The 144,179-nt window shown below is 42.7% G+C and overlaps 1 protein-coding gene across 1 annotated transcript; it reads right to left on the reverse strand.

The window, feature by feature from the left end:
* Positions 1-14,545: 14,545 nt before the first annotated feature.
* LOC128975399 (bifunctional heparan sulfate N-deacetylase/N-sulfotransferase 4) lies at positions 14,546-94,200 on the reverse strand. Its single transcript, XM_054392263.1, has 13 exons — positions 93,220-94,200; positions 65,545-65,632; positions 59,351-59,505; positions 49,011-49,196; positions 46,856-46,984; positions 27,055-27,237; positions 25,297-25,393; positions 24,868-24,991; positions 23,169-23,343; positions 21,965-22,135; positions 18,572-18,681; positions 14,920-15,022; positions 14,546-14,665 (listed from the first exon to the last, which is right to left on the reverse strand). Exons 1-13 carry the CDS (start codon positions 94,198-94,200, stop codon positions 14,546-14,548), a joined length of 2,622 nt encoding a protein of 873 aa, XP_054248238.1.
* Between the last annotated feature and the right edge of the window lie 49,979 nt (positions 94,201-144,179).

A 144,179-nucleotide genomic window follows, 5' to 3' on the forward strand; every position in this document is an offset into this window, starting at 1 on the left:
CTCTGCTTCCCAGGCCCTTGAATCATCTTTGCAGAAGTACAACCCTTGTTTGCATTGTCTCTGCCTAGGGCTTCAGCCAAGGCAGGGGAGATGAAGGAGGGTGGGACCACTGGCTTGGGGGGCTCTGGGCTCTTTCATGTGGTTTTGGAAATGCCCAGTGGAAAAGCAAACCTACACGTGTGTGATAACGATGCCCACAGCATCACATCCATGGGAATACTGCATTGTAAGTGACAACACAGCTAGTAAAAATGAGAGCTTTAAATAAAGCTTTAATCCTCTACAGTGATGCTTTTTCCCTCGTGGGAGAATCCTCCTTCTGCATGTGAACTCTTGTTTACTTTGTGCTCTGTGTGAGGGACAGCTTTGGGGGGGGACATGAAAAACAACCCAGCTTAATCCTTAACCTCCCCTTCACAAGGATAAGAAACGTCTATGATGATGATTTGATCCCAGAAGGACTCCAGTCTATAAAGCAACCCACTTGAAACCAAATCATCTCCCATCGCAGAGCCCCCTCGAAACTTTATCATCACCATTCCCAGTGTTGCTCTTTCACAACCCCTTGGTGTTCTCCACTCTGACCACTTCAGCTACTGAAAATAAGTGGTCTGTGTGATCAGGAAGTAAAAGCAGCTGAAATACCCTGGGAGCTGCTTCTACACAGAAAACCACAGACTTAGAAACTACTTCCCCCCCCCCCCCCCCCCTTTTCCCTCCCCAGGATTTCAGGTCTGATTTCATCTCAGTAGGATCCCAACGGCCTCAAAGCAGTGAGCTCCTGGAGCTTGTGTTTCATTGAGTCCACCAGGCCAGTCAGTAGGGGTGAATGGTGACTAGAGATGGATGCACCTAGGCAGAGTCATGCTACTTTCCTCCTGATATCCAGTTCTGATACATGGAGTTTATTATTAACACACAATTAGGAACATAGATTTCAAAATTACATCATCAGTGCTGCTAGGGTGAGGGGGCTTGGGGGGTGGGGGGGAGGTTTGTTTTCTTTTAGAAACAGGCTTTTGCTGTAATGTTGTTTTATGGATTTAGGGTGGGGTGTTTCTTTGCTCATTTTGCCTTTTCTCTGAATGATTTATGAATGTCTTTGTCATCATTTCATTCCTTCTGGAAAAGCTTTGGTTTTTTTGCAGGAACTGCAGCATGTCAGCTTAAAGTGCAAATACTCACTTCAAGGCTCTAACAAGTTCTGTGCCACTAAGAGCCTTTGATTTCAGCATTTAATTATGTCTCATTGGATTATAATAATAATTCTATTCCTCCTTGTTTCTCTGACTCAGTCTTCCATACTTGTCTTTGCACTTAATTAAAAGTGCCTCCTTCGCTGCTAGGCTGCTGGTGAAATTAAGGCTGACACACAGGGAGGGGAACTTTGCATCTGGAGGGATCTTATTTTTAACCTCTGCAACTCAGTACCTACAGGGCTCCTGGTGGGTGAACTTTTGTTCTAAAGTTGTGAAATGTGACAAGAAGATATTCCCACCTGCACTGCCAAAAGGACTTTGCAGATTGCAGATGTGCACCAGGGCTCGGAAAATAAGGGGGAATTGGTGCCACGGAGTGAGACCCAGTGGCTGGCAGGGCACTGGGATAGAATCATAGAGTGCATTGGGTTGGAAGGGACAAAGGTTAGCTAGTCCAACCCTCCTGCTGTCAGCAGGGACATCCCCAGGTAGATCAGGTTGCTCAGAGCCAAGCTTGACCTTCAATATCTCCAGGGATGGGACCTCCACCACCTCCCTGGCCAACCTGTTGCAGTGTTCCACCACCCTCGCAGTAAAGAACTTCTTCCTAAGGTCCAATGTAAAAGTACCCTACTCTGGTTTAAAACCATTGTCTCTTGTCCTGTTGTTCCAAGCCTTTGTAAATGGTCCTTCCCCAGCTTTCTTGCAGGCCCCCTTCAGGTACTGGAAGGATAGCAGAGCCTGGACCACCCAGTTACCCCTGGAAGCTGGTGGTGATATGACAGTCTTTGGCGGTCATGGTCCCCGTAGGGGGATTGGTGGTTGACCCCTGGCTAGACCATGGAGCACAGACAGCTCCACAGGGCTCTGTGATGGATGAAGACTCAAGATTTCTTCTGGTAGATCCTTTAAACACAGATTATATTGCTATTGTACTAATCTTCATTAAGCCTTGGTCAGAAAACTTGTAGACATGGCACTTTGGGACAGTTTGATGGTCATGGCGGTGTTGGGTTGATGTTTGGACTCTATAATCTTAGAGGTCTTTTCCAACCCAAACAATTCTATGATTCTGTGATTCCTCATTTGCTGTCTAATAATGTAAGTCCCATCTACTTCCTATTGCTTGGTAGAATGATGCCAGCCAGTAATGGTGCACAATGACATGGATGCCATCAAAACAGCCTGAAAGTTGTCTGCTCACAACATGTCAGAAGGCATAGATGATCTTCAATTTCCTTCTTTATTTTAGTGCCAGTCCTTGTTCTCCTGCAGACATGCCTCTCCCAGATGACAATGGTTGAAATTCTCAGATTTGACTCCTAGGTTTTTAGGTTCCTCAAGGGAAACCAGCATTTCAAAAGCTTGGTGTGCCTGCAGCTGCTCACACACATGCACACACACAAAGGGCCATCTTGGGTTTTAGCTCCCCATTTTTGTTTTCTGGGAGCTAAAATTGCTATATTTATCCTGGTTTCTGTTCTCCCCTTGTGAAAACAAAACAATCCAACCAACCAAACAAACAAAATCCACAAAACAAAACAACAAAACAAAACCAAACCCCACAACCAAAACAACCCAAACCAAAACAAAACCCAAACCCCAAAAATCCAAACTCATAATTATGAGTCTAAAAACCTGAAAGGTTATTCTGGAAATCTGCTGTTAAACATTTACAAGATATTTAGAGGTGCAAAGAAAGGAGAAGCTGAATACTGTGCTAATTTCTAGCTAAATTTGGCTAAACTCTAGCTAAAGTCTTGGCAAAGCTTTCCCCACCTCCTTTTTTTCTTTTAATAGTAGCAGTTTATGATTGATGATGAGTTTGGTTTTGACCTTTTTTTGTCACTGGGAAAGGAGCTTGTTTAGCAGAGCTGAGAAAAGCAGCAGCTTGACCCTTTTCTGAAGGCTGGGTGCCAGTGAGAAGAGAGCAGAGCTGCTGGGCTTTGCATAAAGCATTAAAAGTGGATAGGGAGAAGGTAAAAAAAGAAATCTTTGGACAAGTGAAAGAGCTTCTGTGTCCAAAGCAGTGTTGCATTATCGAGAGGTCTCTGTGTTGGGGTGAGACAGTGCTGGGTATTTCTGCTGAATGCTTCAGTGGACAAGAAAATGACAGATGGAGGAACAGAAATTGGTGTTATTACAGTCAGACAGAGTTACAGGAAGGAGAAATTTTGCCAGGTGTCTAAATCCAGTGATTTATGGAAAATATTACAACCCATGCTACAAAATACAAACCTATGAAACCCATGGCTTTAAATGCAGATGAAGTTGGTGAAGTTTTCTGTGTGTCTTGTAAATGCATCAGATACAGGAAAACATGGGAACGAGCTGATGGATTTAAGAGAGAGATTTTTAGTTATTTCACAAATGTTTAGAGTGTGGTCATCAGAAAAAAAAAGATCCCTAATGAAGCACAAGAAATAGTTCAGGTGACTTCCAAACCCTTTTTTTGGCAGAGCTCTATGATGGTGTTCTAGATTGTTAAGGAAATTATATGATTAAAATGTGGTTCTTGCATTACTCACCAGCACAGAATGCTGTGGGGAGACAAAGCAAAATAAGAAAAGTACTTTTGACATTGTACATATCACATTAACATTTGAGTTGGGAGTTGTTTTGAGGTGCAACATCTGACTTGGAGGTCTGTGTTATTTCTAAGTTACCTGCTAACTTCTAGCTGAGGCAGCTGAGGAAACTCGTGAAGATTTTTCAAGTACCTGCAGATATTTTCAGTTCAAATCACTTTATTTCAGTTTTACTCTATTCAGCAGAGTGGATTTTCCTACATGGTCTTTAACTTAAGACCCTTGAGTCATCCTGGCTTCATGGGATCAGCTAAAGGGTTTTAGGGCGTTACACTTCTTATTCCTGAAGTGGTGATTTGGGATTTTTGAGATTAATGCAGCTTTTACCTTTGATCCCAATTTTCTCCTTCCCATGGTGCTAGAAGGGCAGATCTGGACATGGTCTTTCTCAGCCCCAGCTGCACTCAGAGCCACAGGGCTGGGTTTTCAGGAGGCTCCTGCAAAGCATCTCCAGCCCAGTCTGACGGCTGCGCTGCGGGGATCTCATCATCACACTGGAGGATAAGGGAAAGTGTTTAAACTCTGCCACCATGATAGGATTACAGCGTTATACCTCGAATAATTCCAGCTTCAGAGAAGCATTTTTAAAATCAGATTTGTATTCCCAGGAGGTTTGATTATTTTGGGATGCTGGCAAGTGATGGTGCCATTCATCCAGCTAATCACAGCCAGGCATACGTGGTGTAAGTTTCATAGGGGAAGGAGTGGAGCTTGCTGGGGAAAAAACAGCTTTGGTTTTCACAGGGAGACTACAACAAAAAAAAAAAAAAAAATCATCTTGCAAGCTGTCAGATGGACCAGGACCTCCAAGCCAGTCCCTTTTCTGTGGGTGATGCACATGATAGACCCCAAGAGCTCCCACAGCAGTGGACATCCCCAGTGAAACTCTGCCCAGCTGGCTTTGCTTCCAGCAAGGTATCTTATGCCTGAACCCAGCTCCCTCCTGCCACACTCTTAAAGCATTTAATGATATGGAACATTTATAATGTGGCACTTGCTCCTCTGAGCCTGCAGACATACCTCTTAAGGTAGGACAGCTAATTTGTCAGCCACTAAATACCCTTGGTTGAGGACAGCAATTAGTGTGTGAGTAGTGTGTAATTAGCATGTGGCGGTTAGTGTGTGCTCTGTGTTTCTGGACATTCTCCCTCTGCACAACTCACCTCGTTGTCTGATTAGTGGATGGCTCTGTTATGTGAATGTGCCAGGATTTAAATGACAGGACTTGAGCTTTATGAACATACAGAGCTATTCTAAAAAAAAAAAAAAAAAAAAAAAAAAAAAGAAAAAGAAAAAAGTACAGCACGACAGAAATGGTGATTTAGGACCTGCACTAAAATCTTCAGCTGCCAGGCAGGCTCCAGTGGTTGTCAAAATTTTCCTCTCTACAGCTGTTTCCCACACCAGAGCAAAACCACTGCTGCAAGATGTCACCAATATAAAACACGTCTGCCAAAATCTTCTATCTCAGCTTGTCCCACTTTGGGGGGGGGAAGGTCAAAATAAATATTTGTTTCTTATGAAACAGGCTTTAGAATGGTCACAAGAACATGGTCTGTGTTATAGCACTTACACTACAGTGATCCAGGCAAGCCCTGAAATATTTCCTCTTCAGTCACATCTTGTAGCACGGAGGGAAAGGAAAAGAGATGGCTTCATGGCTACGCATCTGGCCTGTGGAAAAATGGATATTGGAATTGTGCTGCTTGTCCATTCCAGTTGTCTGGCTGATTTGGATTGCACCCCCACCCCCCCTAATATCTGCTTAGGCTGGCAATGTTTTTATCTTGAGGTATCAGATCATATCTTTTAAGAAGATTGAAGGGAATTAGGTCTCCACACTCAACTCTCTCCTCTCCAGCTGACAACTCTTACTATGTTCTGGGTGGCAGTTACTGGAAATAGCTGAAGTCTGCAGAGGGTGAACTGGGATCCCTAAAACTGTTCTTCCTACTTAAGATGAGAAAGTATAATTTAAGTGCAGCCCCCAACATAATGATGTCAGCTTTACACATGGTGCCATCCAGCTCTGTCTTGTTTTATCACTGAGTAGCTTCCCCCTGTTGGTCCTGGGTATCTGACCGTGGGAAAAGTGTGGAAATAAGGCAGGAAAGGGAGCAACACCAACAAAAAAGCTCAGTGTGCTGATCTGTCTTCATTAACTAGGGTATTTAAAAGTAATTAAAAGGAGTATGGTTTAGGAAGTGAAAGATGATGCTTACTTGGGAGACTTGCATTTTTTTCCCTCCATGAAAGCTAGAAGCAGAAGAAATTAGGCCAGAAAGAAATTCAGTTGGTATTGAAATACAGAGATAAAGGATCTTGGTGCTGAGAAGTAGCCCTAAAGAAGGTGGGTAGGTAGGTAGGAAGGGATGGAGGGTGGACAGGATGCAGTATAGCAAGGAAGAGGCCTTTTAGGAGGAGAGAAAAATATCTAAGACAGAAAACTATCTCCTTAAATGAAATATTCATGGGCCCTGTGTATCCATGCAATAAACACACAGAAGAGAAGCCTGCTTCAGTCCACGTTTTCTGTTTTCTTTGCTTCAGTTCACATTTTTTTTACTGCCAGGTGCAGTATAGAAATCTCAGGCAGTGGTAGATGTTTGATAGCTCTCAGAGACGTGGGAGGCTTTTTGTCTGCTTCCCAGCCCCATGGAGCAGATCAGAGGTCCCCTCACTGAAGCAGATCCACCTCCAGTCCCTGGATTTAGACATGAGAGTAGAGCAACTGCTCTGGTAACTTTTATGTTTGGGCACTGTATGGGGGGTAAGCACTGGAGAGCCAAGACATAGATTGCCAAATGCAGCCAGGACACCACATGTCAGATTCCTTAAACCTTGAGTTTGTGGTGTGCCAGTTTAGATGTGCCTCAGGCTGCTGGAAGCGATGAGTTCCCTGAGCAATGAACCTGAGCAACAGCAAATTTGGCTTTGGATTTCCATCTGAACATCTCTCCAGCTACATAGTGCAGGGGGAATTTCCTATCAATACATTCAGTGTGTTACTTAAATCTCTAGTCATGGTGTGGTACCCAAAAGGTGATTTTTGCCTTCTTTTTTTTCCCTTAATCCACAGATTGCTTATGAAATTTTAAAAGCTTCACGTTGCAGAACAATTTTCTTTGCTTACTTGGTGTGATTACAAAAAGAGCTGCAGGAAGATGTGCTGTAACTACAAGGCCATTAAATAACATTTCCCATTGGTGGATTTATTCTCTACTTCATGAGAATATTTAATTGTCATTGATGCTAATAGAAATTGGGGGTCTTTGGAGGGCATGTGGATTAATACTGAGATGGTTCCCTGGCCAAGGAAAGCAGCAAAAAAAAAAAAAAAAAAAAGAATATGGAAGAAAAATTCTGTAAATAAGTGTCTGCCTCACAGTAAGGTCTGTAAAAATTTTCCCCCTCATTATGCAGTTTTTCCTTGTAGTTCAGATCATACTATGAAGTGAAGTTAAATTATACAGCAGGGAATGTGTCTTACAGATAAGTTCTGCAACCAGCAGAGCACCCACCAGAGTTAGGAAAGTAGCAAGCACAAAGTCAATTGAATGGCACACTATTATCTCCCAAATTATAAAACATGCATTTTGACCCCCACAGCATTTTATGGAATTGGAAGTTAGATTAAGGAATCCCACTACACCTACTGCTGCCCTTCCTCTGGCTGAAAATAACCTCTGGAAAAACCCATGGGGATTCTAACTACCAGCTCACAAAGCTAGATGAGCCTCTGTGATGAGAACAGATTTGTGTATTAACATGTCACATTCCTATTCCCAAAGAAATAGGAGCACTATAAAACCAACCAGTGTCTGGTTAGAGTTAGCTCTCCCAGGACAAATGGCTTTGTTAGCCCCAAGTGGCAGGAATGGGTTTAGTTAGATGTTTCAGATGCTTTTCTCCCCACCCAACAGCTGCAGCTGACCAAAATGCAAATATCAGTCTAGTTTCCCTAGGAAGTCTTTCATTCTTCATGAGTGGAAATATGAGTAGAAATGTAATGTTGGCTTCATTTCTGTAATTCTATAAATGAATTTCTAACTGGAATGTGGCTATTTACATGCACGAAGTAGACTTCTCTCAAAATCCCCATGGAGAAAAAAGCCCTTTGCACAAACAGATCACCAAATCCCAGAATCATAGATTGGTTTGGGTGGAAAGGGACCTCCAAAGGTCATCGAGTCCAAACCCTGCAGTCAGCAGGGATATCCTCCACTACATCAGGTTGCTCAGTGCCTTGCCAAGTCTGACCTTGAAGATCTCCAGGAACGGGGCCTCGACTACTTCCCTGGGCAACCTCTTCCAGTGCTCCACCACCCTCATGCTAAAGAACTTGTTCCTAACATCCAACCTAAATGAACTCTTCTCTCATTTCAAACCATTGCCCCTTGTCCTAGCACTTCAGGCCTTTGAAAACCATTCCTCTGCAGCCTTTTTGTAGCCCCCTTCATTTACTGGAAGGCTGCTATTAGGTCTCCCTAGAGCCTTCTCTTCTCCAGGCTGAACAATTCCCTCAGCCGATCAGTTTCTAAGGGCCTACAAGTTATTTTACTTTAAAAAGCCCCAAACTCAAACTCCTAACATATTTTGAAATTTTTACCCCCCATCTCTCCCTTGTCTGAAAGCATCAAGCAGATCTGAGAGAAGCCCAAACTGGTATTAAGATGTCTATAATGACATTTCTAATTTGCTGCATGCTAAAAGCTCTAGCAAGGAGTCATTTGCTATTCTGTAAGGTTTGTACTAAGAATCCTTGACTCTGATATGATTTAACCTCATTCTGACAGAGAGCTGTAAAACAAATGAATATTTTATAATGAAAAAGAGAAGCATTATGGTATTTGGGAGTGGGGGTGTGTGTGGTTCTGAGTTCATGGTTTGAGCCACCTTCAAGGCACTTTGCAGCAGCTGAAATCAGGATTTTAAAGATTCCTCAAACAGAGAAAAAGCCTGGTGTGATAATTAGAGAAAGAGCTTATGCAGGGCTGTCTGAATATCCACACCTCTCAATGAGGGCAGGCAAGGTTTAGGAAAGGCGGGCCCACAAATCTGGGGCCCAGAAATGCATGGTAATGCATAATGGTATATGTATATAATAATACATATGTTATATAATGGTAAAACTTGCCTGAATTAATGTCACCTGCTGAGAAGGAGGAGGAGGAGAAGCAGGGAGGCAGAGGATGAGGTTGATGGCACTCCCAGCTCTGGTGCAGCCAGCACTGTAAATCCCACAGTGTCACAGCCACGGCATTAAGGGCAAGGAAAAGCCTCGAGGAGAAGCAAAGTCAGTGCACGACTTGAAATAGCTGACAGAGGTTATTGAAGAGCAGATTTCAGCTTGGAAGACGGGAAAGAGGTTTTCAGGAAAGAAGAAAAGCTCTCTCTCTAATACACCATCAGAAGTGTTTATTCTGCAGCAGTGAGAAGAACTGAGAGCAAGGTGTGTGCACATCAATCTTTCAAAACACTTCCAGCAAACACAGACTCTGACCTCCCTCACCACCCCCACCCCCCCGCCCACAAAAATGCTTTGAGTGAACAAAACCTTATTTGACTTCCTTTTCTTCCACACCAAGTATTTGTTCAACTGGATTTGCTGTCACCATGTAGGAGGGGAGAAGAAAAGAAAGAAAACAAAAAGAAAAGAGCTTGGGCAAGAGAGGGAAGTTTTTCCTCAGCTCTATCAAGAGGAGGTCTTTTGTTCTGAAATTCTACAGAAATGATAATAAGTCTTTAAAAAGTTTTCCAGTCACTGGAGCACTGAACACTTCAGAATCTGTGTTGCTTGCAAATCCTTATTTGGTTTTGGTGGCTTGTCTAGATAGGATGGTGATGGAGGAATCAAATCCATTGACATCCATTGAATCCACCCTCTGAAGTCACATTAAAAGGATGAACTGGAAGGAAAAAAGAGAAAATAGTGACAATGTAAGAAATGTTGTCCAACAGGGAAATTCCTCTCCCGAAAACATACACTTAAATAAAAAAGAATCTCCAAAGCAACAGTTCCTGGCAGAGATGTATGAACTAGTACAGTGATGGACAGGCTGTTAAAGCTGAATTGCATGATCTGATATGAACAAGGATAAATATAGTGAGGTGCTCATATGGGATTTCAGCTCCTGGAGAATGGGAGTATCTACTGGTAGGAGAGAGATGACACTGCAAGCTACGAGCTAGAATGGCAAAGCGAAATTGCATGCACAAAGAGAGCTTCTCCTGACGCCAGCAGAGAACTTAATCTTGCTTATCTAAGATAAAATTAGACACTTTGTCTCTGCTGATTTATATACCTGTGTTGCACCAGCCTTACACAGCTGCCACATGCTCCCACACCTATTGAAAACGTTCATTTTAAACCTGGTATAAGGATGATTTGCTACTGATGGAAACCAAATGACCAGTTTGGACTTGATGGCTAACTCGAAGGTGGCCCAGCTTAGGGGAAATGAGCACCTTGCACCCAATTTAATCACTCTGGAAATGACTAATGTTCCCCCATCTCATGGGCTCTGCCTGTCACATGCTTCTCAGATGCACTACGCTGGGTCAATACTTAACACGAATGGGAAGGAAAAGGAGGAGGGGGAAGGAAAAGGAGGAGGGAGAAAGAAGAGGAAAAATACTCAGCATCTGCTTTTGTATTCAGGGCACGTCCCTGCTGCTTTATTATCACATCAGAGAGTCTGGACCCATCAGTGCTTTCATTATGCAACATTTTCCTCCCCCAAGAATTTCTAATTCCGCCATCTTAATTTGTTTTGGGGACACTCAGCAGTCTGATTCCCTATCAGAGAGAAAATTTGTTTTATTAGAAAACATCTCTGAGCAGTTAATCCAGCAACTTTATTTTAGACCTTGAGAGGTCAATGCATAATTTAGAAGATTTTGGATTCTGTTCTGATTGCTTCTCACTCAAAGACAACCTTGATTATATAGCTTGAGCTGCTGAGGGCCAGAGTCCTGCTTTAATCATCAAATGTGCTGCCACAGGCCCCAGCTCCTCTGTAAGGCCTGCAAGGTTTTCTGTTTCTTTCGGACAGTGAGCAGACAGGGACCTGCCTGGTAGGGCAAGACCAGAAGCAGCATATTGGCAGCCTTGGTAGGGGGTGCTGGAGGTGGAAGATGTCAGAGCATCAGAAAATAAAGGTGTGGGGACGAAATCAGCACTTGGTAATAGACATCAAACTAGTGATGGATTTCCAGCTGTGATAGGGCTTTGTGATGCTGGAACCACAGAGATTGTGCCCTGTGAAACCAGCTTTTGGGGGCCACATGGGGCCTGCTGGAATTAATAGGAAACGAAGCTGGTGGAAGGGTCTAGAGAGCAAGTTTTATGAGGAGCATCTGAGGGCTGTTTAGGCTGGAGAAAAGGAGGCTGAGGGGAGACCTCATTTCTCTCTACAACTACCTGAAAGGAGGTTGGACTGAGGTGGGAGTCTATCTCTTCTCCAAAGTAACTTGTGATAGAACAAGAGGGAATGGCCTCAAGCTACACCAGGGGAGGTTTAGGCTGGACATTAGGAAAAGTTTTTTCACTGAAAGGGTTGTCAGGCATTGGAGCAGGCTGTTCAGGGAGGTGGTAGAGTCACCATCCCTGGAAGTGTTAATGAAATGTGTAGACATGGCACTTTGGGACATGGTTTGTTAGCCATGGGGGTGTTATGTTGATGGTTGGTCTCAATCTTAGAGGTCTTTTCCGACCAAAACAATCCTATGATTCTATAATAGGAGACTCGCAGTGGTCTCCACAGGCAGTAGGTCAGGTCCTCATCATGGCCAGGCACCCTCACACCTCTGCAGCAATCCATATTTCCAGGGGAACTGGAACAAACCACAGCTGCAGCCCTCCGGTGTGTAAAACTCCTATTGATTTACAGCCTGCAGCACACGGAGGGCTTGTGGAGATGAATCCTGTCAAGTATGAATAGGGAAGAAGGGCTGACATTATCTCAACCAGCTACAGCCCCCTTGCCGTGAATAACTGTTTCATTTTTACTGCATTTGTTTTGCTGGGCTTTACGAATCCCCACAATTAGGCAGTCAGCAATACCAAAGGCATGAAAGGAATGGAGATCATTTACAGGTAGGTGACAAAGGCTCCTCTGTAATACAGTGGTGCAGAGAAACTCTGTGTTGATGGGTCCTATTACAAGTGGAAGGAGTGAAACTTTGAAATACTGTTATTTCATCTCTGTATGACAGAGAATGAAGTCAATTCAAATGTCAGCTTTCAATGGGAGGTGAGATCTGTCGGGAATGGGATGTCCATTCAAACTCAAAAATAACCAGGAGCTACAGAAATACCCAGTGGGCTTTAAGGACAGGAGGCTGTAACTGAGGTGAAAAAAATGCCTTTTTTTTTTTTTCCCCATAATTTAAAAGCTAAGAACAGGAAATAATTTCCCAGATTTTACAGCATTTGTCTCGTTTCCTTGAAAACTTCCTGAAACCAGTTTCATCTTTGTTTAGCTTTTAATCAAGGAGTTACAAAGTCATCTTTTAATTAATGATGAGTCAAATCTCATTCATTTCCACAGCTAAAATTTTATCAAATGATTGGTTTAGACATCCTTTTCTGACTCTCTTCAGACTAGTCATCTTGGGCATTATCAGTGCTAAAAGCCAGTGTAACTGGTTTTTCCCTAAAAAAGGCATTGGAATAGGTTTCCCAGGGAGGTGGTGGAGTCACCATCCCTGGAGGTGTTCAAGAGATCTGTGGACATGGCACTTAGGGACGTGGTTTAATGGCTGTGGTGGTCTTAGGTTGATGGTTGCACTCAATGCTCCTAGAGGCCCTTTTCAACTGAAAAAAAATGGATTCTAAAAAAGAAAAAAGAGGAAGAAAAAAGCCCTCTAAAATCCTACATAAAATTCCTTTCCTTTGACACTTAGTTTGCCCTGGCTCATTTTGAAGGGTTCTCCAGGTCGAAATAGAATTACTTTAGGAAAACAAGCCAAACCCAAAGCCTTCCCTCAGACCCTCCTAGCTCCCTCTCATCTTCTACAACTATAGCTGTGAGATAAAACACCACCTCCTCTTCAGCTCACCTAATTATAGACCTATACAGCTGAGCTCTTCCTCTGAACAAGTTGTCTATTGTCCTTTTACAATTGATAGAGAGGAAGAGGCAAGATTAATCTTGCTCATTGAAGGAGCCTGCTTTGTGCTGAGATGAATGGTGGCCTAGAAGCACTATTTCCCTTCATCACCTATAAAATAAAATAAAATAGATGTCTCACTTAGGTGAGATGAATCCCATTTCAATATTTAAAAGCAAACATGAAGTTGGGCAGCACTTGCCTTTCAGGCTTCCCTGCGTGCTCCTGTACCTCCCTGTGTGAGTGCAGCACTGGTGGAGCTGGGTATGTCCTGCTCTGGCCACTGGTTTCTTGCTTGGTTGGTTGGTTGTTTTCTCTGTAATAGCTTGCAGACTGAGACCCTGAATGACTAACCCAGTCTCTTACTTGGAAGGCTTCAGAGCAAAACCATTGCTTTCCCCAAAATGGTGATATTAGGCTATTGCCAGTGCGCTGCTTGCATGGTGTGCTTGGATTTTGACAGGATTTGATAGTGTTTTAAGGACTCCTAGGGGCATTGTGACCAAATATTTGATATGATTTCCCATCTCAGTGTCACAGCTGCTGTAGGAACCCAACAGATGCGATGAAAAACCTGATCAGGGTGGTAAAGTAGCCATGTCCAAAAGGCAGGCAATGGATTTCACTGAGATCTGGGAAGAGGGCCACCTCCCTGCCTTGCACCTCACAATGCACATGGCTCCAGTAAACCAGGATGTATTTTGTTGTGAAGAAAAAAGCCCCAAAACTCAGCAGAAGAAAGGTCACAGACTCACAACAGTTATTACTGCAGGGGAGTTGGACTAGATGACCTTTAAAGGTCCCTTCCAGCCCAATGCATTCTATGATTACAGGAATCTGTGATTTCAACCCAATCCAACCTTCCAGCCCAATGCATTCTATGATTGCCCTTCCCTTCCCTGGAGGTGTTCAAGGCCAGGTTCGATGAGGCCTTGAGCAATTTGGTCTAGTGGAACATGTCCCTGTCAATGCCAGGGGGTTTGGAACTAGATGATCTTTAAAGTCAACCCAAACCATTCTACGAATCTCTAAATCCCAGGGAAGCAGGTGAGATAAGGATTTAGCCCAGCTCTTTCTGTGGAGAAAGCAATGGTGGTGCATCAATACACCATGTATCATACCCAGCAGGGATCCTACTGCAAAGTGCTGACTATCTCCTTATAAACTACTCAGAAAACTTGCAGGGTAGGAAGAGAAAAGCAACAGGAAATGAACAAGGGATGACCAACCTCACAGTCCAGCGAGAGATGATCCCATCCTTTGCTTGTGTCCTGACAGACCACAGTTTGCCATGTAGCCATGAAGTCAATCCATCCTACACACAGTTTCTGGTACTTCCTGGTGAACAGAGGAACTAGGCTATCCATGAATCCTGGGCTGGAGAAAGAGTAATGCCACGTAGCTCTGTATTATCTCCTGGAAGCTGACAAAAGGGGTCGATGCTAATAGCTGTCAGCGCGTGCAGAAAAACAGTTGCTGGGTTTGGGTTTTTTCATTCTTTTGTGGGGTTTGTTATTTTTTTTTTTTTCAATAGAAAAAGCATTGGTCATGAGGTCCTCTACTGACGATCACAAGTGACTCGGAGAAGCAAGGGGCTTGGTGGTGAAGGAAATGGTCCTTGTTTGGCTCCCCTGCCTTTGTGTGCTACCTGACCTTCTGCAGCTCCTGTCTCAGCCAGGAGGGCAGGGGCTGCCCCAGCCTGTGCAGCAGCTTGGACAGCTCCACATTGTGGTCTCTGTAGTAGCTTGACAGAAATGCTCGAGACTGAGAAGGGTCAGAAAAAAACAACAGTTAGATGATGGCAACAGACCTGCTGGCAGGTCTGGGGAGCTATGCACTGCTCCCAGGAGGGGAGGTTATTCTCTTGTCATTCAAAGCTCATTAAAAGTTTCTGCTTTTTTTACAAATATCTAGCCAGCAAAAATAATTAAAAAGAAGAAATCAATGTGTTGATTTTAGGAGTCAAACAGAGGGCCAGTATTAAACAAAGTTAACTTCAATCTCCAGCAAGCCCTTACCTCTTGGTCCATTGGTGGATATTTTCGACCTTTGCTTTTCCCCAGGCACTTTGTTTTCCCTCCTTCCAATAACTGGCACCAAAAGCCTTTCTGAGGGTCAAACCTAGAGAAAATTATATTTTTAGAAACATTTCCCTGCAGAAGAATCTCCCAGCTACTAAGACATCACTGTTAGCCAACAATTCCTGCTGCACACATCTCTCTAGATGACTGAAATACTGAAGACAGAGTGGCAAGTGGATCTGTTTGCTGACTTGGACAGGCAGGGAGTCAGTTTCTGGGTCTGTACAGAGAAGTGTGTGATTGTTGCATAACTATGAAATGCTGAGGAATATAACACTGAGATGTTTGATGTTGATTTTGAGGTGAAATAAGCAGCATTCAGGTCTATTGAAAGAACTGCTGGTTTGTTGATAATTTAACTGCACTTTAGAGGGTGTTGGTTCCATATCATTAGATCTAAATATAATTTCCATTCCAAAGATGACATTAGAGCATAAACACTGTCCTAGCAGTCTTCTCTGAAATATGCAATTTGATTTCTGAGATTCAAGGAGACAGACATTTTAGATTAAGGCTTTAAACTACATCCTCACTGAGGAATGAACGAGCAAGACCTCGCATTAAGTTTGGGATTTATTGCTGTGGGACTTGCAGCATACATTAAACATTGGGAAGGCTCAGGTTTGTGCTGCTCAGCAGATGTTTGGGAAGCATAACTGGCTGGTACAGGGTGTTAATTAATCACAGCCTACATTTTTGCCCTGGGTCTGTCCCTGTGACTCGGGTGTGCCTGTATTTGGCTGCTGTACGTAAGTGATTCTGCTCTGGTGAGACCTCCCCTGGAATACTGTGTCCAGCTCTGCAGCCCTTAACACAGGAAGGACAGAGACCTGATAGAGCAGGTCCAGAGGAGGTCGTGAAAATGATCAGGGGGCCAGAGCACCTCTGCTATGAGAACAGGCTGAGGGAGCTGGGGTTCTTCAGCCTGGAGAAGAGAAGGCTTCAGGGAGACTTAATAGCAGGCTTCCAGTACCTGAAGGGGGCTACAGAAAGGCTGCAGAGGTTGTTTCCAGAGGCCTGCAGTGAAAGGACAAGGGGCAGTGGTTTGAAATGAAAGAGAAGATTTAGTTTGGATCTTAGGAATAGGTTCTTTAGCATGAGGGTGGGGCAAACACTGGAAGAGGTTGCCCAGGGAGGCAGTTGAGGCCCCATCCCTAGAGATCTTCAAGGTGAGACTTGACAAGGCTCCAAGTGACCTGAACTAGTGGAGGATGTCCCTGCAGACTGCAGAGGGGTTGGACTAGATGACCTTGGAGGTCCCTTCCAACCCAAACCATTCTATGATTCTGTGACTTATTTTTGGAGAAGGATGAACCTTCTTCCTGCGTTTTTTCCTTGCCCAGCCTATTATTGCAGATTATTGTAACTAGAGCAGGTTGCTCAGGGCCCTAAACGACCTAACTTGGAATGCTTCCAGGGATGCAGCATTCACCACCTCTCGGAGCAACCTCGGCCAGGGTCTCACCACCTTCAATGTGAAAAATTTCTTCGTCATATCTGAATTGGGCAGCCTGTGTAAGAAGTGACAACCTAGTTGCCCATCTCAGCTGTGGCTCTTATTAACTTGGTGTGACCTGCACTTCCATCCAGATGCCTGAGCCCTGCCTCTGCCTCTTCTCTGCTGTCTTTCCATGGCTCTGATCAGTACTTTCCCTCTGCCTGGGTTGAATTTACTCTCCTGGAAGATATTCATTAGTCAGGGTGATGAACTTGTTGCTCCCTGGTGTTTGCAGGCCTGGGTCCTTAGGCTGCTTTGTGACAACTTTAAAAATGTGTGGTGCACAGTTATTAGGCAGTAATGACTAGGCACCATCCTATGCAATCTTTTTTACTTTGACAGCCCTGCCATAAAGCAACTCCATTCCTTAATGCATTTTTCTCTTCCATCCTAAATCCATACTGAAGTGTGCGTTTCCACAGCACATTTGCATTCTTGATGCCTCTAAAACAGTGATTGCATAATTTTATAGATCTGTTTACAATCCATTTTTCCTGTCCAAGCAAATATGAGAGGCCAAATTCTTTTCCCCTGCTGTGTGACTCCAATGGCTTTAATTTAGTTGCAGAAAGGAAGATCTATGTCTGTGGGTGTGTATTTTTCAAAAGCTAGCAGAAGGCACTGCAGATGTGCAGCAGCAGTTGTTCAAACATCGCTAGTTCAGCTGTGTATTCAAACCCCTCCTCCTGTCCATTTGCTCCAGAAAGCAATGACTGACAAAGTCACAGTCTGAAATCCAAAATTTTTCCTCTCTTAAAAAAGAAAGAATTTGCCAGAGCAATATATTTAAGACCCAAAGCACAACAAACACTCAACTCTCACTTTATAAGTGACTAGAATTCTCCCAGCAGAGGAAACAGCAAACAATAAGCAGAAGCAGAGGGCAGGTGAAAATACGTCGGTCTCATTTTCCCTCCATTTTTCCTGATACCAGCCTGCAGAGAAGGTGAGCTACAAGCTTTTCTACTCCCCACCCTACTTGCAGGCTCTCTGCCTGGACAGATATGGTGATGCCAGGGTTCTCATGCGTGTCCCAGGGCTCTCCAAGCCCAGCCCTGATAGGAGATGATGCTCCTCATATGCAGAAGCTCAGTGCAAAAGCCGCTTACAGTTTTCTGCTGGACTAGAAGAGAAGTTCAGCCCACTCCCACCCCAGCAGGGACTCTGCTTTCCTTCAGGGGACTGAGGAGTGTCAGAGAGTGCCACCCAGGCCATTAATCACCTTTCACAGGGAAAGCCTCACCCTCTGGGCAGCAAGTATGAGAAATGGGATCTGAGCTCGTCACAGCGGCTAGATTCAAAGCAAAGGCGGTGGGAGGGCGATCCAAGGGTTTCCCCTGTGTTCAGACTACCTTGATTTGGGCTCCTGCAGAGCACCTGCAGTTTTGGCACCCAGGCTATGAACAGGCTGCTCAGTCTGAGGGGTTTGTGCTTCACAGGCAAACACAAGCTTCTCCCCAGGCTCCAGGAGCCCGGCACTTCCAGGCTAGGGATTATTAACTTCTCATTTTGTCAAACTCAAGTGTACAGATTAAATTCTTCTGTGCCATGTGCCTGGCTGCTGCCAGGTAAAAGGCTGGCAGAAATTGCTAAATCATCTGTGAAACTGGGATTAGGGGATGATAGATTTGGTCCATGTTAAAAGCAAACAATCAAAGAAACCATGCAACCAGATGAATCTTCTGCTGGGTGCCTCTAACCCAGTCCCTGTCCTCAGACTGCTGTAGGAACGGAATAAAAATGTTTAAGGCAAACTTTTCACACCTGACACGTTTTACATGAATCTGGGCTTTTGTTTTGTGTCTAATCCAAAGACTCAGGAGTCATTTGTTCTGTGTGTTCTGCAGATGTGAAAATGTAGGCTCATGCAACTAAATTCTGCAATGTATTATGGAAGTTAAAGGGAAGCTGGATAAGTGTTCAGCATGACTTTAAGAAAAGCCCAGGCCTTACAAAGCCCAGGCCTTACAGAACTATCAGTGTTGGAATGTGGGGTTTGATTGTTTGTTTGTAATTAATGATGAAGTGATCTTGGTGGGAGGGGATGGACACCCTGATCCCATAGGGCAGGTGATAAAGGAACAGACTCACGTTAGAGCTTCAGAGTAGTTATAATGAGGAGACACTCCAAGAAACTTCTGCACTTCATCCATCACAGTAGCTGGGTCACTTCTTAGCTGCTGTCCATCAATAATAAGCAACTGTAGGGATAAATTAAATTTATTATTTATAAATAAGACTAAGATTTACTGGAACAGGCTGCCCAGGGAAGTGGTTGAATTGCCATCCCTGGATGTATTTAAAAGCCATCTAGGATATGGTGCTCAAGGGTATGGTGTAGTACTGGCCCTGGTAGAGTTAGAGAATGGTTGGACTTGATCTTGAAGGTCTTTTCCAACCACAGTGATTCTGTGGAAGAATGACACAGAATTATTTGCCTTCTGTGAGAACATGGATTGAAATTAGCACCTGACTTTGTAAAGTGCTAGTAACAATCACATGGGTGAACCTCTTGTCAGGTTTAATTTCACTTCACTCTGTTGAATTTGTAAAGGAGGGCACCTTCTAATTCTGTGGGTTGCACATTGCTCAAATGGAAAAGTTAAATTCCATAAGCCCAAGACAAGTCTTGGAGGATTCTGAGGAAGAGATAAGGAAGGACTGCAAAAATTATTCTGAGTTGTGCATGGAATAAGAAAAGTACCAAAAAGCTCAAATATATCTTAGAGTGAAATGCACAGAAACTTTAGGGCAACAAAGCTGGTGAAGGGTCTAGAGAACAAGTCTTGTGAGGAGTGGCTGAGGGAACTGGGGTTGTTTAGTGTGGTGAAGGCTGAGGGGAGACCTCATTGCTCTTTACAACTGCCTGAAAGGAGGTTGGAGCTTGGTGGAGCTCGGTCTCTTCTCCCAGGTATCAGGTGACAGAATGAGAGGAAATGGCCTGAAATTGTGCCAGGGGAGATTTAGGTTGGATATTAAGAAAGATCACTTTCCTGCAAGAGCAGTGAGGAATTGGAACAGGCTGCCCAGGGAGGTGTTGAAGTCACCATCCCTGGAGGTGTTCAAGAAAGGTGTGGCCATGGCACTTTAGGATGTGGTTTAATGGTCATGGTTGTCTTAGGCTGACAGTTAGACTCAACGATCTTAGAGGTCTTTTCCATGAAACAATTCTATGATTCTACAGAGTTACATCTTCAAAAGTAATACTGTGGCAATGTGTTTGAAACTTGCCAGCAGCCTATCCACCATACAGGCTGGCAAAATTGTTAGCAAGGGAGTGGGTTTGGTTTTGTTTTTAATTCAGGATTGATGTGCTGTAAAGGTACATCAACTTCCAGCAGCAGATGTATCAGAAGTCTAGTGGAGTACCAGGCAGTATTACTAATAACTATTCTGGGCAGACCTGTTTTATATTTATTGTGAGGGCTTATTATGAATTATTAAGTTTTTGAGTGCCCAGGCTGAGTGAATGCACATTACTGAGTGCCCATTAGTAAGCACCCTGAGTGCACTCTGTGTGCACCTTATTAAGAATGAGTGCATTTTGTTGTGTATCTTGTAAAATTAATCACCCTAACGAGGGAAGAGGAGTGGGTGCTGCTTTTACAAGAAATATGTCAATGTGCCCCTGAATGTTTAATAAGAGGCTGCACTTGCTCTGTGCTGTGGAAGAGAAATCTTCATGAAGTAGGGCAGCAGTTGGTTGAGGGCAGGAAGGAGCACGGGTGAGAGGGCATAGTATGTTCAGCACCCTTTGCTTGCTCCAAATTTGCAGCCCCTTCTCCTTTGGAAGAGTAAGTCAGGACATGGTGGCTGATGAGGTGTGCCCTCTTTGGTCCTAGAGCACTGCTGCCCAGGGATGGCCTCTGCTGTAAGCTCAGCTGCTTTTTACAGTGCTCCTTCCCCATTTAGGAAAGAGTAGAAAGGCCAGAGATGAAAGAAGGAAGTAAATAACTCACTGAGACTTCCTCCTGGAAATAGGATTGACCTGCTTCTCCTCTCTGTTGCGCAACAGAGACTGTATAAAAAAGAAAAGTGAGGACTGCAAAAAGACAGAGCTTCTGCTTCTTGTTGTTGGTTTGGTTTTTTTTTACAGGTCCCTGACTAAATAGACAACACTCAGTTCTACCTCCTCTCAGCAAAATTCTGTCCCACATAGAGCAGTCTCTGGAGACATTTGTTCATTTAGCTTGTGCATTAAACACCCTTTGACAACTTTCTCACACAGTAAGTAGGCACGAACTGAGCCATGGACAATGCCCATGGGCAAAGAGGGCCCATGCATGTATTTTGTAGTACTAAAATGCTGCTTTAGGTTTGTATCTGCCAGCCAGTTGTTTTTTAGTGGTGGGAATGTTCTTTAGGTCTCTGTGTGTTTCTCGTGGGAAAGAGATTACAAAGACAATTCAATAAAATGTCTACAGGGAGATGGGGTAAAAAAGAAGAATTTTCTACTCTAACACTAAGAAAGGCTAAATCTGTATCAGGATCAAACAAATGTGAAATTTTCTATGAAAAGGAGTGAGTGGGAAGTGGAACCAAATTTCTTTATAGAAAAAGCCCTGGCATTTTCTAAATGAACTTGTCAAACCTTCCCACAGTATCTCATGCTGCAGCTGCTTATTTCCTGGGACCTAGGAGCCTTTATGACCTTGCCTGATCTTGGAAGGAAACCCCAAAATTCTTCATCAAGCCCATGTGGCACAGTTCATAGCATCTTCCTGTGGTAGCTTTTCCATCAGAAGACAGGAGAAGTCCACACATTTCTGACAAATACCCTGATCTTGTCAAATCCACATTTCCTAACAGCTGAAATTCCCACTGGGAATCACAGAACCACAGAATGTTAGGGCTTGGAGGGGACCTCCAGAGACCATTGAGTCCAACCATCCTTCCAGAGCAGGACCACCTAGGGCAGGTCACATAGGAATGCATCCAGGCAGCTGAAGACTCCACAACCTCTCTAGGCAGCCTGCTCCAGGGCTCCATCACTCTCACAGTGTAGAATGTATTCTTGTGTTGAAGTGGAGCCTTTTGTGTTCTGGCTTGTACCCAATTGTTCCTTGTGCTGTCACTGGGCACTACTGGAAAGAGCCTGGCACGTTCATCTTGACACCCACCCCTCAGATATTTATAGACATATATATATATATACATATATATATATACACATATATATATATATGTAGCCTCTGTTGGACTCTATCCAGCAGATTCCTGTCTCTCTTGAACTGGGAAGCCCCAAACCAGACACAGCATTGCAGATGTGGTCTCAGCAGGGCAGAGAGGGAGGAGAACCTCCCTAGACCTGCTGGACAGACTTTTCTTGTGCGCCCCAGGGTGTCGTTGGCCCTCTTGGCCACAAGGGCACATTGCTGTCCCATGGAGAACCTGCTGTCTGCTACTCTCTAATGATGAGACCAGACTCATGTGGGGACAGCCTAAGAGCTGCTGAGCTTGGTGAAAGAGCAGGTTGGAAATTACCTGTGAAGCAGGATAGTGTGCCAGCCATCGCTCGATGTGGACAGCGTACCAGCCGGGTGTCAGGCATCTCTTCTGCAGAGCCCTTATCTCAGAGGGTGCCCAATGCTTGGACGTAATGACTTCATAAAAATTGAACTTCAGGGCAGTGGGGTCCTCATGGGATCGCTGGTGCTACCAGGAGGTAATGAGACACGGGTCAGAAGGATGCTGAAAACGGAGCTGTGAGTGTCTCAAGAGCTGTTGAGAGGTCTGTGCTGGCATTGCCTCCCCATTGGTGCCAGTCCTGCTGGGTAGGGGTAGGGAGGTGGATGGGGAAGCAGGATGGGGCCACCACTCAGTCAAGGGACAGGCAGGAGGAGCCAAATTCTACCAAACTAGAACACAGTGGTTTTTTACTGCTTTACATCTTGCATCAGCAGTTGTAAAGGTGCAATTCAAACATCCAAAAGGGTGGAAATGGCAGCCTCAGGACATGTTTTATTCCTTGCAGCTCATAATGACAGGGAGAGAAACAGTGTGGTTTATGCTTATTGAAACAGTATTAATTTGGGTCTGTTTTAACACTACTTTTAGCATTTCCTTTATCTGTATGACTGTGTGCTCCAGTGTCTCTTTAAAAATAGTTTTTAAACAGAGCAGATTTTGTTCTGGAAAAGTGTGGGCTCACTAGAAGGCAAGAAAGAGCATCCCAGAGTTTCCCTGGAAAAAATAGTAGGATTTCTTTTGTTTCCAAGGGGAGCTAAAAAACCCACAACTCTCCAGACAGCTCTTTTTAACTGCTTGGAAACTTTAGAAGCCCCTGAATACATTTGTACATCACTGCTCAGCTTGCTCAGGAAGGAAGGGCTGAGGCACCAGCTTCTCAGCATTAATAGCTCTGATTTTCTGGCTAGGCCATGCTCATTTTCCCTCCCTGGGTGAAGAACACTGCTTTTCCTCTCCACAGTGTCAGCTGTAATTGAGATTAAACTGTTTGTTTACAGCTCGTGGCAGCCCTGTGCCGAGAAGTTTCATCATTTATGACACTGGTGTCACAGGTGCCAACTGCAAACGCTGGCACTCAGCATCCTTCCACATCTACACAGCACAAATGTTCTGCAATCAATCCCATTCTTGCTGAAGGACAGCAGTTCCCACTGATGCTGGCCATCATCACCCCCTGCCATGGCTTTCAGTGGCCGTTTCTCAAAGGCAAGGTCCATACCTGGTACCAGGAATATGCCCGATCAGATGGGTCAATGAGGATGGTGATGATCTTGGCCTTGGGTATGAGAGAAGCAGCTCTCTTAGGAGCTTCCTCAGAGTGGAAATAGTTGGCACTTTTCTCAAAGAGGAGGTCAGTGGTGATGTTGGAAGGAGTGGGGAAGAAATCCATGTACCTGAGGGGTGAAGGAACTTGTTAGAATTAGCAGTATGACCCAAGGGTTGTATCTCTGTGTTTCCCATTTCATGGAGGGTGAGAAGGTGAATTTTCAGACATAATTGTTAAGAAACAAAATTGAATTTCTGAGCTCGCTCCAGAACTGGAACAGAGAGAACACATCTTGGCTCTTATGTGGTGCTGGTAATAGGTAAAGCCTCCATGAAGTCAGGTAATTAGATTTTTCCCTTTGCTGGATGGGATTTTTGCTAATAAGTTCAATGTCAAAGGGATATCTTTCACCAGTTTGGAGTGAGTTCAGTTTCAGAAAAAAAAAAAAAAAAACGGGAAAAGCTTCAAAATGTCAACCATTTAATTTTAACATTGTTGAAGTATTTAATTTTGGACCTGACATATCTTTTCTTTTAGACATTTGCAGACTGCAAGATTTGAATTTTGGCTTTGAATGGCCTTTTCCATTTAAAATCATAAACCAGAAGGTTCAGCTGAAAGGGGGAAGAATACAAATGAAGAAAAAGATGAAATTGGTTTGAAGGCATTTTGGGATTCCTTTAGTTTTGCTGAGCACTCCAGGAACTTCCAGTTTGGGTGGGACTGTTATTGATGCCCTTTCTATGGGAACAAAGTATGTGGGGCCTCACCCTGCACATGGGACCCTGCTGATGTTTGGACTTGCAGGTTAGTTGCGGTGAAGAGTTGCTGAAAAGAGATCAGCATTGTCCTCTACATGGTCGTGTAAGGGGCTGCAGAGGCAAGATCCCCTCTGTCACTGCTGCTGCTTCTCTGAGTTTATTCCACCATGCACTCTATGAAAGCTATAGGTGATCTTTTCCTTATGCAGCATTGGGAAACAACCTCCAAACATTTCTTTTCCCTTTTTTTTCCCTGAACTGAGAAGCTGTCTGATAGTTGCAGGGACAGCCTGCTTTCATGGGCCAGCCTCATTGGGTCCTCCCACTCTCCACACACTGTGCGGGCAAGGAAAAGCACTGGAGATGAATCTGTTTTGTTGTGGTGTGATGTTTGTGTTGTATTTTGAGTTTTCACAGAAGGATGAGAACTGCTGTGCCCTGTGGAAATGAAAGCCTGACAAAGAAATGCTTTTCTGAAGCAAAAATAGTAAAAGCAGTATTTAAAATGGTGAGAGGAATAGCAGCTGGAGTCCTTTACAGTGTGTGTGTGTGGGGGGGTTTTCTCAGGAAGAGATAAATCAAACCTTACTTCATGAGAAGCCACTTTTGAAGGAAAAGAGGATAATTCAGTGTAGAATTACTCAGTTATGAAAGACAACAATGCTATTCAGCAAGAAGGGAGCTGGCTATTGCATTCCTTTGTGAAAGACTAAGAAAATGCTTACTGTAATATCTAAACAAAATTCAGGGCTTGATGAAATGTCTCCTCATTCCAAATTGGTTTCTTTTTCTGTCTGATAATGCCAAGCACAACAAATTCAGCCAGTAGTGATGCTGGTGTTATACATGCTTCTGGAACTGTTCCATTACTTTGTGGTTATTATTCTTACCAGTCAATTCCCTTGTGGTAGTTGTTTCCATTGAAGAACTGAACTTCTTCAAAAGTTTTTGGACTAGGGAGGTTACTGATAATGGAAGGATGCATCAGGAGAAATAAATAAAGTGCTGTTGTTCCTATGACAATGGAAAGAGATGCCATTAGGAGAGAGAAAAAGTCCCCTTTGAGTTTATTCAATTTAAAGCAACATGCTTTAAATCAATGCACACTGAGAGAGACAGGAAAAAGAGATCACAGAATCACAGATTGTTATGGGCTGGAAGGGACCACCAAAGATCATTCAGCCCAACCCTCCTGCCAGAGCAGGATCACATAGAGTGCCCCAGTTCTACAGCAAGTAGCTGGTTTCAGTTTACAGGACACAGATACACAGGTACAAAACTGAGGGGCTGGCTTTGGTTACAAAGTCATTACCTCTTACCTGTTTTCTGGGGTCCTATCACAAGAAATTTGGGTAGGTGGTCACAAGTTTTGTCTCTGGACCAGATGTCCCTGTGTCGTTTATCATCACATGGATTCTGAGGAAGAAAAGGTGGTTGTAAGCATCACTCTGTGGGGATCCTGGAGGTTTGCATGCACACAGGTCTTTGCAGGATGTAAATGTTACACACAACACCAGAGCCCTACGCTAAGTAATGAAATCCCACATTTCCTCCTAATAACTTACTCTGGACAGATATTGAGCACTCCAGTACAGATTTGTGGAAGCATTCAGGTGCAGAGGGACCTAACTCCTGAGTATCCTTCAGGACCAGTCTCTCCAGTGGTCCCAGTGAAGTCAGTAATGCTACAGAGTCATGCAAATCCTGGTTTCAAAAGCTGTACTCTATGAGACTACTGCATTTCCTCCTCTCTGTTAATCAGGCTCATTTCATAAAGTCAGAGTCCCCAGGCACCTATGTGGTCCCTTTGCCTAAAATTCAATGTGTCTATAATGGTTTTGCATGACTGAGGATTAAGTTCAGTCATTAGACAAAAAAAAAAAAAAAAAAAAAAAAAGGAAAAGGAACAGAAGAAAAAAAAGATTAAAACATTGATTTAATCAAGTTTTCATTTGAGGTTAAAATGGAAACCTCTGTTAAAATAGCTTCAAGGCATTAGTTTCTTAGGTGACAAAAATGGTTTCAGATGCAGGGGACTTAGTGCCAATTTGAATTTACATAAGAACCCAAAAGGAAGGACAAAACAGGAATGGGGGATATTACTCATCTCCTTATCTTTCTGCTACCTATGAATGCAAAATAAAGACCCATGTGAACAAAAGGCTTGACAGAAGAGGTTAGGGCTGACTGCTCTTTAAAGCACTTAATGTATAGATTATGCTTTGGCATAGTAGTGGCTGCTAATAGCAGATACACTTTGCTAGCGAATAAAATTAACAAAATATAATGGAGGAAATCATTAACTGATGTGAATCATTGCAGGTCCACTCAACTCAGTAGAGATTTTATAGATTTCTACTTCTTTTGCATTCAGGCCAGAAATAATAGGGAAATTTTCAGCTCCTTTTTGCCAGCATAAGCCCAAAATAACTTCACAGATCTTTGTGGTGCCACTCTGGATTTCTGCCTGCATAGCTGAAAGCCCAGTGTGGCACTTCACACTCTGAATAAGAGCAGAGCCAGATATGTGTAACAATTATTAGGAAATTACAGTGTTGAGATTACAAGCAGCACTATTGTGTGTTTGAAACAGAGATAGAAAAATGGTCTGTGCGGGAATCCTTTTCCACCCTTAAAAGAGCTGCCCATTCTGACCCCTCCTGCCCTCCTTTTTCCTCACTGTTCCATTGCAGGAGGGTTCAGATGGTGAGAAATCCTCCTTGTCCTGTAGTGATCCCACATCAGTGATGCCTCATTAAGGGGTGCAGTGAATCTGCATCGTTTGCTTTGTGGCAGCCCTGGCTGCCAGCTGGTTCTGAGCATCACCATTAGTTTACACAACAAAGTGCTTCAGCAAAACTGCAGACAGGAAGGAGGGGAAGGGAAGCTTTCTCCCATTGAACTGGCAGTTAGGTGTTTTTCCCATGCTGGATTTTGTGTGAGTGGAAGCTGGTCCATTCCTAGTCAAAAGCAGTGGCCCCTCAGAAATAATTAAATAACCTCAGGAGGTGTGCAGGTGTTTGTTTTTACATTTTGATCTCAACAAGCAACTTGTGAGGAAGAGGGTGTGACATTACCTGCCAAAGAGGGTCTGTCTGCTCCGGGAAGAGCTCAAAGTACTTCTGAGCCAGTTGAACTGGGGGCAGGGTCTGCAGGTTGAGGTTTGTTGAGCTCTTAACAAAGCTGGCTAGGTTAGCAAAGGTGTATAACCCCAGGCGGTCGTTCCCGTAATTAGACAAATGGGTCATGAAGATGCTGATCTGGGAGGCAAGAGAAGACTTTCAGTCATGGGACATCTGGAGGTGGCAGGATCTGGCTGGAAGGGTAGGTCTGGGGGCTCCCAGGAGGTTTGCCAAACCCTCTTCCCCCCACCCAAACCCAAAAGAAGACAATGAAAGCATTGAATTTGTGAAGAACATGGAGAGCAATCCGTTCACTTTTAGGCTAGACTGAGTTCAGAAGATGGGCATGGGTTCTATGTCCTCATATTTTTGTGCCTGATTTTGGTTAGGAAACCGCCCTTGGGAAGAAAGAAGACTGAAAATTGGCTGAAACAAGAGGCAGCTGTGTTGCGTTACCCAGCAAGGACACAGATCTATAGGCAGGGGTAGGGCCATAACTGATGTGGTCTGAAGCACCTGACCCTGAGGAGATTAATCAGCAGCAGTGAGGACACCTGATTCACAGGTCAGCCTCTTGTTTTGCACGGAGCTGTTTCCAGGTGAGTCTCGTCGTGAGTGATTAGAAAGGGGATCTGTCAGCACAGGGTGGGGCTGAGGGCTCACAAGAGGGGCTGCTGAAGGGAAGGTGGTGTGTGGACCTTCTCTCCTGAGAGTTGCAGGACACTTGGTCTTTTGGTACCCCATCTTTTGTGCTAAGGTCAGTGAGCTCTTTTTTTCTTTGGTGTTTTGAGGGGAGCTGGATGTAGTTTGAGTGATTCCTTGCACAACTCAGGCAGAGGAGGCAATGTTTAGAATCATAGAATACCGAGCTGGAAGGGACCTTAGGGATCACCTGGCCCAGCCTTTCAAAGATTGAGGCTGCAATCCTTTGAAGCCTGACATGCATGTTAGATAAGGTGGAGATGGGAAGGTGTAAGCTGTTCTTGCTGGGGGTATGGCTGGGAAACCAGGTGGGCTCTCCTGGCAGCCCAGTCCCTGAGTTAGAGCCCTGGAAACATGTATCTCAACTGGGTGGCAACCAGGCTCCTCAGCAGCTAAGCTGCTGGAAAGTGCTGAGTCTGAAGACTTGACTTTCACACCTAAATGACTGCAAAATGCCCAGTGGTGTCTCAGGGGGTTGTTATCACTGATCCATGTGCCTTGGTCTTGCTGACTCAGAAGAGCTTTCCAAAACAAACCACGGCTCTCACCTGAAGATGAAAATCGTTGCTTTGTGGTCCCAGGCTTGAGCTTTAGTAGAAGGAAATAATGTGTTTGTGGCACACCAGGCTGTCCTGGCTTCCAAAACAACCACTGGCTAAAAAGCCACAAGCTTTCCACTTCCACCATCTTGCTCTGCCAACAGGGTGCTCCTTTAAGCATCAGCCCACAATGTTTAAAAACACCTCCATTAGCTTGGTAAATCATTGATAAGGCTTTTAGTACCTCTGTACGGTGAGGATGGATGGAGCTCAGAAGAAAATGTCCCTCATGGCCCATCTGCAGTGTGTTTGTGCTGTGCCTACTTCATTCCACAAAAGGTAATTTATTCTTTACTTTCATTCTGCTCTGAACTTCAGCTGAACAGAGATTGGCAACTGTACAAGATCTTTTTTTTTTTTTTTTTTAATTATTGGCTTGACTTTGTGGGTTCCAATGCCTTTGTGTTCTATAACTGATAGTGTTTGCCATAACTGGAGAGAATTCTAGAATTGTCCTGAACCTTGTGCATGTCTGTCTGTAGTACCCCAGGAATTTATAAGTAAGGTAATGAATCTTTGCATTGCCAGTTTACTGATCTCCTCACTGAAGAAAAATCCCAACCAACAACCCAACACAAATGTATCCTTCCTAGTTAAGAGTTCAGCTCATCAACACCTGATGAGTGCTTCCTGCAAACTATGTTAAAGTGATGAGAGGAAAAACACTGATGGGAGATGCTGCTAGAGAATATCATCTTGTCTCTGAAGTGGTTTTTTGATAAGTGCTAAAGGGTCTGTCAATGCCTTTTAATACTGTTGCAGCAGCTGATTATTACTGCAGCAAATAAAGTGTGCAAGTAAGTTTCCTTGCTCTGTTTTACCCCTCTCCCTTTTTTTTTTTTATACATTTGAATGGGAACAATATTTTAATGTAAAAATGGACTTATAGGAGATACATATTAGCTTATTTTAAGAGTTTCATAAGGCTGCAGTCCAAAGCAAAGGATCCAACTGACCACTCTTTATGGAGTCAAAAGATCTTGGGTATCTCTCTTGAGTTCTTTTTACTCCACTGATCTTTTTAAGTTAAGAAACTTCCAAGTGTGATGCATTGTAGATGGGATAAAATCATATCTAATTCTTTTCTATCTTCCCATCAGCTAGGACAAAAGGAGATGGATTTTAATTGTTCATGTTTACAGCATGGATAGACACAGAAGTTTGTTTCCATGCTGCTGCACCAATCCATAGGAAGTGCAATAGTCTAGAAATGTGTTGAGTTGGCAAAATATTGCTGCGTGCCTCGAGGCTGGCACTGGGGTAGGCAATGCTGAGCTTCATAACCAGCCTAGGGGAAAAAAAAAAAAATCCAAGGACTATGCCCTCCCATGGTGCTCTCAACAAAATTGGTAAATAGAAGCCAAGAGTTGTTTTTGTGCTTTCTAAGACCAAAAGTAAGCTGGAGCACACGGGCTGATACTTGCCAGCAAGAAGCTCTTCATCAAGGTGGGGCTATCATTTCTGGGAGGGAGGCAGGATGCTGCTCTTTGCAACCCTGTGCTACAAAGCCAATAAACTGTTTGGAATTCTTGAGGCTGGGAAAAGGGCTCTGGCTGCATCCTATTACTCTTAAGGCTCAACTGGCTTAAGCAATGTGCTGCACCGGTGTGCAGAGAGGCACTGAGTAAAGCTGCTTGCTGTTGCTGTACAGTCTCTACTCCACATGCCATGGGAGTGAGGCTGGGTGTGGGTTACTTTGGTGCTGTTTTTGTTCTCTCATCCAGTTATCATTTGCTGCCTCTCTCTCATACCACCTAATATGGCTTTCCCAGCATCGCTTTCTCTTTTCTGCAGCCAGGGTCCTTTTGTTACAGAAGCACTGTTTGAGGTTATTTTTGTAGCCCTTCCTTTTATTGTAAGAACCATATACAGGTCTTAACTATGGCTTTCAAAGCCTTGACTCCCTCCACTCCCAAAAAAGAGATTTACATTTTGCCAGTGACAAAACTGAGGCAGAGAACAGCACTTCCAGGAGCATTGTATTTACATAGAATGCATTGGGTTGGGAGGGACCCTCAAAGGTCATTTTGTCCAATGCCCCTGCACTGAGCAGGGACATCTCTAACTAGATCAAGTTGCTCAGGGCCCAATAAGAATTTACATTAAATGAAGATCTGTAGCCCACACATGGTGGCAATTCTGATTTTGCTGTTGTAATGGGCTTTTTGTAATGGAAAGCCTACAGATAGATGTGTATGAATCCTGCTCCTCTAAGAGGAACCTGTGGTTCACTGTCTACAACTTTTTTTTTTCCCCATGCTTCTGCACCTCTTAAATAAAATTTGCAAGAAGGAAAGAATTAATGTCTGCAAAATCAACAAAAATATAAGAAGACAAAGACATTGGGAAGTAGATGGCACAGAGATCCTATTCTTGTAGAAATGTGGTGTTTGCTGCTCTGCTCCTCTCTGCTCCTCTCTTTGCATGAATGTTACCCAGGAAAATGAGTTTTGCTGTTCTATCTTTTTCCATTGTGTTCAGCAAATGCTGTAGGGTTGCTCCAAGAGCCAACTCTCATAATTGGATCTAGATGGCAGCGTGTTGTATTTCTGGATGTGTAAATGGGATGTCATGGCTGAGAAATGCAAAACTGTCAAGTGTCCATTTCCTAACACCAAGTAGCTCCATGCTAGGCTGACCGCAGAAATGCCTCTTTCAGTTTCAAGTGTTTAATATATTTCACATCCTGACAGCCTCCCATTATGGATTACAGACTTTTCTGGTACCTTATGAGCCAGAGCCCCATTCACTGGTAATGAATCCCAGAACACTGGGGCCCTTAATGCAGCTGTTTGTGCAGCAGCACGAAAAGGAAGCTGGGAGTGAGATTTTTAGTGTTGACAAAGCACTAATTTTAATAATGACAAATTGTTTCTCTCAAATTCAGCACTATTCATATTCATGACCCTTCTGCCACTGAAGCAAAATCATTTATGTGCCTGGAAATCACTTTTTTCCATTTTCTTCTATTTCCACTCTGCACATCCTTTTGTATTTTAGCATTTTTGACAGGATAATAAAATATTTTCCAAACACTGTATCTCTAAAAGAAAGCAACAAAGGCAAATGTTGCTTTCCAAACACTTTGTCCTTGATTGTAGAGGAAGGAAAAAATGTGGGGTGGTGTTTTATTTCCCATGGCCATATTCATTAGTGTCAGTGCTGGGAGGGGACACTGCTGTTGGGCAGTGGTAGTATGTGGCCTTGGGACAGCTCTATGCATGGTGCAGTGTATCTGTCTTGTTCTAACAGTCCCTATTCAAAGAGCAAAATTGTTTCTCTTTTACCTAGGAATGATTTCTGCTTTTCCATTATTTAGTTGGTATGATTAAATTCTTTATTATTGACAGAAAAATCTTGTGTGCTGCTCCTCTCCCTACTGAGAGTCAAGTTGCTACGTTTCTGTTTTAATTTTTGTACTCTGATATCTACCTGTGTCTCACTTCTCAAATAAGGCTAAATCATGATGGCATTCCAAAACAGCAACTCTTCCCTTTGTTAATGCATCTTTGACATGTGGGGTCCTAGATGGTGAAAGCTTGTTAGAGGTTTGATAGATTCATAGAATGATTTGAGCAGGAAGAGACCTTGAAGCTCATCTACTTCCAACCCCCTTGCCTTGGGCAGGGACACGTTCAACTAGCCCAGGTTCCTCAAGGCCTCATCCAACCTGGTCTTGAATGCCTCCAGGAAGGCATCATCCACAACCTCCCTGGGCAACCTGTTCCAGTGTCTCACCACCCTCACTGTGAAGAATTTCTTCCTAGTCTCTGGTCTAATATTCTTCACCTCAAGCTTCAAGCCATTCCCTCTCATCCTATCACTACAAGCTCTTGTAAAAAGTCCCTTCCTGCTTTTCAGTACTGGAAGGCCACTGTAAGACCTTTTCTTCTCCTGGCTGAACAGCCTCAACTTTTCATTAGTTATATTTTCAAATTTTTTAAAGCTTACAATTTAAAAAATGGCTTTTTAATTTTTATTATTTTTTTTTGTTTGTTATTAGGGCCTGCTTTCAGAGCCTGTGGAAAAATTACTAGTTGATGACTTTATGCAATCAGTGCAGAGCTGCATTAGGGTGGAAAAACCTAAATGGATTTTTTTATGTCTGTTCATTTGTCACAATTGCATAAGTGATCAGCAGCACATCTAATTGTGGCCAGAGTTTAATGAATTCTGCACAAATGTGGTGCTATCAGTTACATCTGTGGGCCCCATGACCTCTTTGCAGAACTCTAGAGCAATTCAATCCTCCTCTTATAAGCAAATATTTGCCTTTTGAAGTGAAATTCATGATACAGGAATTTTTGTTGCCATCTGTGTTTTCTCATTGAAAAGACTTTCTGAGACTAAACTTCCTCTAAGAATAAAAATAATCTTTCAGCTCAAACTCGAGAATAACCCCAGCTTCAACTTGCACGAACAAACTGGATGAAAATGGATTTGGGTGCTACTGTCTTAAGTCAGATTTGTACACCAAACTTTTCAGACAGAATAATAAAAGTACCATCAAAGAGGTGGTTCTGGGAAGTCTCAGATGGGTTTGGTCTTCAGCTTTCAAAGATGATCAAAGGAGTTTGTCTAAGGAGATAGTTATCAATAACCCATTTCCCTGACAGTATTTATGTTGTGTGCTTCCCCTTAACTTCTATCAGACAACTACCAAATACTGGATGAGGCTGTCAACCTCTTTGGTCACAATCCTCTGCAGATAAAAATCAGCTCAGCCCCAATTATTGTGTGCCAGTGAATAAAGTGAGCATTCCTTGGCTTCAGTTAGGACACCAAATTGCATCCCCCCTCTGGCTGTATCTACAGAAAATTGTGAAGCTTTCTCTATTCCTGCACTGAAATAATGACAGCTCTCCCTTAATGTCACAAACATTGTCCTGACAGCACCACCATCACAGCAGGAGGGCTGGTCTGAGCTTGTGGCTTGATGATCACCATGGGCCAACATCAGTCTAAGGGCCTCTGCAGTGCCTTTGAGTGGTGCACTGTAGGCAGCACCGTCTTCCAAGCCTCATATTTATCACAGCATGGAGAAAGGCAAAAATAAGTCTAAATAATGCTCTGTCTCTCCTATACAGGGGGAAAGTAAACATTTTAGCTTTTGGGCTTGCAGGAGTGAAATAATGACAGCAGTGATCATTTGGGTCCATCGCTCCCTTACTACAAGAACAACACTGAGGTGTTAAAATGTGTCCCAAGCTGATGAAATGTCTAGAGCACAAGTTCTGTGAGATGCAGCTGAGGGAACTGGGATTGTTCAGTCTGGAGAAGAGGAGGCTGAGGGGAGACCTCATTGCTCTCTACAGCTCCCTGAAAGGAGGCTGCAGTGAGGTGGGAGTCAGTCTCTTCTCCCTAGTAGCAAGTGTAACACAGGAGAAAATGTCCTCGGTTTGCAGCAAGGGAGGTTTAGTTTGGATGTTAGGAAAAGATTCTTCACTGAAAGGGTTGTCAAGCCTTGGAACAAACTGTTGAGGGAAGTGGTAGGGTTGCCATCCCTGGGGGAATTTAAAAACCATGTGGTTGAGGAGCTAAGGGACATGGTTTAGTGGTGGTTTTGGTAGTGATAGGTTAATGCTTAGGCTTGATGATCTTAGAAGTCTTTTTTCCAACCTAAATGATTCTGTGGAAATATGTCACTGGGTGTCAGTGCTAATTGGTGCTGCCCAGCAGCTATGGAAAGGGTGGGTGAGAGCCATGGATCAAGCCTGTTCTTCCTGCAGGAGAGTGGGCTGGGGATAGTGCTTTGGGACATGGTTTAAGGGGCATGGTGGTGTTAGGTTGACAGATGGACTTGATCTTAGAGGTCTTTTCCAACTTTAAGGATTCTATGATTCTCTCTGCTTACCCTTGCAATTAAAACATAAACCTCTGAGCTGGCTGAACTTCTGGAGGAACGTGCTCATGTATCTGCTAATGGCAAATAATGGTGAAAATCCTTCTTTGTTTGGATGAGCATCCATAAATGACTGTTTCTTTGCTATTTCTCTTTATAGATGTGCTTAAATAAAAATCTCATTTTGTGTTTTGAATGATGGAATGAATTATGTCTACTATTAGTAACGTGGCACTTCATCTCCAGGAGGAGGAAAGTAAAGTCTCTCCAAGCCATACTGATATTCCCTATGGAAAGGGCTGCCCAGGACCCTGTGCAGTACACAGCTGTACAACAACTATCAATTACCCTCTTTAAACTGAGTCCTTTTAATAAACACTGAGTAAGACTTCCTTACTTTCAAACTACAAAGGAAGAAATGCCAGGCACGTTGATATAGATTAGAGATGCAGGAAATTTATCATTTGTTTTTATAACTGTTTTACTGTCATGGTGCTATTCTAGCAGTTTTAGGAAGAGCTGACTGCTTTACACCATGGAGTATTCATAAATGATGATTAATTAATCTGTTTTGGTGGCCTACTCCGAGCAAACAAACCTCAGAGTTAATTTAATTCTCTGCTCTTGGTTTCAGAAGAAAAAAAATAAAAATAAAAAAATGCAACATTTTTAGTTCACTAGAGGATATAATATTCTCAAATCAGCCACTTTCCAATTAATTTTGAATGGTGAATACAGCAAGGAAATTTTGTTCCTGTCCATTTACTCCTATTAAGGACTCATTTTCAATAATCAGAGTATTCTGACTCAGCTCATTTTTACCTTAAAGGCTTGCTCCTGACACTTTAATAAATTATTGTATGGTGTGTGCTTGAAGGTAACAGATTCTTTTTCTCTTTACCCAATAACCCTCTTGTTGACACACAGTCATTTTTTACTGTTTCTGCCATCACCTGGACCTGCTGGGAAGTAATTCTGATGAAGTACTGAAAGGTGTGGTGTGGAGTATCAGCTTCCATAAAGATGGAAAATGTCATGTAGGAAAGAAAGAAGGTGTGTTCTTAAAATATTTTCATCCTGCTCTGCATTTCAAGCTAATTAGTTTCTAAATATGCTGCTGAAGTCTTGAGTTTCTATGGGATAATGTTCTCCTATAGCAGCTCTTTGCAGCTGGGGTAGCCATGAGGGATGAAGGGGAAAAAGAAGCATAGAATCATTAAGGCTGGAAAAGACCTTTAAGGTCATTGAGTCCATCCACAACCTAACTACCATGACTGCTAAACCAGATCCTGAAGTACTACATCTACATGTTCCTTGAACCACCTCCAGGGATGGTGACTCCACCACCTCCCTGGGCAGCCTGTTCCAACACCTCAGCAATCTTTCACAAAAGAAATTTTTCCTAATATCCACTCTAAACCTCCCCTGGCTCAACTTAAGCCCATGAATTATACAAAGGGGAAAGTCAGAATGATTTACAAAGGGGAAAAAAGGAGGATTCAAAAGGCCAGGCAAGGCTGGAATGGATTTAATCATACACATGGAGCTGGGGGATAAAGATGGCTTCACCTTTTGTTTGATAACACGATAGAAGTATTATACAGTGCTTGCAGGACTTGCGGTGCACCTTCTGCAGGGTGCTGTCTTTCCAAACAAATGTGTGTAGGTTGCATTGAACCTGGGCACGTGCTGTGGCAGGAAGACAGCTGAAGGGTTTATGATGCTGAATGTGCATGGGATGTCGAATCAAGAATTGTTTGGGTTGAAAAAGACCTCTAAGATCATCAAGTCCAACGATCAACCTAACGCTTTAAACTGTGTAAGAGCTTTTCTGAATAAACAAGAGATGCTATCCTCTTCCTCAGGCAAAAGTAAATGAAAGAGTGGTCAGGCATTGGAACAGGTTGGCCAGGGAGGTGGTGGAGGCACTGTCTCTGGAGGTGTTCAAGAAACATGTAGACACAACACTTTGGGATGTGGTTTCATGGCCATGATGGTGTTAGGCTGATGGTTGGATTTGATAACCTTAAAGGTCTTTTCCAACAGAAACAATTCTATGATCCATGACTATGTCCTGCAGTTATATTGCTAGGTCAGGCAGCCCTGGCTGGGATGGCAATGGAATGACAACCTCATGGTCCTCATTCCAACAATGAGTGTCTGGCCCCTCTCTTGTGCTTCACTGTAGCATTCACTTCATGCAGTAAAATGGTGCTTTACAGAGAGGTGGGAAATGCTCCATCCTTGGAAGCATTCAAAGTCACATTGTTTGGGTCTCTGAGTAACCTGATCCAGTTGAAGATGTCCCTGGCTGCAGGGAGGTTACGCTAGATCACCTTTAAAGGTTCCTCCCAACCCAAAACATTCTATGCCTCTCTGATTCTCTGGGCAGGTTAATGGTCCCCTGTTCAAAGAAGCATAAAGCCCAACTCTTTCATTTGGTCTGTTTGTGACCGTTAAGACTATTTCTGACATACTGAGTTAATCACAAAACTTCCTTTTAATTTGGTAACACAGACATCCTTCTTGTCATGTTGGAAGAGGGACATGACTGTCCCTGTAGGCAGTAGCCTGCTAATTATGGCTCAGCAAGTATTGCTGTTTTGTGGTAGGGAGGGTGCTTGCATTCTTCTTCCTGTCCCCTGGAAGGTGCTGAGATGCCCTATTCACAGGACTCTTAGCAGGAGTGCATTGTGAATCACTCTTGGATTGCAGCATGTTTCCTACAATGCCAAGACTATTTCGTATCCTTCCTACAGCTATGCTCAGAGAAATGAAGCAAAGAAAAAGGAAAATATTATTAGCACTCCAGATGTTTCACAATAACATTCCCAGTTCTCTTGTGGAAGGTATAAATTAACCTCTCTCAGCATTTGCTTGCAATATTCCAAAGCAATAATGTTTGATTCTCATCTGGTTTTGTGAGGGATGAGAGCAGGAAACAAGAACAAAATGTTCTGAGTATGGCAGGTGTGGGACATGCAGGATCTACATCTATCAGACTGGAAATCAACAGTAACCCTTTAGGTACAGGGAGAGCTTAAACCTAAACACATTGAAGTGGCTTTCAAAAGGAAGTGTCCCACTGCACTTGGAAGGAGTTTGCCTCTCTCTGCAGTGTGTGATTACACCTTGTTCAAAGAAAGCATAATAAAGGCCCTTATTATGGGCTGTCTGCAGCTTCTCCTGAGTTCATAGTTACCTTTCAATCACAAGTCCGATTTCACCCTTGACAACCAAATTCCTGCAGAAGAAGCTAATCTTCTGGAGATTCATATGCCATATTTTCATCTCAGGTTAAAGCTTCTCAGGGATGTTTGATTGAAGCAGGAAGGGTAGTTTTAAAGAAGTGTTGAACTTTTCCCTTTTTCTGCTACTTTTCCTTTTTTCTTTTTCACTTTAAAAATGGCTCAATCTGTTGGTTGCAAATAGGCTTCATTTTGTTGGCTTTGTGGACAAAAAGAGTTTTGTGCAGGGCATGCATGCATCTCTAGATACTATGTGGTGATACAGATATAAATCCAGAGTGAAAAGGTTTATGCGTACATATAAATAAAATGCAGGAATGACTTGTGAGAGCAGCTCATGAATTAAGACACTGGGTATAAATCATGATCTAGTCATGATATAGCATGATCTGATCCTTGATAGAGATCTTTGACTTAATCCCCTCTAGGGATATCTGACCTTCATTCACTGTGTTCAGCTAGGAGAAGATGGGAATGTCTCGACATTGTGAAGTCTCATAGTAGGTTTTATTTTCTGCAAGCTTTTTCACTGTTTAAGTGTGGCCAAGGATTGGGTCATACTTGGCAGGAAACTTTGCCCTTGCATACACAGCAAGGTCTACAGCTACTTTGATTTCAATGTTAGCTTTATGCTGCCTTTCAGAAAGGCCTGCAGACCTGAAGGAGAGCAGCAAACAGGAAAGGTACTGCAGGGAAATTCATGGCAGGATTAAGTTTTATCCATTAGCCATTGAAAGTGAACAGGTAATGAGAAAAACATATGGGCAAGTAAATCAAATTAACTGACTACAAGCTGAGGCTCGCTGGTTCTTCTCAAAGCTTGATGCACTTAGCTTTACTCTTGGTGTTTGATCGAGGTGCCTTTTGTGCTGTCACTTGCTGGCTTAATAAAAAGCTTTCTGGTTTAAAGATATTTATTTCTTTATTTATTGAGGAGGAATGTCTCTTGCTCTTGTTTGTAGGGGCATTAATATTTAGAGCTGTATTTATTAGCTTATCTTGGCTGTTAAAGGTTTATGACTGTTCTTTATTGTTGGTGAAGCAGAGGTGTAAGGGAGATGAACTAGAAAACAGATACTGGAAGACCGTGTGGGTGCTGAAGATGTGATGTATGGGAGAATTTGTGAAGGCATGCTTTAAATATGTCAGGGCATTCCTCAGGAGGCTGAATGAAGGGCAATGGTCAGAGAACATGGACTGAACCCACTTAGCTTGGAGCCTGACATTTGGATGTGAAAGTCCTTTAAATTTTGCACTCCAACAGAGTTCCCTTACTGCTCTTATGAGAAATTTGTTTGCTTTTTCGTTTGGGGTTTTTTGGGTGTTTTTTTTTTTTTTTTGGCAGTTAAAATATTTCTGTTTGGGAACAGTATGTCATGACTGTTTAATTATAAATTTTCATGGATTACATTTTGAAGCAAAGCAAGGGATTTGCTCTGCTCATCCTATTTCCTCACTCCACCTCATGCTCCATGTTCATGGTGCAGATGATGTGAGCATGAGTGAGTGTGACTCAGGAAACATGTTACTGTGACTGGCACATCCCAAAGCTCTCTTTCAAAAGAGTGAAGAGACCTTAATGCAGGTTGATTTTAACACCAGTTAACTTGTCTTTCTCTACTGAGCACGTTGAAGATGGAAGTGCATGTAAAGCTGGTTAACATTTGATGGGAAAGTATTGAAAGAAAAAAACAAAGGGTGAAGAAGAGGAATAAGTAAATTAGCTGGAAAAGAGGAATCTCTTCACTGGAGAACAAAGAGGAAGAGGGATTTTACAAACATATTCTGGAAGTGGCAATTAAACTAAGTAAATAATAAGTAAGATAAAAATAAAATGCTGAAGGTCACTGAAATGTTGGACTCCTCCAAATGCCATATTTTTTGGTAGTTATGTAACCCAGTGAAAAAAACAGTAAAAAGAAAAAAAAAGTTGAAGTCATCTTAAAGCAGTGCAAAAAGGTTGTAAAAATCATCAATGTTTAAGAAGAGAGAAAAGGAAATGATGTTATTTGAAATGATTTACAAAGTAAATAAATGTAAAAGTCTTAAGCTGACTTATTTTTCCTGGAGCAGTGGAATGTTGCACACCTGCAGAAAACCTAAATATTTTTTTTCACAAGGAATGAGGTTGCTACAACACTGCTCAGAGCAGTTTCTGTCATGGTTACATAGCTGGGTAGTGCTGTATTCAGATTAAGGACATGGTTAGTTGTCTTCCCTGGTGCTCTTTAATTCCTGTTTTTGAAGACCTAGCTTGAGCAGCAATGTGCGTTCTTGAGTAATAAGCATCGAATCGCAGAATGGCTTAGGTTGGAACAGACCTCAGAGATCACCTACTCCAACCCCCCTGCCATGGGTAGGGACATCTCTCAGCTAGACTTGGTTGCCCAAGGCCTCATCCAATCTAGCCTTAAACACCTCCAGGGAGGGGGCATCCACAACCGCTCTGGGCAGCCTATTCCAGAGTCTCACCACCTTCATATCGAAGAACCTCTTCCTAAGATCCAGTCTGGATTAAAACCATTCCCCCATATCCTGTCTCTAGACACCCTCATGAAAAGTCCCCCCCCCCAGCCTTCCTGTAGGCTCTCTTCAGGTATTGGAAGGCAGCTCTAAGGTCTCCTCTCCTCTCCAGGCTGAACACCCCCAGCTCCCTCAGCCTATCCTCACAGCAGAGGTGCTCCAGCCCTTGGATCATCTTTGTGGCCCTCATCTGAACTCACTCCAACAGCCCAGGACCTGATTTGCCTTCTGGGCTGCCTGAACGCACTGCTGGCTCGTGGAGAGCTTCTCACTGTGACCTTTCTTGTTTTGAGATCTAACTGCCATTAACACAGACATACCTGATCTGCTAACACAGCGGGATGAATCTTAGTCTTAGTCTTGAAAAAGGCTTTATTTTGCTATCAAAATCAAATTAGGCAAAAAATCAGTTTTGTAACACTTTTTTTTTTTTTTTTAATAGTGTAGATGTCTTTATTTCTTCCTTCCCTTATTTCTACTCATTGTGGTGGTTTTGCTGCTTTCTTTTCACCACTGTCACACAAGTGCTGATGTTATGACTTTTAGGAGTTCTGTCCTAAGTAAGCTTTAGAGAACCACTTCTTTGTTGATGTTTGTCAGGCCACAATGTAAATAACACTGATGATAACAACAGAACACTGGCTGAACATCTAGCTTTGATCTGCCAAGGGCAAAAAGAATATTTCACTTGAATGTTTCAATGCTTTCCTTGTATTGAATAGCAAAGGAAAAAAAACAAGAGCACAGTGATCTCTAAGTTTGTTCTAAACTGTACTTTTTACTTGTAAATACATCTGAAGTTCCTTGATATGAACGAAATGAACAAAACCCTTCAAAGAGAAGCAGAGTGATACTTTTTGAAAGACCTGGACTGTTAGTTCAAACCCAGTCTGTTCACTGAGGCTTTTCCCACTAACTTGATTGAGCTTTGCTTTGAAGTGTTTATGCAAAAAATAAGCACCCCAAACTCTAGACTTGAGCAGCCTCCTGCATGAGCTGGAGCTTGGAGAAGTCTGGCTGGATTCTTGTAACCCTCATTAAAGCTCAAAGGAAAGCTGGTTTGATTTCTGTCTGTCTTGGTGGAATTTATCCCTCCTCTGCATGCTACTAAATTGTCCCTGCCAGACATGACTCATCTTTAGGATTCATAAATGAGAAAGTGGAAATATCTTTCTGAGCCACAGAGTATTCAGTAGAAGCCATTTAAAAATCAAATTCACTGGAAGATCCCCTTGGCAATCTCTGCAGACTCTTAAGCCCAGCACAGGGTCACTTGGGCACTTTAATTTAACCGCCTATGTGGTGTACCCTTGTGGAATTGCAAACGTTTTTGGTAGACAAGCTTAATATTTATTTCTAATGTGTTTTCCAAAATTGCTAACTCCAGCCTGAGGAATGGAGAGGTTTTGGGTAAATCACTTGCTTGTCAAGGCTCAGGAGAAAGGTGGGGGGGAAGATAATTTACCAATAGTCTTCTTTGGTGGCATGGTTTAGAGTTAAGAAGGACTAGCAGATATTCAGCTCTCTTGTCTTTATCAAGGTTTGGTTGCAGATTCCTTACCCCATGTGAAAACTTCATTGTTTCCCACCTGCTTCCTTCTGAGGCCACTTTGTGATAGTCTAATACATGAAGGATAAGGAGCAGGCTGCCCAGGGAGGTTGTGGAGTCTTCTCCGCTGGAGACATTCAAAACCTGCCTGTGTGACCTGCTCTAAGTGGTCCTGCCCTAGAAGGGGGATTGGACTGGATGATTTTTTGAGGTCCTTTCCAACTCCTAGTATTTTGTGATTCTCTGAATCACAAAAGACAAAGATCAATAGCTCTGCTTGCTATTAACATTGAGTTGCATCTGACCCTAAGTTAGCTGTAGAGAAATTCTTCCCATCTGATACATTATTCTTATTCAGTACATTTGCTTCCCACATTTAATTGTTCTTGAAATGTGCTTCAGTAATCAAACTAATTGGGGAAAAAGAAACCCCAATGTTTAATCAAAAATTGATTATTTAAGTTCCTACTTGAACTTGTTTGGGGGGTGGGATAGAAGATTATAAATGGATGTCAGAACAGCCTGAGGATTAGGGTGAACTTCTCTGTGCTGTAGATGAAGGGGCTCCATGAAATGAAATATTCCTTTTTTAATTTGGTTTATTATGATTTTTATTATTGTTTGTTGCCTCTGTGAGTTTCAAGTGACACCTCACCTCTCAGGACAAATAATTACCTGCATAAGGAGATTCCTGACCCAATGCTGGACTCTGGAACATGGTATTTGATGGCAATAACACACAGAATCTGCACGTAACTTCAGTTGTCATGGTAGCCTGGCAGCACTAAGAGAATGCCATGCTATGTCCTCCTTCCTCAAGTAGAAATAGGTCTGTCCCATCTTCACCCTCCAGCAGAGCACACTGGAGGGGTTGCCCTTTCCCTCTTGTAACTCACACTGATGCCACACTTGGGACCAGAGCCTGGTGAGCAGGAGACTTGTGCAGTCATGTGGCAATAGAATTAATAGGAGCTGCTCTATTTCTGAGAATCTCCTCCCAACCAGAAATAAGTCTGGCTGGTTTTTTTAGGGAGTACATGGAAAATATTTTTAAACTATGCCAATAATGCGCAAAAAAAAAAAAAAAAAAGGTTCAGGCTGATGTAAAGCAGGATAACTGTGAGAGTGTGTAAAGCAGCCCATATAGAACGCATTGGGTTGGAAGGGACCCTTGAAGGTCATCTTGTTCAACCCCTCTGCAGTGAGCAGGGACATCTCTGGCTAGATCAGGTTGCTCAGGACCCATCAAGTTTGACCTTGAACATCTCCAGGGATGGGCTCTGAACAACCTGATCTAGTGAAGGATGTCTTTGCTGACCACAGTGGGATTGGACTAGGTGACCTTTGGAGGTCCCTTCCAACCCAAACCAGTCCATGATTCTATGATCTCTGGGCAACCTGTTCCAATATTTCACCATCTTCGTTATAAAGAACTTCTTCCTTATGTCCAATCTAACTCTACCCTGCTCTAGTTTAAAAACCTTTGTCTCATATGCTAGAGGGGAAAGTGTGTTCTGGTTAGGAGTCTGTTTTCTGGATGTGGTTTCTATCCATGCACTGCATTAAGTACCTCATTCAATGTAACTCAACAACATGGTTTTGAAAAGGTCTTCATATTCCAGACTGTTCTTTTCTATAACTCAAAATACTAAGGAAGCTTATTAATGATTAAAGTATGTGAAAAGCTTCTGGGATATAAGATTGGAAGTCTCTTGTTGCTATTCAGTAAGAACTGCTGCCAGGTTGCAGAACACTTCACATTCAAAGCATACTTTTTTATTCAAGTGAATTTGTGACTGGCCAGTGGAATGGGCACTTGGATCCTTTCTGAAGATACCATGAATTTTAGATACCACTCTGTAAACCTTTTCAAAATAACCACCAAAACACTCCACCTTCTGTTACACTGCTTAAAAGAAAGGTCTTCTCATGTGTTCCTTTGTGCTGTCAAATTTGGTATGTAGTTCAATAAGGACAAGTTGAGGAGTTCTGCATCTGGGGAGGAATAACAGCAGGCACCAGAACAAACTAGAGGTCATCCTGCTGGAAAGCAGCTCCATGGAGAAAGACCTTGGAGTCCTAGTGGACAGGAAGTATTCCATGGGACAGCACCCAAAAGGGCCACCCTGGGGTGCATTAAGAAAATAGTGTCCAGAGGTCTAGGGAGATTCTCTTCCCCCTCTCCTGTGCCCTGCTGAGACCACACCTGGAATACTGTGTCCAGGTTTGGGCTACCCAGTTTGAGAGAGACAGGGATCGGATGGAGAGAGTCCATCTGAGAGCTATGAGCATGACTGGGGGGCTTGAACATCTCTGCGAGGGAGAAAGACTGAGAGACCTGAGGCTGCTTAGCCTGGAGAAGAGAGCTGATCAGCATCTATAAATATCTGAGAGGTGGGTGTCAAGATGAAGGTGCCAGGCTTTTTTTTCAGTGTTACCTAGTGATAGGACAAGGGGAAAAAGGGGTACAAGCTAAAATACAGGAGGTTCCACATCAGCACAATGAGACACTTCTTTATGGTAAGGACAACAGAGCACTGGAACAGGCTGCCCAGAGAGGCTGTGGAGTCTCTTTCTCTGGAGACTTTCAAAGCCCCTCTTCCAACCCCTAACATTCTATGATTCTGTGAATATAGCTGATTTTATTTCCTACTCACACTGGTTTCCTTCTGAGACAAGGCTTGGTTTTTGCTTTTACTGTTGTCAGTCAGTGCATATTTCACAGTGTGTACCAACCTGCCTTGAATGATGGTGGGAGCTTGTAGTATATCTTACTTCAGCTCACACATGATTAAATTATATTTTTTTCCTGTCTGCATAAGCACTTACATTGGAACAGATTTTTACTGAACTGAGAGCTGGGCAAGTGCATGTCAGTATTTCACTTCTGTTGCTTAGCTCAGTAAAATAGCAATTTTGATGAGGTAAAGATAGAAATTCATAAAAGATGGAGGAGGAAATCAAACATTAATAGTATAGAAAATCTGTTCTTTTCAAATACCATCCAAAACCATGTATTGAACTCTCAGGATATTGGAATATAGCTTGGCCAAAACAATGGCTTTGTGTACTGAAGAACACCAAAGAAAAATCTTCCTCCCTCTTTTTTTTTTTTTTTTTTTTTTTTACTTTGAAAAATGATCTTCTAACTCTCTTACGAACATCCCAAGTGCATGATTCAGTCTGGGACATTTTGCCTGCTGTTGCATATTGCTTTCCTTGGACAAGTCCTGTCTCTGTTGCATTGCTCCTGAAGCCTAAAAGGCAGGCAGTAGAATTGTCTCTGAAGTCTTTTGTGCCACACTCAGCAGGGCATCAAGAGCACGTTTCTGTGCTGCAGGACCTGTGTTGTTCCCCCTTCCCCCCACGATTCTCCAGGGACATAATTGACAAAGACGTTCCAGCACCCAGGAGACTGGTCCTGCATGGGAGCTTCCTGGAGAGCCCAGGTTAATGGATTATGGAGAGTGTAAGAAATGGTGGCATAGGCCTGTCTGATTTCATTCAGAGTTCAAGAAGAAGTAATTGCAGAGCTATCTTTCCCCATAGCCTCAGCCTGTCCTTGGAAAGAACACTTGGATATCCTAAAGTTTTTTTTCTAGCATTAATGATCTATGGTGCAATCATTTTAAAGATCCAAAGGCTGAAATTTCTAAGTAGCAGCTGTGAGCTTGTGCCTTCTTGTTTATTTGTCGTCATTAAGAAAGCAAAACCTGGAAGTCAGGGTGGCCTGAGCATGTTCCCAGGCTTGGACATGGTGATGGACTGAGGAATTGGGGCTGTTATTAGCATCTCTCATGGGGTAAGAACATACTCTGCTACAGACTGCTGCACTGCCTAAGCCTAAGGGAATCTTCAGATTGCAGTGGAAGATGCACAAGTAATGACCAAAGCATTCTGAAGGTAAAGATGAATTCTAGCAGCATCCCAAGAAAGTGATGAGCCAAGTTACACCTAAGGAAACTATGGGAAGAAAAGCCACCCTGATAGAACTGTGGGTCATGGAGAGACAGGATAAAGGACAGGGATATTTTTTTATTCTCAAATTAGGTGTCACATGTATGGTCCAGAAAAATTCTTAATAGCAAGGTCCCATTTCTCTAAGTCCTCTGCATCTTTGACTCAGTTCCTCAGCCAAATTTTTTCACTTAATTATATCATACCAAAATCTATATTTGGGACTCTAAGTAAAAGTGACCTGGATTTGAGAGTTAGTGCCACCTGAAGTCTTCTTAACTGTGCAGAGAAGTCAGTGAGCACTGCAATTTAAAACCACTAAAAATGAGGCCAGCTGGCAAGACACAAGACATTTATCTTGTGAGTAGTGTGGCTTCTTTGGGTGGAACAAAAAGAAGGGAAAGCAATAGAGAAAAAGTAATTGATGTGAATTTTTTTTGGTTGTTTTTTTTCTTGTCCCTTCTTCCTCCACCTCTAGGTTGCTGTCCTATATGGTACCAGACTCTTATTCATAGTTAAAACTTCAAAATACAGCATTTGCAGCCAGGTTGCTTTCCTTCTTGATCTTTGGGAAGCTTCATCACACTTATACCAGCCAACTATATCATGTTGTATGTGTGCATGCATTAACACAGCAGAGTTCAGCTTGCTTTATTAGATGAGAGACAAAACTGTGTGATAGTTGTGCAAACTACCCTTGAAATCTGTGGCACTTTTGCTGCAACCCTGTGTAGTTGCACATGCAGTTGTTGATATGTGCTCACACACTTAGATGCAGTTTGTGATTCATGTAGAGAGGAAAAGACGTGCAGCACTGATCAAAGCCAATGTGTTATTGAAGAGGTTCTGTACTGCTGGGGGTACCTTTTTAGCTCCAAAAAAAACCTCTTTTTAAGAGCCAGTGGTGGGGGAATGATATCAAAGTCTGAGCCCTGGGGTTTCCATCAAGCTTTCTCAGGAGTGCCTGAGGAGCCAAGCTTATGGAAAAAAGGAGAAGTGGAATAAGATCACAGTTTTCCCTACCCTCACTGGTTTCTTTTTGTCTCAGACAAGTCAGTGCACTCTTCTCTCATGGGGACCTGGCTTCAAGTTGGGAAACATTACAGCTGAACTTAATGCATTTCCTAGTAACTCGTTGCATCCAGTTGTAGTTAAAAATGAACAAGAGACATTGTGTTCCTTTCCTTTTCAGCTGCTTGTTACTTCTCAGCAAGTGGTCTAGATTATTTTTTTTTCCCCAAATGTGATCCCAAATGTGAACAGCAGAGCTCCTGCTCTTCCCTCCCTTCTTCCTCCCTGTTAGTGCATCCCCAAAACAGGAAAAGAAGGTACCTACGGGATTCAGGAGAATGGTGAGAAAGAGTTCACCTCCTCGGATGCTTTTGTCCAGCTCCTGAGGACCCCCAGGATATTCCTTGTAAAAAATGGTGTGAGTGAAAAGGCCACAGGTCTGTCGAGGGAGCACCTGAGAACAAAACAACAGCACTGTTGTGATATTAACTTCTTTCTGCAAACTTACCCTGATGCAACTACCTGCATCCCTCCAGCACCTCCAAGAAACCAAAGTGCAACCTCTCTGTTTCTCTGACCTAGTGTGTTTATTTGTGGGCTTCTTTGTGTTTTCTGGACTCTTTTGGTAAGCAGGCCTGGTCCTGCAGATGTGGAGTCTGCCAGATGCCAGCTCTGAAAAGCTGTGACACGTGCTGAGCTTTCATGTAGCCATTGATTTATTCAGCTCTTACACTCAGAATAAATAAATGTTTGCTTCCTGGTATTTGGAAGAAAATAAAAAGCTAAACCTTTCTTCCTTTAGCAAAGTTAGTTTATTAGCAGATAAATAGTGCTTCTTGGCCATCTCTGCTATCTCAGGCAATTAATCTTACTGAGCTGAATTTGCGTTCAAGGCTGCAGACCACAACGGATCTGTTGCTTTGTATTTCCCTCAGTCCTGCAAACCTTCCTGAGCCCCTCACTCCTGTTGCTGAATTATGTACAGGACTGGTGGGATGCTCCCATGACACCAGCCTGAAGTAAGCTCTTCTGTCCTGTCATCAATCAAGAGGCTGCCTGGCAGAATGGAGGGAAGGGAAACCAAACTCCTCCTGGAGAATGAGATGGTTTGGTCTCCTTACTAGCTAGTCACTATCTAAAGGCTCTGGTAAAGTAAAGCCAACAGCTCTTAGGGTTTATGGGTGTTGCCTGATCCATGCAGATACATAATTCACCTAGGGAATGCTTTTTTTTTTTTCCCCTTTCCCCTCAGGCAGTTCTTTCACTTCTCTACTCAGTTAAAACAGCAACTAAATGCTATATTCAGCAGAGCATTTTAATACATGTATAAATGCATTGCTGAATTTGAGTCTGCTCCAACAGTAATTGGACTCCAGGCAGGAACTTCTTGGGCTTGATGAAGACATTCCTTTGTATTGTTTAGGGGATCACAATTGTGACTTTATATGCCTAGGCAATAGGCAAGTCAGCTGGGACTTTAAAGCATGCCCTGAAATATTTCTAACTCCATTTAATGCATATTCAGTTTGTTTCACCCATCTGTGGGCTTATAGCTGGCTGCTGAGGCAGGCTAAATAATTACAGACATTTTCCTTCTGCAGCTGAAGTGTGTCTGTGAGGAACCTTCTCTCTCTTCATACAAATGCATGGCCTAAAGAAGAGGCTGAGAGGAGACTTCATTGCTCTCTAATTACCTGAAAGAAGGTTGTAGTGAGGTGGGAGTTGGTCTTTCCCCCCCAAATAACTAGTGATAGAGTGAGAGGAAATGGACTCAAATTGTACCAGGAGAGGTTTAGGTTGGAGATTAGGGAAAATTTCTTTGCTGCAGGAGTGGGCAGGTATCAGAACAGGCTGCCCAGGGAGGTGGTGGATTCACCATCCCTGGAGATGTTAAAAAATGAGTAGACATGGCACTCTGGGACATGGCTTAGTGGCCATGGTGGTGTTGGGTTGACTGTTGGACTCGGTAATCTTAGAGGTCTTTTCCAACTGAAACAGTCCTATGATTCTATGTCCTGTCCTTAGCTCTGGGAGTTTCAAAAGCAAAGCTGGGAAGGAAACCTCAGCCTCAGAAGTGTTACACTTGCTGGAGGAAGTTCCTCATACCTGGTCACCTTCCCAGGTGGTGGATTTCCAATCCTTTCATGAATAAAGACAAACCAAGGCTTGTAACGTAGGTCTTAGGCAGTTTGAATTTCAAAGCATGCATTTATAACTCAGCTGAGAGTTGGTGGAACTACATTTAGTTTCTGAGGACCACATTTGTGAAATCATTTGTGTGACTTATATTTTTAAAAATCTTTTTCCTTTTCTTTAAAGCTAGCTGCATAACAAATGCCCTGTTTTGGCATCCTCACAAACCCTCGATCACAGAGAATTTTAACGACTGCTATGTGAAAGCTGAAGAGTTTTGGTAAAAATAGCAGACTCAGAGAGTGCCTCAGGGTACTATTGCTATGAAGCATGGAAATGCAGTGTACCATGATGCCATTGTGGATGAAGCCCCGTCTGTACCGTGCAGGCTTCAGGTGTGGGTATTCTTCTGTGCTGGTCACTCGGATGTGCCAGACCTTCTTCCAGGCCTCGTAGAGCTGGATGTGAACTGGGTAGACCCCGGAGTGGTGCGGGGCCACCGCGTAGCCCATGCCGGTCGGTATCCCGTGCTCCTGCAACACAGCAGGAATATGTTTAGGAGCAGAAGAACATCTAATCACTCAAAGCTTATTTGTGCTGCAGACAGCAGCGTTGGAGGAGCTGTTGTCCTTGGACAGGCTTGTGTCTATTTGTATGTAGCACAAGCCAAAAATGGAGGCAGGCGGGAGATGAGGGGAACTGGAATTAGAGTTTGATAACTGCAGAGTGATAAATAATCCTCTTGGATTATGCTGAGTTGCTGTTACATGGGATAGATTTGCCTGCCTGTTCATTGCATATTGTGGGTACTCTAATATGCATCCTACCTGTCTGCTGCTTCTCAAAGGCAAGCCACTAAGCTGATGCTGCTTATTTACTAAGCTATCGGACAGCATTGGAGCAGTAAACAGATTGGAAAACAAATTGTTGCAGTGACATATGTGGGATTTCTTATTTCTGGAACAAGAACAAGATTCCTTCCTTATTTAAAAACAAACAAACCAACCCAAAAAAACATAAATAAGTATCCCCCACAGCTTCTGAATCTGCTTATATTTTCCATGGTATTAAGGTAGTAGAAAAAAATGTAAAAAGCTGGACTTGGAAGGATATATTTTTCATTTCCTAAATATTTATTCCGGTCCATTTCTGTGAGGAAATGTGTGCATTTTCCTGACCATAATCTACAGGTTATCTTGAAAATACCTTCTGATTGCACAATGAGGTAGTTAATGTGCTGGCAGAAAGACTTAAGGAAGAAGCAATAACTGTGAGCATGCTGAGCATGTTCCCTTCACTCCTGCCACTCTCCTGCCTTTGTTCTGCTCTTCATCCCTCCTGCTTCTGTCTTGGCATGGGCTGTCTGAAAAGCCCATCTGATGAGGAGGCCTGCTAACCACATCTATATCCTGGGGTATCTTTAAAAGAGAGCAGATGATTTGAAGTGTAAACTCTACATATGAAAATGAGGTAATTAGCTTCATTGGTCTGAGTGACTGTTCAGAAACAAATCCAGCATTCATCATCAGCTACTCTTCTGCTGAAGCTCATTTCCAGCAGGTCCAATAAAAGCTCTGTTTAACTTTGCCAGGGCATCTCCAGGTTGCAGGGTGACTCTTCACTGGATCCCTTCCCCTGCTCCAGGTGCTTACTGAATGCATTTTACTACAGGCAGGATGAGCTGTTCTCTGATCATATGAAATTGATGTTCAGAGGGAAAAGGCTAAAATTGAGATGATGATTCCTTTAGGGGTTTTTGGTCCATCCTCTTGCCCACACCATCCAAGAACTGTTGATTACTTTAATTCCAGGGCCAGAAGATTCCACAGGGCTTCAAGTACTTAGAAAATAACTGAGTTTGGTTTATTGACAAAAAGCAAGTTAAATCTGTGGAGAATACTTGTTCATACATCGTGTAATGGAGCCACTTAAAGTCATCCATTCCTTATTAGTCAAGGTCTTGGATCACTGGCTGATCTTGCATAAAAGAAACCCAAAGTCACTATTTCTTATTTTACTGAGAGCAAAATGTAATTGCTGCTTATTAGTGGTGTTGTCTACCTAAAGGCACGAGACAGTTCAGGAGTGGAACCAAGGAATAAATCTATAAAGAGTGGTATTAAATCTCTTTTCTCTATTTTTTGCCATGAGGATATATAACGGAAAAAAGCTGTATCTATTTTTTTCTGATAAATCTGACCATTTATTGCTGTGATGCTCACTGTCAAATACAGTGTTAACTTCAATATACATAATTATACCTAAATATACTTCATTTATTGATCAAGTGTTAACTTCAATATACTTAACTGATTGGAGGGCTGGAGCACCTCTCCTATGAGGACAGGCTGAGGGAGCTGGGGTTGTTCATCCTGGAGAACAGAAGGCTCTGGGGAGACCTAAGAGCAGTCTTCCAATACCTGAAAGGGGGCTACAAGAAGGCTGCAGAGGGACTGTTGCCAAAGGTCTGTAGGAATAGGATGAAGGCAATAGTTTGAAACTGAAGAGGAGATTGGATGCTAGGAACAAGCTCTTTAGTATGAGCATGGAGGAACACTGCAACAGGTTGCCCAGAGTGGTATTTAAGGCCATATCCTTGGAGGTACTCAAGATGAGGCTTGACAAGGCTCTGAGCAATCTGCTCTAGTGGAGGGTGTCCCTGATGACTTCAGGGGGTTGGAGTAGATCACTTTTGGAGGCTCCTTTTAACCCAAACCATTCTATGATGTTATGCCCTATTAAATGAAATACTCTATTAAATCTAGAAACATATATTAAGGGTATAGAGACATACAAACATAAGACAAATGTGTCCTGAGATAGTGACCCCTGCTCTGAATGATCTGTCCAAGAGAGGTATCTGGATGAATACATGTAAAATCCTGTTTTTCTACTTACTATTTGCTGCTGCTATTGCCATAGCAACAGAATGGTGAACTGGTAATCTGCCACTCACAAATGAAACAAAGCAGCTCTTACTAAATTCTCAATATAAAAAGCTAATTAGCCACTGAATCAAACCTGCAGACTCTGAGGCTCATCACAGAAATCATCCCAGTCACTCTGATACCCAATGTGACTTAAAGAAGAAACAACTAATGAATATCAGATTTTCTTTGGTCAGTTCCATCTTCAGTTTACTTGGGTAAATTAAACATTGTCTGTCCTCTTTTAGTGATTTCTTTTGCTCTGTTTTATTTTCTCCTCTCATGTTATCAAATTTGGTTTGGGATATAATCTGTTGAAGGAGGAGTATAAATTTGAATCAAAGTTGCTGGAGTATACACTTGAGTCTAAGATGTATCCTTTGGGAGATGCCTGTAGTGAGTGTATTTTCATATGAATTCTAAGGAACAGATTCCCACATGATTTTATTGGGTTATTTTTCATTTTTACATTCAAGACTTTCAATGAGTTGTTTTGTTTTTTATCAAAATTAGTGCAAAAATTTTGTGTTAGTCTAGTTTGGAAAACTCCTGACCCTTTTTGGCACTGAAAATGGCACTGTTATTTTTTTTTTTTTGTTCTGTGGACTTAAGATGGCAGCCCAGAGCCATTAGTTTTGTAACCAAATTTGTATTACTTTTTTTTTACTTTTGCATGGAGACAATTTCAATTCTAATTTCAAGGACAGTGTAAGCTAAAGCTGCAGCAGTGGAGGAGTTCAATACTAAAGGAGATAAACAGTGAAATAGGAGGTTGGTGATTAAAACAGATGCATTTTGGGCAGAAAATTCCTGCAGCTCTTGCTGCTTCCCATGTTTTGGTTTGCACCAAGGAGCCATCTGAGAGCACACAACTTGTTTTAAGGGTTAGACCGGAGTAGAGGCTGATGTCTAGGAGCACACCTCCTATCCTCCAGGCACCAGTGAGTTCATGGTATGTGGATGTGGGATGTGTTTGGTTTGGCTGAGCTGGAGTTAATTCTCCCCAGAGCACCTTTCTAGTGCTGTGTTTTGCAGTGCTGTAGGTTCAGCAGTAGCCAAAGTACTGGTGTGTTATCAACACCCAGCTACAGCACTGCTAAACACAGCACTACAAAGATGCTCTGGGGAGAATTAACTCCAGCTCAGCCAGCCCAAATACAGTAGTGGATCAGACTGTTATCAGCTCAAAATAACCCTCCCCCTGATGGCCAGCAGACCTGGCCAGGGGCAGCCCTTCCAATCACAGTTACCAGAGAACTGCTGTCTCATGCTCATGCACCCAAACCAGAGTAATGGGAACTAGAAACAAAAAGTCCTGCCAAAGCACTCTGGCTCATCTTTGCATCCTCAAGTTACCTTGCCCAGAGCCTGTGTGTAGGACAGGTACTTGCAGGGGTGATCTGAAAGACTACAGCCATTGCCCAAGGCTGCTTATCTCTCACAATTATCATCTTCATTCAAGTAAGTGAAGATTTGGTTGCAACTCCTCACCTCCTTTGACCTACCTTCCCATTTGTACAGAAGCAAGCTGTGTTTGCTGGGAGTCAGCATGTGCTGTGTGCACTTACTCTGCATTAGCAAAAAACCCTCTGCTAAAGAAAGGGCAGGTAGTGCAGGATGAGCCCTGCTCCCCAGAAGGAGCTACACCCTCAGCAAGCAAGTTTGCAGTTTTGCTGGGAGCAGGTGTTGGAAATACGAATGAAAAACATTGTGTGGAAGATTGATTATTCATATTAGCAGGAGCTTGTCCAACTGAACCTTTCAGGCTTTGATTGCACCAAATATTGCTTGTCCTTGTTAAAATACAGTTAGAAATAAAATGAGACAAACCCTAAAACTATTGAAACCTGAAACTGTTGAAACAAAGCCAGCATTCTGGTTTTTAAAGATCACTGGTGATGTGTATTGGCCATTGTCAGAGAAAGAATGATAAGGCAATCCTCTTCTTTCTTTTATTGAATCTTAGATGTAGAACCTTTTACACCATCAGCTGAACTGCAGGATTCCCTTTGGTGTCAAGACTCTTATGAGATGAAAAAGTAAACGATACAACCTCAGACAGCTTTGCCAAACCTTTTAACTTTGTCCAGCAGTAGGTGATAGAGTGAACGTAGCACTTCTAAAAATGTTACCTTCCAAAGCTAAGAGATTTTTATAAGCTTTGGACATTTTTAGTCCTGGGATATATTTCTAATCTTGCTGCTCATGGATGAGATTTTCTATAAGAGATTATATATTGCTATGTCAATTTAAAATGCTTAACAGTTTTACTTATTTGGTGAATCACAGAATGGCTCAGGTTGGAAGAGATCTCAGATTGTCTACTCCAAACCCCCTGCTATGGGTGAGGACTCCTCTCAATTAGACTTGGTTGTCCAAGGCCTTATCCAATCTGGCCTTAAACATGATCAGAAAAGAGGAATCCACAACCTCCCTGGGCAGCCTATTCCAGAGTCTCACTACCCTTGTACTGAAGAACTTCTTCCTTAGATCTAGTCTAACCCTGCTGTCCCTCAGCTTCAAACCACTCCCCCTTGTCCTGTCCCTAGACACCCTTAGGAGGAGTCCCTCTGCAGCACCCCTTCAGGTGCTGGAAGGCAGATCTCACCTCCCTCCAAAGGCTTTTCCTCTCCAGGCTGACCAACCCCATCTCTCTCAGCCTATCCTCATAGCAGAGGTGCTCCAGCCCTTGGATCATCTTTGTGGCCTCTTCTGGACTTGCTCCAGCAGCTCTGTGTCCTTCTTAGGCTGAGGACACCAGAACTGGGTGCAGTATTTAAGGTAAGTAAATGGGCAGAATCACTTTCTTGCCCTGCTGGCCAGAGTCCTCTTGGTGCAGTCTAGGATGGGGTTTGCCTTCTGGGCTGCATGAGCACATTGCTGACTTAGGGTGATGAATTTTTGCTTCTTTCAGCACTCTCAAAAATGTTGTGTTGTGTTTTATCCTTGATTGTTCTCAAGGTTTACGTGTCTGGGTAATTTTTTTGGAAAAAAATATTTCAGCCTTCAATTACTTTGAATTCAAACCTAGATTTTCCAGGTCTATTTCAAAGCTCTCAACTAGGCAAGATGGTTAACAAATGAGGTGATTGTTACTGAGCTATAGGGCTCTCTGGGTGGGGGTACTTGCTCTCACCAACATTTTTCCATCTCCATGGTGTGCTTCTTTGCCTTGTGGCTGCCCAATGCACCAAGCAGAGAGTACAAGGGGTCTTAATGAAGCAAGTTCTCTTTTGCTGTCAATCAGATCGAGGATTGAAAAGGATTGACAGGGCCAGGGGACAAGCCAGCTTTTCAGATGTCTTACAAGGGAGTCTCCCAGCCACCACTGTGACTCCTGTTCTAGGCATGCCTCCCACTGTCAAGTAGCAGAGATGATGTTGAGATTTAAGATCTTAGATTCCTGAAGATGAGATGAAGAAAGGCAGCCCAGCACAGAGCAAGCTGTCCGTGACTAGGAAGCCTGTAGGCTCTGCATGCCTGTGGTAGCAAATAGAGCTGAGAAAGTAGAGGCAGTCAGGGATGTGCTGTCAAAGCATGCTCCTCGTAGGGATGAAAACATTAACGAAGATGGAGTGCTTCAGAAGGACCTTGAGGTTAGGCAGAATAAATCTCATCCTGTCTGCACAAGGCAGTGTTATCCTATCTATGCAGAGCATTTGCTGAACGCTTTTAGAGAGAATCTCTGGTGGTTCTCTCTCCTTTCCAACATTAATAATGGGACAAATTAGACTTTCTGCATCATGTTTGCCTTTGATATGCGGTCTCTGATCTTCATATTTTTTGGTATTTAATTGGTATATTAAAAGCTCTTGGTTTCGTTGTGGTTGAGCAGCTCAAAATTTTAGGCAGTGGGAAGTGCATCAGTAGCTGGTTTATAAAGAGGAGATTGAAGCTAAGGAGTGTTAGTGGACAGGCTCCAAATTGATTTGTTTGTTCTGTATCTCTGAATCAATGTGTTTGTTTTGTACATGCCTCTTTTTTATATCAGATTCCAGCCTCCTTTTTACAGCTGATGACAATTTTTGCCCGATCTTAACTATGCTCTGGGCACACATGCTTGTAAATGAGCACAGAAGATAATCACTGAGCAAACAAATCGAGGGACAAAATGAAGAGCTACAGGCTTTGGATTAAATATATTCTGTTTGGGTTTTGTTAGATAAGAATGCACAAAAGTGAGGAGGAAGAATATCTTGTGATTAAAGGATGGCAGTGAAAACTTAGTTATTTTATTTTTTTTGGAATATTTACTATCAGAGACTTCAGCTTGAGCAATTTGTTTCTCTCATTGTATTGATTGCATGGCGTGTGAACAAGGGGAATAATACTTCAGATATTATCAGTTTGCAAAATTTAATCCAAGGCTTAATCCATTAATGTCTTTAAAGGATTTTAGGATCCTCTGACAGAAAAAAAAAAAACAAAAAACAAACCACAATATAATTAAGTAGGCTCCAACTGATAATCAAATTAATGTCATTTGCCATTTCCTTATCCAGGCTCTGAAACATGCCATCCACTTTTACATAAATAAGATGACACTGGGGTAGCAAACTCCCAGGTAGTCTGCAAGTTACTTCAGCAGAGTTAAAATCTCTCCCTCTTGCTCCTCTAAGGTTGAAGATAATGTGAGCAATTGAGAGGTGTGGCAGTGAGGGCAGTGGGAATGAGGCTGTGGATGGGCCATTGCTCAGGCCTGTGTGGACAAGGATGTTACCAGGCAGAACTTCCTGTACTGCTTATAACATTTAAGACAGATATGAGAAAGTCTCTTCCACTCATCAGCTAGGTGTGAAACAGAAGGAATAAATATGTCAGGCACAATCTAATAATTTGGAGGCGCTTGTTAAAGGCAGTCTCCTGGTTAACAAGCAATTCCCATGCAAAGGAATCCTTTTAAGACTGTTGATTTTACAAAGCCCCAGATACACAGAGGTGTACCTGCACTGAAATCAAAGCGGTTAGATATCTAATTAGCAATTAGTTGTATGTATACAAAGCTGGTTAGATATCTAACTTCGACATGCATTTTGTGATACAGCTGTTTGAGGCAGGCTGCTGTACACCCCCATTCTAGCAAGCAGCATTCCAAGGCATGGATATATCCATGTAAAACAGGATGAGCTCTTTTTGCTAGGTGCCAGCTGTAACAACTGTATTGCTCACTGTTGTTCAGCAGACTGTGTGTGTGAGCTCCTGCAAACCAAGGTTGTGCATACAGTGCAAATACAAGAGACAATACAAACTGTGCTGATGTGCATCTAGAGCTCTGCTTCAGGTGCACTGCTTTGTGTTTAAGACTGACTTTAAGCTACAATAATCAAGGGAAGGACATTCCCTTCATAAAACTTTTTTTCCCCACAGTGAACAACATCAATCCCAAGCTTGATATTTTTTCATGGAGAAACTGTTGGCTGATGGGATTTGGTGCAGGTTTCTGCACAGTGTGATCTGTGTGTTAGCTTTTTCTGAAATGATAAATCCAGGAGAAGCCAACAAGTCTGGATGAACAGAATTTTTATTGTGGAATTTGGGATCTGAAAGCAACTTTGACTGTAATTGTCAGTCATCATGATGTGCTCTCCCATCTTGAAGACCCCATTTCCTTCCTAGCCATATTTAAAAACTGAAGAAATTTCCACCTTAGGTGACAAATGGATGCGATCGAGGTTCCAAATAATTATGGCAACTTTCCTGGCAGAAACTCACACAGAAGTCTCATCTCTACTTGCAGCTTAAAGTGGGAAATGCAGGATAAAATGGCATCAGCATCAAGCTGTGTCTAACACTAAAGATACCAGAGCACAAATAAACACATATAACATTAAGATAATTTTTTTTTTTTTTTTGGGTAGTGTTCTAGATCTCTAATTTTCAATCTGGATCCACACTGTGAAAGTCAAGGAATAATAAAGAGGGGTTGGCTTCAGTTTTGGAAGGTTTTTTAGAAGTGCTGCTGCAGAACAGGGAGTTCCTTCCCCAGATAAGATATGATGCTGAGAATGAGAAAGCAGAGGAGGGTACAGAGCTACTCTGAAGTCATGGCTGGGACCTCTCTGATGGCTATCAGGAAGGCTGTCATAGCAGGAAGATAAATTCCTCCCACAGAGGATTTCACAGGAAGCCTTTTGGAAATAGCTGTTCTCGTAAGTAAATTGTACAGCTCATACAGATTCAAGGTTAAGAGGTTGGTACAAGCCCTGTCCAAATGTTAGCAGGAAATAAAACTGTAATAACAGCAGCCTTTCACTGACATCAGCTCCTTATTTATAGGCACCCTAAGGAGTCTCTACCCTTCAGTGATGATAGGGATGTGGGCTTTATCCTTCTGTAGCTGGAGTTGCAAACAGATTCCATTACCAGCCCTGTTTCCAGGCTATGCTGTAGATTTTTACTCCTAAAGGTGGTTTGACCTAGAGGACTTCTTGTTTCCTGAAAATATTGGGGGAATTTCCCCATGGATTTAAGGAGGATCAGACCACATATTTTTGAGATACAGATTATTTAAAAAACATTACTCTTGCTTTTAAAATCCCAACTCTATTTGGCTTTCTGAGCCAGGCTACACAAAAAGCATGAGCAGGCCATGCCAGGAATGAGGGCTGACAGTAAAGCAGAGCTACAGAAAGGGAAAGAAGCCATCCAAACCGCCTCTGCACAAACACCCTGCCAAGCAGGAGGTGGGAAGGGGGAAAGTCTGGCAAGAGGAGTAAACAGCTAAGCCATTTTTAATGAATTTTCTTTTAAAGGTTGTTAGGAAAATATTTTTGTAAACAAGAGAATTAATTGCTTCCAACTGCTTGTTCAGGCATCTGCTGAGTTCTCGAATGTGCCTTGGCTCACATGAGGGATGGGAGGAAGGGGCAGCTGCTGGCTTGGCCTTTCTGAGCTATGAAAGGCTGAGACTTGTGGTCTCTGAGCAGCAGCAGAAGCCCCACTATGTCACTCTGCTCTTTGGAGTGGCTCTGCTTGCTTGGCATTTCTTGAAGACCATGCAGTGTCTTTTCCAACGTGAGCACTTATGGATTTCAGGTTTTCTTTGTCATGCTCAATAAGCAAGTAGAATTACCCTTGAAAGGACTCTAAATAGTTCCCACCTGACCTTGGAGTACAAGTACTCTGAGCACTGGGCAATGCTAACTGGATAGCTCTTGTAAGTTAACAACACAAATGAGCAAAAATGAAGCATCATTATCGATAAATATTAGCAACAGGTTAGATATGTAAAAAAAAAAAAAAAGCACAAAGGTACTGTAAAGTGGATTATATGAAAAAAAAGCAAAGCAAAATCCAGCAGTTTCTGCTCTTTACTACATTATCTTCAAGATTCTTCACAAACCATAAGCAACATCGAGAGGTCACTGCATCTTTCTCCGTCCCCTGTTAAGGATGTTTGCACCAGACTTCAGGAAGCTGCTAACCTGTGTATAGACGTCCCTAAGGCTTGAAAACCCAGCTGATACCTGCTGAGATTTCATTGCTTCTGCTCCCTATGGTCTCACAAGTTTGCTTGGGTGAAAGGCTGCTACCTCTCCATAAAGCCTAAGTCAGAGAAAAAGGCCAGGACAAAATTCAGCCCCAGAATGAGTCACAGAAAGGCTTTTTTGGGGGCTGAGTTTTCATTTTTTTTCTGCCTTATTTGCATAGCAATATAAATATAGGAATGTGTAGTATAGATAACCATAAAATCAGCTTGGAAAGCATAGCTGTCATATGGGAAAGGTATCCAAGAGAGCCTTTTGGTAACTTCTACTTACTACTGCGAATTCTTTGTTGAGGATCATCTGCTCCACCAGTGATGACTCATTGTGGAAGAGGTGAGGCTGCATGTGACTCCACATGTGGGGAAACCACCAAAACTCATCTACAGACTTCAACAGCAGGTCATCACCTTCATCTTCCTCTTCAGTTCCTGCAAAAGAAAGAAAGAAAAAAAAAAGACCAATAAAAAATGTCCATAATTGTTGTTTAATCACAGAAGAAGCTGACATAAGCCCCAATTTTCTTGGCCTGAATGCTTCACTGTGCTTCAGATAGGTACTACCATATCATCTTAAAAGAAGCAAGGTGAATTACCGGGGTGGAGCTTTCTATTCCTGGCATGCTGTTAACTGACAGTAACTCGAACAAGAATTAGTTTGTGAGGGCTGATAGTTGTGCTGTGGAATGCTCTGGGGATTGCTGTGAAGGTGGAGGTTGTGTCTGTGTGCTTTGGTCCTGCAGTTGTAGCTGGCTGGAGCTGTGTGTCAGAGCCTTGCCAAACCCCCTCCAGCTCATGGCTGCTGCTTTATTAGCTTCAGTAAGGCGAAATCTGATAATTTTGGGTAAAGTGTGAAACAGACTTGCAGTAGTTGCAAAATACAATTAGGTGGAATACATGAAATTGTGATGGCTAAAGTTTTCCAGATGGTTCAGTGTTCAATTTTTTGCCAGCTGTAATCTTGTAGTGAAAAAAAACATGGAGTCCTGTGTTGGTGATGAGTATCTGCTGCAGGCAGAAGCAAGCCCTTGTGGTTAGAACAAAGAAAACCTTCCCTGTGAGAAATGACACAACCCTGCTTCCATCATCTGCACACACGTCTGTGGTGCTTTGGTCATTTCAGCAATGTCACCTTCGAAGTGCTCAACAACATTCAGGTTATTAGCAGCTTTCCTTCTTCTTTCTTTACCATTTAGGAGTCAAAGAAATAGCTGTCAAAATCAGTTCTACTGCTGCAAACATTGGTTTGCCTTTTCTTCCTACAAGGCTTTCAATGTTTTGTAAAAGTCACTGGAAGAAAGTGCTCCATGGGTGTCACTGTTGTGGTACGAGGCAGCAGCATGCAGAGGTGGCTGCTTGGTGCACACACCTCAGCTCTCTAGTTTTCACTACTACAGTGGTGTTTGAAGAATGCTACTACCTGAAGAGAGCTTTGCTTTGAAACTTTCTCCTGGAGTCACTGGAACACTTTATTTCCCCCTCTGCAAGTTCTAAGAAAGCTGTTCCTGCTGGTGGGAGTGCTGTGGAAAAAGAAAACAACCTTGTTTTGTAGGTAGCTCCTTACTAAAAAGCTGTTCCTTCTGTGAATGCCTTGACCTTTGTGCAAGCCTTGTGTACTGCTCCTGGGTTTTCAGATGTTTGGTTCACTTCCACTCACCCTGGCACATGGAAGGGAAATGTGATTGGGGAAAGAAACTTAACGTAGTCTTTCAAAATAGGACAGAACAGAAAGGGACAGGAGATTGTGAAGCTATTGAAGGTTTCTTTGGTAGCTCAAAGGTAGAAAACTGAAGGTAGGGATGAAGAGGGTGGGGAAAAAATGGGTACTTTAAATATATAAAGAACTACAATCACTTGACATAGGATTTAGGTCAAAGTATAATGTAGTGCCTCATTAACATTTAAGGTAGAGCATGGTTCTTGAAATAACTTTGTTATTAAGACTACATTTTGAAATCCTGGCTTTTTCCTACCAATTTTCTTGTAAACTTAGGTGCAGCTACTTGTTAAATACAAGACTTCCCAGCTTAAACACAAACAACCCCACCCTGTAAGGGCAGAGCTGAACCAGAAAGGTTGGAAGTTAACATTTGGTGGTAGTGGTGTCACTTTGGAGGATAACTTGCTGTAGAAGCCTTTGAAAAGAGTATTGTTTGATTTTGTAGGTTCTTAAGTAGTGCTATTTGTAATAAGCCTCCTTCAAAGGATTAATGAAGCACTGGGTGAGTGCTTATATTTGTTTAAATATTTTTGCCTAATCCCTTATTTAGAGTGTTGGAGGCAAAACAAGGGGATTTTGAGGTCTGAATTTCTCTTACAATCAGCTTTCTTTATGTGACTTTCTATCTTCATTTTAACATGAAATCTGAAAAATGCAGTAGCCCTACAATCAAGGAGCTGAACATAGATCTGCTTTGGGATGCAGTATGCACTTTGCACAAGTAGGTAATAATTCAGAGTTTGTGCATAATAAATAATCCCATCTCTTCAAACTACAACCATAATTTAGGGGTCTCTTTTGAGCTCAAAACTGGAATTCAGATTGAAGTTTCTATCAGTAATTAAAAGCAGCATGGCCAGCAGACTGAGATGGGTGATTCTCTCACTTTGTTCTGGTAATGCCTCACTTAGAGAGTACTGGGTCCAGCTCTGGAGCCCTCAACAAAGGAAGGACTTGGACCTCATGGAGCAGGTCTAGAGGAGGGCCACAAAAATGATCAGGGGGCTGGAGCACCTCTCCTGCCAGGACAGGCTGAAGGAGCTGGGGTTGTTGAGTCTGGAGAAGAGAAGGCTCTACAGAGACCTAAAAGCAGCCTTCCAGTACCTGAAGGGGGCTGCAAGAAGGCTTCAGAGAGACTGTTTGCAAGGGCCTGCAGGGATAGGATGAGGGGCAATGGGTTGAAGGAGAGAAGAGGAGACTGAGATTGGATGTTAGGAACTTGACCATGAAGGAGGTGGAACACTACAACAGGTTGCTCAGGGAGGTAGTTGAGGCCCCATCCTCAGAGATATTCAAGGTCAGACTCAAAAAGGCTCTGAGCAACCTGATTTAGTGGACGATGCCCCTGCTCCCTGCAGGGAACTGGACTAGCTGACCTTTGGAGGTCCCTTCCAACCCAAACCATTCTGTGATCTTATCTATCTCCAATGTAAATCCTGAGAACCTCTTAATTTCTGTTGCCACAGAATGAACAAATAGAAAGTGTTTGCTGAAACTGCATGACTAACAGGATCTACTCAGTTTTTTGCTAGTAGTGCTGAGTTTACCAGCACCACAGAAGGGAGAGGAGAGGGTGAGAGAATGAGCAGCAAGGCTGATGTGTCAGCTATTGTCCTTGTGCACAGGCATACCAGCTAGAATTGGTATTTCTAGTATAGATGTCAGCAACAACTTCTGACGAAAATGTATAACTGTTTAATCTGCCAACACATGCCCATGCTCATCTCCCTCCTGTAGCTTTAAAATGATTCAAGTTTGGGAAAGGAGAGCAAAAATCACACATTAGGGAAGTCAATAAGGCACAGCAGTTGCAGCGTGCTAATAAAACATGTTGAGTATTGGATGCTGAAAGCCTCTCTGGGCAAACCAGCCACATTTACAGTAATTAAAGAATACCTTTCCATGTTTTATTTATAATGAGTCAATAAAGTATATATTGCATGGAGAATACTTTGAAACCTTTCCACTAAGCTGATGTGACAAAATGCCACCACCAACTTGTAAATGAAGTGTTCACTTCAAAACTCAGATGCATTGCTAAGTGCAGGCAGCAGCAGGTCTCTTACTGGAGCCAGTGACATGCTTCAACTCATTAAGCAGTTCTGGGCTGTTTTTGCAAACCTGGAGAGTCTTAGGAGGGCAGGCACATAGGCACATTCTCCTATTTGCTCTGAAACTGGTCAGCCTTAGAGCAACTGGGCAAGAAAATCTGTGACAGTGGTCTGGAGGCTGTTAGCATGAAAGAAAAATGCATTGGTGGGTCAGGGGGGGTTGGTCTGGGGGAAAGGCTACATCTCTGGTGCCAGCCACTTCTCTGCATGTCATAATACTTGTAATAAACTCTCTCTTTCTCCACTTCCTCCCCTCCTTGAGTTACCTCACTGCAGTGGACACTGGAATGGCTGATACCAGCTTTGCTCTGTAGGTGGTCACAACCAAGCATCCTCCGGTGAAGCAGCTCTGAGCCTCGGGCTGGTTTGCTTTGTTTTGCTGTATTACATGTGTGTCCAATTAATCTCCAGAAGGAATAACAGCACAGGCAGGCCAGGATGAAGTGAGGAGAGTACTGCAGTTCTGCCTCTGAAGCTGCCTTCTAATCACAGGTCTGCCACTGCCTTGTTATAAGCAATTCCATCTCTCTCTGTTTCTCATTTTTGTCAGGCTCTCCACCCTGTGCCTTTAGCCTGGAAGGTTTCCTGCAGCAGTTGCTTAGCATTATGTGCTTGCACAAGGGGAAAACAGCCTGGACTTTGAAAGCAATGGAGATACATATCCATAATTTTGGTTTCTTTCTCTCTACTCATCTCTCAAATGTTTCCTTATCTCCCCTTGTCCTAAGAACCTCTGCACTCTCTTAGGGAGTGGTGAAGCAACAGGCATAAGATCCAGGTAAGGTCATGTTTGGTGTTCAAAGACTGATGATGAAGAGGGGAGTGTTATACAGCTACACTGAGAGGAGAGACCTTCCTCACTCCCTGTGAGCTCCTTTCCCTCCTCATAATAGCCTGTGACAGCTGAGATTGCATAATTCCTGACTTTTAAAGGTCCTTTCTCATCCTCTTGCTGTTGTAATGCCGCCTCTGCCCCGGATAACTTTCTCAACTTCCCTACCATCACCCAATGAGCAGCTCTAAATAAGGCTGAATGAGGATTTTGGAGCTGCTCTTCAAAGGTGGGAAGAGTATGGGGTTTGGAAAGGACAAGTGCAGGAGGTCTCTCCTTTGAAAGGAGTGTCTGAATAAGTGTAGAGTTCTGCACCTAGGGAAGAATAACACCATGCACCAGTACAGATTAGGGGTTGATCTGCTGGAAAGCAGCTCCATGGAGAAGGTCCTTGGAGTCCTGATGGACAACAAGTTATCCATGGGACAGCAATGTGCCCTTGTGGCCAAGAAGGCAAATGGTCTACCGGGCCAGCAGATCAAGGGAGATTCTCCTCCCCCTCTACTCTGCTCTGGTGAGACTGCATCTGGAGAACTGTGTCCAGTTCTGGGCTACCTGGTTCAAGAGGGACAGGGAGGTACTAAAGGGAGTCCAACAGAGGGTCATGAGAAGGACTAAGTGAATAGACCAGCTGTGTTATGAGGAAAGGCTGAGACCTGGGGCTGTTTAGCCTGGAGAAGAGAAGACTGAGAGGATCTTATTAATATTTCCAACTATCTGAGGGGTGGGTAGAAGAAGGGGCCAGGCTCTTTTCAGTGGTGCCCTGTGATAGGATAAGGGGCAATGGGCATAAATTGGAACACAGGAGGTTCCACCTCAAAGTGAGGAAAAGCTGCTTTACTGTGAGGATGCTGGAGTCCTGGAGCAGGCTGCCCAGAGAGATGGTTGAGTCTCTTTCTCTGGAGACTTCAGGGCCCATCTGGATGCATTACTGGGTGATCTGGCTTTGGCTAGGGGGTTGGACAGGATGATCTTCAGAGGTCCCTTCCAATCTCCACCATTCTATGCTTCTGTGTCCTTCTTTGCCTTAGCAGTACTAGGGAACAGGGTGGCTCAGTGGCAGCAGAGGAAGCATGAGTGGAGGTGCAGCAAAGTGTTAAGAAAGCAAGGGAAGAGGAAAAAAAAATCCAAAAGACCAAAAATAAGTGAAAAAGGGGGCATTGTGCTGTGGAGAAATGGAGCAAAGAGAGAAAGGAGTTATGAGGAGGAGGAAATGTAAAAGCATCTAATCTTCCACAGAATCACGGTGCAAGCATGCAACTTGTTCCTGCACAGAGTGTGAAAGGAGGCGGCTTTCGGTGTGAATTTCTTTTCATCTTGTTTTCCTTTTATCATCCCTCCTGATTTGAGGCCTCTCAGACAGATTACCTTTACAGTCATAACACGATCTTGTGCATCCCATTCCAACACTTCTGCCTCTTCAGAGGTTGAGAGAGGATTTTCTAATCTGTTATATTGCATCATACCTATCGTACTGGAAAAAAAACCTCTTAGTGTATCTTCTGTGCTGTTCTGTCTTTTGTGGGATTATAAAGATCTGTTAGCTATATATAACCTTAAGATTTACTACCACACATCTTTTAGAAAAGCACCAAGGGCATCTACATGCTGCTGAGAAACTCATCCATAGCTTTGCCCATTTAGATACTGAATTAAGACACTGGATGATGAAACAGTGGAGCGTGTATTGCCTACTCCTCCACTGAGTCAAGGTGGTGTTTACCACCAAGGGCATGTTTAAAGCTAGGTTTCAAATCCTGTCACCTATTTAACGGGTATCTACTTGAGAGCATGAAATTCCTTCTTACCTGTGTGGTAAAATTTTCCTGAAAATCCAAGATTGAAGGTAAAATTTGCAACCTGAGTGCGCAGTAAATTCTGAGTCTCTAGCAAAGCCTGAAATAAAGAAGAAATGAACATGCATTTAGAAAAACGAGTATTAAGTTATGAAATGCTGTGTCCAGCTGAGGAGATACAAAAAGAAAGGACTGGAGAATGTGGCACATTGTATTTTGGGCTCATTCTTTTTTTTGTAAGACTATTACAGTGACCTTAACTTGTTCCATCATGGTTTGATGTGGAGGATGTCTCTGCTGACTGCATGGGGGGTTGGACTATATGACCTTTGGAGGTCCCTTCCAACCCAAACCATGCTATGATTCTATGATGGTTTAACAGTGCTCACAATACTACCTAAGTAGCTCCTGGTTCTGCAAACTGGACCAAGATACTAAACCTTGTTTGCAGTGACCCATGGCAGGACTTGAATCCAGCCATCCATAAGCAGCAATATGCTAAGTCACAAAGTCACATATGCTTTGGGTTATTAATGAAGCTTAAAACTCAAAGTAAAATCAGGAATGCTACTTGCCATCCAGTTGTGGAGGTGTTGGGATTTATTTATCTGCAGAAAGAGTTTTGCTTGTTTCTGAATACCTTGTACAGGCTTAAGTGTGAATGAGCAAAATTCCAGTTTTGACTGCTGGTAAAAGCAATGTCCACATCAGAAATGAAATTCCTGTTTGTTTTTAGTCTTTTTTTTTTTCCAAGCAAAGACAAGACCAGTCTAAATGGAATGGGGGAAAATGTTATTGCTTGCAAAAGACATAGATGTAGTCTTGACCACTTATCCATTTTTTTTTTTTTTTTGCTTGGAAGTATTTCCAACCACCAGAGAAAGAAAAAAGATGGTTTAGCTGGTTCAGGCTGTGTGAGAGATCTACATTTACTGTTAGCTGTCAGCTCTGCACTGCTGCTAAAGATAGTCCTTGCTGCACAGATATCTGCCCACCTTCAATCACCAGCCCACGGAATTTGGACGTCCTGCATGTGTGAAATGGGTAGTGCATTTATCTCCCTCTTGGTCTTGCCAATGTTGAATGGGTTATAAGATCTATTTTCATCAGTTTGCTGTGTCTCCATTATGTGGCTCTTGAGAACTTTTCCCGTTATCTATTAATAACATTTCTATTGATTGAATGTTCATGTTCTTGCACAGTTCAAAGACAAAATGGTTGCAGTGGTGTGCATGCAGTCTGAGTCCACCTAATGTTTCCTTTCATTTGGAAAAATTAATGTTTAGTGTGCCCATTAGTAACTTCACTTAATATTATAGGAAAATAGCTCTAATTGTTGTTCAAAGCCCTGGTTTAATTTAAAAACCACGACCACCAAGCTCTACTTGTGGCCATAAACCAAATGCGTCACCAGTCCAGAGTAAATGATGAAATCAGGGATTAAACAGCTGAGATGCAGATTGATGGCCTGTGCAGTCCTGCTCCAGAGCAGAGCTGAACTAAGCAGGTCAGATTTCTGCAGTCTCATGATTTATCATATTTCCTTTACGCTGCAGTGGGTTGGGAGGTGCTGTCAGCTCCTGTCAGCATTTGCTGTAGGTCATTAACTAAGAGGTGCTGAGTCCCTCCTTATCACGCAGGTTTTTGGGCACAAGCCTCCTCTGAAGTACCACGTGCTAACAGCCACCTTCTGAAGAGGCATCAGTTGTGTGCCAGGCAGCTTGGGAGTGGAGTACAAAAGACTGTCAGACAGAGTGTGTCTGCCTTCATCTTTTAAATAGAAGCAGCTATTGGGTGGTAAGGAAGATGTAAAACAAAGTGGTTATCAGTTACAGCAGTCACCAAGCAAATTCCTTTCCCTGCTAAAGGAAATAAAGTGATCTAATGACAGTAGATCTACCTGAGCATTAAATATTAAGATAGCAGCGTGGTTTCCAGCCTATCTTGCCAGACATTTAGAAAGTTGATTATTTCAATGCTGTGACAGTTTCACATGTGGGACTATGTTTACATAATGCATAACAACTGAATGTTGTTCAAATGCAGACTCTTAGAGATCAAACCATTGTTAGCTAAGACATTGAGGAAAATTCTCAGCTGGTAAAAACTGGCACTGAATTACAACCATTGAAGTCACAAGCATAGAATAGGAGTCATTATATTTTTGTAGTGTAATTTTGCAAGCTATCTAGAGCATTTTATATATGTTGAGAAAGACTGATAGGCTGAGCAAAATCAATTAAAATTTGGAGGAAAGACAATCTTAAGAAATTACCATCACATACTGTTCAGGGTAAGAAGGTACACAAAGCAAGCGTCATTTTATCACTTGGGTTTTTCTCTCTGGTTTCCCACCTCAATAACATGACAGAACTGCAGGATAGGCAGAAGCCTTCCAGCCCAGTGAGGCCTCATTAAAACCACAGAGCAAGGATTAAGATGTAAATCCTGCAACCTGCTGTGTGTCAAACGTTTTCCTCTAAAGGGCAAATCTGTCACTCAACTGCATTTGGCTTGGTACTAAAGAATTATTTTTTTTGTGTTATTTCCATATATGCTTAATAATTCATATAGTATACAGCTCAACTTCATTTTCATGCCCTCACCTCATTTTAATACTGAGAAGGTATTGTCAGTTAAGTCAGTCCAAATTTTTGTCACTCTTTGATTGTTTGTAGAGGGGGGAGGTTAACATCTTCTGAACTTTCAGTATAAAAAACAATCTCTGATTAGGTGTTTAGGATCTGTCTCCCTTACAGTAGTGTACTGACTTCACTGATCATTTTCCCAGTAAAGAATGAGAACTTTTATTTCCTTAGAAGTGCACAGAAAAGTTCTTCATGAGGAGAAGAGCAGACAGCTTTAATCTTTTAATCTAGAGCAGGGTAGACTTGGGTTGGGTATTAGGAGAAAGTTCTTCACAGTGAAGAAAGAAATACTGGAATATGTTGCCTAGAGATGTGGTGGAGGCCCCGTGCCTGGAGACGTTCAAGGACAAACTTGATGGGGCCCTGATCTAGTTGGAGATGTCCCTGCTGACTGCAGGGGGCTTGGACAAGATGATCTTTGAGGGTCCCTTCCAAACTGATGCATTCTATGATTCTTCCATCACCCTTCTTGTACTTTCTTGGGTTAGTGAAACCCTGCTTGTGTGCCTCTTTGTGAGGATGACTGCAAACCCTGCTGCTTGGGCAGTCCTCCAGCTGCGGAACGGTGCAGGATGGAGGAGCTGCACATCCCTGGCATCCAGTGCCAGAAACCTCTCTGGGACTTGTGCAGCCTTCATGTGAAGTGGAAGTAATTTATTTGATTCCAAAGAGGTTTGCAGGATGGAGAAGGGCTGTTGAATTTGCACAGCTGGAAATCCTCCTCAAGGCCAGGTGCAACCACAGCAATTCACACTCTGCCTGGTCCTGCTGTGCTGTCCCCAGCTCCCCTTGGCAGCTCTCCTTCCTTGTCCCATCCCTGTCCCCATTGCAAGCTGACTTTGGGACTTTGCTCTTTTTGCTGTGGGAGAAGCAGTAGGAGCTGCCTATAATTCAGCAGAAAAGAAATTAATAGAGAGGAATGTAGGGGGGAGGGGGGTGTGTGGAAAGGGCATGACAGATCTTATTTGGTAGAGAAGATTTTTCTCCTGGATATTTCACCTCACCACAGTACTTAAGTTCTATCTGCCAGTGTTACGTCTTTTCCTCAGAGTCAGTGGGATTAGGATGTTTTCCTCTGGGTACTGGGGCTTAAAAGAGCTGTAAGTGAAGAAAATCTGCTTGCATGTGAAAATACAATTGGCATTCCCTCTCCAACTCATAGGGAGTGTTGAAGTAAGACCTGGAGCTCACTGGTGTTTTATTGCTGGGCAGTTAAATAGATCATGCTAAATAATTATCACTCTCCATGGAAAGAACTTGCACCCAGACATAGACATGTCTCAGTACCAGGCTAAGCAAAGTGTGTTTTGTTGGTGTTTGGTTTTGTTATTTTTTTTTGTGTAAGGCAATCCAAGCTGTTCTTTCAGATAGAAACATTTAATTGCCTGGAATCTCTCAAAACTCATGGGTTTCATTTTATTAATTGATTCTTTGCTTTGTCAATGAGGCTCCTCTTTGTGACTTCCACAAGATCTCTTCTTTACATTACATTTACATTCAGCAGCCCTTTATGTTTCTCCATATAATTACCTTTCGTGGGTTTGAAGTTGCTGTGTCTTTATTCTCCATAATTGGTGCATCTATTAAGAAGAAGTGATATTTTCCTGCTCTGTCCTTGTTAATTATAACTCTATCTCTCATTTACATAATCAACTTTTTGGGGCAATTTCTGCAGTAACATTTCATGCCTAATAGAAAGCAATTTGCTTTCCTTTATTAAGCATATTAAAACTTCATGCCCCAGACATCATTGACTGTAAACATTTGATTCTGCTCAAATTTAATGCACCAAGGCATTTTGCTCTGCCATATTAGGTTTATTTATGTGCCATGTTCTGGATTGTTAGCTGCTAATGAGACTTCAGCTCTTATTGCTCTAAGGCCTGAACACTAACCTCATTTTAATGAGTTCATTATTTGCTTCCTTCTGAATGGAAGACAACAAATTTTCCCTTTAATTAAAGGTCAAAACACCTCAGGCTAAGGAAAGCATAGAGGTTATCAAATCCTTAGAGAAGGTAAAAGAGGACTTTTTCTGATCTTGATGGCAAGCATGGGCAAGCCAGGCTGAGGTAGAAGGTGTTTCTCTGGGGACCACAACTCCAAACCTAAGCTAAGTGATAACAACACTAAGATGTGGTATTAGACTTCCCAAGACACCTTTAAGAAAAAAAACAACCCAACTCCTGAAAGTCAGCCAAAGTAATTAAAGAGGCTTTACTGCTAACCCAAAGGTCTGCATGGATCAATATTACTGCTAAATCCTGAGCCCTTCCTTGCATGTGCAATGGTTTGTAGGGTGCAGAGGACAGATGCCAGATTAATTGAGCTAACAACAATTAATCTCATGTTTCTTAGCAGGAAAAGTGAGACAAAAGTGGTTGATATTGGAGGCTGTTTGTAGTCAGACTGAGGTTTCATTCAACCATGTGTTTGTGTGTGTGCAAATGCACATAAAGGGGGTTGGTGATCAGACCTTGCTGGGAAAATACTGAGCGGAAACTTTAGTCACACCAAACAGAATTAATACACAGATCCTTGGCTTTTGTCTAGCATTTTATACCTGCCCATCATCTTAAAGGCAGGTTTCCAAACCTTGGTTCCTGTGCCTGTATGAAGCTGCTCATATTGCAGCAGGAAGGGTAGTTGGGGAAGAAAGGACCAGCTGGTGAAAACTTCAAATCTGATTTTGGAGGCAAATCCTAACAGTTTGTGAAACACAGATATTGTTTAGAGTGAAAACTGAAGTTATCTAAATCTCTTTCTGTGAGCTCTAAATATTATTTCTGTACAACTGAGCTCTTGCAGGTGTTTCAGGGGCCTTCCCACAAGCTGCTGAATATCTCCAAAAGCATCAGGAGAACCTGGGAGGGACACAAGATATGCAGGACTCAATACCCCCTCAGTGTGGAGCAGGAAGCCTAATGTTTCATTCAGGCTTCAGGTCACACATGTGGCCTTCCAGAGGCAATATTGTGAATGTGAATATTTGGAACCAACAAAAACTCAAGATCTTGGAGGTCCCTGCCTCTGGGGCAGAGATCTCTGTGATTATGGCGCTCAAGGAGCTCAGCCTATTAGGGCACTCCACTAAGCAGAGCTGGCCAAGGAAATGATGCCAGGTTACTACCTAGTCTGTCCATGAGGACACACAATGTGGAGGGCAGATGAGAAGGGACATCATTCTGCACACAGTTTGGAAGGAGCTCAAAGAAAGGAGGGGAAGTTTGATATTTCTGCTTTTCAGTGTTACTGTAATTTGCTGTCATCATGAATTATTTTATTTCTGCAGACTCCTTCTAGGAAGTGCTTCTGGCACAGGATGATGTGCATCCCAGGGCTACACGGCCAAGGTTATGTTGCTCCATCACCATCTGAGGAATATGACTGAGAATCTTGTCAAAAGTGGGCAAAGTCGCCATTAGTCAAAGTCATCATTCATTTAGGAATGGATCCTACTGCTGGGCAGTGATTCCACTGCTGCAGGTACTGCTTTTACTTTCATTTGTGTGTGCATAACATGTATCTATATATCAGCTCACTTTATACACATCACTGTTTATAGGTGCTCTAGAGATAAGCTATGAGCAAATGTAGATGTTCATTGCAGTAAATCTTTCTCCAGGTGATATTTATGTACACTGCTTAGTAAACTGGATTTTTGCCTGGGACGGGTTGCCCAGAGAGGCTGGGGAATCTCCTTCCTTTGAGAGATGATCTGATCTAACTTTGAAGTGCCCTCTGCTTTAAGCAGGCTTAGACTGGATCACCTCTAGAAATCCCTTCCAGACAAAATTATTTTAAGATTTGATGATTCCCTCCCCCCCTGTATTTTTCACTTTAAGACAGGTTTCTCGGGCTTCTGTGGTACATGTTGTTAACAGCAAGAACTCTTTTAACATGTTGATTCCTAACATCTGTCCTTAATGCTTTTGCAATTATATAAGCTCTGAAGTTCATTCCTGAGTGATTCTGTGCAGCAATTTGCTGGTGGTCTGTGGGAAGCTGGAGGAATACAAAGTTGATTTCCAGCTGAAAATTTGTAAAGGGGAAAAAAAAAAAGGCAAGGAATACTTTCAGCAATGTTTCTTTCTACTGGAAGCAGCTGCTGTCAGGATGCGATTTTTTTTTTTTCTTGATTACCTCTCCCTGCTCTTGTATCCTCTCTGAAATCTATGCTAGGGAAAAAAAAAAAAATCTGACAATGTGGTTTTGGCAATCTTCAAAGCCAGTGCAACCTTCACAACACTCTCAAGAAATAGTAATAATCAGAGCAGCTATCATAAGGATGTTGTGAAATAGCTAGTCACAGTTTTTCTGATAGGAAAACTGAATTAAGAACAACAACCAAAAAAGCAATGTCTAGCCTGACACCACTGACAAGGGTACTGCAAGACCAGGACTATAGGTTCCTTAGTTTCAGCTTTTGGATGGGAGCACAAATTTTTGCTAGAAGGGGGATGATCAGATTGGCTCTATCTGAACTTCTTAGAACAATTTGGTGAGGGATTTGTAAATCTAGTGAAGCTGAGTCATTGATTTCTGCATGGTGAGGATTTCAGCCCTCTGCATGTTCAGAGAACAGAATTTTAATAGAAGATTCTTTGATATTACAGTGTAGGAATTATAAAGCATTCATGTTATTGGCTTACTGGGTAGAGAGATGAGAAAGACACTGCTAGAGTGGGTCCAGAAGAGGGCCACAAAGATGATCAGAGGGCTGGAGCACCTCTCCTATGAAGCCAGGCTGAGGAAATTGGGGCTGCTCAGCCTGGAGAAGAGAAGGCTCTGGGGAAACCTTAGAGCTACATTTCCATATCCAAATGGGAGCTACAGGAAGGCTGTGGAAGGATTGTTTAGAAGGGCTTGTGGTAATAGGATGAAGAGCAATGGTTTGAAACTGGAGCAGGGTAGATATAGGTTGGACATCAGGATGAAGTTCTGCATAGTGAAAGCACCCAGGGATGTGGTTGAGGCCCTGTCCCTGGCAACATTCATGGATAATGGGATCTTGAACTCACTGTTTACCCTATGCCCAGACCAATTGCAATAGGTGTTAAGCAGGCCCTGGATCGATGGGCAGCTGTCAGCCCTCACAGATTCCCATTCCCTCTTCAGCCACTTTTCAGCCAGAGCATTACTCAAAGGGTGTCATTCCCAGTGCTGGCTGCAGATCACCCACCACTCCCAGGGAAGTGAGCAGGGCTTTGGCTCTCACCCTGCCTTCCTGAGCTGTGGACTTCACTGCTGCTTGTATTTCTTTCTGCAGAGCCCTATGCTAATCTATGGTGCCACAGAAATAATTGCTAGAAAGGGCTCTGATGGTGCTGAACACAGCCAGCTCTGTTTGCAGATCTATTTTTTATTATAGAGCTATTACTTGAGTCTGTTCAGTGTGTCCCTGGATTTGCTGTCTTAGTGTGAGGTCTGAGAGGATGTGTGGCTTTATTTGAAGGAACTAAAAAAATCATGGTTTGCCCTCACATGTCATGTTTTCATGGAAAGCAGAAGAATATATTTTTTCCTTTATGAGTGGACTACACAGTTTATCAGACCTACTTCTGCTCTTTCCCTGTCCTAATGTCAGAAAACCACTAAGAGTCTAATTGCATTTAATTCAGCACAGAAGATTGTGTTTGTTCCAGGAAAGGTTCATCTGAGGGAGATGAATGGGGTGAGACTGCCCCGAATTCACAGGCTGCTCAGGACTAAGTGGCTAATAATGTCACTTCAGAATTCAGAAGGTGGCTTTTGGTGAAGTATTATAGAAGAGATGATGTTGTGACAGTGATACATAGCCCAGCAGTGAGAGCACCTTGACCCTGAGACCACATGTGTGGGTGTCTGTATAGAAACAGCCATGGCCATTCAGTCTCTCTTCCTGGCAGAAGGAATTCACTGCCAGCCTTCACGTACTTGTTAGGACATCCACCCAGAAAAGCTCAAATGAGGAGCAAGAGGAGAGTCGAACAGGGCAAAACGTATAAATTAAAAATAAAGAGCATTAATAAAAAGTGAGGCTTATTCTAACCAGACCCACATAGATGAGTAAATGCAATTACTTCCAGCTCTCCAGCAGCATCTGACTGGGGAAGATGAAAGGCATTAGGCAGTGTGGTGAGCAGCCACAGGACATGCTGCTGGGACTGTGGGAGGAGAGTCTAGCTGCAGTGGTTTCCTGCCAGCAGTGATTGCTGCTCTGGGTTGGTGTTACCCACTGGAGAGATTTACAGCCTGTGTGGGAAATCACTGAGGGTCTTCAACATAAATCACTACTGACTCTGGAGGAATTTTTCTTTTTTTTACTGCTAAATCCTGGAAGGGAAAAAACCAGCATGTGCCCAAGCTGAGAACATACCCTGTGGCTGGTGGAGACACACAGCCCAGTGGCACCAGCCCCATTGCTGACCAAGGTCCTTCCCCACAAGTTCTGTACAGCAGGGATAGGATCCAGTGGCACTTTCAGAGGGCAAGTGAAGGAGCTTAGAATCAATTTCTTATCAATTCTAATTTTTCAAATGCTTAAGCATTTTCAGCAAAATAAATCTCTGGAAGTTGAAGTGCTAGCACGAGAGGGGACAACATCAAGATTTGAAAGAGTAGGTTAATAAAAAATTCATGTTTGGCAGGGGGATCCTGTTGCATCCAAGTGTGTTGGTGTCATTCCTTGTGCTGCATATTGCTATCAGCAAAACAGAGAGACTGGTGTTGACAATTCCTCTCAAGTAGTGCTTGGGTTGTGCCAAAAGGAGATGAAAGTAACCCCTTCTTTGGTATAATAACACACAGAAAAGGACAAGTAACATTGACAGCTATGTTATTTTCTGATAGTTGTATGCTCTCTGCCATTTTTTTTTGTTTGTTTGTTTCTTGATTGCTCAGAATTGCTTCTTTAAGCAAAAAAGCCCAACTATGAGAAACTTCCAACCTGTGATAGGTGAGCACTCAGTTCTTATAAATTATTGAAGGGCTAGACTAATGGAGGGTACCTTATTTATCTTCTTTAATTTATGGATTTGGATGTACTAAGGTTTAATCAGAGTAGTTTTCTGCTCTTTTACTGCCTTAGGAAATCATTTACTTGAGTAACCTTGCCATAAAATAAACATTCTTTAAAATTATCATTATGGACATTTATCTCCGAATTCTCCTACTAGCAATCTCAAACTGCTGCTTTAAATTTACTGCTGAAGACCTCACTGATATATATCCTTTGTGGTGGAATTAAGCCTTTTTTTTTTTTTTTTTTTTTTTTTCTAAGCACACTTTCAATCATAAAGAAGAGATTAGAACTGAGGTAATGCATTCAAAATTCAGGTCTGTCCTTCACTTTCCAGAATGGGTGTGTTTGTGGGATGATGGATAGAACCAGTGGCTTCAAGAAGGTGCTGCCATGTGTTTAAATGAAGAGCTTCTAAAGCTTTAGGACAGGAGAGAGAACAAGAAAACCACACAGGTTTCTCTGTTCCTGCTGTCAGTGGTAAAAGAAGGGAATGTCATTGAATCCTAGAATGGCTCTAACAAGAGGATGGCTTGCTAGGAAACTTCTGTCACTCAACTCAGCTTGGCCTGGTGGTGTTGGGGAGACATCCATGCCTGTGTCAGCTATTCTGGAAAGTGCAGTTGGCAAAGTCTTGACAGATAAGGATGTGCTTTAAAAATCACTAGGATTAAGTGTTGCTTTTTAACTATTTTTGAGATGTTTGATACTTGTCTAGCAGAGCTTAACCTTTTTGACCCTTCTTACTTCTTCTTGACGCTGTCTTGCATTATCTAGGGAGCTCACTTTGGTGTTTTGATTGTCTGATAACTGAAATTGGAAGTATCTGTAAAATGAAAAGGGAATTGCAAGGCAAATGTTCTTTACACCATGCTCATCTCTTTCACCAGAGGTCAAACTGCTTCCGCCACCCCCATGTCCTTCAAGTTTAGAGTTGAGGGAGGTAAAGCCTGTTTTGTCCTTGAGGATGGGTTCATACTCCCTCTGCCCCAGAAAATCCTCCTGCTTACCACTGCTTTATGATCCTTCCTAACCTGAGGACTGGCTAGCCTGCCTAGAAGGAAACTTCTGATAACAGAAGGTTCTTCTACCTGGCACCTCAACCCAAGACAGAAGCAGGGGCAGCAGCTAAGTCTAGGCTTCTGCTGGTTATGACAGATGAAGCTGGATGCCCAGATCATTGAATGGGTTTCTGCAGCTTGTGTTATTTAGGCTGTCACATCAATTATCCTAATGTTCCCCTCTGGCCTTCCCAGCTTAACCTTATGTACATGCTCCTGGCAAGCCAGCCTGTCTAAGCCCCCCGAGGGAGGAAGATGACCATGTGGCTTGCCAGCCTCTGGAGGAGACCCTCAGGAAGGGCATTAGCTACTCCCTCCCCCTGTCAGTGGCAAGTCTGGCAGGGAATTTCAACCATCAGAGAGAAAAAGAGGGTCTGGTTGAATTTCCTCCCATCTGATGGAGCACATCCCTTTCTAGGTAGTGCTAAATCATTCTTGACAGGGATGACTTATCCCCAGGGCTTCTAAAACTGCTTCTGACAAGCAACCTCTTTTGGGATTGGAGTGCATTGAATCTTCCCCAAGCATCATGCCTCTGAAAAGTATTTCCTGCTAGAAAAGTAATACTTGTGCTCTCTTCAAGCACCTCAGCCCTGATTTTCTCAATGACACAGGCTGAAAGCTGTGCTATGCCCTAAGTACACAAAGTGAATTATTTGAAAGGGAGAGTAAACATTTCTAGCAAGCATTTTTTAATCAGAGCATGTTTATTGATGTCTCTTAGGCAATGTTTTCCTGGCTGCTTGGAAGAAAATGTGAATGTAATTTTGAGATTTCTTATTCTTCTCCCCAGCTTATAATATGCTAGCACCTAAATCTTCCCTCTTTCAGTTTAAAGCCACTACCCCTTGCTCTCTCACTACAAGCCCTTGCAGTGGCACAGCACAGAATATTGTCCAATAGAGCACCAGAGGACAGGGAGGTACCTATGGAAGTACATGGTTCAGCCAAACATTTTTCCCCCTGTCAATTAAACAATTCCAACAGACTTTCCTCTAGCCTCATTCAAATGGTGTTCAACCATCCTATTGTACCCTCATGTCAATGGATGGACTTTGTATTGCCTGAGGAGAATGGTCAGTGTGATATAGAGAGGTTTGCTGGCTGTGCCCCTCAGCATAAACCATAACAACGAGAGCAATAAACTCCTTTTTCTAAAGACATTTTTTTTTTTCCTTTATGGCATAGTCTAGTTCAGTATTAGCTATTAATGCACAAGGGGAGGGAGAGGAAGCTCCTCTTGTCTTTCAGTGGTGAGACACTGAAAGAGGTTGCCCAGGAAGGTAATGGATGTCCTCTCCCTAGATGTGTTCAAGGCCAGGTTGGATGAGGTCTTGAGCAACCTGGGTTAGTGGAAGGTGTCCTTGCCCATGACTGGGGAATTGGAACTAGATGATTTTCAAGGTCCCTTCCAACCTAAACCGTTCTATGATTCATGGAATGTGGGAAGCAAAGACAGAGGATGTTGAGAATAGGTAATTTCACATCCAAGTCTCAGCTGAGATGCTGATCTTTGGGAGTTTCTAAACCTGCTTTTGGCGTTATCCTAAACTCCTGATTTCAATGTATGTATCTTCAACTCAAAATGTTCCCTTATCTTAAGCAAACAAATGACAAGCTGTCCCTGCTCTGAGGCTTTGCCTCTCCTTGATGAGCTTTGAAATGTACCTGAAGGCTGAGAGTAAATCCCCTCTGGTCTGTGACAGAGCTGCTCTGTAACAGCCACCTTACCATAGTCACAGCAGTGATGGGTAGCTTTGATTTCCTGATAATGTACTGGCAGCATGTTCCCAGTTACCAGAGAAATAATAGTGAAAGCAGATGGGAAACCTTATTCCCTTTCCTAATAACAAATACAGTGGAATTACAATTTATAATACCACAGACATATTTTCTCATGATTCATATAAACCTTGGAATATGTTACGAGGGAGATACATGCAGAGCTTTATTTCTTTATTAAAGAATTCACATTCTGCAACTGAACCTGTTGGTTTGGGTGGGTGTTTTTTTTTTTTTTTTTTTTTTTTTTTGAAGAAGTGCATTATTATTATTGCTTTTATTATTAACCACCTTGCAGACTATGGTCTCAGCAGGTCACACTTATGCCTGGAGCTCCATTAAAGAGTTCCTAAATTAATAAGATTATTGAGTATTTAGTCTCTATTAATTATAGGTATATAAAGACTAATCCTTATTTGTCCATCTATATTCAATTAATTTCGAAACCTTTGAGCTAGTTTGTTGCAAAACCTACAGTAAATACTATTACAAAGGAGATCTTCAGGCTTTATAGCCATTAGGGATTAAATGTGGCTGGAAAATGGAGAGAGTACAGCCCTGATCCAGAGGCTGCTTTTGGTGCTTATCCCTTGAGCCTCTTTCCCATAGAAACATAGAATGGTTTGGGTTGGAAGGGACCTTAAAGATCGTCTAATTATAACAGCTATGAGCAGGGACACCTCCTGCTGGAGCAGGTTTCTCAAGGCTGCATCCAAGTTGGCCTTGAACACCTCCAGGGAGGGGTTATCCACAACCTCTCTGGGCAACCTGTTCCAGTGTCTCACCTCCCTCACTGTATAAAATTTCTTCCTAATATCCAACCTAAATTTCCCCTCCTCAAGCTTCAATCCATTTTCTCTTGTTCTATCACTACAAACAATTGTAAGAAGTCCTTTCTCAGCTTTCCTGCAGCCCCCTTCAGGCACTAGAAGGCTGCTTTTTGGTCTCCCAGGAACCTTCTTTTCTCCAGGCTGAACAGCCCCAGCTCCCTCAGCTTGTCTTCATAGGAGAGGTGCTCCAGCCCTCTGATCATCTTTGTGACCCTCCTCTGGGCCTGCTGCAATTCTTCCATGTCCTTCTTGCATTGTGGACACCAGAACTGGAACTGTGTTCTCCACCAGGCTCCTTTCTCCTGGTACAACCTGCTGCCTGTGGCATCTTACAGCCACTTTCCCATCCAGGCTTCCTGCCTTTTCTCCTCACATGCTTGCAGCAATGAACCAGACAGAGGTGGCAGGTTCTGTGTTTAGAGCTGGTGTATCTGTGGCTGTGGTTATAGGAAGGAGCACCCAGGCACCCTAGAGGTGGACAGATGTGGCCTCTACATTCTCCATAGCCCTGAGATCATGTCTGGAGCTGCTCTTGAAGAGCATATTTTTGAGGTCAAACCCTGTTGTTATTGAAATCAATATCAATACTTCTATTAACTAAACCAATTTCCATCTTGGCTTTGGATCTACATTCTGCACTCTTAATGGATCTCCACTCTAAACATGAAGACCTCTACAGGCTTCTGAGGAGTTTAAAAACAGAGGGAATGGAAAATTAGACAGAGATTTACCCTGTTAAAACATTTGGATCTCAACCAAAAAAGCACTTGTGCTTTCCAGAGTCACTGACAATTGGAGGAGCCAATATTTCATGAGCTTGGGGGAAGGTGAGCAAATCCAGTGTGCTGTCAAAAAGAAAAGGGACTTCAAGCATTCTTTGTATGGCCTGTGCCTTGAGTTGTACTGGTGTTTTGGGGCGAAAAAACAGGTCCTGTAAGCCCATGGCTTTGATTCAGTGGAGGAAGATCAAGCATCATGTCTTTTAGAAACTGCTTAAATGTTGATATTTTGGATTTAATATGTAATGTAAAAGTGACATGAATTTTGGATTTTACATCAAGTGAAGAGGCAGAAAACACCTGAAATGTCACTTTTCTGACATAGTCTCTCAGCAGACTGTGAATTATTTTATCTTTTTAAAAATGTCTCCATCATCAATACTAAAGCTACATTTAATTCTGATCTTTGGGAATTTTCTTTTAATATTCCTCAAACTGCCCACTTTTCCTTCAGCCTGCCAGAGCAGATGAGCTGGAACAATATAACAAAATGATAGAATGGTTTGGGTTGGAAGGAACTACAAAGATCATCTACTTCCAGCTGCTGTATGCAGGGACACCTCATGCTAGACCAGGTGTTCCTCAAGGCCCCATCTGACCTGGCTTTGAACACTTCAGCCTTGAGCCTGATAACTTCTCTGAGCAACCCGTTCCAGTGCTTCACCATGCTCAAAATGAAGACTTTCTTCCTATCATTTATATTCTTCCTGCTGTGATCTCCAGAGGTCCCTTCCAACCTCTACCATTCTATGATTCTATCATGTTTAAATCACATTCTAATGAAACATTCTGCATTGAATGACCCAATATTTTTTGCCACTGGAACCTGTTTCACTGGAGCACTCCAAGTTGATTGAATTGACAAGAATATTAACTTCCATGTTTTCCATTGCCTTCCCGCTTTGCCAGTTTGGATCTATTTCCCACCCATTTAGTCTAAGGATAAATGGCTAAATGAGCAGGAAAGAAGGAAAATTTAAATCCTAGTCCCCAGTTCTTTGATTTTCACAATACTTTGGTTAGGAAGTATTGGGAAGTTGTGGTGGTATGACAGTCATCCATGACAGAGGTAGGAACTAGTTTGGATATATTTAATTTTGTGGGGGTTTTTTCTGTAATAAATGCACAAGTGCCAATTAAATGACTACATCAATTAAAACCATAAAACTCATATAACTAATTCAGCCTTCTCCAATCAGAAGTGTTAAAAATAGCATGGATGCCATGTGCTAGAGAGGCTGAGTCTGCACCACACCAGAGATCCCACTCCTGTTTGGGTGCTGTCTCGACAAAAACGTGAACAGCAGACTAAGAAGGTGCTGAAGAATATGAGGAAAGACTAAAAGCATAGAAAGGAGTGAAGTTTGCTGATATTTAGAAACTGCCATGGCTTGTTAAATTGTATTTCTAATTTGGGCTTCTGAAGGGCAAAAAATAAATAATAAACTGTGGCTTTGTTTTCTCACAAACATATCTTATGAGAGAGAAATATTGAAGGGAAATTCTGTTAACAGAAGCTTTTTGGGGATGGGGAGGTGGTAGTTTCAGGTGAAATATGCAGCCCAGGTCGTCAGCCATATCCTGGGCTGTATCAAAAGCAGTGTGACCAGCAGGATGAGGGAGGGGACTCTGCCCCTCTGCTCTTGTGAGACCCCACCTGGAGTACTGTGTCCAGTTCTGGTGCCCCCAGCAAAAGAGGAATGTGGAGTTGCTGGGCTGAGTCCAGAGGAAGGCTATGAAGATGATCAGAGGGCTGAAGAACCTCTCCTACAGTAACAGGATGAGGGAGCTGGGTGCTGTTCAGCCTGGAGAAGAGAAGGCTCCAGGGAGACCTTAAAGCAGCCTTTCACTACCTGACGGGGGCCACAAGAAAGATGGGGAGGGACTTTGTACAAGGGCTTGGAGTGTTAGGATGAGAGGAAATGGATTGAAGCTTAAGGAGGAGAGATTTAGACTGGAGATTTGGAAGAAATTGTTTACAGTGAGGGCAGTGGGACACTGGAACAGGTTGCCCAGCAAGGTTGTGGATGCTGCCTCCTTGGAGGTGTTTGAGGCTACCTTGGAGGAGGCCTTGAGCAACTTGGGCTAGTGGAAGGTGTCCCTGCTCATGGCAGGGGGGCTGAAACCAGGTGATCTTTCAGGTCCCTTCCAACTCAAGTCATTCTGTGATTCTAGGTATACTTTAACCCGTGCACAGAACCACCTTTGTGAGCTGTGTGGACTTGGACCACAGCCTCAGCTAAGGGTAACTGGAGTCTCAACAGGCAAACATCACTCTGAAAAAAACTCTCATATGTGAAGGACATCATTTTGCTTAGTTGTCTTTCTGTGCCAGCCTTAACTGGAAAGAGAAGAGCTTTTTCTTGTAGGCTGTACTAATCACTGCTAAACACTATCATTTTAAATCAGGAAACTTTTTAATACATGCAATGTGTGGTGATAAATCAAATCCTAATGAACAAAAGTACTGCTCAGAAAGCTCCAGAGTGGTTTTCCTAATACTCTGGTTTGCAGGAAATTATTAATAACTTCTCCTTTCATTTTCATGTTCATCTTGAAAATGAATTTTTAGCAAGGTTGGGAGAAAAAAAAAAAGTCTATTTTTCACCCTGCCATTTCTGGAGAGAAATTCTTAACTTTTATCAAGTATTCTGTGTAATATATTGCAATTCTACTAGAGAAATTCTACTTTATCATATCTAATATTCCTATTACAAGTTTAGAAATGTTGTCTGCAGAAATATGTTTAAATCACTAAATAGCCTTCTAATTGCCCATGAGAATAAAAATTCTTTAGTACTTTTTTAAACTAAAAGATATTAATAGACCTCAGAAATCATTTTAATGGAAGGATTGTAGAGCTAGGGACGGTTTTTTACAGTGTCATATTCAATAATAAAAGCAAGAATTTGAAAGAAATATGATTTTAATAAATGAAAAGACATTTCTACTGTAAGGTCCTACTCCTATAAATCTCATAACCAGTTAGAAGCCCTGGGTTTAGGAGAACTGCATATTCTGGCACAGATATAAGACTAATTGTGAGAAGAAGTATGACTTTGTTAGGATAATATTTCCAGGATAAAAGGTTGCCATCAAAATAAAAATGTCAGGTGTAGCTTCCCCTCTGTGGGTGATGATGCTCTGTGGGCAGCATGCCTCAAATAGAGTACCTCAGGCACAACCCATAGAGTTGTTTCAGCTGGAAAAGACCTCTAAGATCATCAAGTCCAACCAGCAACCTAATACCTCCATGGCCATTAAACCCTGTCCCACAGTGCTGTATCTACACATGGTTTGAACACCTTCAGGGAACACCACCTCCCTGCCAGGCTGTTCCAATGCCTGACCACTCTTGGAGGAAGGAGATTTTTTCCCCATATCCAAAATGAACCTCCCCTGGTGCAGCGTGGCTGTGGTAATGGAGAACAAGGTGATCTCCCATGTAGTTCTGCTCCAAATAATGAAGGGCTTACCCATCACTTGCCATCTGCAGTTTTGCTTTTAAGCTAGAGAGCCTTGATTTGTGTCTCCACAAAGGGCTGGAGAGTTGCCATGCCCATGGTCATAGGTCAAAATCTGACCCTCAGGTCTAACTGGTCAGCATCTGATGGAAAACCACAATGCATCATAGAGTGTTTTATCACAGCCTATGCTTTCACAGCAAACCCTGAATGTTTTGCACAATTTTATCTTCTTTTGCTTGGCCAGTCACCAGAATATTATCTGGTGACATAAACATAAAAGGCAGGATGATTTTCTCGTCAAATCTGATTCTTTGTGTGCACTTATGATCATTGCAAAAAGCCCCAAGAAGCTCCCTGATGCACAGACATCCCCTTCAGCACTCAAATAACTCTATCAGACTGTCACAATTTCAAATGTTCAGTGAAATCGTTCATTTTTTGCTCGTTTATTAAAGTTGCTCCACACAGACCATATGAAATTTCCTGAATAAACCAGATTCTTGTGGAGTGACTTTCTCCAGCTGAATCAATGTGTTTGTATGCAGAGCCCCATTCTCTGCTGAAAGCGAGATGTGACTCATTCCAGCAATTCCAAGCTCTGTATGAGTCACAGTGAACGATGGAGTCAGAAGGTCATTTCTTCTTAAGTCTCTCTCAAAGTATTTGGCATCTGTATATGTCCAGAGGAAAAGGAAACCCTTATGGAAATTGTGCAGCTCTTTAGGGAAAGCCTAAATCTTCCCATAGGTGAATGCACAGTTCACTACAAAGCAATGATCACATCCTAAATTTGGACCAAAGGCTTTTTTTATCTTTTTTTTTTTTGTTTGTTTGTTTTGTTTCCTGAGATACAGCAGGAGGTTTAGCTTGGAGGTTATCCAATTATCTGATATCATAACCTGCTTAGGATTTGCCAGTTTTGAAGTACCACATACTGGCATGGTGCCTCCAGCACAAGAAGGGAATGGAGCTGCTAGTTTGGCTCTGGAGGAGGGCCATGAAAGTGATCAGAGAGCTGGAGAACCTCCCCTCTGGGGGCAGGCTGCAAGAGTTGGAGCAGTTCAGCCTGGAGATGGAAGCTATTCCCAGGACCTGATGGGGGGCTACAAGAAAGCTGGGGAGGGACTTTTTACAAAGGCTTGTAGTGGTAGGGCAAGAGAGAAGAGATTGAAGCTTGAGGAGGGGAGATTCAGATTGAATATTAAGAAGAAATTCTTTACAGTGAGGGTGGTGAGACACTGGAACAGGCTGCAGATGCCCCCTCTCTCAAGGTGCTGAAAGCCTGGTTGGATGAGGCCTTGAGCAAACTGGGCTAGTGGAAGGTGTCCGTGCCCATGGCAGTGGGTGGAAGTAGATGAATTTGGTTAGAGGTGAACAGAAAATGCCTAGTTAACTATTGCTAAATAGCTGAATTTTTAAAGTTCTCCTTGTCCTTTTGAGATTTTTCTCTGTTGTGTCTCCTGTTTGTCCATCCTTCTGTCCAGTCAGCCTTTTTCTGGGCATTGCCATTTTCAGATCATTTGAATAATGCTAATGACAGCAAACAGAGCTTTTGCTTTGAGTTTCTTTTTCCTCTGCTCACATTTGGATGACAAAGACATATTTAAACATCCTAAAGTAACTGCATTATATATGGCACTCATGGTAATGTGTTTATTGCTGCATCAAGTGCTTTTAAGGCAATAATTATGACAGCTCCTGAAGCCTGCACTGGCTGGCCTTTCTAGAAAGGTATTTGATTATTTCATGGAGTGTTATTTTGTTGTGCAGGAAGCAATTGCTTTTGCTCCTTTTAAACTCTTAGGCACTGTTTTAAAACAGGTTAATGTAGATCTCTTGAGAGGTTGCTATAAAGCACTCATGGTTTTTGGCTCCTACAGGTTCCTTAAATGTTAGGAAAATGATTTAAATTAAATTAAATGAAGCTAAATTGAGTACCACATATATCCTGAAATACATTCCAGTCTGATGTAACCTGTGGCTCCAGAATGATTTTGGAGAAGGGATTTGATAAATAAGTACAAATCCAGGAAATGAGAAGAAGCACAGACAAAGGAATGTGTCACAAGACAGCAATGCTGTGAGCATCAGATATTTCTGAATCACAGAGTGTTAGGGACTGGAAGGGCACCTCCAGAAATCATCCAGTCCAACCCCCAAAGCCAGAGAGGGATCACCTAGGGAAGGCACACAGGAACTGATCCAGGCAGGTTTTGGAAGTCTCCAGAGAAGGAGACTCCACAACCTCTCTGGGCAGCCTACTCCAGGGCTCTGGGTAAAGAAGTGTCTCCTCATGTTGAGGTGGAATATCCCGTGTTCCAGCTTGTACCTGTTGTTCCTTGTCTTATCACTGGGCACCACCAAAAAGAGCCTGGCACCTTCGTCTTGATTCCCACACTTCAGGTATTTATAAACATTGATAATGTTTCCCCTCAGCCTTCTCTTCTCCAGACTAATCAGTCCCTGGTGTCTCAGTCTTTCTTCATAGCAGAGGTGTTCAAGTCCTGCAGTCATCCTCATAGCTCTCTGTTGGGCTGTTTCCAGCAGATTGCTGTCTCTCTTGAACTGGGGAGCCCCAAACTGGATGCAGAATTGCAGGTATGGTCTCAGCAGGGCAGAGCAGATGGGGAGGACAACCTCCCTAGACCTGCTGGCCCTCAGAATCTTGTTGAGCCTGAACTTGAATATCTCTAGGGATGGGGCCTCAACTACCTCCCTAGGCAACTTATTCCAGTGTTCCACCACCCTCATGCTAAATAACCTGTTCCTAACATGCAATCTAAATCTCCTCTAATTTCAAACCATTGCCCCTTGTCCTATCCCTGCAGGCCTTCAGAAATAGTCCCTCTTCAGCTGTCTTGTAGCCCCCTTCAGGTACTAGAAGGATGTTCTAAGGTCTCCCCAGAGCCTCCTGTTCTCCAGGCTGAACAGGCCCCAGCTCCCCCAGCTTGTCCTCATAGGTGAGGTGTAGACAGACAATCATTCCACCAGACCATCAAGGACAAAAAGAAACATTTTGCTGATGGCAAAGGAATTGTGTTTTTTAACTGTACCAGGATGGAAATTCTGAATGAAGGAGCTGGCTTTAGTGAAACAGCAGAAGTATGAAATGTTTTGTGTGATGTGTCCTGACAAGGCACTTGAGCAGTATTCCACACTCAAATTCTTGCAGGAAGAATTGGGTGATTCAAGAGACCTGAACAAGGGAAATATTGAATGAACTGTCATCTCTGCTAAAGCAGAGTGGAATCGACACTCTCATTTTTAAAAAGATTGTCTGAATATTAAATTTTTCTTCTAATGCCTTCTCTGCTGCTTTTTCAATTAATTTCTAAAGTTTCTAAGACCGTCCAAAAGTGAGAACCTCAGAATTTCACTTCACTGTGTTTTGTGCTGCCACTCTCCAGTGCTGTACAAGGTGATACAAGGGCAGCACAACCTGTAATGACAAATGCTTGGCTGTCTCCTCCAGCTTCCTGTGCTCATACATCTTCTCATTTCAGTTTCTCCCTCTGTTGTCTATGGCAGGAGTTTATTATGATAAAAAAGCTACAGGGCTGACCATCGCATCTCACATTGCAAGCAAGGAAGTGACTGCTGTTTGTAGCTTCTGCTGAAAGGACAAACAATATGCAAATGTTTGTTTCTAGTGCCTCTTTGTAGCACCTGGAGTTTCAACTTTTGCTCAGGCACTGAGGATTCTGGGAACTGATACTGAGCACACTGCAAGTAACTGGTGAAAATTTGAGGTATTGTGCTGTTGTAGTTTTCATCTTCCCTACAGTGGAGGGTGAGTGTAAGATGGATATGAGAGTGTAGAGCATCCAGAGAAACTCTTCAGTATCCTGAGTTAGAACTCCGGGTGTTTGTTATAACCTTTCCTCTTAATTCTGGTCTTGACCACTGCTGGCAAATTCCTGTGGAAATCTGGGAATATTCTGTGACAATGGATGGCAAATTCTGTGAAGGGATGCAGCAATGTGTTACTGTGTGTTGTTAAACAGTTTCATCATCCATGTGTCTGGCTTGGGTATCCCATCCTGTGGATCATTCTTTTGATGTCCTAAGTCTTCTTCAGCTTGTGACCCACTAAGAAAATGGGATTTTTTGATACAACAGGCAGTGTTATGTGAATTCTTCACAGGTTGTTTTAGAGACCACTTCATTCTAGGTATTTCCTTTTGGATTATAAAGAATAGTTTGCTAAATTTGGTTTAAAAAATAACGTGGGAAAAGTAGCTATTTATGATTTTTTTTTGGTAGACTTTCCTTTGGTAACCAGGAAAACCAGCTTCTGTAGACAATAGGGGACCTGGAGCAAGCTTGTCTAGTAGGAGATGTCCCTGCCCATGGCAGGGGTTTGGAACTAGATGATCATAGAATCTTAGAGTTGTCTTGGCTGGAAGAGACCTCTAAGATCATGAAGTCCAACCATCAAAGACCAAGCTTTAAGGCCCCTTCTAACCCAAACCAGTCTAAGGTCCCACCAACTCCAAACAGCATGAGAAGTAAGGCATCCACATACAAGTGAAATAGGAATGAACACTGGTCTACAACTGCTTCTCAAACACCTTTCAGAGGACATTTAGACTTTGCATGGACAGAGAGGAGTGTTTGCACACAGCAGCATGGAGACCTTTACCACCCTCTGCCCAGCTTTCTACTGACTGTTGTTCTGCTGTGCCTGGAGGCGTGGCCTAGGCATTTCTAATTATTCCACCTGAAAGCAACTGTCCTTGCAGAAAGATCAGAAAAAGCCTATGCTGGACACATTCGGTTACTGAGCTCAGCCTCCTGCTGAGTTAGTTCTGTTTAATCTGGAATTATCTGAAAAGATGTGACTCCAAAATGAATTCTTGTCTTGAAAATACTGAAATGACCAAGAAATTGCAGCCTTTTAGTGTTCAAGGCATTTTAATGATGGTGAAGGTCAAAGACAAAGTGCAGACATGTGGAAGTGAGGAGGTGTCAGAGACTAATGCAATTCTGACTTCCACTGATGAAGTAAGTGGACTGAAGCCTGGAACAGAAGAAGGGGGGAGAATGCAAATGGGCTGTTCAGTGCTGCAAGAAGAAGGAGGAACTGCAGTCATCAGTAACAAAAAGGACATTCTCAAGCGTTGCTCCATCATTTTACTGTGTCTCAGAAAGCACAAGGATGCTCCTGCCCTCCTGGTAGCAATTAGAAATGAGAAGCTTGTAGATGAAGGGGCCATGTGGTGGGATGGTGCTGGGATGAGCAATTTCTCTTTGATTGTCAGGTTCTAGCTGGGAGGGTGGGGGCAGAGAGGGAAGGAAGTGCCTCCTGAGAGAGCTCACCTGGAGTAAGGCTAAAGAGGGGAAGATGTACTGCAGTGTGAGTCCTAGGGTAGGAAGTGAAAGGCTAATGCTTCTTGGTTTGCTCTATTTATTAAAGAGCAAGAGCCTGAATGATCTTGCAGGGCTTTTTGAGTTAACAATAGAAAGTGTATTTGTGACAGGTGTTGAGAAAATCCTGGTCACTACACTGAGCTCTTCTTGGGTGACTAAATATTGTACTAGATCATAGTATAGCAACAAAAATGACTTTTATGTTTGAAAGACTTGAGCAAGCTCTTACTACCTGTTTGGGTAATGCAGCTCTGCTGGTGCTCAGTTGTAAGGAAACCTGAAAGGTAAGAGTTTTGTGTTCTCCCTGTATGGCAATCCCAGACACAGCCAAACCAAGATGTTTCTAAGGGTTTATGCTAAATCACTGGTGCCAGAGATTCTGCACTTGTTTTGTGGCTGGGAACCAATATAATTTGCAAGCACACGAGTTCTGGAATTCTACAAATTGACTGATGGATTCTTGAGTCTTTTGCCTTCTAAAGCCAGGCAGTGAGGTAATATATTGGCAGGAGGGAAAGGGAGAAATTCATTTGCTGGGGCTTGGTAGGCTCAAGATAGATCTCTACAAAGCTTGGGAAAATAGCTTTCTGTGGCTCTGCTGAGTTCCTGTTTAATTAGCCAGATATGACCTTGCACAACTTCTGTAATACAAGGGACGAGAAGATCTTGGGTGGTAAACACAGTCCATAATAACTCTGCTCTCTAATCTCTGTTTCTCTAGCTGATTCCACCCTTTGTAAAACTACACATATTCCTGAAGCACCTAATTGAGAAATGGCTTTGTGAGGGGATAAAAACCTTTGAGTTGCAGGAAGTAATTACACAGGAAGAGTGTTCCTTGTCTTTTTATTGTTACACACTACCACAGCTGGTAGCAGAAGGCTCAGTTCTAGTTGTGTGTCCTTTGGGCTGGCAGTTATTATCTCTTCAGTGACTGGAAAGAAATGCCCAAGAGGTAGACCAGAGTGATGTTATTTAGTTGTGGTTTTCATACAGTTTAGGAGGTGGGTAGCTGTTCATGTGAAGGTTTCTTGCACACAGCTGCACAAGAAAGTGTTCCCATGGGTGTGTGGCACCTTAGGCGAGCCTAGCACTGTCCACATGCTTCTGCATACTGAACTGATGCTCTTTGTAGCAACAAATGTGAAGAACTGAAGGAACTGGGGATGTTGTGATGTGGCACAATGCAGTGGATTATATTGTGTTGAGAAATCATGGCATTGCCAGCACTGCTTCACATGGTTCTCTCGGTTTGATTTTGAAAGCACTATGGAACTAAGAAATATTGAAATATTTTGTGTTGGTGATGCTGGTATCTTAAACTTGCATTGCAGATGAGAATTGGAGGGGACTCTTTGCAGGTGAAACGAGTTCTGAGCTGCACGACATTATAAATGTGGATTGTGGGGGGTTTCTTTGGTTTTCACTTGGTGCTAAATATGCCTATAATGTGCAGTTCAGGAAAGAATGGAGATCATAAAGTCATAGAATGGTAGGGGTTGGAAGGGACCTCTGCAGTCCAACCCTCCTGCTAAAGCAGGGTCACCTAGGGCAGGCCACACAGGAACGCATCTCAATTCTGCTACGTTTTTGTCGAAGAATAGAGCCTGTGTTAATCCCTCTAGCTATCAAAGCTTGTCACACTTCCACCCTTCTCTTGCAGGACAAGCACAACATGCCCCTAAATCTTACATTGTGTCAGCAACAGCCCCTCACCTGCCATGAAAGCACAGCCTTCTCAGCACCTAATTCAAAATGCACAGCAATACTTCGATACCACTTAAACATCAGCCTCTTAAATATTGTCTCCCTTTGCTGTGTTTACCTTTTAAACAGAGGAGCAGCTCTGCCCTACGGGGTGAAGGCAGGCCCACTGGTTCTTAATTTGCCTCCTTCCCCAAGTGACTTGGGAGATTGTTCTCTAAGCAGCTGTAATTACCCTTTACTGTAAGCTACCCGAGTTGGGCTCTGATTTCGGTGTTATGTTCATTAGCAAGCGTTCTGTTCAGAATGTTAATGCACCTGGGAATGTCCAGTCTGTAAGAACAGACTGATTGGTGTAGCAAGCGTTTGTCAAACACCCCAAGGAACAAATCTGTACCAGGGAACTGATTTGGAATGAAACCTGTGATGCTAAGGACAGAATATCAATGCATGGTCAACTTGCAGAGTGGATTTAGGTGTGAAAATTGTCTGAAAGAGAGAGAAACTTTTTATTGCCCCCCAAAGATAGGAAGGTTGGTTCTGACCATGTGCCTGCAAAAGATTTCTCCCCATGGCTAGCATCTGTGGTATGATTACTTGTTTGGGATGAGGAGGGGATTTATGCTATGAGGGGAGTTAGTGATGGTTTTGTGATGGAAGTGGTCTGCTAATTTGGCACTGGAGATATGTAGGAAGAATGGAAGCTTCCCTTTATACCTTCAGTCAGATATACAGAAGGAAGACTCACCATAATAATAACAGATCTGTATTATTTAAAAAAAAAAAAAAAGTACTCTGAATCCCCTCAGATGCTTTCTTTTTTCTTCAAGACATTAAGCAGCATGGACAGCTTGGTTTTCAGATGGGTAAAGATGTGCAGGACGTGAAAGTGCTGCTGAATGCTTTTAACAGCTATGATTCTGCCATCCAGCCCTTACTCAAGTCCCCGGATGCAGAATTTTCTGTTGTCTCCTATAATGTGGAGGGAAGCATGGCTGCACTGCCAAGCACTTGTTTTAAACTTTAAACTTTAAACTAACAAGGCTTGTTAATCACTGGGGGTTTTTGGTGCCTGCTGAGATCATTCCTGGCAAAAGTCTGATTTAAATTTACAGGAGACTCTGTGTATCAGGTGATAAAACCAGAGGGAATGGTCTGAAATTGTGCTAGGGGAGATTTAGACTGGACATTAGGGAAAATTTCTTTGCTGCAAGAGTGGTCAGGGATTGGAACAGGCTGCCCAGGGAGGTGGTGGAGTCACCGTCCCTGGAGGTGTTCAAGAAACCTGTGGACATGGCACTTTGGGACATGGTTTAATGGCCAAGATGGTGTTGGGTTGGCAGTTGGACTAGATGATCTTAGAGGTCTTTTCCAACCAAAACTAGTCTATGATTGTGTGACACTCTTCTTACAGTGACTCTTTAACCATGGTGGAACAACAGACTTGCTTAGGGGAGCAAACCGCCTCGGAAAAGGTGCTCTCAAAACCGTGCCAGCAGAAAGCTGCTGCTGAAAAACTTGTTCCATGATTGCCTTTTCAGTTAATTTCCTCTTGTACACAAGCCCTTCCTTAGAGCTCTTTAACATATATTTCCAGAGAGAGAGAGAGCACTTGAACACTGAGCACAGTGCTCAGATCTCAAGGCACCAGGCTCTTGGAGTGCCTGGTGCTGGAAATCAGCTCTGATGATCATTCATATGCCTGGTTGGGCTAAGAGAATTACCCTGACTGTGCTGGTGTGCAAAACTGTTTTAACTGCTGCTGGGGCTGGGTACTTTGATACCTCTCTTAATGCTCTGGATGAGAAGGAAGATAGATAGAAAAGATATTGAAGTGGAAATATGAAGCAAAATAGAAAGTTTAAAACAAAAGGCTTGCTTATTGCTCATAAAAGCATTGGGGTACTTACAGGGGAAAAAAACCCTCTGGAAGAAAAGCTTGGGAATGTGATGTTGAATGCTTAGGAACTTCAAACAACCTCTGAATATGATAGTTCCCACATGTGGAAAATTGAATAATTGCAAGTAATGCAAGAAGTGTGGCCAGCAGATTGAGAGGTGATTCTGCCACTTTGCTCTAGTAAGAACTCAGCTGGAGTACTGTGTCCATCTCTGGAGCTCTCAACATAGGGAGGACATGGATCTCATAGATTTGGTCCAGAGGTGGGCTAGAGCACCCCTCCTAAGAGAACAGCCTGAGGGAGCTGGGGTTGTTCAGCCTGCAGAAGAGAAGGCTCCAGGAAGACCTAAGAGTAGCCTTTCAGTACCTGGAAGGTGGCTACAAGAAGGCTGCAAAGGGACTCTTTCCAAAGACCTGCAGTGATAGGATGAGGGGCAGTAGTTTGAAAGGAGAGAAGAGGAGATTTAGAGTGGATGTTAGGAGCAAGTTCTGCATTATGAGGGTGCTGAAACACTGCAACAGGTTGCCCAGGGAAGTAATTGAGGCCCCATCCCCAGAGATCTTCAAGGGTGAGGCTCAACAAGGCTCTGAGCAACCTGGTCTAGAGGAGGATGTCCCTGCTGACTGCAGGGGAGTTGGACTGTTTCTAAATGGTGTTATATATGCTCCCGAAATAAATATGTGTATGTCTGTATGCACACAGGGAAAACCAAATCAATGCAGTGTAAAGTATGTTGTCTAAAACTTCAGATATCTCAGCAACAAGCTTGCTCCAGAAACAGAAATCCTTTTATTTAGTTTAAAGAAAGACCTCTGTGAGGTAGAAAAGGTCTCCTTACTTAGCCAGGTGCTCTGGGTGAAGCCCTTGATTGGAACCTAAACAAGCAAGAGGCAGGCAGTAGGCACTATGTGCATTGCTGTATGAGGCCATCTCTATGCCTCAACATACTGACACACACATGAATGTACAGAGGTGAGGAAACAGACTTCTAAAGTCATCCTAGGCTGTGGTTTCTGTATCTGCAAGCTGCATTTGTGCACCTAAAGCCTTCACAAGGAAATGGAGCTTGACAGCTTTTTCAAGCTTTGTCTCTTTCAAATACCCATCCACACATCTGGGGTGGTATCTCCCAGTTCTTGCCTTACCTTCACATCATTGACGTTCATCCTTGTTCCCTCCTTCCCAACAAAGATGTCATCTATGTCAACCAGAATGTACCTGTCCAAGGACAGTGTGAGCCTCTTCCCTGACAGGAAAGAGATGGCATCAATAAAGATCAGTTTGTGTAACCAGAAGGTCAGGTTGTTTCCAAAGAGAACTCTTTGAATCCCATCGTGAAGCCCCAAGTCCTGGATGACAGTTGCATACACAGCAGCCTTTGGCAAGGCTGCAGGGGGTAGTCTGGAGGTCTGCAGTTCAGTTAACAGCACAGGTTGGTAAGTGGAATGGTTAAACTGGAAAACTGTCCAGTCTTCACCAGGCAGTGGACCTTTCTCAACCCTTGGTGCTTTGGTGATGTGCAGCAGGGGAGACTGAGGGTTGACCACACAGTCTTTGAGGGCTACATTATTGTAAAGCATCAAGGGCAGTCCTTTCAGTTTTGTGCTGGGGGAGCTGTTCTCGTTGGCTTTATGAAAACCAATTATGCTAACACTGTATTCCACACAGTATTTTTCCAGAAGCTCTCTGTTCCACGAGTCCATGGATACATACTTTAAAATGTTCTCATATATAACAATTGTGTACTTCCCTCTTCCACTGTCTGTGAGAGGAGGAATATCCCCCTTGGCTGGCGCGATCACCATGTGGTACTGAAACCTGCTGGACTCCAGGATGGCCACAATGTCCTGCCCCAGCTGGGAGTACTGGCTTTCCACAAACAGCAGGACAGTGGGGTCAGTTTTAGATGGGTCAATTGGCTTAGCTGTTTTCAGCTCCACAGATCTGTATGGGAGAAGCTTGAGGTCTTCGCATTCTGCTTCTCCAGTGGCTTCTACAAGGGCCATTTCCTGCTTGTAGCCAGAGTAGAGGTAATAGGCAGAAATGAGGATACTTGCCAAGCAGAAGGTGGCCAGGAGAATGAGCAGTGTTCTGAAACTTCTGCGGAGCTTCACGGGCAGAGTCATCTTTTGCAGGGCTTCCAGCCTTCTGGGGCTTGTTGCTGGTTTTGCTTCTCTTCCTAAAGTGCCATAGGAACGAGGAGATGCAGAGGTGCCAGCTCCTCTCCAAAGGCCTTCATGTCACCATTGCAGAGCATTTATGAAGCTGGTGAGGAGGTTATAAAGCTGGTGGAGCAGGGAGTCAAAGCATCCAGAAAGCTAAATTGAAAGAGGTATTCTCAGAATGCAGCAGATGCCAATACTCAGTGAAGGAGACTCTTAGCATCATCTGCAAGGAGAAGTGAAAGAAGAGTAAATAAAATCCATAAAGCAATTAAAAATGCATGTTAATAAAGACTGTGATTGATGCTGGGAATCTGAGCTAAGAGGGAAGTTTATGAACAGTTCAAGGAGCACTTGGTGCCACTTGCTCTCGTGATGTATTAAATGAAAGCTGCGTTCAAAAGCTTTCCCATGTGCTTAGGGGGTAAAAATACAGTCTGAACAGAACTTCTTGGGGACATGGATCTCTTAATTTATGGCCATTTCTTATCTAAAGTGGTTCACTGCTATTGCAGATGGGAATGACTGAAGATTGTACGGTAAGATTAGGACAAAAGGAAAAGCTGGGGCATGTTTCATGTCAAATTCAGATAAGTATTTTGAAGGGGGTGACAAAGCCTGTGTTGGGCTGTGAAACTAATGAAAGACACTATGAGAGTGAGAGCACTTTGAGGAAAGCTTTGTAAGACTTTTCTCTCCAGTTTCCATTCTGTGCTACAGGAGAGCTGGGGAGAGACTTTTTAGAAGGGCTTGCAGTGATAGGATGAGGGGCAATGGCTTTGAGCTAGAAGAGGGGAAATTTAGACTGGATATTAAGATGAAATTATTCGTAGTGAGGGTGGTGAGACACTGAAGCAGGGGTGCCCAAGCAGGTCATGGATGCCCCCTCCCTGGAGGTGTTGAAGGCCAGGTTGGATGAGACCTTGAACAATCTGGTGTAATGTGATGTCCCCCTGACAACGCCAGGGGTGTTGGAACTAGATGATCTTTAAGGTCCTTTCCAACCCAAACCATTCCATCAATCTACCAATGACACCTCCAGCTGAAGGACTGGGGCTTCAGTCTCTCCCTGCTCTGCTGTCTGGTGATGTACAAGGTGCTTAAATCTGAGCCTGGCCACCTCTGAAGCCCTTGTGCAATTCCTAAATTCCTGACAAATTACCATTGGTAACAATGAGCTGTATGAATCAGAAGCAATTAAAACTACCTAACTAAATAGGCCAATATGGCTTTCAACAGGAATTAACAGCTTGCTGAATTATTTAGATTGTTTGTCTATCAGAACAATGTGAGATTGTAAACAATAGAGGGGTTTTGAACTGCAGGGAAGAAACACTCTTTCCAGGCAGATCTGTGTCACTTCATGTGTTCTCCTCCATTGACTCTGATTACACCTCTGAGTTTCATTCTGCAAACTACTCATTCAACCTTCAGTTTACACCTAGGAGAGGAAAACATTTGTAAGAAAGGTACTGAAGAAATTTGTCTAGCAGTGTATTTTATGACTCTGGTAGATAGTTCTAAGGAACTCCCTCTTGGTTGTGTCAGTTCAGGGTCTTAAAAATGCAAAAAAAAAAAAAAAGAAGATTACTTTTGCTTTAAATGCGTCTTGTACCACTCACTAGCAAAGTACTCTACTTTTTTGGGGAGCTTATTAAGCAATGACCAGGATGCTGAAGCAATTGGTAATGACCAGGTGCCTGCTCATGAGAGGCTTGTTGCTGCTCTCATGTTTAGAGAGAGGGAGGTGTCACTGTGAGGCCATTTGTGGCCTTCCTAGGTTCAGGTTTTTATCTGCTTTACTGTTCTGAAGCTTGCTAGGAGATTCCTAACCCTGTATTGTGGACTGCTCCATTAGTGACCCTGCTGTGTCACACAGCAATTGGCCACAGGGTGAGTGGGGTGGAGAGTTTATCCATGGACAGAAGTGTTCTGTATTTAGTAGTATCTCATGTGTGAGAGAAGAAATAAAAAATCAAAGCTATCACTAGGAAATTAAAATAATCCTGATAATTGTAAGAGTATTTGTATTTGCCCCTCCCCCCCCCCCCCATTCTGCCCCCTTTGGTGCTTCCCTGGTTCTGTGGTTCTGTTTGCTTGCTGAGATTTCACTTATTAAACCTCCAATTAAGATTTTATCAAAAGATAACTGGATCAAGTGCTCCAGTTTTGGTGACAGTGATGAGCCACTCAGCCCGACTCTGAGGCTTTCCTGGAGCAGAAGATTTCCTCCAGTGGGAAGGACAGCCTGGCTGCTGGCTACCTGTCCCCAAAACAGCTAATTGCAGCAAGCCTTAGTTTTGGTAGGAAGAGAATAGGCAGCTCTCTTGGAAGTAATGATGAAACCCTCTTGACTCTGCATCCTCTGCGTTGCTTTCAGCACTAGAGGGCAATATTTTCTTGCTTTTTAGCAGCCAGCACCTGCTTTCACCTGACTGGGAGCAGACAGCCCTGCCTGCAGGCAGGCTCTTTCCACAAGGGCTTCTGAAATCCACAAGGGCTTCAGAAATCCCCCAGGGCAGGTAAACCACCTTAATTAAAACTCTGCTGTTTAAAAATTAGTAAAAGGCAGGACTGCTGCTTCAAGGAATCAGCCACTGAATCACACTGAGTACTCACCAAATGCCTCAGCCTGCACCTTGTAGCACAGCAGAACAGCATGCAAAGAGACCTAAAGCTGCACGGTTTTTCCTCACTGGATCTTTCTGGATCTCCCTGTACTGTAAGCTGCCAAAAGAATCCACTTCATGGGCCAGATCTTTGCTGCTACTGTTGCTTGTGTTGCTAAAACAGGAGAAGTCATTGACTTTAGCTGAAACAAAAATCTGGTCTGCATCCTAAAGAATCTGATCCAAATAACATTGGTAACATCTTAAAATGATGTTATTAATAATGTTATTAGGTCTGGTAAGATTTCACCTGCAGTACTGTGTCCAGCTCTGGAGCTCTCAACAAAGGAAGGGCATGGACTTGATGGAGTGGGTCCAGATGAGGGCCATGAAAATGATCAGGGGGCTGGAGCACCTCTGCTACTAGGGCAGGCTGAGGGAGCTGGGGGTGTTCAGCCTGGAGAAGAAAAGGCTCCAGGGAAACCTAATAGCAGCCTTCCAGTATCTGAAGAGGACAACAAGAAGGCTGCAAAGGGACTGTTTGCAAAGGCCTGCAGTGATGGGATGAGAGGCAATGGTTTGAAACAGGAGAAGAGGAGATTTAGGTTGGATGTTAGGACCAAGTTCTTTAGCATGAGGGTGCTGGAACACTGCAGCAGGTTGCCCAGGGAGGTGACTGAGGCTTCATCCCTGGAGTTATTTAAGGTCAGGCTGAACAAGGCTCTGAGAAAGTGGAGGATGTCCCTACTGACTGCAGGGGAGTTGCAGTAGATGACTTTTGGAGGTCCCTTCCAACCCAGACCATTCTATGATTCCATGATAATATTAATCATATTAAAAGTAAACTCATACATCTGTGTATGCAGATGTTATATAAGTGCAAATATTCACACTGATCTAGATGTCTGAATGATAGACCTGATAAGGAATTTCAGCTTGCATGTGGAAACCTGGCACTGGAGCAGATCTTCTTTTCAGTTTGCATATTGCTTGGACTGATTGTACTGTTCAGTTGGGAAAAAAAAAGAAAAAGAAAAGAAAAAGGAAAAGTGTGAAGTAATTAAAGTTTATGAAAATAAATCAGCTATATTAGCCATTAGTGGGACATTTTCCAAGGCATAATTGGAAGTTAAGTGCCATTTGTGCCTTTGAAAGTCTCCCCCTTAAAGTTCAACAGCTTTATATTCGCTGAGAAATTCAAATATCTGTGGAGTATTTCTGTGTTATATTAATTTGAGAAACATGCAAATAGGCTGTATTTCACAATTAGTGTTACTAAAGGAGTTTCATTTTAGAAACCAGTGGTTGAGGTCCTGTGTTCCTGTGGTTACTGGACAGCATTCACTAACTCTTCAGGGAAAAAGCCCAAAGCTGGGTAGATTTGATGAGGGAATCAAGGTTACATTCATCCCAACTTGGTCTTCAGTAGATCTTCAATCTTGCATTCAGCTGACTCCCTAGGCACAGGGCCTTTCCCCAGGAAGAGCAGAACTCTGCAGTGCAACTGTTTGTGATGCCACAACCATCTGCAGGAACTGTAATTTTTCTTGAAATCAGGAAGCCAAAGAAGCACAGTGGTTTAAAAATTGCTGCCTCCTTCCTAAATAATACTTCCTGCTTCCCCCTAAAAATGCACTGGGTTGATGATTAAAGCATGATGATTTTGAAGATGATTGATTGGGAGATCAGGACTCAACTATTTAAAACCAATAGTGCAATAGTGAAGGGAAAGATCCTTTTATCAGTACCATGTGTTAACGTGGCATCAGGAATTAAAGCTGATTCTCTCATGGTCCACTTCCTATATGCAAACCTCCTCATAGGGCTTAGTGATTCAACAAACATCTTGACCAAATTAAGTGCAATTAATGGGACACACACACACTGCAGAGGCAGTTGCATATTGCAAATGCTAGTGAGGGATTGCTGAAATAATGGAATTATTGCCTGGGTAACTGAAATAATGAATTTATTGCCTGGGTGAATAGGGAAAACTCCATGAAGAGTGGGAGCTGCTGTCTTCCATCATCCATCAGGAGTAATAGGTGATAAGTGAAGACACTTTTGTCACCACAATATGGTCATTTCCAGTCTGTCTACAGCAGAGTGCAAGGCTGTGTGGCACTCTCTATGGTTAATTCATCCGAAGGCAGGTCAGGGGTTTCCTCTCATCTTATTTCAGCATCAGTCAGAAGTCAATGTCTTTATTTTCTATGTATAAAACTTCCCTTTAGGCTAAAAAAAATAATATGAAGTCTTTCCTCTTTTCTTTTCTTGCTAAGCTTGTATGACTCCTGCCATCTATTAGCAGTCCAATGATCCATGGTACCTGCCTGCTACTCCTTACACTGCTCATGCACTGCAAACTGAGTTGAGTGGTAAATGACTCCTGCTGACCATTAGCAAAAGTTCAGGGTTTCTCTTCACTGCAGAGGGTGAAAACAGCTTCTTTTTTTCTTTTCTTTTTTTTTTTCTTTTCTCAGAAATGTTTCCAAGAGACTTTTTTAACTGAGATCGTGAAACTTGGGTGCTTCTTGAAAGCAATTTGTACCTTTTTTTTCTTTTCAAGTTTAAAGTTGTAATGTGTTTTGTGTTAACAGATGTGGCTTTGCTCCTGAGGGGTGCTGATACCAGCTGCCTACAGCTTACCACAAGGCTTTAGAGCACTCTTTTACCTAGAAGAAGAACAGCTTCTCAGCTGGTAAAAGCTGTTGCAGCTCTTCTAACTTTGTTCTGTTTATAATTTCTGAGTGGAGGGGCTGCTCAGCACTTTCACCTCTCTCTGTTTTCAGTGCACAGTCAGCTGTGAGTTATAACACCACCAATTTTTCAGTATTTTCAGCCATTTGATCAGTCTGTAGTGCACAGGTAATCTTGTGTGATTCCAGAAAGCTAAATGATGCCAGAGGTTGAAGTCGATAATCAATGAATATAAAGCAAAGTGTTTGAAACACCTCAACTTGTGCACTCAGTGCAAGCTGGCATGATCTTATGAATGAAACAAGACTTGGAAGCTATTTGACCCTTTTGACTTCTATTTTTCTCTAGCTTTAAACTTTTCCAGATGATTTCAGAACTTGGGGCTTTGAAGAAAAAAAAAGGCCCCTGGTGGAAAGGCAGCTAAAGGTGTATTTAGAGAGGTTTTACACAGAGCTGTTCTCATATGTGGGTACACACTCTCCACCTCTTACTGTGTGTACCAAATAGGTGGAAATATGGTGCAATTGTGCCCAGTTCTGGGCCCCTCAGTTCAAGAAGAACCTTAGGGAACTGCTTGAAAGGGTCCAGTGCAGAGCCCTGGTGAAAAATGCTGAAGCCCTGTGAGGACAGGCTGAGGGAGCTGGGGTTCTTTAGCTTTAGCTTGGAGCCTGAGGGGTGCCCTCATTCCTGCTGATAAAGATGTGCAGGGCAGTGTAGGGAGGACAGAGCCAGGCTCTGCTCAGGGATGTCCAATGACAGGATAAGGAGCAATGGGGGCAAGCTGGAGCAGAGGAGGTTCTATAGGAACATAAGGAAAAACTTTTGCACTGTGAAGGTGCCAGAGCCCTGGAGCAGGCTGCCCAGAGAGGTTGTGGAGTCTCCTTCTCTGGAGACATTCAAAACCCACCTGGACACATTCCTATGTGACCTGCTCTGGGTGATCCTGCTCTGGCAGGGGATTGGACTGGATAATCTTTCAAGTTCCTTTCCAACCACTACCATGCAGTGATTCTGTGTGATTCTGTAATGGTGTTTAGGAAGTCTGAAAACTCTTCACTCTTCATCAGCTGCTAATGGCTGATTGCTGAAGACAGATTCATGCAAAGCTAACAGTTTGCCTCTCTCCAGGACCACCAAAGTTGATCTGTTATCTGTTTTTGTTATGATTAGTGTTGTCAGATGTGATGGGAAGCATACTGATGGAATGGTTCTCTTTATTTTCAGCATTTTACTCATCTTTTAACTGGGCAGGGGAACTGTGATTAGAGAAAGCCTTGTAATGACTACTTCTATTCCTGCAATACTTCCAGAGGTGTCCTGATAGCCAGCACTGACTTGCCACAAGTCCCACTCTCCTGAGTGCATCTGGTAGAGGCACTGCCACAGCAGTGTGTAAGCAGACACAGTTAGTTCTCTTGAATTCACGTTATCTGAAGTTGCTGGCTCACCAAGTGTTTGGGGCTTTTCTCCTGATAATACTTTTTGACTGGTGAGTGTAGCCTTTGCTAGTGAGAGCCCTCCTCAAAGGTATTGTCTGTGAATCAGGGGAGTGCTGTTACAAACGGGAACTAACGAGGCTGTCAGGAAGGTGCTGCTCTTTCTGCACGTTCTCCCTCCCAGAGCTGTTGCCTCATTTGATTCTCCAGCCCATACACACCACTTTACATTGCTTAACTCCTGGTGGAAATTTATTCTAAGACTTAACCAGCCCATGCTTCTGGTGAATGTTGCCTTATGCTCAGCCTCAACGCTTCCTTCCTCTCACTCAGTGACTTCTAACAGTCCCATGGTCATCTGGACCACCCAGAAATGCACATAAATATCCCATCTGTGATGTTTTTGTTCCCTCCAATTGCCACCATTGATCAGTCTCTAACACAGCAGTGGTTTTGAACACAAGTAGTTGTACCATTCCCTCGGCAATCACTGACTGATGATTTTTTTTTTTTTTCTGTCAGGTGTGGAAGCTTCTAGAAATCAGCAACAATTTAAGTGTAGTCTTAGGAGAGCCATGCATCTTTACAGTAAGGGTGGTGAGACACTGCAATAGGTTGCCCAGGGTGGTTATGAATGCTCCCTTCCTGGAGGTGTTCAGAGCCAGGTTGGATGGGGCCTTTAGCAAATTGATCTAGTGGAAGGTGTCCAAGTCCCATAGTAGGGAGGCTGGAGTAGATCTTTAAGGTCCTTGCCAACCTAAGCTGTTCTATGATCTGTAGGAAAAGCAAGTGGCATATCAAAGTTGAAAAGAATGGTATGAGAGATGATCTGAATGTCAGATTACTGCTGAAGTCATGATGACAGAGCCAAAATGTCATGGCAGAGAATTGTGACTGAAAACACATCAGAGATTCCCTTGTTTGTGTGACCTACAAGACTGAGTCCTCAGAGTTGCTGCTTTGCTTTCCCAGTGGGGTTAGTGGAGAGTGCAGGTGTAATGACCATCCTGTGCCTGTCCCAGGCCTTTTGAATGAAGCTGGTGATTAAGGCAGGCCTCACATCTTTTGCTGGGGCAGCCTGCAAAACATTCCCCCTGACCTGATGCAACAAATCTTCTGATCTCCCTTGGGTAATGGCTCTTCATCACTTTTCAGTTCGTAGTTTAATGCTTCAATGGAAGCCAATTTGAATTTGTTTAACTTTTCAAATAAAAGTTTTGTGAGGTGCTGTATCAGATGTTTTATTACAGACCATCCATTCTGTTGCCGTTTTCTGCTTTTACAAGGCTGTCAATTAGCTATCCACTTTCAATAGAATGATTTGTGTTGTGAAGTCAGTTGAGACATAACATTTGTACAATATAATGGCTGCCTAACTAGAACTCCTTAAAGTCAATCAATGCAATAGGCAAACTCCGTACATCTTGTTTGATTCTTTGTAAAAGCTAAGACACACACACACACACACACACAAAAACAACTTAAAAAAAAATCTTTTAATAGTGCTATTGGCATCTGAATAACTGCAGATTTGCTGTATCTATTCTGAAAATTGACCAAGAATTGCTTTACTTTTTGGAGGTTTCTTACAGAAAAGTTTAACAGCTCCTGGTCTCATGAAGGGGCCCTTTGCCTACAAGACATAGTCACAGAATCACAGAATTTATCTGGTTGAAAGAGACCTTCAGGATCATCCAGTCCAGTCTTTGACTCACCACAGAAGGGTGAAGAGTAAATCATGTCCCCAGGTGCCAGGTCCAGACCCTGCTTGAACACCCCCAGGGGTGGTGACTCCACCACCACCCTGGGCAGACCATTTCAGTGCCTGACAATACCTTTCAGTGAAGAAATATTTCCTCCCATCCAGCCTAAACCTTCCCTGGTGCAGCTTGTAACAGACTTTGGAACAACTTATTAGAAGGTAAACTCTTTGGTCTTTATAATATTTATTTTTTTAAAAAGTAGTTAATGGCTTCCCACATTTTCTGGTTGCTTATTGTTTTTATGCAACCTAAAAGTGTTTGCCACCATAGAAGATGATGAGAATGTCTCCACCCTTGTGTCAGTGACAATATATTTCCCCAGATGACATGTTTTGTGGTCTCTGTATCCTGTCACAGGGACTAGTTGTGAGAAAGTCTGATGTGGTCACATTCGTGCAAGGAATTAGAAGGAGGCCACTAAGTTATTTCAGAGAGACTACTGCTGTCACATGGTAATGATCTATTGCTACTGCAAAGGAAGTCTAGTTAAACCTAGATAACAAAGACCTTGTACCTAAATCCTTCAAGCAGGGCCTTTACCACATGAAATTTAAACAGAGGTTTATTCTGAGTGTACTCGAGGCATGTTCCAGAGAGCCAAAGACTGGTTTCAAACTCTAGGTACATTAACTGCCTCTGTAACACCTTCCATATATTTATTTTTAAAGTGAAATCTACTGCAGTCCTGTCTCCCCATCTTTTCCACACTGGCAGAAGAGTTTTGTCATCATTGAGAGGATTTAGTAGCAAAATGGGTAGAATGTACAGTCAGTGAGCTGCCTATGATGAGAGCAGGAGTGTGGGCTAGAGCATCACCTAAGCCAGCAGCACTGGTGACAACCTGGCAGGTCTTAGCCAGCACATAGTGGTAGTGGCAGGTAATGGCTTTCAGGCAAAGAAAGGTTGAGAAGAGTAAATGACAACAGTGAGATTCCACAGACCTGCATGATTTCAGGCCATTTCCTCTTGTTTTATCACCTGATACTAGGGAGAAGACACCAACCCACACCCCACTGCAACCTCCTGTCAGAGAGTGTAGAGAGCAATGAGATCTCTCCTCAGCCTCATCTTCTCCAGACTAAATTCCAGTTCCCTATAATACCCTCTGGAGGCCACTGACTTTTTGCCAGTACTTCAGTTTTCCTGTCTGGGTTGTAGAAATAACACCCCCCCTCTCCATTTCCATCTTCATTAGCTTTGAACTGTTCTAAGGTGCTCCTTGGTCAGTTCCAATGTATACAGCATGGATGGTGCAAGCAGTGCATTCAAGGAAGCCAGTGCAAAATTCCCACACTGATGTATTTGCAGGTCTTGCTTCCTTTCCCCCCCCCCCCCCCCTATTCTTCATATGCTGCTTCAATTTCTTTGTGTTGATTTCTGCTGCTGTTTTATGGGGTTTCTCTGAGAGAAGTCACTTTGTCAGTGAAAGATCTCTTCTGAGATTTCTGGTGTGTCATCTGTGACCTGTAGATACTGACTTCCTTTTTTTGTTTGTTTGTTTTTTTTTTTCAAAATATAAACAAATGTTTCCTTTCACCACAACTCTTCTTTGTTTTGTCTAGATAAAGTTCAATTTAGAAATGCCACTAGTAGGATAAGGATCCTACTTGGGAATTCAAGGGATTTTTTTTGTGAGTCATGCTAAGCTCAGAGACTGGAACTAGAACTAATAGCATTAGAGGTGTGTGATGGAATAGTGAGGCTTTGATTAACCTGTTGTTTTTGTGAAGAATCTCTGCTTATTGAACTACTGAAGCATCAATTTATATTTGGAGGTAGGGGGTGGAACAGAAAAGGTCCATCTGGTTCTCAAAGCCTTTCTAAATCACTGTCCCTGCACCAGGCTGGTGTGAGCTGTGTTTCTTTACATTCCTGTTATCTCCTCTGAACTGAGTGCACAGCTTTAATGTCTTTTCCAGCATGCATCTTCAGGATGCATCTTGGAAGAGGAAATCCAGCCTAGCTTTCTGGCTCATGGAAGGGGCTTAGAACCAAATAAGGTCATGGTAAAAATTATAGAATCTACTAAGTCTGGTGCTAAACCATGTCCATCAGATCCACATCCCTGCATCTTTTAAGAGCCTCCAGGGATGGGCATTCAATCACCTCCCTTGGGAGCCTGTTCCAGTGGCTGAGAAAACTTTCAGTGAAGAAGTTTCTTCTAATGTCCAACCTAAACCTGCCCTGGTGCACCTTTGAGGCCATTTCCTCTCATCCTATCACTTCTCACTACAGAGAAGAGAACACCACCCACCTGGCACCAACCTCCCTTTGGGGAGTTGTGGGGAGCTGGAAGTTCTCCTGTCAGCCTCATCTTCTCCAGAGTGATGTCTCATTAGTTGATACTGCTACACTGTAATCTAGAAAGTCCTCTTTTAGACAATATATGCATAAATATTTAATTTTCTAAACATAACTATTTTCCATCAAGTTGGAGGTACTTTAGTTACAAATCTGACCATGCAGAAAAACTCCTCCTCATTCAGGCTGCCATGTGGAGCTTGCTTCAAAGCTGATGGAGATTCTGTCTCATGGGAGTCAAAGAGTGTCAAGAGTTTTGAGGCAAGCACTGCTTGCTCTGCTTCTCACAGGCTCACAGAATTGTTTCTGTTGGAAAAGACCTCTAAGATCATCAGGTCCAGCTGTTGACATAAGACCACAATGGTCATTAAACCACATTCTGAAGTGCCACTTCTATATGCTTTATAAACCTCTCCAGGGATGGGGACTCCACCACCTCCCTGGACAGCCTGTTCCAATGCCTGACCACTCTTCCAGGAAAGAAATTTTTCCTAATATCCAACCTAAACCTGCCCTGGTGCAACTTGAGGGCATTTCCTCTTGTTCTGTCACCTGATAAGGGGGAGAAGAGACTTACCCCTGCCAATTCAAAACTAACCTGGACTCTCAGTTGCTACCATAGTTCCTGGTTTGTTCAGTGCCCTGTGGAGGAAGGGAACACTGCATGCATGTTTCTACCCTTAATATAGGCACAGAATAGTGAAGCCATTTAAATGACACAACAAGTACAGTCTACAGACTAGTAATGAATAAAAATGCCCTTGTTCCTTACAGCAGCTATTTAGGTAGATAAGATGCAGGTGGTCTGGCAGAAGTAGCAAGGCAGATGGTCCTGTTTCTGTTATTTTTTTTAAAAAAAAAAACCTACAACTGTGAGAGCTTTAACATCAGAAGTGACCAGCAAGTGTAATGTCTCTACCTTCCCCAGAAACCTGACCACTACTGCATTTTCCTCTAATTTCCCAAACCTTCTCTGTGAATCACTGACCACCTGCCCTCCCCCCTGGTGATTTGGAGAGTGATAAATATCCCAGTGAGAGGGAATACATTCAAAGATTACCCTGAGGCTCTGAAACTCGAGCTCTGGTCTTCTCCTTCTAAAGTGCAGTCCCATGCAAAAGGAAAAGATGTTGGATAAAACATCCCCTGAAACTAGAACGTAGAAGTGGGTGCATATTTCATGACAGACTGTTTTAACTTTCCAAACAGTTGCCTCTTTTATGGCCAGTAGCTACTATTAATTATTTATCAGAACACTTATTTATACACTAAAAGCTAAATGCAATCCTTTCAATGGAAGGCTGGCAGAGTGCAGGCTGAAATAAGTAGCTGTGGATAGTCCTTCAGAAGGATAGGTTTTGTGCAGAGCTCTGCTCAGGGAAGAGCCTGTTCACATTATTCTGTCTGCTGCATGTCTGATGATGATATATATGTGTGGGAGATTAAAACCCAGGCACTGGTAAAGCTCAATAGCTGTAGATCATAAAATCATGGAATTACCTGGCTTGAAAAAAACCTTGAGATCACCAAGTCCAGCTATAACCTAATGTCTCCTTGTACACAACTGTCAGACCAGCCCTGAGTGTTAGCTCTGCATTCATTTCTTGGTGTTCTTGAGGACCAGGACAGGATAGCAGATGCTTCTCTCATCCTCTGACTGTGTAAGAAGTAACTGAAGTTGGAAGACTGTCCTACCCAAAATGCTGCAACAGCAGCCTTGGGTGCAAAAGTATGCTCTTTGGGACATACTTCACTTGGTACAACCACCTCAGCAGCTATATGTATCAGGAATCGTGTGGCCAGCAGGACCAGGGAAGTGTTTGTCCCTCTGTACTCAGCACTGCTGAGGCTGCATCTTGAATACTGGGTTCAGTTTTGGGCTCCTGGCTTTCTACAATTCCCTGTAAGGAGGTTGGAGCCAGATGGGGGTCAGTCTCTTCTCCTTAATATCAAGTGATAGAATGAGAGAAAATGGCCCCAAGTTGTGCCAGAGGAGGTTTGGCCTGGAGATTAGGAGAAGTTGCTTTCCTGAAAGAGTAGTCAGGCATTGGCTGCCCAGGGAGGTGGTGGAGTCACCATCCCTGGAGATGTTCAAGAAATGTGCAGACGTGGCACTTCAGGACATGGTTTAATAGTGATGTTAGGCTGATGGCTGGACCCAATGACCTTAGAGGTCTTCCCCAACCGAAACAACTCTGTGACTCTGTCTCGGGGCTGTGCTAGGAGTACCTTATCTTGGCATGCTTTGTGAGAGGAAGGAAACTTGAGCTGTGAAAAGCAAACCAGAGATGCAGCAGGCTTTCCCTGGGCCAGCTAAGTAAGCCAAGGACAGGTCTTATTTAGGAAGAAAGGGGAACTCCTTTCTTTTTGTTTCTTTTTTTTCATGAAAGAAGCTGACCCTGCCCCAGCTTCTACTTCAGCAAAGTCTACCCTTACAGAGAGGGAGGATTCATCTGCTCCTCTTGTCTGCACTTGGGGAAAGCAGCTGTGACCCTTCCTGTAGCCAGAGGGAAGGAAATGGGTTTAAATACTTCCCTGCTCTTTGCAGAATTGAGTTTAAATCACCTCATCACAATCTATTACTTCTGCGTTTTCTTCATCAAATACTGACATGGTGTCTCCACTGCTGTGCTGTTGCCATGTGATTCTGGTGGCATCACTGTTTAGATAAAATATTATTAGTTTTCTATAGCAACTGTTAATTTTAGAAGAATCTGTGATTCCATTGTAGTTATTACTGATAGTGGATGCAATAAATGTGTTAGATTGACGTGAGTGGCTTTCGTTGTCTTCCAGCACCTAATTACTGTTAATTTTTTTGACAGTTCAAACAATTTTTCTGATTTAGATGTTGACATAGATGGAAAACAGATTCTGCATTTGTCTCTAGCGCTCCTGGGTGGCTAACATGTTCTGAGGGATATTGCTCTAACATCTCAATGTTAGAGAAGCAGACTTGTTGCTGTGAGACTCTCAAAATGTGAGAGAAGACACTTGAACTTAGAGCTCTGAGAAATTTCCAGCTCAGAGACCCTCATTCTTCCATAATCCAGCCCCACAACTTGCTCTAATGGTCCTCAATTCAATCCCAAGTCTGAGAATAAGGATTTTATGGGTAAACTGACACCTTACCCTGCACTGCTTGATCCTTGCAAATGGTTTTAAACTCAGGCTCTCCTCACCTCAGAAGGTGTGGAGAGCTCTTGGCTCACCTTAAGTGTAGTGCTGTGTTCCTGAAATGACTCCACAGGCTGGGGAAATTGCAGCTTTCTGCACAATTCTGAGTTCTCCTTTTCTTCTGCCACCCAGCTCCTAGCATGAAATGCTTTGCTGTTCTTAGCCCAGGGTTTGGTTTGTTCAGAAAAGCCCATTTTGCAGGTATGGAAAGCAGTTTTTTGGATGTACCCAAGAAGCTGAAGCACAATGGAAGCTTTGCAAAGCAAACACTTGATGGAAGCAGACATCAGTGTGTACATGCAGCTGAAGCTCAGCCAGCACTGTGATCATAGAGGCAGACAAATCAGAATTGTTTGTGGGATAAATCAGAAAGATTTGGAAAGGAAATTACTTTTTTTTTCTTCTGGTAAGGAATCATGATATTCCTTCCCTTATTGCTTGTAGAAAAATTAAACGAGAAACATCTTTTTCTGGTGGCTTATGATTAGATGTAATCTTTTGTTGATCTGACTGCAAACTTACAGACACAACTACTGGTACCTCATCAGCGTTTTCGTTGCTCCATATTGCTCTGGCTTTGCAATATTTGGCCATGTTTCCCTTGAAGTATCTGATTACAGAATCATAGAATACCTCTGAGATCATTCTTGTGCTGCAAGTCTTCAAAAAATATTAAATCTTTACTATTAACATATTTTTCTCTCACTCATGCTGAATGGTAGTTGAACTCTAGAGAAGCTCACAGTACCCTGTGTGCAGCCACTTCAACTGAGTTTGATCAGTGCCATTACGCAGAGCAATCCAACAGATGGAACAACCTCTAAACAGCCATAAAGTTCTAATAGGACTTCCAGAACCTTATAGTGTCTGTTAACAAGATGTTCAGACTGAAATGGAAGTATATGTGGGGGTGTAGATATATGTGTCTGTCTGTGAATGATCAGTCACTCAAGCATCCTGCTCTGTGCTTAAGTCTCACCCTCTGTATTTGATTTTCTCCAGCAAAATGCAAATTAGAGGAGCACTTCTCCAGCCTCACAGCAAACAATGGTGTCAACAAGACATTGAGATACTTCTGCTTTCAATTTTGAGGCTTTCAGACATTAGGCATTTGTTATGAAAAAAAAAAAAGAAAAATAAGGAAAAGGAAATGGCCATGTTCTGAAAAAGGGCAGAAAAAGTGGTACACATTCTTAAACTTCCGCCCAGAGCAATGCCCTTAGGAACATCTCACCTAACTGAGCAGATCATGCTAATTGAATTGATAAGATTCAGAAGAAAACTGGAAGCCAAGAATTTCTTTAGTTAAACACGACTTGGCATTTCCCCTGTCCCTCCCTTCTCCAGAGCAGCATTTCAGAGAGCAAGTCTGACAGTGCAGCCTGGCTGATAGTAAAATGTGCATGAGCAAAGTCTGCAGACACGATGGGGCAAGACAGGGAAGCACCTGGCAACAACCCCAACTATTTAAACTTTATGAACAGGGAGGTTCTGCTCTTCTTCCACAAACAACATTTATAGCAGGAGGAGCAAAATTAAAAACTAATGAAGAAATAGGCTGCTAATGACGGATATCTCTTGATCTTTTGCTCTGGTAACATTCAGAGGTAGAAAAGACAGAACGACCTGCTACATGGGGAAGGCCAGGTTCTGCAGCATTTATTGACAGGGAGAGAAGAGTCCAGTCAGAGTGATTAAGAACTGCACAAGTTAGTAAAAAATGTTATGCTAAATTCCCTGGGGAAAGGAGAACTTACTGAGTGTCATTTCTATATGTATGTGTGGTTACATTGGTGTAGTGCTTGCAGGAAGGGATTTATTCACCTCTGAACAGCTCTCCTTTGAGTGTTTATTCCCAGCAGCAATGATTTGGAGCCAGTGTGTCAGCTGGAAAATAAAAAGCACTGGGCTGCTGCTGTGTTCTGCTTCTGTAGTTGTCTGAAGAGCAAACACTGATTTCTTCGTTTTACCTCTTGCTACCTACAACAATCCTGGCTTCCCCACTAAAACATCATGCTGTTCTCAAAGACACTGTTCCTGGCAGATGTTTAAATATCAAACTGCTAGAAAAGAGCAGATCTGCAGGTTTTGGTTTCCTCACAGGACAATTGCTCTTAGTGCATCTTTATCTGTGGAAATCTTTCACATTGTCATTTTGAAGTGCTAGTTTTTCTTAACTTTGGTAGCTGGCAGCAAATAAGCAAAGTAGATAGAGCAGATGAAAGAAGAATTGCACCCTTATCCTCTTTCCCCCCCTCACACAATGTCCCATGCTCTAACTTCTGTGATCTTTCATACATTCAGCCAGACAACTGTTTCCCCTCTGCACTGAGGGCACTTGCATGCAAACTTTCCAATAATCCTTTGAACACCAGGCTCTAGGCAGCTTTCTGAAGCACTTGCCATACATAATTAGGTTCTAGGCAAACCATTTTATGCACCATGTGGATATTTATCCCTGCTCAGGTACTGTTCCTTATCTCTGAGCACAGGCAGTGTCTATATAGTCGGCTGAACATAACCCAGTAGTTACAGGTTAACACAGCAATATGTGCAGAAGCTGAACAATAGCTTACCCAGAGGAGAATTTTTCTTCCTAGCGTGCAGGAAATAGACATCTGCTATTCAGATCTCTTCACATGGCTCCAGGTAAACTCGGGAGAGTTTTCAATGGATAGCAGCTGTCTGAGCAGCATCCCGGGAAGGCTCCTCTCTCTTCAGCCCCAGTAACTGAACTCTACCGGCACAGTCACATCTCATTTATACACAGGCTGTCCTTTTCAAAACAAGCAGCCAGCTGGAATGATTCAAACCTCGGTTCAGCACTCTGTTAAAAATGCAGCTTCCTTCTCGGACATGGGGCTTACTGCAGGGAGCAGGCAGGCTGCAGCAAAAAAGGCTGGGAGAACTCTGAAATCACCCGAAGCCCCGCTGCTCCCGTTGCGAGCGTCGGTGCTGCCGCCGTGCCTCCTGTTTGCCGTCTCAGCCTCCCTCTCCCTCATATCTACAGGAGTATCAAGGAGGCTTTGCAGACTGGTGATTGGCAGAAGCAGCCAGTTCCTCCAGCTAATCAACCCCCAGACTTTCAAGGACTCGAAGCTGCTCTGATGTCATTCCAAGCGAGGGGGGATGCTTCACGCGAGGACGCGGCAATGGAGGCTAATTCGGAGATGAGCTGCATTCCCCTCCCGGCGCCGTGATTGATTAGATGCTCTCGGAGGGTTTGCATAATCTGTCATTGTGCAGTTGGACCACCTCCCCTCCTGCCTGCCGGAGGAAGGAAGATGCCACTTGCAGCCTCTGAGTTTACACCTGGAGTCTCCAGATGAAAACCTGGAGAAAAGAAAAAGTTAGAAGAGTCTTTTATTTTTTTTTTTTTTCTGGCAGGAAAACGCTTGAGCTCCCAGACTCCCACACCATCCTCAGATGCTAAAGGAGGCACCAGAAAAATCAGAGAATGGCTTGAGTTGGAAGGGACCTTAAAGATCATCTAGTTTCAGTCCCCCTGCCATGGGCAGGGACGATTCCCACTAGACCAGGTTGCTCAAAGCTTCATCCAGCCTGGTCTGAAGCACTTTCAGGGGAATCACAATACTAGAAGACTTTTTGTTTTCTACTCTTGTTTGGCCACTGATAAGATCACCTGGGACAGCAAAAGATGGGTTTTAACGCAGGACCAAAATCAAGCAGAGGTCACCCAGCAAGTTGGTCATGAATTACCTCCCTGGCACCACCACTGGGTGGATACCAGCAAACATGCAGCACTCAGAGGTGCAAAGTATTTTCCTCCTGTAAGCGACACAAATTCCACCTGTTTGATGCATAATTCCTTATTAAAATCATTTTTCTCATCCAGCTAGGAAGGCAACCTACCTCATAGCCAAGAGACACGATTGTTATGCCACTTTAAATTACATTACAGAGAAAAAACCTAAATGCCTTCTATATTAAAAAAAATTAGATTTTATACCAATCTAATTTTCCATTCTTGCCAACTTGACACCTTTCAATCCAAAGCCGTTCTGTGTACGAACACACCTTGGAATTGAAATTCAGCCAATTCTGTGCAGCAAATGTGAGGAGAAAATAGTTTTGTTCAAGGAGACTGGAACAAACCCATTCTGAGATGATGAATGACGCTGTAAACTCAGATTTGAATCATAGGAGGGTCAGCTCAACCTTTCGTGTTTCCAAAATAGTGTAAATAAATGGTGTTCTGTGCGGTTTGCCGTTTACAGCCTTCAGCTGGGACCTTCTGCACGAAGAGCTATTTGCTCTCTGTGAATATCCAAGTTTCAAAGATGGTAGATATTCCTAACTGGGGACTAATTTATTCCTTCTGGCTAAATTAGAAACTGAGGGGAAAATTATAATTCAAAGTAAGTCTGAGTCATTTCCTGCAATTTCTAATTACAGAGCATTCACTTGGGGACTTATACCTATGGCTGGCTCCTGATGTGGGATTTGTTTTCCAAAGACTGTTGCAAAAGTTGGGTGTGGGGTTCCCTCCTTGCACCCTGTATGACCACCAGAAGTGAAGCCAGGCTGTAAACTAAAACCTCAAAATCAAGTGAGAGAGATTCTTCCCAACATAAGGAAGGCTTCTGGTGCAATAGGTTGAAAACCATAGAAAATGGGAGCACTTCCTATTCCTGATCTGATGGTCCAAAAGAAAAAATTCTAGTTGTTTAGTCCCTCTTTCTACTGGCACACTTGACTCCTGACTGCGCTTCAAGCACTGGAGACATCCCTGTGAGTGGGGAAGGGTTCGGCTGTGGGATGTGAGTGAGCTGCAGGACAGCTGTTGGCTGCTGTCAGATGTGGTGGGAGCAGCAGTTTGCTGCTTTGAAGCCATTGCTGCAGATGTTCCCAGGGTGGGCCAGTGGCCAAGCGGTTACACATACCCTGCAGAGTGTATTTTAATTCAGATGCTAAAGTGGCTCTTTGAACTTAAATCCTCGGCTTAAGACCGTGCCATGCTAGATGACTTCAACATGAAGAGGCATGGCTGTTGGTTTGGGCTGCCTCGGTATCTCCTCTGGTAGTGATCCATTTTAAGAGGAGGATTGGGTGGCTCGCTGTCCAAGGGTCTGCTCTTATTTAGAACTGTGAGGACAGAATTGCTCCAACTCTCTCTGTAGCAAAAAGAGCATAGCAACCCTTGGGGAAAAGGCAGTGCCATTTGAATTTTCACTTCTCTCTCCTTTGGGTAGCAGTGAGAATCAAACTCTTCTTGCTCTGACACAAAGGCACTGGAGTTGCTTAGGATCTCCTTCCACTCATGATATTATTCTCATGCTCTGCTTTAGGGAAAAATATGCAAGCAAGAAAACAGGGCAGGAAGAAACAAAAATGAAGTATAGATGGAGAGAAAAATAAGTGAAATCCTAGTAATAAACCACCATATGAAAGAGGTAGCATATTTAGGTTGAAGTCCTTGCCACAGGATGTGTGTTTCTCTTGCTCTTACCTACAGCACAGGTTTTTGCATCAGCTAGTGGAAATTCAGTTTCAGTCAATATTTGTCTGATTTATTTACCACTCTGTACAGGTAGGTGATCACAACTGCCTACCTAGTTCTCCCATCCCAGGGGTTGAAAAATTATAGTTAAAACCTACCAGTATTTTGCCTAAAATTCATATTATCTTCCAAAAGTGACTTTTTAGGTTTATAATATTTTTTTTTTTTGGTGGGTTTGGGTGGGGGCGTTTGTGTGCTTTTGTTCTAACTCCCTAGAGGAAGCAAGTGTTGCTTTGTTCTGTGCAGGTTTTCTTGAAGCTTATATACAAGACTTTGCTTTTCTAAACCAAGTGCTTTCACCTAGGCCCTGCTTAGCACTCTGCAAGTTAACAAGACTTTGAGCCAGGTTTTTTTTTTTTTTTCTTTTAAAGGCACATCTGTATTTACACTAAAGACAGCTGCTGAAAACCAGCATCCTTCTCCTGTTTAATGCTGAAATCCAGACTCCAATGCACCTATTCTAAGTGCTACACTGTCCCTACAATGTCTGCACACCTCTTTTTAATGTATTTATCTTTCCAGCACATTATGAGGTAGAAAACCACAATTCCTGGGGTTCGCCTCTTAGCAACATGATGCAGAGCAAGCAAATTCCTTCAGAAATTAAGAGGTATAGTATATGGTATCTCCCTACTTCACTCTTCCAGACTGTTTGTAAGCTTTCACTGAAATATTTGGATTGATGTTCTGTTGTTGTTATGGTGAGCTTCTGTTTTCTCTGACTGCCCCCAGTTTCCTCACCTGTTATTACAGTGCTCCCACGACGTTCTAATAGGCACTTCCTACTTCTCCTCTCAAAAAACTACCTTGCAGCACAAAAGCCAGGCTTCAAAACTGACTGCATCACATATAACTGTCTCAGCTAAAGACACCTTTATGGCCTTTATTGAAAGACAGATGGCTTTTGACACTGAAGTTCATAATGAGTTTAAAAGAACAAGGAGTGACTGGTGCTGAAAGGACCAGCTTTTCCTGGAGCTGTGGAGACTTCTGATGAACTTCCCTGTGATTAAACAACAGTGGGGCTTTTATAGAGCACACAGAACAGTTCCTCAGCTGATGTAAGCTGTCAAAACATCCACTGATTTCAGAGGAACTATGACAACTTATAAGAGTTATGGATTAGTCTTTAATTCTCTAGGAGCTCCTCAAGATCCACAGAACTTAATTACGCTCACATCAAAAGTGCAAGAAGCATAAAGGCATAGCAGAATGTGATTTTTTGAGTGTTCAAACATATATTTCATTAAGAAAAGTCTGTTTGGCTTTTTGATGTCTCAATAAGTTGTTAGGGGTTTGAATCTGAATATTTTGCTTCTGACTCTTAACGTGTAAGAAGTTTTTATATACTCAGAAATGTAGGGATATGCTGGGAGCCGAGCTGCAAGCATCACAACTCAGTTAAGACATTCATGTCTTCTACTGAAGGTGCCTGCCCTGTCACAGGTTACTGTTGCTTCCCAAGTGGCAGTGGGGAATGTGCTGCTAGTGGTCCACTTATGCATGAAGCACTGCACAACACCAAAAATCATGCAAAGTCCTGTAAAGAAAAACCACCACCACCAAAGAACCCAAACCAAACCAAACAAAAATACCCAAACCACACCAAAAGCCACTAATATACCAAACCAACCAACCAACCCCCCCCGCCCCAAATGAACTAGATTTCCCTGACTGTCTCTTCTATTCAGATTCTGTTGCCTTCCCCTCTTTATGGTTGGACACACTTCAGAAGACTGGATGAGGCACCTAGTGCCGTGGTCCAGTTGATTGGGTAGGGCTGGGTGATAAGTTGGACTGGATGATCTTGGAGGTCTCTTCCAACCTGGTTGATTCTATGATTCAATGATGAAGGTAAATCAGTGCAGACTAGCTCTGTAATGAACTTTATCTTAAACTTTTATTGCTTTGTAAAACAGCTTTGGTATCCTGGTGTGGTTTTATTCCTGCAAGGGTTTAGATGCATTAGTTTCAGAGAATGTGTTGATACAAACTGCTGTTGAAGTAGCTGTTAAACCAACATAGATTCATTAACATCTAGCATTAGAGCTGCTTCACCTCTCTCTAATTGCATTACTATTTTATGTCTTGAGTGCTTACTCAACTATAAAAATATAAACTCTGGTCTTTTAATTTCTGTTATCAAGATGGTATCAAAGCAAAAAATGAGTTGGCTCTGCCTAATCCACAGCCTGATCTGTGTCACCACTTCCTGCCTTGCTGTACACTGAGCCAAGGGTTCATGTTGTGTGAGGAGCATATCCTTGTCTATCCATAAAGCGTTTTGAGCTCCTGCCCATAGTTTTCCTTGCAGAACAGCTTTGGCCTGAAGTCAGCAGAAAGTTCCTGGGAAGTAACTGAAGGTAGGTCTGGAGCTCAGGAGAGCAGCTTTCTCCCAGGCTAGACTTTAATGCAGCAGGAGAGACTGAAGCAGTAGAAAAGGTGTATGTTCTGTGCAGGTCCCTTGTGATTTGAGTTTGTACCTTTAAGGCCTCAGCAATGTACAGGAGCTGTTTCTCAGTTGGTGTGTTTTCACAAACACTGTTTTGTGCCCTTTTCCCACAAAACTAGACTAAAAGTAGGTCCAATTCATCTTCTTCTCTTGCTCAGAAAAGCTCACTGCCACCTCCACTGCAGTGCAAACTGTCCAGATATAGATGTTTGTTGATCTAGGAACTCCAGCAGCACTCCCATTTCCCCTTTCTGTGGAAATACAGAGAATCATTTACTGTATTTCTTTCTCCTGTGTGACTCACAGAGGTTATGCTCCACTGGAGATCATCACAACATTTCTCTCATCTTCAGTACTGCAGACAGCAAAAGTGCTGTTATCCCATTGTGCATCAGCTGTGGTGCAGGTCTCCAGTGCTCACTCACAACCCAGGTTCAGGCTGGAGAAGGGACTCATTTTAATGGGTAGGATATTTTGTACAGCATTGCTTTGCAGCAGCTTGAGGAACTCTTTGCAATAAGACTGTGTAGTACTCTTCTTTGAAATGAACTTCAGCAGACCTCTTTACCAGTTCCTGTTACCATCTCCTGATGATCTCTGGACAACTCACCAAGATTTGGTGGGATTTTCAGAGTATGTGCTCCAATTCCACTCTGCCTTCAGCAAGAGAAGAAGCAAACCCAAGAGAACTGGCCATGCTGCTGGTGTGGAGGGACTGGTCCCTGTCACTCTTCAGCTGAGGTTCTTTAAGCCTTGTGTGAAAGCAGAGTCAGGAACAGTGAAGATGCAGTAATGCTGTTGAAATCTCAAGAGGAAGGTGGCTTCTAATAAAGAGGAATTCAAACCAACTGTTAGCAAAGCCTTTATCACAAAGAGCATCACCCATAAAACCAAGTAATAGCACAGAGATCTTAAACCCAAGCGTTTCTTCCTTGATTCTGAAGAACTAAGAAGCTTGAACTCTTGATTTAATGTATTAAGTGATTTTGTTTTAATTTTTTTTTGAGTTATTCAAACTGTGGAATGATTCACAAAGTAGCTTAATTAGACCCTAGCTCAAATGGGAGCTGCCTTTAACCTGTCTACAGAGGCTCTTTAAATACTCTGATCCACTACTGAATAAAGGGTGAAACCAGGAATGATATTTTCAAAGGAGAAACTACAAAGAGCATTTATCTTTGTCTTTTCTCTGTCCTTGTGATCTAGATATCCAGCTCCTATTACATTCTAAGGATGATTTTTTTTTCTAGGTTAGCTCTCACAAGGATAGCTTTTTATATACCCTTATTTTAAAACTCAGAAAACCTCCAAACCAACCCTCAAAGTGAAAAATCCATTACTGAACCACTTTCAAACAAGTATTCCATCATTACTGTAATTAATAGATCCTGTTGAATAGAGCATTTTGGGTTTCCTCTTAGTAAATTTCTTTTATTTTAGATAATCCAAATATAATTTTTTTCCTGCTTCATCTGGTTTTATAGGAGGAGGTTTCATACATAAGAGCTACTTTTGCTCATGCTCCAGCTAAGGTGGAAGATCTTGAAGCTTTCTTGATGAATCTTGAAACTTCTGTAGATCAATTTCTGTTCTCTTCTGATCTCTCCTCTGCAAATCACACTGCTCTGAGCAAGGTTCATGGTACTTCAACAGACTTGGTCTTCCCTCTTTGAAGAAACCTGATTTCTTCCTAGTGATTATTGAATACATGAATGTTCTGCACTTGAAAAGACTCTAGAACGTGTTGTACAGCCTTTTGGTTTAAGGAACAATGTTAGATTTTAGGTATGAAAACATGTTGTCTGCCTAAACTGAGTACCTCTGTTAGCTTCAGTGGGATTAACTGTGCAGTGGTTTTAGGTTACAAGTGTAGCTGCTCACTGTGGGAACACTTCCAGTATCCTAACTTTCAAAACCATACTGGGATTTTGGCATTCTCTCCAGTCTGGCAGAAGCTCTCTCTTACTCTGGTACACATTTGAAGTGCTCTTTTCATTTCTCTTTTGAGCCACATCATACTATGCTGGACTGCACCAGCCCAGACCATGAAACACAACCTACCAGGTAAAACTGGGAGGAGGGAAATATTGCCTCTGAAATCTGTTTTAGGCTCGAAGTGAGGAGAAAGATCTTCATGGAGAGAGTTGTTACCCATTGGAATGGGCTGCCCAGGGAGGTGGCTGAGTCACCATCCCTGGAGGTGTTCAAGAGGGGATTGGACGTGGCACTTGGTGCCATGGTTTAGATAGGCATGAGGTCCTGAGTGACAGGTTGGACTTGATGGTCCTTGAGGTCTTTTCCAAACTTATTGATTCTGTGATTCTGTTTTCACACTGGTGCAGCTCTGCTGTGTCTCAGCATTAACCCCCCCCCCCTCCCCAAACCTGGGTCCAGCAAAAGGGAAGCTAACATACCACAGGGAAATTGCAGTCTGACAGAGGAAATCAAGCTCATGACTTTATATTTATAGTGCACTGACTTTCTGTAGCAATGTGAAATCTCTCTGCTGTGTCTGTGAGGAGCACAGAGTTAATAAGCTAAAGAAAAGCTTCCCATGTTGAACTACTATTGATTCACTTTTCTTGAAGCAGGAATTAGGAACAGACTTCCAGCACTGCTCTCCTAGAAAATCATGAGGGCACAGGTGTAGTTCTGTGTGAACAGTGCACAGTGTCATCATTCTTCAAACAATCATCTTTGCATTCAGATCCCTTTTTAAAAATACATTTTTCTCATGGGAAGGAAATAAAGAAGATTTAATTAAAAGTATCAAGTGAAAACATGGATTGAGTAATCAAGTGCACATGCACTCCAAGTGACAAGCTCTTGATACTTAACCATTACACTTCTTTGTTGTGTTTGTTCCTTCTTTTCTCATGGCACTCATGCTCTACAGTTTACAGTTGAAAGTATCCATCTATAAGGATGTTTCAGAGTTGCCTCTCTGCTCTCTGAAAACTTCTGGGCACTTAAAAAATAGTATTCCAAATGTTTGCCTTTTTCTGCCATTGGTGTAACTACTGGGTTGTGTGCATTTTGGTTGAATCACAGAATCCCAGCATGGTGGGAATGGGAAAGGACTTCTGGGGATCATCTAGTCCAGCCTGCCTGCCAAAGCAGCGTCACCCAGAGAAGCTTTCCCAAGATCACAATGGCCAGGTGGGTTTGGAATCTCTCAAGAGAAGGAGACTCCACAACATCATTGGGCAGCCTGCTCCATGGCTCCAGCATCCTCACAGAAACATTTTTCCTCCTGTTCAAGTGGAACCTGATGGGTTCCAGTTTATGCTTGTTATGCTTGCCCTTTTCTTGTCACTGGGCACCATAGAAAAGAGTCTGGCCCCATCCTCTTAATGCCCCACCTTTGGCTATTGATCAGCATTGAGAAGTGTTAGGTTTATTTTAAATCCTGGCAGAAAAGTGCATACACTTTGAGCAGTGACTGTGAACTGAAATGAACATGTAAAAGCTAAACACCAGTAACAGACCTGTTTGTTACAATATAAAAGGTGAAACAGAACCTTGAAAGAAGCAGATTAAATGATGAGAGGGTCAGAGGCTGAGTTCCCTGAGGGCACAGAACTTTTGTATTACAAAATATTCTAAGTGAGTAGATATTATACTAAAAAAGCCTGGATAAGACAAAAGGAGAGCAGCATGCTTCTGTCAAATCTGTTATATCTGGTGCTCCCATAGAGGGCAATATTGTATAAAAGATAGGTTTAGGCCATGTATTAGGGACCTGCCAATTCATCTGGGTTCATACACCTCGAGGAAAATTGCTCTTGCAATAAATTTGACACCACATTCCCTTCAGTCAGGCTGTGACTAATACACACAACAATGCACACCAAACCACAAAACAGAACCTCATTAAAGGTGAAGGAAATTAATTTTGTAGCTTACCTAATTGTAGGTTGCAATGGAAAACCCCTCACGTTTTGGGTTCAGTAACTGAGCTGCACTGAATGCTTGCTTCTGTTAGAGCTGGTTGAACAAAGCCATAAGGAAAAGGATACAGGTTTGTGTTGTCAGTCCTGGGAATGGGATTTGTAGAGACATGTCTTGGCTACGGTGAAATCATCTGCATTTCACTGGTGTCTCTGCTGTTTTGGGTGTTTTCTGTGGAATGCATTGGTGAACATATTAGAATCACAGAATGGGAAGTGTTGGAAGGAACCTCTGATGATCACTGAGTCCAGCACCCCTGCCAGAGTAGGATCACCTAAAGCAGATCACATAGGAATATGCCCAGGCAGGCCTTGAAAGTCTCCAGAGTCAGAGACACTGCCACCTCTCTGGGCAGCCTGTTCCAGTGCTCTGCCACTCTCAAAGTAAAGAAGTTCCTTCTCATGTTTAAATGGAGCTTCCTAGGTTCAAGTTTATGTCCATTACCTCTTGTCCTGTCATTGGGGACCTCTGGCCCCATCTTCCTGACAGCCACCCCTTAGATATAATATAATGTTCTAATTTACTTTTGTGCTGTTCTGATTTTGATGTGTTGTCAGCACCAGGCCCTGGACTTCAGTCTTTCTCAGCCTCCTGGGTAGCCAAAGATTGAAAGATCCATGACCCTTTAAAATAACTTGATATACAGAATTTCTCTCCTATCCTTATTTACCTGCTTCACAAGTAGATAATGAACTTCAGCTGTCAAGTTGTGTCATGATGAGTTGTTCCCATCATTTCTGCTGGGCATACGTGGATGTATGAGGGTCTCAGCTCAGTGATGAGAGAGAGGCAAGTTCTCCTTTCAGAGGAGTGGGGGCCCCATAGTAATATGTCTACAATTAAAAGGTATGAAGTATCTCCACTGTCTCAGGTAGTGTTGTTTCTGGCAAAGAATAAAATTCGTCTGAAGAAAAATCCTTTGCATATGTCCTTAAATGATTCAGTTGGATTGGAGATGACTGTGATTAAGTCTCAAGAGGTGTTAAGTTCTCAGACTTCAGCTGAAATTAGAATGGTTGATGTATTGATAAAGGCCTTCTGAATTAAACAGTAATAATTATTGTTCTAGCTAGTGTACTGCTTACCTTCAACCCTCCATTATAAATTCAGTTTGTTTAGTGAGAAATGTTTGCTTATGACTTCATGGATCTATTCTTTCAGTTCACTGCACTTGACTGACTTTAGGCAGAAAATGAGATGTCTTTGAAGTGTGTGTTGGTCACTTAGGGCCAGGGTTCTGTATTTTTATTGCTCTCAGCACGCAGCACTTCCTAAAAGGAAAACCTCAATGTCTTTTGATCAACCAGGCAGACATGCCTGTTGGAGTTTGCTAGGTTCTTCACCATCTCTGCTCGTGAGCTGGTTTGTAGTTGAGCTCACAGCATCTGTTGCTGACAACAGATCACTTTGCTGTGAGGGTGACAGAGCCCTGGAGCAGGCTGCCCAGAGAGGTCACAGAGTCTCCTTCTCTAGAGCTTTTCAAAAGCTGCCTGGATGCATTCCAGAGGTCCCTTCCAACCCCAACCATTCTGTGATTCTGTAGAATCCGTAGAGTTCCATGATTTCTATAGAAATACAGAATTGTTTTGGCTAGAAAAGACCTCCAAAATCACTCTTGCAGTAAAGAATTCTTTTCCTAATGTCCAATCTAAACCTCCCCAGCATCTCACCTTGGCATGATGTGATTCCTGTGTGATCTGCTCTAGGTGACCCTGCTTCAGCATGGGGGTTGGACTGGACGATCTTCTGAGGTCCCTTCCAACCCCTAACATTCTGTGATTCTGTGAAGATGCAGCTGAGCTGCAGGATGGGAAATACACCCTGTGGCCCTCATGTGGATGTGCCCATAAAGAGCCCTTCCAGGAAAGATGTTTCACAGATGTAAACAGAGGTATCAGAATTTGGGACTACTGCAAGTTGCTTTAGCTAAATGCTAAAAAATGGGTATTCTGATTTGTGTTTAAGTTGTATGGATACAGTGATGGGTACATTCTTTCTTAAATCTGTGTTCCAGAAGTGATACTAATGCCAAGCCCCACTGCAAATGCTCTACTCCACCCTGGAGCTCAGTCAGCCAGGCTTAAATCCATGCCACTACTTGTTTCACTGACTGTTTACCAACAGAAGTGGTCCAGGGAGGTTTACAGCAGCTTCTCATTGCTGTCATTTCAGAAATCTTCATGGACTAGGAAAGAAAAGCAATCAACAGGAACAGATACAAAAGTAGTTCTTCTGCCCATTGCATATGTTTCTGTGCCCCTATAGGGATGCAAAGCCTCTTTCCATCTGCCAAAGAACAACAAAACTAAGCACAACAGAAAGTGTAGTTTAGATATCTGTGGTATGACCTTAGTGGATGCAGACTAAGTGCAGAGTATTTCGTGAGGTAAAGAAGTAGAGCTCATTGGCATGGTGTAGCCATCCATGTGATGCAGGATACAGAGGCACTGTTAGGGGCAAGAACAGTCTGCTGCAAAGACAGGGATGTGACTTGCATCACAAAGGGGACAAAATCTCATAACTAGGTCAAGGAAAAGGTATAAGGGGGACTCTATTCAATAAATACTAACTAAATTCAGTAAACACTGGAAAGATTTTCCATCCAGATCTCCTATTTGGTCTCCACCTGGGGGTCCAGGTGCAAGCTGTCATAGGTTGAATCGAATCTGCTGCAGATTCAACTCAACCCATGGCAAAGCTGTAAGGAGTATCCCCTTGCTGATGTGGAAGCCTCTGGTGGCAGCCAGCACCTCCTCCTTGGGGCCATACGTCTCAATTTCTGCCCTCCACTACTTTGGGAATCTGGAAAGAGTGGGAAAGAGCAAGTTTTAGTTGTCTGTCCTACAGGCTCCAAAAATGAGTAGATTCAACAAAAGAGAAGAACTACAGGAAACTTGCAGTTAATGTAAGGCTCTATGTTCTGTAAATACTATTTTCAGCTCTTAACTAATTCAGTATTCAGCAGACTGTGTTTTTCTGTGCTCCTGTGGAGTTCTTGTCTCATTAATTTGCATGTTCAATGATTATTTAGAAGTGAGTTAATGATACTTTGTTGCCTTTCTATCCATCAGTCTATATTATCCTTATTCCATGCAGCATAGCAGTGATTTCTGTGCAATCCCATCTTGGAGTTGAATATTTGTATGTTCCTTGCAGATGTGTTGTTTAACACCACTTAAATAATGTCAGCATTTCCAAGTTTTATAAATACAGAGGGTAAAATACCCCTCTGCATTGGGAAATAGGGGGACACACACATTAGATCAAAAATTAAACTGCTTAGAAATGAACTCCAGTAGATTTATTTCAGGCTTTCTAGAATGACACGATTTTATGGTCACAGAGACTACTGAAAGGAAGAATGAGAAAGAAGGAAGCTTAATATATGCTTTGCAAGTCTAATTTCTATTCTATTTAGAGCTAAATTCAGGTCTGACATTTCCAGTGTAATGGAATTGCATCTGACTACAGTGGATTCAAACACTGTGTTGACAGACATCCACATTAACCACTGAGCAACAGGTAGCTCTAGCAGTTAGCCATGGGAGAGAAAAAGAAGAAAGATCTTCCTGATGTCCAAAAATCTCTCCATTTCTTTTTTCCTTCTTTAGTCCTGATTTGCTAAATGAGTCAAGAACCTAAAAGGGTCTTCTGGTTTGTTTTTTTTTCTTTCTGTCTCAGAACCTGCCTTAATGGACTCTAAACAGCCTTTCCCTTTCCCTTCCTACTTTAAGCTGAGCTGTAACCACTTGCTGATGCTCTTTCTTTTCTCCCACTTCCAAGAACATAAGAGTTTTCTGGAGAATGTAAGAATTTATGAGATAGTCCCAAAGACTTTATGTGATATGTATCATAGGTATCATATATATCATATATAATGTTTTGGATTGGAGGAGACCTTAAAGATCAACTAAGTCCATGGGCAGGGACACCTTCCACTAGGCCTCATCCAACCTGCCCTTGAACACCTCCAGGGATGGGGCATCCACAACCTCCTGGGCAACCTCTTCCAGTGTCTCATCACCCTCATTGTAAAGAATTTCTTCCTAATCTCCAGTCTAAATCTCCCTTCTTCCAGCTCAAAACCACTCCCCCTTGTCCAATCACTACAAGATCTTATGTTTGAAAAATTTTGGCCATGTGCAGATTTTAGTAAATTGCAGCAAATTAAAGCACACATTTTTGCAAGACTGAATGGATTTGAAAAGTAAATAAATCTTCTACTAGGAATCTTCAGCTTTAACTATAGAACAACTCCTGGCTCTAGTAAATACTCTTGTGAAAGAACATGAACACTTCACATTTCTTGACAGCATCTTACTCAAAAATCAATAACTCCAACACTGTTGTTCTTTTTGTGGTTGTTGTTTGAGTCCTATTAAGTCATCAACAACGACATTCCAATTGAAAACGTAGATGGAAAGTGAAAATGTGTCAATAGCATGTATTGGAAAATGATGTAAGGTGTTAATAAGAGCACTAATTAGGGCAGTGGATCCATCTTTCTTTAGGTATGAATGAGGTGTGGAGCAGGGATGTTAATGTTTTCTTCAGAGCTCTACTCTGTGTAACCAGAGCCAACTTGAGAACCTCTAGGCTTTGGATAATCCCACTGTAACATGGACAGAAGAATTTTAGGTCTATTGTAAAGTTTCATATTTGGTTTTTGATTTTTTCTTTTGAGCTTTGTGCAGCTTGGTGTGAAGTATTCCAACACTGCTTTTGCAACAACTGAAATGATGCCAACAGGGTTGTGACTGGGAGAGGAAAACTTAAAGAGCAATTGGGTCAGTAATGGAAAACTAAAGAGTAAAGGGTGTCTTAGAAGTTATCATGGAAAAGACAGTGAGGCCACATCAGGAGTATTGTGTCCAGTTCTGAGTTTCCCAGTTCAGGAGAAACAAGGAACTACTGGAGAGAGTCCTACAAAGGCTAAGAAGATGCTGAGGGGACTGGAGCATCTCTGTGAGGTGGAAAGGCTGAGCGACCTGAGGCTGCTTAACCTGGAGAAGAGCAGACTGAGAGGGGATCTTCTCAGTGCTGATCAATAGCTAGAAGGTGGGGGGCAAGAGGATGGGGCTGGGCTCTTTTCAATGGTGCTCAGCAACAGGACAAGAGGCAGCAGGCACAAACTGGAACCCAGGAGGTTCCATCTGGATAGAGAGAAAAACATCTTTATTGTGACGGTGCTGGAGCCCTGGAGCAGGCTGCCCAGAGAGAAAATCTCTTTCTCTAGAGATTTTCAAGACCCACCTAGATGTGTTCTTGTGTGACCTGTCCTAGGTGATCCTGCTTTGGCAGTGGGGTTGGACTTCTCCAGAGGTCCTTTCCATCCACTACCATTCTGTGATCTTTTCTCTCTGTTAATGTATCAGCAGGACAAGATAGCCTAATTAAGAATATAATAGAGAAAACAAAAGGATTCAAGAATAAGTAAACAAAGATTCTAAGAAGAAACAGTTTAAAAGCCTTTGTTGATTCTGCCTCATTGCTTTTCTTGTTATGAGGTTACACAGGCATGCAGAGGAAATGTTACTAGCAAGAGATGCTATTTAAGTCAGCATTTCACATCCATTTTTCCAGACACCCAACAACTTGTAAAACAAAGATGCAAATCCAAGATGAGTCACAACCTTAAACTCAGTTCAGGTAAAGAGACCAAATCAACAACGTGCCAAAACACTGAACTCTCAGTCCCTCAGCTGTCCAGGCAGGGTTCACATTATTGTGCAGACAGGGTACCTAGCCTTAAAATAGAGTTAAAAAAAATCACAGTGCTTATGGCTTGGATTTATTTGATGTTTGATGTGATCCCTAAAGTTTTTCTGAGTCAGCAGCCCAAAGTGGGTTTATTCTCATGCCCTTTGTGGGAACTAATTCTACTTTATATCAAAGCCCCACTTCCCTTTCAAGGAAATGCTAATTTAATTTAAAAACAAAATTAATTCCTCCTCATTCAAAATTCTGCTCACCGTTTGTCGATGACCAGAGAATATTCACAGAACCCAAGCTTCCTTAATTGTAATTCAGAGCTGCTGCACAGCTTTCTGGACTGAAAGAATGAAGCAAAGAAAGTCAGCTGAAATAGAAACAGGTGTTTGAAACCCAGCAAGAAGATAGGAACATGAAAGCTTTGCCATTAGAAAGCAAAAAAAAAAAAAAAAAAAAGAAACTAATTTTCTCAGTGTTTAAACTTACTTTTTTTGTGGTTGCTATGCTACCATCTCTGCACCTACTTTATGGTCCTTTGAACCATAGCAAAAAGAGCCTTTTTATGAAACAAACAAACAAAAAACAGAAAAAAAAAATCCAGGCCAGAACTAAAATGAAAGTAAATGTGACCATCCTGTAAAGTTTTTATCATGGGTAAAACCTGATATTTGGCAATATTTAAGTCAGTCAGTCTGAGGAACCAGCTAGCCCACTGGAGCATTTTTGGTTTTCCAGCACTTTGTTTTGTGTATAATACCTTTCACTAACCTTATACCACCAGTCTTAACATTATTTCTTTCAGGCTATAAGCAAGTTGCAGCTACTGATAAGAGTAATATCAGTAAAAAAAAAAAAAAAGCTGTTATACCCTTTAATATACATGCAAACAGATCAAACTCTCAGTAAAAATATTATTTGCATAATAGGAAAAAAAAAATAGGCTGCATTCAGGTGATGTGTCAGAAGAGCATTAGGCAAGTTCTCTGATATCCAGAAAGCAGCAACTCAATACTAGGCAAATGAGCTAAAGATATCCAAAACCTTTAATAAGCATATTGGTGAGGTAAGAAATATGGGAAAGAGTGAGCAGCCTTTGGAAAACCAAGGACTACAGTCAGCTATGAGCATAAAATTGTCATGAGAGATCCCTTTTAAGGTTATATTTCCAGTAGTCCTTTTAGGGAAAATAAAGATGTCATTAAAAAAGAAAGGAGGGGAGTCACATGTGAAATGATGAATTCCATGTAAAGGGAAATGAACTGGAGCTAAACCAGATGAGCAAGAAAATCCCACTGTGTAAGGGTTGGGCAGCTAAATGCATAACAGTGCATTATTATGCAATGCCTAATGGCACGGAGGTGGACAGTATCACCTCATATGCCTTACCTTGCATCCAGCTTGGTTGTTTTTGTGAAGTGAAAATGAACAAAATTGCATATTGATAGATCCATCTCACTGCTCTGGAAACACCTTAAAATAATCATTCCTGGTGGAAGAATATTGGTCATGCTGGAAATCCTTTCTCTTTTCCCTTCCTCTTTTACACACCTCTGTGCTTGTGCATGGGATTCCTGATTCCCCTTTATGCCTTTGATTCCTCTTTATGCCTTTGAAATCTTCTCCCACATGATTCCTTAGTTTATCAAGAGGAGTTGCTGTTTACCATAAGCCTGTTACTCCCATGCCTCCACACTGAAGCAATAAGGAAGGGACATACTTGTCTACAAATATCTAACTATAGTGACACTAAAGATAGTGTGGAATTACTGAATACTCAAAATGGGCTGAAACAAGAAGAAAGTTGATCTTATGTGTCAGGAGAAAAGACATTGTTAGGGGGGTCAGTCTTACCATGGAATAACTGAGCTGGAGAAAGTTCACCATTACTGCAGAGGTGATGATGTGAATATTAGAGAGGGTAGATGAGAAAACAGAAGGGTATAAAAAATAAAGCTGTAGTAATTATTTTTGTAGGAAACATTAATGCACCAATGAGCAACCAGAGGAGAGAGCCTGAGATGTCTTTTCCATACTTTTGCTATTTAAGATTCTGCTCCTGTGGCACTAGCAGTTGTTAATAGCAATGGGAAGGGAAGCAGAGCAAGATGATCTAGGAGGCCCCTTTCAGCTTTAACATCCACAGGATTCATTTGGCTTCCTCCTGGCACAGGAGTGAACTCACCCTGCTCTGATTTATATATCCAAAGTTTTTATTTTAATACTCTTGCATGGAGGGGAAAAATATTACAGCTTGACAGGATCCTTAAAAAGTTACTTGCCACATGAAGAAGTGCATTCTTGCTGTTGTCACCAGGTATTGCTTATTTTCTGCCCACTGGCCACAAGTGCATTAAACTCTCAGTAATGGTAACCCCAGTAATAAATAATTATCGTGAGCTGCAATATATGCTGTGCAAAGACTTTTAGCCATCATAAAGATTACTTTCTGTACTGTCAGATTTCTGTACTGGGGAATTACAAGGATTTATTTTGCTGAAAAGAAAAAGCTGTCTGCTGATAAGATCACATATCAAAAATATGCAAAAATGTTCCCCTTACATTTGGCTAAGGCAGAGACTGCATTCTTCTTCTGCATCCTGATTTGGAGAGCCCAAAAGTATGGCAGTGCTAATGTAGAGAGAGCCTCACCAACATGCTTTCCTTGCATTCAGCCACACAGGACCATCATCTACTCAAGTACAAGGAGAAAGGGAGTAGTTTTTCATACAGGACCATAACATTGGTGTGCAGCCTTGGGTATTTACTCATCTCTGGAAAACCGAAAAAAATCAGACAGGGATAAAACTTGGCCTCTCTCTCTTACTTTTAACTAAGCACAGTGAGCCAAATGGAGCCAAGAGTGGGAGGTGGGAAAAAAGGCACCATGTCCCTCTGCCTTTTCTTGAGCAGCTTTGTGGAGCACATACACTTCCCAAGGGTGAATCCCTTACCAAGATATTAACAAACATCACTTTCCTGTGGGATGAGAAGGATCTGTTCTAACTCAGTTTTCAGCAGTAAAAATGGAAGAAATGGAATACTTTTCCTGCTCTTTTATTTTTAAAATTGCTGTATCTGGGGAAAGCAGAGGTTTGGTTACTAGAGAAGGCCATATCAGCAGGTGTTCTGAGTGATCAGAGCTTCATTGACTATACTTTATGACAGAGAAGGATATACCCCAAGGATTTTCATCTCCCTGTGCTTTCCAGACTTTTCCCTAGGATGGTAAACAGCAGTTATTTGCCCAGTGCAGATAGACACATCCAAGATGTTCAATTTCCAGCAACTGCAAGGCAGCAGGTGTGGATAAATGTTGTTATTTCCTGTTTAGTTCTTGATTTCAGTCTTTATTTTTCCCAGAAGAACTTTCTTTTGTGCTTTGTTTTCCTTGGTGAAGCAAGCTTTATCCCCTGTTTGCAAGCTTTATCTGCACAAACCACACTACTTTGTAACATCAATATACTTCTCTGCTCTTTAAAAACTTAGGTAGTCAAAACTACATGCAATACAAAATTGGTGGAGTCCTTGCATAGTGACCTTTATATGTTATCTCCAGCCCTTAAACTCTGTGCTATTTTGTTGCTTTATCAGACATCCCTTTCAGAATTATGCAGGTTTCTCAGATTTCTTCCCAAGCATCCTGTAGAAAAGCATCTCAGTTTTAAATTCTTCCATCTCTAACCAAACATTTCATACTTTTGAAATGTTGCCTTTCCCCCTTTTTTGTCCCCTGGTTGTAAGGCTGATGTATTTCAGGTGACCTGATTGCTTTCTGAACTTTCAGTCCTCATATTCCAGCCTCCTTTCCAATCTCCCAAAGCCCTTAAAATTGATAAAATCAGACAGGAGACTTCATTGCTCTCTGTAACTCCCTGAAAGGAGGTTGTAGCGAGGTGAAGGTTCTTCTCTCTAGTATCAAGTGACAGAATGAGAGGAAATGGCCTCAAGTTGTGTCAGGGAAGGTTTACACTGGAGATTGGGAAAAATTTCTTTACTGAGGGAGTGGTCAGGCATTGGAACAGGCTGCCCAGGGAGGTGGTGGAGTCACCATCTCTGGAGGTATTCAAGAAATGCGTGGACGTGGCATTCTGGGACATGGTTTAGTGGCCATGGTGGTGTCAGGGTGATGGTTGGACTTAGAGGTCTTTTTCAACCAGAACATTTCTATGATTCTGTGGCACCCTCTGTATATAATTATACCTTGAGGATTCTCTGGGAACAGAACTACTCATTGTCTGGTGCTCTTGATGAAAGTGTCTTCCTGCCTAGAGCAATGTACAGGTAATTAATTAGCAGCAATGTGCTGCCCCAGGGAGGGAGGGATGCTGTTGTGCTTGACTGAGGAGGCTACTTCCTTCCCTGGAAGGGCTTCTTCTCCTGGAAGCCATGCTCCTTCTCTTGGAAGCCAGGCTCCTCTTGTTTGGAGACACCAGTGTTTAAGATTGAAGAAACTGAAGAAGTGGTCTGGAGAAATTGTGAAATGATGGACTACAAACGAGGGATGAATAAAGTGGATGCTGGGTCTGCATTGCAAGAGGCTGTGTCTGCAGAGGTGGTGTCAAGCCCTTGCAGTGAGCCAGGCTTTTAGCAGCATGGCAGATGCACTAAATTGCTTTTGTAAGCTGTGATTTTACACGGGTTTAAAAGTCTCGTTTTCTGAACTCATGCAATTTCAAATGGAATATCAACACTCCCATTTCACTGCTTTCCCTAGGAATTTGTTTTGAGACCATAAGCTTTTCTCTCCATTGACTGTTGTGAGGTACTTCACCAGAGCTCTCAACGCAGTATCTCTGTGACAAAACAACCACGCCACCGGCTAAAGCATTAGCACAGGCAGCTGCACTCTCAGGGATGCTGCTGCACACTACATTAAGCGGCAGCTGCCACTCCAAGCCGTGGCTGAGCAGAGCCTGAGGACTCTCATGCTCCCTCCATAGCACAACAGCTGCAAGCATAGCTGCACAGGCAGCAAATTTCCCCCTCTGAACTTCCGTCATGCTCAAGATTGAGACTTTGGTATTTGTGTCAGAGAAGGGTTGGAACTTAGACACGGATTGAATCCAAATTTGCAGCCTCTTCCTCTCTTAATCCTAGATAGAATCATAGAATCAGTTTTCCTTCCTCTCCTGAAACATGCTAAGACAAGGTATTCCTAGCACAGCCCCAAAACAGAGAGAAACTGAAAATCTGTACATGTGGAATCATAGAATCTCAGAACTGTTTTGGTTGGAAAACACCCTTAAGATCACTGAGTCCGACCATCAACCTTAACACCACAGTGGCCATTAAATCATGTCCCCAAGCCTCATGTCCACAGGGCTCTTGAAGACCTCCAGGGACTGTGACTCCAGCAGATGTCTGGACAACTTACCCCGTGCCTGACCAATCTTTCAGTGAAGAATTTTTTTCTAGTATCCAACCTAAACCTTCCCTGGCACAATTTCAGGCCATTTCCTCTCATCCTATTGCTAGATACTAAGGCGAGGAGTCCAACTTCCTCCTCACTCCAACCTCCTTTCAGGCAGTTGTGGAGAGCAATCAGGTCTCCACTCAGCCTCTTTTCCAGGCAATCCCAGTTCCCTCAGCTGCTCCTCACCAGACCAGTTCTCCAGACCTTTCACCAGCTTTGTTGTCCTTCTCTGGACACACCCCAGCAACCCAGTGTCTTTCCTGTAGTGAGGGACACGAAACTGAAGACAGATCAGAGATGTCAAAGCCTGAAGGGAGAAGGGAACACAAAGACACACTCTCCCACCAGTTGTTTCCACCATCATCCTTTTCCCAGAAGCAAGGAGCAGCTTGGGAAAACCACAAATGTTCTTCTCTCCAGGGAGACTGAGCGATGCCGAGCTGCTGTTGCTCTCCTCCTGGTCCTTTGGGATGGGTGGCTGTGGTTGTGCTGAGAGACTGCAGGGCTGCCAGCAGGTACACCAGCTGAAGGCAGCCCACTCCTGCCGCCTGGGCACGGGTCAGGAGCTGCCGAGGTGTCTGCAGGCACTCCGAGGGAGGTGAAGGGAGCAGACATGACAGCTTCTCTGTGCATGTTCCTTGACTACAGTCACTGTAAGTAGGTGTAAATTGCCTACATTTTAAGAACATTTTCTTGTTTTCACTGACATGCCAGTGGATTTCTGGCAGTTTTTGAGGGGAAAGAAGAAAAAAGAAATAGGCCTTGAAGGGAAGTCGCATGTCAAACACAGCTTAATGTGGGGCTCAAAGATCCATTTGGCCTTTATCATTCTTGTGCTGTGCCACAGTGTGTGTCCTGAGAGCAACAGGCACCTTCATGGAGCAGCATGGCTGGTAAAGGTAACCAATGCCTGATTAATCACATTGTGCATTGCCACCCCCCTGAATCTTGCTCTCTGTTTCTCTAGGTTGATGCCTAGCATCTAGTTTCAAGAACCAGAGAATGCCTTGGGTTGGAAGGAACCTTTGGAGGTCATCCTGTCTTGCCCCCTTGCAGAGGGCAGGAACAAACCCAACTAGATCAGGGCCCCCTCAAGTTTGACCTTGAATGTCTCCAGGGATGGGGCCTCAACCACATCTCTGAGCAACCTGTTCCAGTATTTCACTACTCTCATTGTGAAGAACTTCCCCCTGATGTCCATGCTAAATCCACCCTGCTCCAGTTTCCAACCATAGCCCCTCACCCTGTTGCCATTCCCCAGCCCTCTTGTAGGTCCCCTTAAGATACTGAAATGTATCTACTAGGTCTCCCTAGAACCTTCTCTTCTCCCTCAACTCCCCCAGGCTGTTTTCATAGCAGAGATGCTCTGATCATCTTTGTGGCCCTTCTTTGGACCCACTCCAGCAGGTCTGTGTCCTTCCTGTGTTGATGTGTCCAGAGCCAAACACAGTAATCCAGATGAGGTCTCCCCAGAGCAGAGCAAAGTGGCAGAATCATCACCTCCCTCGACCTGCTAGTCTTGCTTCTCGGGATGCAACCCAGGCTGCCATTGGCCTTCTGGGCTGCAAGTGCACATTGCTGGCTCATGTCCAGCTTCTCATGCACCAGCACCACTAAGTCCTTTTCTGCAGGGCTGCTCTCAATCTCATCATCCACCAGCCTGAACTGATAATGATTGCCCTGACGCAGGTGCAGGACCCTACACTTCTCCTCATAAGGTTCTCCTGAGCCCACTTCTCCAGTCTGCCTAGATCCCTCTGGATGGCATCCCATCCCTCAGTCTTGTCAACCATACCATGCAGCTTGGAATCATCAGGTTTTTGTTTTATGAGTTTGGAACTGGTTCTGAAATGAGCTTATGGTTCTTAAAGAGTTTTCTTTCACTCCTCCTGTCAGCCTGCCTTTAGGTTGCACACATGACAAGGTTTCGAATTTTTCTTCCTAGGCACTACTTCATTTTATTCCATGCTGCATGAAAACATCCCAGGACAGGCCCATAAAGTTAGGAAAATCCTTCTGAATAGTGTGGGTTTGTTCCTATTTTTCTTTGTAATATCTTTCAGTCAATTAGATTAAAATTATGGAATGGAGTCAAAATCTTGTCTTCATTACAATGATCTCAGCAAGCTACAGCAAACAAAGAATGAAAAATCTCCAGAGCTTGGGGAAGGGGGGGGCATCATGCACAATCTGAAGTCCAAGCATCTACCTTTTTGTACAAAGAGCATGTGAAGTACTAACGATACTTTGGACAGAGAAAACAGATGCCAGCAGGGGAATTTTTTACCTGCATTATTCCCACAGAGTTTTGAAAATAATTATGCCTTTTCTGTACTCTTTCAATAGACCCTCATGCCTACTGTATTACAGCTGTGCAATTCCAAGTATGAAATCACTAATTAAAATGTATTCACAGCAAGGTTATTTATTGAAATGAAATAGTTGGGGTGGATGTGGAACACTCTTGAGACTAAATTAGCCTTTCACCTATCAGTAAAGCACAACGAAGGGAGAGGGGGAAAAGAAAAGATCCTGATTCCAAATTATTCTACTTGCATGTTTGAAGAGTTATAGGGGAGAGAAATGTAGTTTATTGCTGTACAGCAAAATTATTTAATCATTTTTCACCTTTCCAGCAGCTACCTGGAGTGATCACACACAGAATCACACACAGTATCAATAAGGTTGGAGAAGACCTCAGGGATCATTGAGTTCAACCTGTCACCCAAGACCTCATGACTACTGAACCATGGCACCAAGTGCCACGTCCAATCCCCTCTTGAACACCTCCAGGGATGGTGACTCCACCACCTCCCTGGGCAGCCCATTCCAATGGCCAACCACTCTCTCTGTGAAGAACTTTCTCCTCACCTCCAGCCTAAACCTCCCCTGGCGCAGCTTGAGACTGTGTCCTCTTGTTCTGGTGCTGGTTGCCTGGGAGAAGAGACCAAACCCCTCCTGGCTACAACCTCCCTTCAGGTAGTTGTAGACAGCAATGAGGTCACCCCTGAGCCTCTTTTTCTCCAGGCTAAACATCCCCAGCTGGTGTTCATACTGGAAGTCTCAAAATGGAGGAAAAGGTAGAAGGGAAAAAGATAGAAATGGTGTTGAAAAACATTAAGCTGAGAAGCTGCTCCTGCCACAGATGGGAGAAGGAGCAGTTGTGTGAAAGCTGCCAAAGGACGCATTGGTTGTGTTCCTTGTCTCAGCAAAGCATTTGCTGACAAATGGGAAACAGGATCAATGGGAAAGTGGAGGGAGCACAGTTACATGTGAATCTCTTCTCAGAGCTGAATCTGGCTTTGGAGTTGTCACATGTGATTTCCTGTGTCAACCCTGGTGAATATGACCCTTGGACTTTTACCATTTTTGTAGAAGCCTCTTGTAAAATTTGATGGAGAGTATTTTATGTCCTTCATCCTCCATCACACTGAGTCCTTTCATATCTGAGCCAACAGTGTTAGTTCATCTTGTGGGGACACAAGCCAGGCAATCAACACCAGTCAAAGCAGATGTTTAAAGCCACAATTGCAGAACCATTACAGAAATTAAATTGGGAATTGTGAATGCAAACATCAGGACTCTGGTGTTCTAAGAACTTGCCTACAAACAAAAAGCAGTTTGCTATTGAGAGTTCCAAATGTTCCATCAGAATGTCCTTCTTGTTGAATATTGGTTGCTCATGAATACTCTGAAATCAAGGAATTAAACATTTTATCCACAAATAAGACTAAGTACCAGATATCTAACTTCAAACTGAGTTCCTTGGTATCTTCTGCAAAGAGCCTGGAAATATGACAGAGCCATGCTGTGTTTTCTCAGTTGTGTAACTCACTGCTGTACTTGGTACAGCTTGGGGTAAATCAGGGTGGTTTGTTTTGCTAATTTCTACATTCCACATGCTCTCCAGAGCCAGGCTTAGCATACAAAATGGTTTACTGACATATCTGCCAAAAGAAAATGTGCTTGTGAATACTGGAAAAAGCTTCATCTTTGGCATTCTGCGTTAGAAACAAAACAAAGTGTGGCTGCCACAAGTTCTAAGATACTTTGGGTTTGGTTCCTCAACTTCCAGCATTTTCAAAGTGGCTGCTTTTCAAGGAAGGGGCACTCAGCACTTTTGAAGGGCCTTGCAAATTTGACATCGAAACTTCTGGGACTCAAAACCATCACTTGCTCCAGACAGTCTCAGTTCTTCTTAACTGAATGTGAACTTATCAGTGAGGCGTGGAAATGCCAAGTGTCAATAAGGAGAGTTGTGTCTTCCTTGCAAGCATCTCTTCTGCTTCATTTGGCATTCCTTGGGAATCTTAGGACTGGACTGTTTAGCTAGAATAGTAGGCAGGAGGTCTACTGCTATGCTGAACCTGTAGATGTCATTGCCTTAAAGGGAATTTACTCATCAATGGAGCTAAAGTAAAACTGCTTCTGTGCTTTAAATCAGCTAAAGACACAGCTCCAGCTCAAGTGATTTTTTTTATTTAAGCTGCGCCAGTATTTTAAAGCAACCTTGGAGAACTAGGTGGAAGGGTTTCCTATAGATCATAGCTCTAGCATTTGGGTAAACTGCTAATCCAAACCTTCAGTGCTTGCTCAGGGAACATTTGAAAACCTTTTACAGCATGCTGTTCTTTGCATGTGTGTCTCCTGGTGGCACTGCCTTCCATAATTACTCTTTCATACACAGGTCTCTAAAAATGGATACAGATTAGCCTGGTCATACTCGTAATCTCTCACACCTAATGCACTAAGTATTGACCCTCCATTTCATCTTTTTATAGCACCTAAATCTGTGATGGTGACTATGAAATTGGTTTGGAGACTTCAAAAGTGTTTCAAATAACAGTAATATTTTCACAGTGCCTGTTACTTGGCTGTGTTGAGGTTGAACAGAGAGTCACTGTTTCTATACTGTCTATGATTCTTTGCTTTTAGGTATTTTCCCAGACACTTACATTTCATCAAAATGCTTGTTTCCACCTGTAAATCTCATATGAAACAAAGCCTGAACTGAGAAGCTCTGGATTACATGGGTGTCTAAAATATGGCATGTCATATTTTTGAACAAGCTAAGAAAAGACTTGGAATCTAATAGGATCAAATGGGATTTCCCTTCATTTCTTGAAGAGTGGATGGCATGTCTCTTCATCATGTTTGTATATTTCTATTAACCAAATCCTAATAACTGCCTGATCTCATCCCATGTTAGCAAATCAGCATACCTGAATATGAGTGTCTTGGTACATGAGTAAAACTTCAGAGCCAGTGTTCTTCAAGGGAATTGAAAGACTAGTCTTTTTCCCAGCAGCATTACTTGGTAATAGCTGTGCTGGTTACAATGATTAAGATGTACTGGATAGTTACAAGCATTTTGTTTTTTTTTTTCACACTAGACATTTTGATTCTTGACCTTACAACAGGAAAACTGCAGTCAGGCTCCTGCATCTGTTCAGCCTCCTCGGTGCAGCCAGGCTTCTGCCCAGCCACCCTTTGCTGTTATCCAACGTCGCCTAAAATGCTGACAGAAAAGCTACTCCTGGAGGATTTGAATCCACACTCAGGACTGCACAGACCCATTTAGCAGGTAAACAGGCATTGCCAGGGGTGCTTTAATACCTGATTATTCTGTGAAAACAGATAAAGCTGTGCTTTTATGGGTGAAGCTCTAAGGGCTTGCTTCATATTTTTCCTAGATGCTTACATAAAATTTTCTAAACTCCAAGAAATATGTTTAATGCTCAGTCATGTGACAGTAATAGTGGTGCAATGCTGACAAAAAAAGGCTGTGGGTATATGCCTGAGAATGTAATTTTCAGTTTACCTTTATTTATTGGCACACAGAGCAAGCTGTCTTTTTTTTCCCCTTTCCTGTCCCCTTTCTCCCTTCCTTCCTCTTTCCTCCTTCCTTTCTCCTTCTCCTTCTCCTTCTCCTTCTCCTTCTCCTTCTCCTTCTCCTTCTCCTTCTCCTTCTCCTTCTCCTTCTCCTCCTCCTTCTCCTCCTCCTTCTCCTTCTCCTTCTCCTTCTCCTTCTCCTTCTCCTTCTCCTTCTCCTTTTCTTCTTCTTCTCTTTTCATTTTTTTTGTGGGTATTAATTTACTCTCTGGTACTCAAGCACTTTCTCTGTGTCCGCCCATCCACTATTCTTGCTATGAATATGTTCTTAATTAGTGACACAAAATATGGGTTTATAATTACAACATAGTAGGCAGAGAGGACTGAGGAGAAACAGTGCTAAAAGGGCATAATTATAGTCAAAGGAAACCAAAGAAAAATTGAATCTTCAAATGTTTTCGCTTTCCATTAGGTTTTGCTATTGATTTCTGCATTAGCTCATTCACAGTGGTTCTGAATTTAGAGTTAAATCATGTTGTCCGTTATAAATAGGGAGCTTTAGGCCTCACTTCAGCAAGTCTACTCAAACATTTAAAGTTAATCATGTTTAAAGCTAATTTTACCTTACGGCTAGAATTTTAATCGCTTGTAAAGGTTCACAAGAACAGTTTATACCTTCATTTCAAGCCTGTCATGGCTTTGCCTGACCTGAATCAAACAGTTTTGACAATGTCATGTCTTACAAGAACAAAATCAGCAAACAAGCCACATGAAGTAACATTTTCCTTTTGGAGGTGATTTGGGAATCTTTGTGTGATTGTGGTTAATGATTGCAGCTGATAATTTTGAGACAACTGAGTTGACTAAATGGAGACAGTCCAACAGAGAGCTATGGCTATGACTGAGGGACTGGGACATCTCTCCTATGAAGAAAGACTGAGAGAACTGTGTCCGTTTAGTCTTGAGAAGAGAAGGCTGAGAGGAGATCTTATCACCATCTAAAAATATCTGAGGGGTGAGTGTCAAGACGAAGGTGCCAGGCTCTTTTTGGTAGTGTCTAGTGGTAGGACAAGGAACAACAGGTAGAAGCTGGAGCACAGGAGGTTCCACCTCAACATGAGGAGACACTTTACGGTGCTCAAGCTTATCGCTGCCCAGGAAGGTTGTGGTCTCCTTCTCTGGAGACTTTCAAAACCCACCTGGATGTATCCCTATGCAGCCTACCCTAGGTCTAGGGGTAGGGGTTGGCAACTACCCTAGGGGCTTTGGCATTCTGTGATTCTGAGAAACAGAAGTCTTGAATACAGCAGGATAAAACTCAGTAATGGCCTACTGTGAAATGCAAAACTAGACCTCAGGCTGCTGTATTGGTGTATATGGTGTGTATATGGTATATATTTGCTTCCTAAAGCATCAAGAGCAGGGTCTGAACACAACTGTTACCTACAGAAAAAGAGGAAATCTGATCCCACAATGGTCTTTAATAAATAACACAAAGCCAAAGCAAGAACTACTGCTAATATCCAGAGCCCACAAAACTCAAGTGCAAATACACCTTTAAGACTCTAAGTAATTTATTTTTTTTTACTCACTTTGCAGAATGATAAAGTAACTTCCCCATTGCTTAATGGCTGTGAATCAGATTATTTTTGCAAAGGTGCACTTCACTGAAGTTATTGATCTCAGTGCCAAATTAACATCTTATACAAGAGTTAATACAATTTTGTCCTAATGGTTCCTGTTGCTTGTAGTTCCATAAACAGGGTTGTACTCTAAAGGAAGACAAACAGTATTTTCCAAGTGATTAGGTGACATTGTGTCAGTGTCGTTCTGTTTCAGCAGAAACCACCACTATTTGCCAGAAGGAAAAATAAAAATAGAAATAGTACCCTGCCCAAAACACTGCTTAAATTAGTTTTGTGAGCTTTATGTTCTTGATGCGATAATGAAAGATAAGAAAAATAAACCCAGTCAGATCTGCTGGTTAACTTGGAAACAAGAATCATTCTGAAGCATATGAATAAGTGAAAAAGAAGAAAATCTGCATTTTGGAAGTGTGATTACTGACTTCACTGTTATCTAGATGGGAAAGAATGTGGCAGCCAGATAGATGGAGCCCCCCTTGCTTCCTCCTCACCAAGAACAAGGCAGTACTGAAAATTTATTGATGTGGAGCTTTCTTGTAAAGTTGCTGCCCAGACCTCTGCAGAAATGAAGCCCACATTTTCTGATGCAGATCTACATTTTGGAACTAGTGCCTCTTCTGTGAGACTCTCTGCCCATAAAGCCAGTTTATTTTCCCCTAGAATTAGGCCAGAACAGAGACTGTGTGGACATCTATGTCTGTATAAGAAAACCAAGAAGGGACTTTTTACAAACTTGTAGTAATAGGATGAGCAACAGTGGCTTTAGGAATGAGGAGGTTAGATTTAGACTAGAGATTAGGAAAAAAATCTTTACAGTGAGGGTGGCGAGACACAGGGACAGGTTGCTCAAGGAGGTTGTGAATGCCCTCTCCCTGGAGGTGTTCAAGGTCAGGTTGGATGGAACCTTGAACAACCTGGACTAGTGGAAGGTGTTGGAGGTTGAACCTAGGTGATCTTTAAGGTCCCTTCCAATGTAAACCATTCTGTGAATCAGGAATTATAACCCTAAAATGGAATTCTTGTCCTAAACTCTCCAGCAAATATATAGGAAAATGCCAGAAGACCCTCTTGAAATACTTGTACCCATTTATTAGTTTCAGTGAATAGGGAAAACAGAGCAGAAGGCTGCAGTGCCACAAAGGTGCTCTAAATTTGCAAACCAAGGGGAAATAAACATTAGCTTAAACTAATACCAAAAGATCACAAGATGTACCAAATCCTAATCTGGACTATGGGAATTTGTTGTAATGCAGAAAGTCAGAAGCAACAGAGGAAAGTGCCTGTGGTTTACTGGCTGTTCTACCTAAATATAAACTTCAGTTAATTTTTAACTTGATATTTGGAAAAGAAATATTCTGAGCATTTCACTAACTGAACCCTGCAGGAATCCAGGTGGTGGCTGGATTTCAATCTGGATGTGATGAAAGAGATAAATTTAGATGTCCAGAGTAGGCTGGAATGTGATTTCTCCCATAAAAAAATAAAAACCCCCAACATATTTAATGTGGGTTGCTGACAGAAACACTAATACAATTGATGCTGCCAACTTACCACCCAACAAAAGCAGAAAAAAAAAAACAAACAACCAAACAAACACAAGGAAGAAGCCTGCTGCTTTGCCTCATGTGAGGGAATGAAGTTTACTATTACCCAGATACTCAGGCTAAGAGGAAAAAAAATAACAAATGTGTTTTATTTTGTCTGGGTCTAAAGCTGTTGTTTAAACAGTATAACCTTCCACACAATATGCTTAAGAAAGGAATGTTTGGTTATTTAGTCTCTGGCACAGAAGCATGCAGAGTGTAGAAAATTTCTCAATGTCTAGCTACAAGTGTTGAGTTCCATTCACTTTAGAAGCACAGAGAAATTCTGGCTTAAAGCTCATAAACAAGGCATCATAAGAGAGTTGTGCTGAGCTGGAAAGAATGATCACCTAGCCTTTTTCTTGATTAGTCTATAGCATCTTCTAACAGTTCCACTATGTTGTGGATCTGTAGCACTTAAGGCTGTTGACTCAACTCTTCCTGTGTTTCTTGCTTCTAGTGATACACTTGCCTTCAGAGTTCAAATTTCTGCCAAGTTTACGTGGAAATGGCTTGCTGTAATGTTTAATTAGAAAACTTTAGCTCATTTGCAAATCTAACCTGGGATGGATGGCTTTTATCAGGATGGAGAATTAATGCCAGGTAGATTCTTTTAGAGGTTTAAAGCTTGGCTAGTTTATCTGTGGAAATAGCTTGATTTTCCTAAACAATCTCAGAATTCCTTCTTAATTGTACAAAGTGATCTTTCTGATCCCTGTACCAATTAGAATTGGAACCTTATTGCCTAAACTATTGCCACATCAGCCTGTCTTCCAGGAGCTGGGTTTTGCTTCAAAGCATGTGCCTGAGTACACAGAAAGTCCCTTGTCTTCCCCAGTGTGAAGATGAAGGGGTGAGACAATTGCAGGCCACTAACTTTCTCTTGGTTTGGACATTCTGGACTATTCATGAAAGCCTCTGACATAAGAAGAGTTTGATCCTTCCAGAGTAAAGCAGAATAAAACTTCTTGCTGCTGAAGCCTGCTGGTCAAGCTAGAATTAAGCAAGGTGCATGGGGTATGAACTGATGGGAGTATAGCCTTGAAAAACTCAGGTGAGAAAGCATAAACAATCCATTCCTAAGTCTGGGAAGCAAAAGGTGCACATTTGGTGGTGGTGGGTTTTTTTTATCTCCTTGTGATTACTTTTTCTCTTGTGTAACAACTAAATACGAGTTCTGATGATGACTAGAAATTAACATTCTAAAGCTGATGTGGATAATTGTATTTTGGTAGGAAACAGCCACTATCTGATGCTCTAGAAAACAGAAATCATTGTCCATGTTTCTTTCACTAGAGAGAATCATACATGTAAGGTTTTTCTGGGAGAAGATGCTAGGGATGAAGTTGCCCAGATTCCTCTACATTTTGAAGTAGCCTTTGGTTGTTAAAAATGTGTTAGGAAGCCTCTGAGTCAGCTAGGACAAGGGGAGAAGAGATCTATTTGCTTTAGTAATCAACAGATCCAAACCTGACCTGCACACAATTTGTGGCTATTATATAGGGAACATTTATCTGTACTGTAGCTGACATAGTCCTGATTTTCTGCAGATTTTTTTTTTCCAGGAACACTTCATGTGTAGTTAATGTCTCTGAATGATTAGCTGTGAGAAGAGTGTGGACACAGGACAAGTTTGAACAACAAAGTACAGTATTGGTTATCTTTGGTATCAAAGTAGGGGCCTTATTTACTGGATAAGCTTGTGAGGTCATGCAGTGCTCAAAATAAACTCTCCTTCAGGATTAAATATAACTTTTTAATTGTTATGTAGTTGAAATAATATCCTAATCAACATCTTATCTTGGGTTTATAGAAATGTTATTATAAACGTGCAGCTTTAACCTTCATTGATTTCAAGGACTCTGTCATTATCCCATTTTCCAGGGTGAGGTGATTTCTAATTACTGAGCATTCTGGTGCTTAATTTCATGTGATAAGCCTGAAACTATACAGACAGATAAAAGGTCTCACTTCATTCTGAGGATGAAATCATTTGGAGAAAATAGGGAAAGGTGGAGAAAAGCCATTTGAAAGAAACATGAACAAGCAGTACCTAGACACATACATTTCACAAAGAAAAATATCATTTAAGCCTGGCTTCCTACAATTTACTGTTAGGCCACTAAGAAGTTTCTTCTGTGTCGTTTTTATTTAGCACTGGGCTAAAAAGTTCCCCAAAGGAGATAATAATTTCTCCTTTTCAGCCAAACACTTAAACAGAAGGTGCACTACACTAAGAGGAGGTTTATTTTTCATTGGGGTGTTTGAAGAAAGTGTGTGGCTTGTCATTCCGCACTGCCATTTCTGTCTCTGTACCTGCTAATGTAAGGCCCCACATGGTCCCACCATGAGTACTTGCTTTTTGAAACCGGTGTCAAACTTCTTTACTACCTTTTTGTTTTTTTAATTGCAATATTTTGCCGGAGTGTCTTAAGAATCAGGGAATCACAGAATGGTAGGAGTTGGAAGGGACCTCCAGAGATCGAGTCCAAACCCTCTGCCAAAGCAGGATCACCTCTGGCACTGGTGAATACTCTGGACTCTGGTTTTGTAAGTCAGGTTTTGTCTGTGTACATATCTGGTGTCTTTCTTAACTGTATCTTTATGAAGATGGCTTCATAGTATGTTGCAATGGAATTCTGCAGGTACTTTGGAGTTAGCAGAACGTCAGCAAGGAATCTCTACTAGTAGGTGGAAAAGAAACTCTAGATCCAGAAGCAGCAGTTCAGTATTTAGGAACTCTTGGAAGTTATACCAACATTTCACTAGGTGATAAAAATACAGCAGCTGAAAAAAGTCTATAGGTGTAGTATATATGATACCCTTGAACTGTCCAGATGAATCAAACACACTTTGGCTTCCTTTAGTAAGGACAATAATGCATTCTTTCTGAAAAGAAAAAAAATCCTTTGATACAATTATTTGTGTCTTTTCCCTCCTGTTGTTGCACCACAGGAGGAAAGAACAGAAATTGAAGGCACGGTTTGTAAATACCACAAAGAATTCTGGTTTAGTTCTTTCAATTATTCTAAAATCCTACCAAATATTCCCTGGGTTTTCTATTAGTGGTGTAGGACACGGACTTTGTGATCAAGATCAGATGTTTTCCTTCAGAGCGAGGGGCTTGTTTGTCCTGATAGTTAGCAAAGTTACTGCCAGAGCTTGAGGGGCTGAGATTCATTCCTGTGCCTGTCCCATGGTGTTTTAGATGTATATACAAGGGTCCTGATGTTCATTACAGAAAAAAACAAACCAAACCAAAACAAACCCTGACCATGGAACTCCAGGTGCTGCGAGTCCTAAATGCTCAAAACATAGCTTGTGTAGCAAATGATGCAATGCTAACAGTGTGCTGACAACAGTCTCCCACTGCTGCCTAACCTTTGCCAACAAAGAGGAGGAAAGCTGGCAGCTGATGGTGATGTGAGCCACTCCTTTAGCTCAGGTGTTGATGGCCGAATGGGTTTTGTTGCTGAAAGTCAAAGAGGTGATTCCTGCTGAGCCTGATACAGGTCTGCATGCAGCCAGCAGCTGCTCAGCCTGCTGCACTTAGGCACGTTTTTATGTGCTATACTCTTTGCATATATGCAATTAATGCTACAGGAGTGCAGACCCCTCGCGGCAGCAGGCAAGACCCTTTCCTACGTTGAAGCCATGCTCAGTGCAGGAGGTTGGGGGCAGTGTGTGTGTCAGCAAAATCTTGAGCATGGCTTGGATTTGCTATTAATCATTCATCTTTGCATTGAATCTTAAAAAGGACTTAGGCTCCCCAATGCCTGGTGTTTGGGAAGCAGGCCCTTGCATTAGCATGCAGAGCCTCTGCAGGTTGTCTGGGCTCTCTAGACAC

Source organism: Indicator indicator, chromosome 25 (assembly GCF_027791375.1).
Source record: "Indicator indicator isolate 239-I01 chromosome 25, UM_Iind_1.1, whole genome shotgun sequence".
In the NCBI taxonomy this organism is placed as follows: domain Eukaryota; kingdom Metazoa; phylum Chordata; class Aves; order Piciformes; family Indicatoridae; genus Indicator; species Indicator indicator.

What these genes read in the sequence shown, in the direction of transcription:
- LOC128975399 (XM_054392263.1), bottom strand. Translation starts at nt 94,200, where the DNA reads ATGACTCTGCCCGTGAAGCTCCGCAGAAGTTTCAGAACACTGCTCATT. An exon ending in CACACTATCCTGCTTCACAG is followed by an intron (nt 18,682 to 21,964) that starts GTAATTTCCAAC and finishes TTATCCCTACAG; the next exon opens with TTGCTTATTATTGATGGACA. An exon ending in ATCCACCAATGGACCAAGAG is followed by an intron (nt 14,666 to 14,919) that starts GTAAGGGCTTGC and finishes GACCCTTCTCAG; the next exon opens with TCTCGAGCATTTCTGTCAAG.